The 128,087-nt window shown below is 37.9% G+C and overlaps 1 long non-coding RNA gene across 2 annotated transcripts; it reads right to left on the bottom strand.

Annotated features, from left to right (window-relative positions):
* Positions 1-37,689: 37,689 nt before the first annotated feature.
* Positions 37,690-104,077, bottom strand: LOC143160538 (uncharacterized). 2 transcript variants are annotated; one of them, XR_012995399.1, is made up of 5 exons: positions 103,694-104,077; positions 72,112-72,225; positions 38,747-38,818; positions 38,593-38,664; positions 37,690-38,508 (listed from the first exon to the last, which is right to left on the bottom strand). It is a non-coding gene; the product is annotated as an uncharacterized LOC143160538 (long non-coding RNA). The 2 variants fall into 2 exon arrangements; XR_012995398.1 differs by having other exon boundaries at positions 103,698-104,077.
* Between the last annotated feature and the right edge of the window lie 24,010 nt (positions 104,078-128,087).

Raw genomic sequence — 128,087 nt, 5'->3', positions numbered from 1 at the left:
CTATTTTTAGAGGAGCATGTCAAAATTGCAAATTTAGCATACCTTTGAAGATCGAAAGGAAAAAGAGCCTTGGATGCAGATCGACCCGCTGGTGCTCGTTGGATGGCAAAGAACAATTAATTTCTTTTTCTTCTTCTTCTAAGATTTGGCCACTGTAAAGCCTCTCTGGCTAGATCAGGTAGTAAAATAAAAGAGGTCAGTGCAGCTACCTGTTGTAAGAGTGTGGAGGCAGAGACTAGTCACACTTTTAGGAATAACTGAAAATGTTTCCCAAATCAAAAATTAGGCCCAAATTTTCATTCCGTGTACATGTGAGGGCACTCATACACTTCAATTCCTTCTGCAGCTTTTTAAGCTCCTGCAGCACCTGGGCTGTAAAAATTCTGGAGGGTTTTGTTTTGCTTAAATTGTTTTCTAGAATGATTTCAACGTTCTTTTGACTGCATTTTTTTTTAAATGCATGCCAGCTTAACACTTGATTTGTGCATGTATTTTGAAAGAGAAGTCCTGAGCTATGTTAAATTTTTCCTCATGCGTGTCTTCATTATTAGCCTAATCAGAGAAACAGAGCCTTATATTAAAACCGCCCTCATGTGCCTAGTGTAAACCACTTTTGGAGTAAAGTTCCTTGTAGTCACAAGGGGATAAACTGAGCTCTTGGCTTTTAATTATTTTCAAATTAAATAACACTCTGTACAATTAAATCTCATTAAATCCCAGTGTGACAATTGAGGGAGCCTGTCTCAACACAGTTTAGAAGTTCTGATTGCTTCTAGGAACTCTCTATGTATGTACCAGGGATGGTTTTTTGCCTTCTTTATTGTCATTTGAATTTCAAAAATCCACGAGGTGGTGACACAGAGCTTGCAGAAGGCGGCCATTATGCTGGATGCTCCATAGTCACTTGGCTTATTCACTTGTAGGCTTAATTTTATGTCTCCCAGGAACACAGTGAAGCATATTACAGGCGAGGCATGAAGCCCAAGCTAATAAGCTCTGCTAGGAAACTGCTCTGGCTTTGTTAGGGCAAGAACAACATCGTAGCAGGCTGGAGACTTGGCGTAGCCTAAAAGCTGAGAAACAAACATGCAAAGTAAGATGCAAAACATTTATTTTCTCAAGTAGGGCTAAGCTGCATGAAGACTGCTAACCACTGCCTCAAGCTATGAGTTAGCTGTTGTTGGAAAGTGTTTTATAATCTGAAGTCCGGGATAAAAATAACTAAGCAACAGATCAGCTGGGAGAGGACTTTGAGCAACAAACGAGAGTAATCAAGGGCTTATGTGACCAAAGGGACTGGATTTCTCCCACAATTCGCTGGGTAGAAGCTGATAGAAAAGTGGGTATGGAGAGGTGACAGTGCTGCGTCAGGGGAGGCCGGTGCGGGAAGATGGGGGAGAGGAAGGATCCCGGAGTCTCCACTAGATTCTGCTTGGCCAGGTAACTGCAGTGGGGAATGCACTGCGTGTTTGCTTTTGTTTAGGTTTTTATATGTTTCTTGTGCTCTGTAACGAACAAGGTAGTTACATTAAAATCTTTTTCAGAGACTGTGCATAATGAATATCAGCCACGTCGTGATTCTTGAGATAAATGTTATACAACACAAAAAACGGCCAGCGCACTGAGCCGTAGCGGTCGGGGGTGCCGTTCAAGGAGACGACAAGAGCCCTGTCGCTTTCCCGCACCCCAGCTTCCACTGCTGCGTTTGGGCTCTTGCGGGGTACGTTTGTGCCTGCTCCTTTTCCCACCCATACCTGCAGCCGGTGTCGGTGAACTCACCCTCTCCACTTCTGAGCCAGCTGATGCTGCCAGAGCCCCCAGCCCCCGGCGGCAGTGAGCTCGCTCCCCGCTGGGGAAGGGAGCACTTTCTTCCCCTTGCTCTAAACTGATCTGCTGGGAAGGAGCTGGTGGCCACACGCAGGAGCCCGAGGGGCTGGACCAGTCCGGGAGGGTCCCCCCTGCCCCTGCACCTGCACCACCTCTCACTGCTACCGTTAGGACGTCACCTGTCAGGGGGGAAGTTTGCCGGAGGAGTGAAGAAAGCAGTGGGTTTTGAGCCTTGCTGCAAAACAGGGAACCTAAGTTAAATCTTGTATGAGAGGCACAAGCGGAGCCGGATAGCGAGTCTGTGGCACGTGGCAGTGTTGAAGCTGGGAGCTACAGCGGCAAGTGAAATACTAACGTCGCGAGCCGTTTGTTTGTGTGAGGTAACAGAGAAAGTAAGGAGAATAGTGGCTCAAGACAGGTGTCTCATTAAGCTGGAAATTATATCCTTTATTTAACATTCCTCAGAAAAACTCTCCAGTAGCAATGCTTATCTCTCCGACAATGCATCTTGCTTTTGTAAAGGCCCAGTTTTTTTGACGTTGTACATTCTCCAGATTGCCTCTAAAAGAATATCAGAAATTTCCCGAGGGCTCTACACAGCTGCACCACAGCTATTTTTCCATACATAAAGCAACTGTTTGCCTAGAACCAGTGTGCTGTTTTAGACTAGGGAAAACCAAAATAGAAGAAAAGGAAAGTTTCAGTTACAGAGTACAGCGCATTTCTATATGTATCAGCTCTGCTTCAGAAAAAATGTTAAGTCTTCTTCAGAAGAACAGAATCCAATAATTTTAAAGGTACAGCAACACAGAAATAAAGTTTTATACAAAAGCTTTATAAGTCAATCTTTCTTTTCAATGCAAATGAAAGGAAGATGATGGCTACAAAAATACTAAGCAAGTTTATACTAAAAGATCTCCTTTCTAGGGACAAAAAAAGAATTATTTAGGAAGGATACTTAGTACAAGTTACTGTAAAATATTAGTCTCATTGTTTTAACCTTAGTGAAAACCAGGGTTTTATTAAATAGTTATGTCCTCGGACTCAGGATTGTCAGCATCAGCAATGCATAATATTACTGAATTTTTGAAATTAACATAATAAACCTTTTTCAGAAGAATAGGCATATAACTATTTACAGCAGGTTGTCTCTTGGATCCCACAGCTGCACACCACTGTGGCTGGCAGTGCTCATGCAGTCGTAAGTGTGACTGTCTAACATACAGAGGGAAAAATAAAAAGGAAGTTTTCTTTGGACCAATTTTAGCACTCAGTATCAAATTTTTGGTTTTGGAGATGAAACCTCACGATAGCCTGACCTTGCCTGGCAGTTAGCTGGGACCCAGAGCTCACACACATCAGTGCTCCACAGAGTCCTTGGGGTGGACCTGCTGTATTTTCAGAGCTCACCCGCCAGGCTGTGCTGAAACTCTTCAGACGCCTTTTGTTCTGTTCGGGGCACTCCTGCAGTGCGTTCAGCTTTGCTCCATTTCAGCAACGTGGAGCCATTTGAGGTGACGAAGATGACATTTGTTTATACAGCACTGCAGAGGTGGTGTCTATCCAAGACCAAGCACTAGTTCAGAGTGAGTGTGTGTGTGCATGCGTGTGTGTGCGCGCGTGTGTCATTCATAGCCTTAAGTGTGAGATGACATTCCCAACCTGAAATCGATGAGTTGTTGACTTGGCAGCTGCTTGGCTTAAAAAAAGAAAAATAGGAGAAACAGGGATGACATGGTGGGCCTGTGCTAACTGTTTTGTGGGGCCACGCAGCACTGAGACAATCTTGGATTGTGGCTGATGGGCTTTGTAACAGTGGTTTTCAAAAATGAATTTGCAAAAAAATAAACTGCAGATGAGGTACAGGAGACTGCATGCATACAGAGCGCTCATGTTGTCACAGACTAAATCGGTGCTGGCATCAGTGGCTGCTAAAAAATTATTTGTCAGCTTTCCTGATGTTGCAATAGAAGTCGAGGTGCATGTTCTTCAACTGCAGAGAAAAATGGTAAAAAGAATGACAATAGAAAGTTACCACTGGAAGATGGAATTCTTGCCAAATGTCTGCATTTGGCAAGAAGTGTCAATTTTGATTTTTTTTTTTTGAAGAAAGAAATAATGAATCATTTTCATCCTATTTTACTAACGTTAATATGTCATTTTGAGAATAACAACATTTTATTCTAAGTTTAGCAATGTACTTCCTTTTATTCCTGCTCTTTTCTGAAATATTTATATATATTATTTTTAATATATCATTATGTCATTGAAACAATTTCAAGACTAGAACAGTTCAGTATCATTAAGTGTTTCCTTCTTCTATGCTGCTTTCTTAATATAATCTCTATTTAGCAAAAAATGAAATTCTGACTTCATGTATTGATTTAGCATAAATAAAATTCTCACAGAACAGGCATTCAATTTCTTAAATGGCATTAATGAATTATTCCATAAAGAGTTATGTCTCCTTCCAAAGAGAGCGAGGCATTTCCACTATCACATAGCGCCTTGCCCCACTCCAGTCACAGCGGAAAGACTCTTTCTGTGGCGGTGCAGGGAGGGCAGGGCTCGCAGCTCTCCCCCGGCGGATAGCCCTGCTCTCATCTCCACAGTCCGATTAGTCGAAGTCTCTGCCTTTTTCTTTTGCAGCTGCTGCTTTAGTTACTGAACGGTGGCCTCGTCTTGTTTGAATATTTGTATCAACTTTCTACGTTTTCTCCTTATTGGGGATATTCGGCATTTCACTGACTTGAAGAGCTACCTGTTTTCTGCAACAGCCTTCCTCTCCCACTCCAGTCCCTATCCCCACCCTCCCACCCCTTCTCCCCCACCCCGGCTGCCAGGAAGCAGCAAGAGCCAGCCGCCCTGCCAGGGGAGCGGAGCCCAGCTGGAGGGTGAAACAAGGCAGGCAGGGGAGGGACGGTGCCCACGTGGGCACAGTCCCACAGTGCCCACTTAGGGTGAGCAGAGCAGGTCTGGTGACAGTAACCAGCTTCAGACAGCAGTCCGCTGCTCGCCAGGCAAGCGCAAAGCCATGAGGCAGGTCTGAGGCCGAGGAGCCATGGTGGTGAGCCACGCTCATCACGGCCAGGAGCAGGTAGACCTGCACAGCAAGTCTGGGCGAGGCTCCTTACCTTAATGCCCCTCGCTTCCTGGCCTGCGTCAAGATACGAGTTTCTGTTACATCTTCTGTCCTCATGGTCCTGGACTCCACTTTGGAGTTGCTGGCTGTGTAAAGTACCCGTGCCACCTGGCTAGACATTGCGGAGGTTGGTTACTTGTCATAGCGTGGCATTTGTTGGAGCCTGTGACATACTGACTCACGAAGACGTCATACCACGTTGGTAAGGTAGGAGATGTCAGCATGGCATCTCAGCAGCTGAGCTGTTGTATGACGGTGCACAATCCCATGGGCTCTGCTTTATCGTTTCTGAAGACTGCTGATATTTTAGGTCTTACATGTATACGTGATAGGAAAACCATTGACCCTTGTAAAATCAATGCCACAGGCTGAGTGCCAACTGAGTATTTGGACTAAAACTTGAAACTTTGTTGATAAAAAGTATTAGTTTATGATGATCGTGCAGAATTTAGAGTTAAGAGGTAAATATATAGTGGTGAGAGAAAAGCAAGTTAGCCGGGTTCGTGGACTTACAGATAGGATGCTCATGTATATTTTCATTCAAGGCCCATTTCTACTCTGCAAGCTACATCTGCATCTTCTGCATCCTAAGTGAATCCTCCCATCATCTGGTCGGCTGAGGTTTTACTTTGAAAGTTCATCTTAGACAAGGTAGGAAAGAAATAGCCACGAACCAGGTATCTTGCTCTCAACATATCCATCTTGCAAGAACAGTTTTCTGACAGTGTTTTGTGAGAGTCACAGTTTCAAGCTTGCTAATTTTGAATTCCTAATTCAGTACTCCTTGAAGTCATGAACCATGCGCTGCTGCACAGAAATGTATTAACAAGCACCACAGCTCATTTTCTGGTCTCTTGTTGAAGGACAAAGCTATATGATGTGCTGCATAATTGCTGTTGTTTTCTGAGAGAGCTGTCTCTCTCTTTTTGTTTTTAACAAATGAGAGAGTTGGGATACCACTCACTCCTCTTTTCTCACCTACGCCCAAACAAGGAGGAAAAGGTTCCTTGTCCCAATAAATGTATGTATCCAGACAACATCACAACTCATGATGGGCTACAGTACAAACAGGTGGTTAGGTTTTTGGCTACTGTAATTTTCTGGTCTTAGCCGTTTTGAGTTTTGAAGACCTTGAAGCCTGGGCCGCTGTGCTAGTCTAATGCATAGGTGACAGGCACGATTACAAACTGACGATGTGTGTGGAACGGTGGTCTCAGTCCTGTTCATATGGGAAAAGCCTCTTTCACTGTTAGGGCAATACCAGCACTGTGCAAATTAAACCGCTTGCCATACACACAAATGGACAAAATGAATGTAGACTGGCTTCAAGAATATCGGGGCCCGTTGAATAGGTTTTGTATACTTGTCAGTGTCGTCTTTGGTGCATACACTCCATAGCCTTCCTGCAGGCTCCTCTTCGTAGTGAGGAGCTTCACTGAGCCAAAACAGAGGAGGCATGAAGCCAGCGGTGGTGCCAGCTGCATGACAGGACGCTTCTAGCAGGAGGCACTCTTGGGGAAGGAGTAAGGCAGCTTGAACGGAGGTGGCCCCACACTCACACGCTCTTTGTATGAAGAAATGCTCAGGAGTCATCAAATGAACACTATTCAATAGCCATTTCAACCTCTTCTCCCTTTTCTCCTCCAAAGTGTTTGGATGGAGCAGGTGGGTATGTTTTTCCTTATATTTATGAACTTTTCTTTTGCTTTGGTTCCTTTCTGCACTGCATGTTTTTAAATTGCATCTAGCACTCTATTACTTAACTTCAGGCTTTTGCTTGTAGCTAAAAATATACATAAATCAAGAGTTTGTTTAATTTAATTCCTGGTGCTGCGATTTTTTTCATCCAACTGTCATTATGAATTAGTCATTTCTTTGCTCAAAAACCATCAAGTACAACAGCATCCAAGGTAAATACTTCAATAAATCACGTTTGATAAATTAAATAGTTATAACTTCAAAAATCTAAGATAAATAGGAAGAAGAGAATATTTTTATAAGGTTTATTCAGGTTTCCTTGGCAAGAGCTTGATCTACAGTAGACAACCCAGCCAGTACTTTCCCCTGCAACCTGACACTCTTGGCTGAGAGACATCACAAACACAAACGAGTGACCGTGTGATGGTAACTGCTCTGAACAGCTACAACTGTGTGCCGGTGGCTCCTCTGAAGTGGTTCACAGGCAGAGATCACATATAAAGGGCTGTTAGAAGGTACAATGAGTAACCCAGTCCAGAAGCTAGAACAGGATATGCCTCCACGGCAGGGAAGTGGGCTGTATGCAAGAAATAAGTGCAGGTGTCCGGCTGTTCTGCTGGACTTCTAAATTGGAAAAGGGCACACCAGATTTAGGGAGGAAGATTTTTGGGTTTTTTAGCCAATTATATAACTTTATAGCAGCATTTAAGGGAAAAATTGCAGTGTGCACTAATAATTTCTACAGCAAATTAATAAAATCATGTGATAGGAAGGAACACGTTCACTCCCTTTGCTCCCTTGTACTGGTTCCCTACTTGTCCTGTAAAACTGAAGCATACGTATTCTGTAAGGCTACCCTGATCCTCAAATGATCAAGGCCGCTTCCTCACGGAGGACTGAACTATGCAGGGCCAGCAGTACATGTTATAACAAATATCTGAGCATCCATGGTTTATCAAGGACTAAGGAGAGTAGAAGGTTATACTGAAGAAGAAAAGAGCAAATTTTCCTGCTATGATTACGCTGAGGTAAAGGACGAGCCCAGTGTGTCAGAGTTCAGCACTGGAAAGGAGAGCTCTGGAAACTGAGGATGTCTTTCTCTGCCCGAAGAGGGGATGCTGTGACAGTTAGTGTGCCATCTTAGTCCTCTGTTAAAGAGCATTTCTGATGACGTTAACCAGACTTTGGAGGGCAGCTGTTATGAAGTGCAGCTCAAGAAACTGTGCTGCCTCAAGGCCTTGGAGTAGCCTTTTTGCTTTTATGTCTTCGCTAATGAATAGACTGCCCTTTGGCATCTGTTGTATAAGCCAAGAGGTTTTTAAGTCCAATGCATTTCACATTTTCTTGAAAAACAAAATTTCTGACCCAATAGGATAACGCATAAGCAATTCCCTGAGTTATAGCCTTCCCTGACTTTTCCCAGTGTGGGTTTTTACTACACAAAGCACATTATGAGCATGGGGAAAGCAGTTCCACGGACAAACTGCTTTTGCAATGTTGCTTAAAAGTGTCCAGTGGTGTCAATATGATCACACCATTCTTCTGAGCCAGGACTCTGTCCTATATCAACTGAAATTAGTGGGATTATTTCCAATTACTTTGCTGTGCAGTAAGTTGGGGCTTAAATAAGAGAAGCAAGTATGAATAGATTACATTCAATGTTTTTTTTTTTTTTGCCCTTCAGTACCAGAGAAACTGACGCTCACAAATACTGCCTCTACACAGAAAGTTTCCCTCCTGTAATAAGCTCTTTCTTCTCCCCCAAAACAAGGGGAAAACAGAGGTCATCTACATAAAAATGTGCATTTGGCACAATACTGTGCCTCAAAACAATTCAGTTCTTGGATTCTGCTGCCCTGTAAGTGGAGAACAGCACAGGGTACGTTTGTGGCGGACTCAGTATTAACTTTCACATTCTGCTTCTTTAAGAAAAAAAAGGTACAAATAATCCGTTTTAAGTTTTACCTGGAGCCCACTGTTAAATTGGTCCTCGGCCAACGGCAATCTAAGAATATGCTTTCCTGCTAATTGGGTTCAGCGATAAGATCCCTGCCAGCAGTATATAGTGGGGAAACTGTATGTGGTTAGCCCTGATTCCTTGGCAAACAGGCACGCAATTTAAACAGCAAGTGGGAAATTCCTATTGACCTGGTTATACTGTTTTTCAGTCTTACACCTGTTTCTTTTCCAAATGCTCTCTTCCTCTGCATCAGTTCTTTCTTGGGTTTTTTTGTGCGTGTAAAAGATCAAAGCAAGAGGCAACATGAATTTTCTTTTAGAAGTGGCTTCTGTTATATCAAGATTCAGTCCAGTAGATTAAAAATTGGCACATAATTAAAAAAATCCCCCAAACCATCATCACAGATACACCTTCTGCCACCTCATGGTTTATTTTTGGATGGGGCCAATTACATGAGCATAGTTGGAGGACACACAAGTACCTGTTACAGTGTCAGAGTTAAGCAACAGGGAAGTGTAATTAAATGTGCTGTTCTGGTGGGCTTGAAACCTATTTGCAATCAAGCAAACCATTGAGCTTTTCAGCAGATTTGGCACTCTCCCCTCAGAAGAGGTCCAGTATTGGGACAGCAGCCATGTTTCACTGCCACTCCTGACTGAGGTGCATTGACAGAGACATGTGTGGGAGTTTACACAGGGTCCGCTTGCACCAAACCTTGCCCTGGCCAGGATTAATGTCTCATTTTTATGAGCACTAAATTTCACCAACATTTACCCCCAAATTAAAAGCCTAACAAAAATGTATTACTAAAGCAAATAGGCATTGCTTTTTCTGCATAAATAAAGCGGAGTCTTATTTAATCTTTGTTGCCTTGGATGAGGAGAACATGGTATTAGGTGCCAAACCTTCCATGGCCTCCTGGATGTACTTGAAATTAACTCTTTGAGAGGAAAATGGAAGTGATGAGTCACACATTGGTTTGCAGTTTCTTTTTATCTCCCATATAACTAGGGCAAAACTGTCAAAAGCTTGAATGTTATTAAGAGGCTATGTACAAGGTATGTTCACCGAAATGTGGGTATCTGAAGGCATCGTACCGTGGAGCACAGCATAGGAGCTCCTCAACGAATGCTGAACCAGTGAGCTTGAAGCCATGAATCAGATGCAGCGCAGCAATGTTATTCCAGCAGTCACATCAGAATTAATTAGCCTGGCTGAGAGGCAGGACAGATCTGCCTGGGCAGACTGCAAAGACAGAGCAGCTATAGTGCCTGGTACCTGATCGAGTTTATTTGGAGCAATACGGAACTGCTGTCAGTGCTGGGAAAGTTGTACTGACTTAAATGGGTGCCAGATCACACTGTTTATTAGATCAGTTGTCTCAAAGACACATGCACAAGGCTGTATCTAAAACAAATAGTTTTGCTCCTATGCTTTTCCTTTTTGGTATAGCTTCAAGAGAAGCAAGAGTCTGAGTATGCTTGCTTGAAAAGCCATTCTCTATGAATTCAGCAAAAAAGGTTAAGTCATAGCGAAGCAGTTCCCTTTCCCATCTCATATGCACGTACAAATATTAAGAATGGAAATAGAAGTAGGAACACATAGATATATGTCAAAGTATCAAAGTCGAGATCTCCTCTAAGATTGATCCGTACACTCACTAATCTATAACAATTAGATTTTACTTCAGTAGAATCCTTTAAATGAATGTTTGGCAAACAGTATGTATTTTATTTCTGAAGTCTAAATAGATAAGTAATAGTTAAGCATATAAACTCACATGCATTAGCTTCCAGGAGAAAGGAATTTGGGAACATAATCTGATGTTAAGACCTTTCCAGGTAATGTGAGCTTTTCATCTAATGGGGTTCTCTTGGATCAGAGCTGTTATTGCCAGGCACTGTACTCCAGCTTCGAGGAAAGACGACTAACCTGGAGAGATGTATACCCACCAGGGAACACTGATGGAGGCTTAGCTCCTTCCTCTGCCCTAGTCTTCCTGTGTGATTCTGGGCAAGTCACTCTGGGAAATGACACAAAGGCTATTTGGAAAGTGAGGAATATAATACTTTGAAATAGTGTTAAGTTACTGTGAGATAAAAAAGCATTGAAAGACTGTGAAGTCATCTTCAGTAATGGGGAACGAACAAGCATTTTAGAAAAAAAATACTGTTATGTGGCTTGTTTTTATGGGAATCAAAGAGGAAGCAGGACATAAATGTGAGTAAGACAGTGTTTTATATACACATACCTATAACTGATAGGATCAGTCAAGAGGAGTTGCTCTGGCAGGCTAATCCCTGCCCATATCCTTTACATTGTACAGTTATATCTTGATCCTACAACAAAGTCTGTGTTTCATAGGTGAGACTTCTGTATAGCTATATATGCCACGCAGCTGCTGCTGTACTATAAAGCACTCAGGGCTAGATGCTGCAGTAGTTTGGCAGAGTGAGTACAGAATAGGAATTAAGACTTTCAGAGCTATCCATTAAATTTACATGTCCATTTCAATTCAGTTAATGGAATAAAAATCCAAGACTGAAGTTCTCAACCAGGAATCTCTGCAGAAATACAAGGTAAGATTTAGGTAGCTCAGAAAATAGCAGATAATGTCCCCGTTTTGCTGTGCAAAAATGTGCTGTACACATTCTGTGTTAAAAAAAAAAAGAAAAACCCAAACATTTTTACAAGAAGCAACACTAATGCGGAGATATGTTAACAGGAGTGCTGATTCATATCATTAATGTGGGCAGGCAGGAATTGTGGGGAGTGAAAGAGCTGTTGGAACATGCTTTTCTTGAGAACACACCTAAATTAAGAGGCTGTCAGAGACATGTGTTTCATAGTGTTGGCAACCCAGGTGTAACAAATTTCCAAGATGACTATTAGTGAGTACTAACAGCTAAAAAAGCATTTCTAATTTCTTGCTGAATATGGAGACTTAAGTGTCAAGAGGAAGAGGGGACTGTAAGCAGAAGTGAAGGTCAGTTGGGATACACATGCAAAGTAATGCCCATTAGCAGGGAAAACATAAACGACTTCCAGACATGATGGGGTTCAAATCAAGTGATTTGATTTAAGAAAAAGAACCAGGAATGGAGAGAGTGGAAAGATCATCTCATGCTTTCCTAGTGCAGAATTTTTTTGCTTTCCATGTCAAGCTTTTTGTCTTGGACAGTGAATCTTGGATCTGGTTTGGTATGGCAATTCCTATCTTCCTGTATTTGCTTTTCTTTGGATATATTTAGAATAATGTTAATTGCACTGGGAAAAAACATACTCTCCTATTATTTTTCTTGTCTGAGTGCTACGTTGTTTTTCATCTATGGATCGGTTTCTTACTGAAATGGAGCCAAAGAGATGTTAGGATTTTCTTTCCTGAATGTGATTGATCAATGCCTGAGGAAATTACTTTTTTATTTCACTGGGGCCATTTTGCAGAACAGAAGCGGGAATTAAACATGACTTTCAAGAACTTTTGTCAACTTTACTACTCTGCTCCTTTCAGTTAGTGGCCAATGATCTGCAGTGGTAGAACATTTAGGCACATGACATAAAGGAAACTAGATCTTTGTGCGTTTTTAATAAATTTAGGTAACTTGCTAGTAAAACATTCATTTGTTTCATGTTTGATTTTTCTTTTTTTCCTTCTCATTTTTTTTCACCTGGAAGTTCTCACTGAATTTTAAATAAGGGTTGAAGAGAAAAGGTAGAACTTTTGATGCCAAACATTAAGACAGGGTTCAAGGACGTATATTTTACCTGTTGACTTATTATTGGCAATGATTATTACGAAAAGGTTAAAATGGCACTTAGTTTGGCTACTTTCTGTCCAACAGGCACTGTCGGTGCACTCCCAGCTGCATCTATGGCATCTAAAGATACGAGATTCGTGCTACTGATTTTTGAAAAAACATTTTCTTGCACATTAAAGAAGTATTTTCGCTGATAATTATAAAGTGCTGACCCATTCACAAAGCAGGGCATCAAAGCCAGTGAAAATGGTCACACTCAGACCTCGAAAATAGAAGGTCCCCAGATCACATCTGAAATATCTGGAGTGCTTTTTCCAGAAAACACTCTGTAAATCACTGGTGCTGGTACCAGAACTCTGGCCAGCCAGGCAGATCAGGTAACGTAGGTCCATGTTAATCAGGCTTGAACGCTGGTGGTTTGTGTTTGTTTTTTTTTTTTTTTAACAATCATTCTGTACTCCACACTTATGTAATTCTAGAAGTTTTATTGATTTATGAATCTGATTTATAGTGTTAATTAAAATTGTGTCTGGGAACACTTTGGAAATGCATGTTATTTAGGACCTGTGTGAAAAACCTCTGAAGGACAAGGGAGTGCTCATTCCCATGAGTTTTCCACCTGTCTTTCACGTGATGGCTTGCAATGTGCAATAAGTTTCAGCAGGTATTTGAGCAATACTTGGAATCTGTGTCTGTGGTGTTTTCTGGGGAAGAGATGGCATCAGAAATGAAATTACAGTCTACTATGTGTTTCTGACCACTTAAATAAAAAGAATTTGCCAATGTTGTCTCAGCTAGATAGACAGTAGAGGACTTGAGGGTCCTAATCTTTCCTCTAATATACTTCCTAGATAATGCTTGTCATGAGTGACTGTTTCTGGTGTCTGTGTCAGGCTCACAGAACCTCATGATCCCATGGCTGTTCTTTTAGATGTACGCACAAATCATGGTGTGACAGAAAAACCTCATTTTTCTGCCCTAGGATACAGTTTTATGTTGTGTCTGCCCTGCCCATCTCACAGAAGCTTTCCTCAGAAAAAATGCCTTTGCTATTCATGGTGTTTTGAACTTGAACTGCTGTTGGGCACAGCAAGCAGTAAAGCACTGGCCCAGGTTTCCCAGAGAGGTGGTGGATGCCCCATCCCTGGAAACATTCCAGGTCAGGTTGGACGGGGCTCTGAGCATCCTGGTCTAGTTGAAGATGTCCCTGCCCACGGCAGGGGGGTTGGACTAGATGACCTTGAGAGGTCCCTTCCAACCCAAACTATTCTATGATTCTAAGAATAATCAGCTGGAAAAGGAGGCAAAAGGCAGACAGAGTAATGGCTGCTGTGTGCCCTTTCAAGCAGTCTGGGCAGCCCAAAATGAAGGAGGGCCCTCACCCGCCTATGAGTAAGGAAAGCAAAAGTGCATGGCCCTAGACAAAAGTAAAAGCTTTTGGCTATTGCCAGGAAGTTTATATCACTTGCTGATCAGTGTTACGTCTGTTGATTGTTTGCCCTAGGACCTTAGCTCCAGGATTTATCCCTGACAGAGAGACGACAGCTACCAAGTAGCTGCACCAGCCTTTGCAACATTCACCTCTGCTGCAGGCGCAGGTATTCGGAGAGGGCTGGCAGGGCATCCAGCCCCTGTTCCTGGGCAAAAAGAGGTCAGCAGGCAACATTTAAGTCAGGCAGGGGTCAGGAGATGAGTCGGGATCAAGTCAAAGACTAGAAAAGCTTATGCAGGCTGACTATGGAGCAAACACTATGCCTGATGTTCCCAGTGTGGATGTGTTTAGGATGCCCTAAGGCTCTGGACTCAAAAGTATTTTAAAGGGATTGTATGATATATCCCTTCTAGTACTTTATGAAGCTATTTATAATAGTTGAATGTCAGGAGTTTGAGTTTTTTTAAAAACAAAGTGATTATAGAAGTAGCCTTTCTTTTCTTCAATCTTGTGTTTTTATGGCAGAGGGATAACATGGAGTAGTCATATTACTATTTCAAATTGGCATGTTCTATTAAAAATGAGTCGGGAGCTACCCTGTAATGTCTCCTGAATCCAACAGAGCTAATGCAGATTTACACTAACATTACTGAGAGGAGAAATTGGCCATTTTTTGACATCAACATTTTCTAAGCAAAGGGATATGTTGTATCTCCACTAAAGCTTCAGAACCCCTCATTAATAGGATTTATGGAACTTGAAGAGAAAGTGGACTGCTGGTTAACAACTTTATTCTTTGCAATCTGTGCAAGTTAGTGATACATACCTTTTATATTTAATAACAAAATACCTGCCCAGAGCACCTCTTACACTTTTGCTTGTATGTGCATTGTGTCCAAGTATTTTATTTCTATTTATATCAGATAGCTATACCATCTGTAATATAATATGTTATACATGAAGAGTTTTTACAGTGCTTAGTAAAGTTCTGTCTCCCTAAAATTGGATTTTGGAGTTCTCAAGTAGGGCATTCTCTGCAATAACTTTCCATCATCCCTTCCAACATTCTTTCTCTCTTTTGAAAATCATGGCTGATTAAAAGTCTAATGCAACAGCTGTTTGTGATCATATGATTGATATGTTTTCTAGGCAGATGCCGAGTATTAGAAGCAGAAACATTCTGAATTCTTTGCAGTGCTCAAAAAATTTTGAATTGATACTTTTTAAAGTCACAGTAGGACAGAGCTGCCAGACAAAGCAGATTCTTTACGTACTTAATTAAGAATTGGCGCAACTCAAAAGATTGATCACACCACACAAAAAAAAACCCCATAGGCATGACTTTAGGAGGTGAAATTCTTTGTCTGCATGAATCAAAAAGCGGTCTGAAAACTTTTAAAAACTCACTATACCCATAGACTACTGTACTATTTTTTTGCTGTTTAATATCAGAAATGAAGTCCTCTTGTGAAAATGCATACTCATTAGCTAGCATTAGCTGACCACTACATAACAGCTAGCTGGAGGGTGGTGAAACCAGCAGAAGTTGCAGGAGGAGCACAGGTAGTGACATGGCATTTAAACAATTTGCAGTATGGAAGACGTTAGGCTTTGCAATTGCTCTTAAAAAATCATAACCCTTGCGGTCAATCAAGGGCAGAAACATTCCCAATGTCATTTTTACTCAGTTTCTGAAGAGTAAGCAAGCCTGCAGAGGCAGAGCCGTGCTCCCACCCCTTCGGTGACATCTCCCCAGTTAGGTAACGTGCACGGACCCATCCCAAAGGCTGGCAGAGCAAGCAGCTTCTTCAGAGGCCTGTGCTGGGCATTTTCCCCTCCCAGCTGGCTGTACGTTTAGGAGCGTGGCAGCTCAGCTGGTCCCTGCAGACACTTCACCTTTAGGCACTTCAGGCAAACAGCCTAATTCCACTCTCTGTATTTCCCCCTCACAACCACCCTCTGGCCAGGCGCTGACAGGAGCCATCTCCCTGCAGCCGCTGTGGGGAGGGGAGGCCTCGCACAGCATACCCTAACTGCCTGCTGCCTTGAGGCGCGGCATACCCTAACTGCCTGCCGCCCTGGTCGCTCCAGGACGGGAAGGCATTTCAGAGCACCTGAAACCTGAAAATCCTCATCCAAACCCACAGCATGAGCCTGGCGCTGAGGTACTCCCTGCTGCCAAGAGTAACGCCTCAGAGAGCCCGCACCAGCACCCACCCAGCATGCCTGCCTGGTGCTGTCTACAGCTTTGTCACCCCGTGCTGTAGCTCACAGAGCAACTCCCTCCAGCCATTATCCCCCATGCGAGGAAGCTGGAGAAGTAGCTTCAGCGAAGGTTTGCGACAGGGCAGGGCCCTGAGGGCACAGCGGCTCTGTGGACACCCCCGCCCGGGCTGATGTGCAGCACCTGGGCCCTGAGGGGCGGCACCTGGGCCCGGGCTGAGGGGCTGCACCTGGGCCCAGCCCACGCCCAGGCCCAGCACCTTCCCCTCAGCAGAAGTTATATAGGGCCAGTCTCCAGGCAGCAGTAAACCCTCTGGGGAAGGTGCTCTGGCAGCACATCAGGAAAGAGCTGATGCACTCAGGTGGGTTGTTTCTGTTAACATGCCTTACAGCCCCGACCTGCTGTTGGAGTAGCTGCGTGGCTGGTGGGAGCAAGGGGAAGGGAAGGTTTCCTTCTTGTCTGGAGGTGACTTGGCGTCTAAGATTTTAAAGCCTCTTGCTTCATATTTAGGGTAAGGTTGCTCTTGCTGCAGTTGTGTATGCTTGTGAAAACTTCCCTGTGTAAATGCAGTCTCTGCCCTGTTGTTCCCAGGCTCTTTGTTTCACTTGGTCGCCCTTGTAGTTTGAGGACACTGCGGCTATGCGCGTGTGCTGTGATGCAGAGGAGGCTTTGGCCCTTAAATGGTATGTGTAGGGAAACTAGGGAAAGGTTTTGATGAAGATGTGCTCTAATTGCAGGGTGATGTGATTCCTAACAAATATTCATGAGGGAAGTTTGAATGGTGCCCTTATCTCTTGTACGTGTTCTTGGTATCACTGGTTGTCTCACAAGGAATTGTTTTTCTGGTGTTGTCACAGATCATGAGCTTGGGTAAGGTATTCTTCCTATACCAAACTGGTCTCTGAAAAGTAGCTGAAGGTGTTCAATGCTTTTTAAGGAGGAGAAATCTTCAGTGGCATGCTTTCCTTCTGGAAGATGTGTAACGTTGACAGTCCAATTGCGTATACAATTTGTCTTTCTTGGTACTAGGAAGATTTTCCTTCTTTTTCTGTCCTTACCCGTAGGACCAGAAGTTCTACTTGGATTCCAAAATTTTTATCGTTTACCTCTGCAGCATGGACAAAGAAATGTAAAGTAAATGCATAGCTTGTATTCACATTCTATCAGAGCTGCACCTTAAATAGGTTATTGGCATTTGCTTGGATTAAGGGCTGGGGGGAGGGTGAAGCAAGTTTATTCTGTTTTGTGGAGTTAAATTCTATTTATCTTTGGTATCTTTACACACCAAAACTAAGGTCAACATAAAGTGAAGTTTGAGAACCTAATCTTGCAAATAATCGAAAACTGAAATAAGGTGGTGTTTATTCACTCCTTGTTATTTTTCCAGGAAGATCACTTTTTATTGGTAGAAGAATTCAGTCATAAAATGATTGTTATGTAAATTAGAGAAGCAAAAGCAACATATTAGTTCACAAAGATAGGCAGTGAACTTTGATTCTGAGAATACTGCAATAATTTATGCTCTTGGTCATCAAACATTGTGTGTATGCTATGGGAACAAATAATAAACAGTATATGAAATGGACATTACAAAAAAGCCTTATTCCATGTAATATGCAAGACAAATAGCCTGTGTGTGTTAAATCTGTGGCTCTTTAATATAGAGCTTGAAGAAAATTTCTGTTCAGGGGAACCTACTTGTATTTGGTGTTGAGCCCAGTTTGGCGATGATGGCTTTAAAAGTCTGACTCAAATGCAAAACCAAGTAAATTTGTTTCCTACTTAGGAGAAATTAAAGGAAAAGAACAGGACTCAGCATCTGAAAAAGGACAGAAAAGGGTTCTGAAAAAAGAGGGGAGAGGGGTAAAAAATCAAATATGTAACTTGAATATTCCTATATTTGTGAAAGCATGCTTTTGGGACAGAAAGGGCTATGTTTCTTCCATAACTATTGTAAGTTTCCCTTCAACTAGAAACTGGTTATAAACACAAACATACAAAAATCTGTGTGGATAAAATGGTATGCATTCAGTTTGCCTCAGTGTTCCAGCCCCTTATAGTAAAGGATGGTCAAAAAAATTCAGCCAGGAAGTTGAACCAAGGTATCAACACATACAGGAATATCCTAAACCAAATCCCAATTAACTATTTCATATTGGTGTTTGCTACAAAGGAAAGCAATAGATTTAGATCAGTTCAGATGATCTCAAATACAAGCTAGCAAATGCGTATGAACTGCAAGTACCCATATATCAACTGGCTCTTGATATATCTGTGTTTTAAGTTGCCTACTTCATTACACAGGGTGGAAATACTTGTATAGATTCCTAAGCTACAAAATATTCTCAAACTTGGGCCAAAATGATGCTTTAATGGAAGTACTTGTAGTAAACTTAAGCATATGCATCTAAGATTTGTTTAGCTGATTTTTCTTTTTTGTATTTTCTTTAGGTATTTCTGCTTATGTTAGTAATGTGCCATAGTTTTCACTTCATTATATCACACACTTAGTTTGCCTTTAATATCAGGAACAAAGAAAACGGGCAGCTATGTCACCTGAATGATGTCACTGAATTCAGGCTGTGTGATTAGAAATAGTGTATAACGTGTAACTGTAGTCCCTGTAAAGCCAACAGAGCTCTGCCTTTCTTGGTGTTGAGAAACCCCTTTGGAAAAAAGGCAGCCAAGCTGTACAATAACTTACATAAAGCATAGCTTCCCTGAAGAATTTTCAACAGCTTTACTTCAGTTTGGCTTCTTCCATGCTTCATCAGGATAATTTCTTTTAAGCATGGATGCAATTGTAATTTCTACAAATTCATTGGACTACTGTGGATAGATGAAATACAGTAAGTTTGGGGGTTGTTTTCCATGTGGTGTATCCATTAATTGTAAAATTCTCATAACACAATCAGGGTTGATTAGCTGGTTGATTAGTCATCTTCTAAAGGAGCATGTAAACATCTGGGGAAACAGGTGGTGCCTCTCCTAAATGCATCTGCAAGAAGTGGAAAGCTGCATTGAATGTCTGCCCTGCTTGAATCCAGAGATTGTCTTTGACTGCCCATTAGCATCTTCCTGTAGCTGGTCCCAGCTTCTGACTCAAACGGGATTGTGTCCATATCTGGCGTTGTAACTATTTAATATGCCACCCATGTTCCTGGTGCCATGGTAAGAGCTCCAATGGTTAAAACTTGAAAGGCCTCTTCCTAAGAGCTTTCTTAACCCCTAATGGATTAGATTCAAAACAATTTAAAGCAGATACTGGATTTAGAACAAGGATGGACCAGCTCAAGAGAAGTAAGAGATCCACAGCTATGTCCCCATAGAGGAGATGACTAAACTGATAAGAAATTAAGTGTTGTATCACAAGGCATCCTTGTGAATATGCATTTACAGTAGTCTCTAATTTATATGTGTATATTCTGGTAATATGGGTGCAGATGTAGTCTGCCACACAGCTTTCTTTATTAAGTGAATGTGTTTTTTGAGGGACATCTAACATTATGTTCATAAAGACAGCTTTGCTATAAAGCTGACTCTGTGAATTTAGGGCATATGTTTGTTTATTGTGTACTTTGTACTATGTGTATAAAGAAAGGCCATCAAAAAGTCCATTTCTGATTTGTAGCTTGAAATTCAGATCTTTAATAAAGTTTGTTTCTGTGCCAAATATTTGCTCATAAAGGTACATGGGTTTGTGTGCGGCTTAGATATTCTGAGATTAAACTAGTGAAAAGAGGCAAGCCTGACTGCTTTGTTTATTAATGGGCAAAAGCACTGTCTGAAAACTACAATAGAAGAGTAGTTCTAGACAGACAGTAAGGCACCACTGTGGGAGCTGATTGCTCATTATATTTATAGATAAGCATAGAAGCAATGTGTGAAAGATTGCTTTAAGGGGTGAAGTTTTCTAGTATATGGTATGAAGTACCAATCGCTGTTTCTGAGAGCTGTTGAGAACACAGATTTAGAAATGGGACCCTGTCTTGAACAGCTGCTTAAAGGTACCAAGTGAAAATTCTTTCTTTTTAAAGACTTTTTTTGAAGTTGTAACAGCTCTTGTTGTGTGAGTGAGGACTTTCTTAATTAGCACCTAACTCTGCATGCCTGATGAGTGATGAGGAGCTTGTGAGCTCTTGAATAAAGGTTTATTGGAATGTTGCATAATCTAATATCTGGGGTTGATAATAATCAGCAGTACTTTGACTTAACCTAGTTTATTCTTTGATTTACTTTAAATAATGTCCATTTGAAGCCTGGTGGACAATTCAATAAAGAGCTGGCTTCCCACTCAACCAGTTCAATGCACCGTGTATTTAGATAATACTTGAAAGCTGGGTGATCAGTATTACATCTGTATTTTAACAGGGTCATTTTCTGTGCTTAGGAAGTTCTTAGACTTATCAGAGAGTAGTAATTTATTTTTTAAGAGGAAGCCTTATGTAGCATTAAGCATGATTTTGAGACTTCAGAATTTAATTTCCATACTCTATTGAACCTAGCATGATTAATTCAACTTAAAAATTAAACTTTTTTCTGAATCTTGCATAGCATTAAAATTGGTGTAGCTGACACTTAAAATACTTTCCTGTATTTTCTCTTTTCAACTTTGCTTACCATGTGCATTTTTCAGCCACTTCTGTAGGGAAAGACTATTCAGGAGTATCTTTCTCCTCCAATGACACATTAAAATATAGGCTTAAGAATAGTGTATGGCACAATCACTCTGTTTCCAAAATTAACATTCTGAATTTGATATTTGTTAATTTTCAATGGGTCTGTTATGTGTTTGAAGTTTGTAACAATATCATCTATGTTATAAGGTTGTGTGGCTTCTTGTTAAAAAGCTTTGAGATTCTCTCTAGAATGCGAGCTGCCAGATTTATCACCTCTGGCGGTTTGTGAGCTGACTGGAAGGCTAGCAAACCCAAGCGTGTTGAAGTGCTAGTGGTATTACTGATGGACTGAAATGGAGGTCTTCCAGCAATGGGTCTGCACAACCCTCTCCTGTTTTGTGTAGGGGCTGTGACAGAGCACAAGGATGCCAGTTAGCAACATCCTGTATAAGGCTCTTTCGGTCTCCATTTTCATAAGGTCACCGCTTGCTGTGGTTCCTTAGTGATGCTTTATTTTTTCTTGCAAGTTAAAGAAGGTGGCCTAAACTGCAAACTTATGTCCTTAACTTTCCTGAATGCCCAGGGTGTTTGGGTGCTGGCTTGCTCAGTCACTAAGGGCAAACTCTCAGATGATGTAGTTGGCTCTGCTGAAACCAGAACAGGTACACTCACTTATACCTGGGGCCGCTCTTAAGTCTCAGCAATGAATAAAAACAGTGTTCTAAGATTAAAAATCTTATCCTGTGTAAGTTTTGGAGAACTTTACATATGCAACAAGTATGCCTGATAAATTCTGCATTGCAACCCAGGTTCTGGAAAGTTTTCTAACATCTGACTTCTGTCAATTTTTGCACATCTTGTTTTCAGGATGCGTTAAGGAATTAAGGCTGCTTTTGGCTTATTTTCTTTTGAAGCATTGTGTGCTTTGATTTGTCAAAGAAGCTGTACCTAGAATCCCATGTTCATTGACTCTTTAATCTTAAAAATCCCCAACCCCCCTAAAAAAACCACCCAACAAAACCACCACAAAAAAACCCCACACCCCAAAAAAAGAGTGAACTGCAAGTTACATTAACCAAGATGTAAATTCCAGTCCAGGTTTCTGATGCCAGTTCGTGCTCTCTTCTGTCTTCTGTTGTGCAGATTTAGCTGTTCTATGCTCATATGCGCTATTGTTTTGGTGTTTTCATATCAAAAGCATTCAGATGGAATATTGAATTGGGTATTACACATCAGGAAAAAAACATTTTCCAGAAGCAGTGATGAAAGAAATATTACTGATCTCATTTCAGTTTCCAGTTTTAGAGTAAGGGTAACAGCTCTGGAATGAGACTGAAGAAGGTATTTCTGCCTTTATAACAGAAAGCAAGCAGGTCATCTTGCCAGGTTTCTCGTACCTGAGCAATTACCTGGGTAGAAAAAAGCAAATACTGGATCCTCAGAGCTAAAATAACGGATTGAGTTTATCTAGATTTTGCTCGTTTGCTTTATTATTACTTGGATTTTTCAAAGGTGACTAAGACAGTCGTATTCAGTTTTCACTCTTAAAACATTGAAAATTCCAGCCCAAAAAGTAACTGAACAAACTAACAGCAAGTTTTCTGTGCCTCACACAGACCACCATGGTAGTTGAAATTACCCTGCAAAATATTTCTTAATTTGCCACCTTTCATTATCACACCATTTGATTTCATTCTTTGTCTAACACAGCAGAACCCTGGTTGCCCGCAAATAACTTTGCGAGTGCTTTATGTGAATGATAAAAGCTTAGCTCACTCTCATAAGGACCCTACTTTTTCTAACTTCTTAAAACTAGCAAATATAGAAACCAAATTAATTTTGGACAAGCTGCAAGTGAATAAAAATGCTGCTTAATATCACCTTGTGCCGTGCAACCTCCCCTCAACCTTGAAGGTCCATAGCACAATTAACAGATGCTATGTAGTTTGAACAGGGTCCTCAGATTTTGAATAAAGATTCATACAGGAAGGAGAAACTTGCTTCTCAGTATGCCTGGAAATTTTTGGAAGGAAAAGGGAAAGAGTGGTAACAGGGGGTCATTGAGTGCCATAATTTATCATTATATCTTCACATTTTGGTTGTCATTGCCTTTCCTGCACGTTTTTCTTGGACTCTGTTATGAGTAAATACTAATTTTGTGTGTACACCAAAAATACATAGATTCTGGTAATGCCTTGGTATGAGGAAAAGTTGAAACATTGCAGGAAATTCTTTCTGCATTGACACCATCTCTTTTTGCTCATGCTTCTGTGCTTGTATATAATGTTTATAAAGCAAACAGACATCTGCTTCCCTTTCCTCAGTTGTAGCCCTTGGATCCAATGAAACAGATTTTACCATGCAATATTTAATTTGTCTAAGTGAGAACAGTTCTGCCTTTTAATGTGGATGTTGGTTCTTGTGCTTTTGGAGGTACTGCATGTCTCTTTGGGTGAAAAGGGACAATTTGGGGCTTAGAATTGTCTTGGTGGCAGCAAGGGCCCCTTCCTGACAACAGCAGTAAAGCCTACTGGAGCGGAAGGAGCGTAAAGGGAGCAAGAAAGTGACTCATTTGTGTCTGAATTTATTGTGGAGCAGGTTCCCCGAAGTGATGGTTTGTCCACTGCCAAATTTTCTCTTTAGTGGTGTCCAGAGAAAATTAGTACAGATTCTGTCTCCAGCCTACTGGTTTGGTGTATGACCCCTGACAACAACTAATAAAATCCTAACAAATTTAAAGATGTTCCTTGCAATATAATTAAATACTGCTTAGCAAAAGGCTTTGCAATTTTCCAGTTATATATGTGCATCAAAGCACAGATGCTAAATAAAGCTGGACTTTTTCAGTTCAGTGATTGAATTAATGCATTTGAAAGGAAGAGAGGGGAAATGGTTTCAGGACAAACCAAACCAGATGGGAGAAGGTGGGGGTTAGCTTTCCCATCAATTTTTTTTGGGTAAACCCAAATATATGGTCTGAAATTAATGTTGTAACTGAGGAATTATTTTATTTTTGTTTAATCTATATTAAAAGAGAGGCTATTTTTTTAGATGAAAAATGTTAAATTTTTTGCTTGAAAATACTGAAACAAATTACTCTGAGCTCCCAGCTTTTTCCCTGTCTATTTTGATTCACACTGATCATGCAATTTGACTGGAAATCACAAAAGGCTTGTTCTTCTGAGCAAATGTATTTTATGGTTAATTCATTATTTTATTGGGGGGGGGAGGGAAGAGACAGGGAAGTCCAGTTGTTATACTAAATGCTTTGGCTTGTTTATTGCATGTTTAACTGCTGTTATATGTTCCTCAATACTGTGATCTGAGAGAATAATAATTTCTAAACTTGAGTTGCACTGAATGTCAGGTCTGTCCATAGCAAATGATACAAAAAATGAACCTGTCACACAACCTTATTTTAATTTTCCCCAGTGTTTCATTGGTGGAAATTGAGTTTTTTGGCTCAATATTCTTTTTAAAAAGTCATTGAAATACCAAATTACTGTCTCTTCCCTACATTGTGTACAGTAATACTAGATTTGGAAGCACTCATTTTTTATTTCAAATAGAATTTTTTATGAGAAAAGAGATGTTAAATCTTTCAGATCAGCAGAAATACCCACTGTAATTCTAATTTTGGAATCTTACTTGGTTAGATGATAAAGGCAATATTCACACATGCTAGTTGATGGGGCTATTTTGATCCCAGTCATAAAAGACTCCACAGACTGATGCAATATTACTCTGTTTACCTAGAGGATGACGTGTGTGGACAGTTGGAAAGGTTAGTGCTGTGGTTACTGTACTGAACTTTGTAGGGGACTTTGCAAATAGGGATGTAAAAGAGCTACACAGATTGTTTCAAACAGCGGTGAATACCGTGGTTTTGGCTCAACACATTTATGCCTTTCTAGATGAAAGTAGAACAGAAGTTTGCTGGAAGCCAGAAGATTTTTTTTATGAACTCTAACAGTCTGGAAAAAAAAAAGTTGGCTCAAAGAAAAGAAAAATGAGATGAAAAAAATTAACTCCTGGAAAACAGTTTTTGCCACTTGCAAGAATATCACAAATGCCTTCATTGTTCATGTGTTCCTACGTTCTTGCTAAGTTTTGAAGCAGAAAGCGACAGCAGTCTGACTTCTAATGTCATAGGACAGAGCAACTTCAAAATAGTATTTCAGGAGGATGAAAGAATTCAGCCAGGTACTGCTGCAACTCATTGTCTAAAGCCAATGGGGTTTCACAGGGTATGCTTTCTGGATGAGGCCAATCCTCTTGTGCATATAAAAACATAACAAAATAGAGTTGTTATAAGAGAAGTCTAACTTGTGAACATCAATAATTACTACAGCTACAGTCCAAAAAGATACTTATTTCTTAAAACAAAAGAAATGAGAAAATACTGATTAACCAAATGGGGAATGAAAAATTGGATTTTTTTTTTGATGTGGCAGTGCAGACAACTGCACTGTGAGATGCTGAATCAGCAGCTGTGCATGGGCATAGCTGTCCGAGCGTGCTGGCAGGAATGGGATGTTCATCTTCAAAAAATCCACCCAGAAACAAAACATTTCAATAAATAAAAAGAGCAATGAAATGTTTAAGGATTTTATCCTGGGTCTGGCTACAAAAGGACTAATATTTATTTGCCAGAATTCACAATGCATTTCTGAGACACTGTTTTCCTTCAAAACAGCTAAACCCTTCAATTTGAAAAATACCCATAAAGAGGGGAAAAAACCCAGCAGTTATATAAGCAAACTTTAATTATATTTTTGATCCTTCTAACTCTTAGTTCCTATTGCAATACCAGAAATAGGAAAGCTTATTTTGAAAGTGAGCTGGCAAAGATTCTTCTCTGTGCTGCGTTACCAAATAACCTCTTATTCAGGGAGTAGGACAGACCTCTTTAACTGTGAGTAAAGGAATCAGGCCAATGACATACTAGATATTGACAGTCTGTGATCCAGTATAAACTTACCTTCGCAGTGGACTCCGTTCCAGCGTCTGACTTGTAGAGTCACAGCAAGACAGCTCAGCCGGATTGCTGACAGAAAACAAGGTGGTCTGGAAAAGGTGGATATCTAGTTTTGTAGAACTGTCCATACAGAGGTCAGCCCAGCTGGATGTCAGTATGTCATCTTTTATAAACTATCAAAAGGATTAATGATTGCAAAGGGCTCTTATGAAATATGAGCAAGAAGAGAGGTACAACAGCTGCGTGCCATTTATTGCATGTCCCTCCATGCTCCTTTTCTGATAAATTTGTTGACTTGTTTTCCCCATTCCTGCAAAATGTCTCGCCCTCCTCTTGCTGAATTATATTTTGATCTATACTGAGACACCTCTGTATTCTCTCTCTTATGGCTTTTTTTAAAGATTTCATTTCACACAACCTTTCCAAACTTTTCCTCACCGGAATCTGTCTATGAAGTGCTTTTTTCTTATCTGTCAGTACCACACTTCCTTCATCCTGATCATGCCTCCTCCTTCTACCATTCCTGCCTGACCTAATCCCCACTGTCATCCAACCGTGCTGTTGGTGTCCACAGCGCCCAGGTCTCTCAATCACATCTGTGCTGTCCCAAAGCAAGGCTACCTAAGACCAGTAATGATGCCTTCCTTCAGGCTTACACCATACTAAATGTCACTTGTTCCATTTTACTATTGGTCTGTAGTGAGAAACTGGGTCATGTATTTTTGTCGACAAGTTTTTTCTTCAGTTCTGGTATACTTCTGCTCAAGTAATTTTTCCCTTTTACTGCCAAGTGTCCTGTGTTTACAGTGTCAATCATCTAAAACTCCCTAGTTTCTCTCCCAAATTTTTTCCTGAAAAAATGCCTGAAAGATGTGCTTCCAAGGAAAGATCTAAAAGCTTTGTGGAGGACAGATGATGGCTAGAAAGAAAAACAATCTTTCCCATCTTTAAGAATTGGGAACAGGGTAAGACGAGTCACAGAATTGTCAGTCTGCTGGCTGAAGTTAAATTCCTTGAATTAATATTGGAATAAATTGTCCAGCTTTTCAAAACTCTTGAAATGTAAGGAGAATGAGTCACCATGGATTTGTAAGGAGCAAACTGTCAAATTAATTTCCATTACAATGGGATAATAGGGGGGTGCAAGTATGTTGGGGAAATTGAGGAAATGGTTGGAAAGTGTATGTACTGTAGTCAGCAGTAGTAAAAGATCATCCAAATTACTTCATAAAATCTTGAACGTGTCACTTCCAGAAATGTTGAGATCCTAAAGAGGTCATTGAAAATTATCAGATATCTACGCTGGAAGAAACTGAGTGCTTTGGCATAAGACAAGAGAACTGAGGGGATGTCTTAAGATATAAAAGTTGCTCCATATAGGAAGAGGAAAAACTTGTTCTCAGAAAGATATTACAGGTTCAATCATAGCATGAGAAATGAGATGGACTTGATGTGACTTCTCACATTCCCTTATGGTTTCAAAATGCCATATGCTGTTAAAGATGTAGGGTCAAGTAGAATTGTTTTAGATGAAAACACAACTATATACGTTACATATGTACAGAATAAAGGGGAAAACTGTTATTAGATTTTTTTTTTGTTGCTGATATAATTCCTGTATTGGACCATACCTCATTAACACTATTGAACCCTTGTGAGTGAGGAGTATAGCCAGACATACATGTTGCAATTGATGATCTGCAGCTTAGATATATTAGGCAACTGCCTTAGTCTTAGGCAGCTGAACTAATGTTTTAAGCACACATACTTTGATCTTCTAATGTAGCATCTGTATGGATCTGAAAAGAGAATTCGGCTGTATAGTCACAACCTCTCCTTCCCACTGAAAGAGCATATGCTTACATATTCTAATGTAGGTGGATTAATCCAAGTCTATAGTCTGAATATCTCAAGTTTGGAGTGGAAGATCAAACTCTTATGGGTTTTTTTTTTCCCCAAATCTTTCATGGACTAACATTAAAGCCTTTTGAACTTTTGAATGCATGTATAAAGTTGTAATTTTATCTTGGGCCAGTCCCATGCAATTAAACATCAGAAATTTGGTACTGCTGACTTATGCATTGTATAACTATAAAATCATTTTACATTACGGTAAAGTGAATACGTCTCAAAATGATTATTTCTTCATATGGGCCCATGAAGATTTAGTAAATTTAATTATCCCAAACTAATATTATCTTAAAGGTACTTTTTTGTCCAAAGAAAGATCCTAAAGAATGGTGAGGTGATGTAATGGTTAAAGAGATAGCATAAGAAGAATTGATACTAGTGCTTGTCCCAATAGGAGTACATTTCACATCTGTTATTTATGATGTGAAGTGCCACTGGGGACAGATCCAGTAACTATGTACATAGTAATACCTTTAATTAGACTAACAGAATAAATATTACAGACAGGCTTTAGGGATCTCATAAAAGCTTTACCCCTGATGAAGAGGAAATTGATGCAACTGGAGAATGATAACTCCAACAGGAACTGTAAACTGGGAAGATCAATATCTCCTAACTTCTTGTGCATTGATTCTTGCAGCACTCATGGATAAACTTACGATTCCTCTATGACATTTCAGAAGAAACCTTCCTGTGAACTTGGAAGCTTAAGAATAAAACTTACTTGTCCGTCAAATGACAAATGTCAGATGACCTTCTGCTATCACTGTGCCTATACCAAGATTTTTTAAAGAAAAAAATCTAGTCTCTTTTGCAAGCACTACAGAGACTAGGTTATCGGAGCAGAAAAATATCTTTACCTGAAACTATGCTGCCTCTCTTCTGGGTTGCACTGCCTGAGGTACAGAGCTGAAGCTTGGGGGTATGAAGGCTTTGAAGTTAAAGCATAACAGCCTCTTTGTTTTCTCTGTTTTCCTTGCCATAAAGAGCACATAACTGGAGTGACAGAGTTCAGTGAATAGACGCTTTACATGGCCGCTCGTTGCAACACCTGCTGGCAGCTGAGTGTGACACCACTGCAAACCTCTACCCCTGGCACAGAAAGGGACATAGAAACCCCTTGTTCAGTCTCATGTTTTATAACAGTCAGAAATATACATGTGGTGGGTTGAGTTTTCCTCGTTCTTGAAGCCAGTTTTTCCATGAGTTTCAGCCAAAGCAATACCTGCAAACATTAAGACTAATTTTCCAGCTTAGTACTTCAGAAGTAACTGTGGCAATGCTACAATCGTATTGTGTCATCTTTAGCTTGTGGGTCTGGCTTCAATGTCCTTACCGTGGTCTGCAGGTGCAGTTAGGTGGACAGGATATTGTAATAATCTGTGACTGTTGATTGTGCCTTGTAGCTTGTGTGTATCTTGAAATAAAAGGCCAATTTGTCAGGCTCTAGAAAAGACAAAATGGGATTTTAAAATTGGACCTTTTTGCATGGTTGTTGCAAACTGAAGACTTCCACTTGAATGCTGATTGTGGGTGATGTGGTAGGGAATTAAGCTAACAAAAACTCTGAGCTGAACCTTATGGGTGGGCCGAAGAAAGTACGCCCAAAACAGTGGAACCCCAATAGCCTCTGCTGTGGAACCACTTGCATGACTTACCAGACTCCAGCTTGAAGTTGTGTCCTTTCTGTGCTCTGTTATCATTTGCATGCCTTGATCCATTAGCATCACTCCTTAAACACAAAATGAAGGCCAAATGATTTTTTTTTTACAGTACCTCTCTAAATTGCTTTTTTTTTTAAAGGTCTATTTGTCCCTTGAAGAGTTATGAGAACTGCTGTTACAAATAACATATCTTATAGCACCCATCAGATCTTTTTCTGACTTTTTAAATGTTCATTTTGAAATGCAAGACTTGAAAAAAATAGCAAACCTATATACTTTTTAAACAGTAGATGCCTCTGAGACATGTTTGATATGAAATAAGTTTTTTAAAATTCCAATTTTGTCTTAAGAGTTAATATCTTAATTTATCCACAAAAATTTTTATATAAAGTGAAAATTAATGTCTCTATTTTGCTGTGTAAAGTTTTATCTGAAACAGTACTAGTGGCTATTTGCATGAGATGCAGGCTAAAACCTTATTAAAAGTAAAATCTGAGGACCAATTACAGTATTTCATTCTCTTTAGTTTTATTAATAGTTGAAAGCTTTCTTTGTAGAAGTTATTTTGAAAATCATAAGAAAAAATTCTATACACGTATAAATAAAACTTGGTGATGAAAAGTAGGTCAGTCCTTCAGTCTGGCTTTTAGCTACATCTTAAAGATTTTTCTCTGCAGTGATTTGCTGATCCACTTATTCTTAATATCATAATCCTTAAATTTATAATCCTCAGTGATAGTCAATGATTGCTAACATGTATAATTTTCCTCATCCAGTGTCAACAGTGCCACTGATACATTTGGTCATGTGTTTGTAAGTGGCTGTCTGTTTCAGAATCTGGTTATTTAAAGTGTATCTAACTTAATTACCAAACAGTAAACACAGTCTGCAAAAGTCACTGACCTAGAATGTTGCCTCTAAGCTTTTGAGCATGGCTGATAGTGGAATGATGTAAAATGACATGAAAGCTGAAGACATAATTGCTCATTGTGAATCTTTTTTTCAGTAGCTAACATTATTCCGAAGATGAAAAGTGACAGTTATGTATTTTTGGCAACATTTCCCTGTAGGAAAGGAACATGCAACCTACTTATTCTTGCTACTGTTAGGGCTGACTCAAAATTATATTTGTAAAAAGTTTATTTACTGACATTATGGACTGAATTTTTGAGCGGTCTCTACCCAAGTACTAATTTAGGGCTCTTATAGTCTAGGTATGTAGTCATGCAAAATGAGCTGTTAGAGGTTTATCCACAAAATATCACAAGAGTTATTTCTAGGAGCAAATGCGGTGTTTTGGGAGTATCCAAAAAAAAAAGTGAAGCATCCAAAATTTGGATGCTGCTTCTGAATATCTGGCTGCACAAAACTTAAAAATGCCATCTGGTGACAGCTTTACCTTCTATACAGATTACATCAGACCGCGCATGTGTGTGTGTTCCTATTGCTTGCAAATTTACACTTGTAGCTGATGGAAATGATACATATGTGAAAGCTTGGAAAGCAGTTAGTGAGCAACCTTATTTTAAAAAGAGCTGATGAAATGTAGCAGCCAACAATCTTAAAGTGAACATAGAACCTAAGTACATATTGCAGTATTCTGGGCTTGTAAGTATGCAGGCTCTGTGTTCACTTTAACACTGACGGTTACAGTTTCCGATGATAATAAAGGTACATAAACTGCAGTCAGCTCAGGAACCTACCTGTCTCATCTATGTGTAATGCAGAGATACTAACTTTATTGCTCAACGAGTTAGGAGGGCCTGTTAAAACTGTGGCTCTTCCTGTTTTGAGGAGGATGGTGGCACCAGTGCCCTGTGAGCTCAAGCACAGCAAGCTGCTGATGTAATCTTATTGATTTGGGGATCCAAGTCAGAATTTCTTTGTAGATGTGACCTATACCAGTTCATTTGTGGTAGAAAGATGGCAAAAGAATAGTCTGTTTAATTTTAATTACTACAAACAGTCCTTAAAACATGGTCTATTATTTGTAGGCAATTTATTGAATTACCTTTCAGTTTCAGTTCAGCAAAGGCTAGTATATCCTCCTGGCAAATAATTTTATCATGGGTATCTTGAGCTAATCTGATAGTGTCTTCATAGAAAATGAATAAGGCAGGAAGCCTTTTCTTTCAGGAAAATATAGCTCAGGTACCTCATCTAAGTAGAGACGAACCTCTAGCGCTAGACATTGACTGGTCAAAACCAGCTGGAAAGGTATGCACCTAAGTTCTAGCAAAAAAAAAAAAATTCTGTGCAGGTATGCATGTCTCAGACTTGGATTACTCCTGAGCAATGCTCCCGACTAATTAGCAATAGATACAGTACTGCCCCCAAAATCTCAGTACAAGGTTTAAAGCAGAAGTCGTGTTCCCACACAGATAACAGCCTCTATAAGAAGGAAGGAAACCTAATGTTTCTTCTTTTTTCTTTTTTTTTTTTGTAAGTATGAAGCGTCTTGACGATGCAGACAGACACCTAAAGACATTGATGGGATAGGTGGTATAGCAATGGAGAGAGGGGAAGAAGGGGAGGTATTTTTGGTACTTTTTTTTTTTTTTTTAGAATTGACTCTTAACAGTCATTTTGTGGTATTCACTTTTAACAGACCTGTGGTTTGGTTATCTTACTCTTGATGCATGTCATCTGGTTCCAGAAGGCACTTCCAGTCAGCAGTTACAAGCATTTGTACACATACCTGCAGTGTCTAAAGTTTTGCAGAACATAAATACTCTCTTGTAAAGGCTGACACAATTTGAAGTCAGTATGTAGTTCTAGGCCAGAGAGGGGTGCCAATAGGCACTCCAAATGAAGAAACTCCTGGATATTGTGACAGAAGGTATTTTAAATGATTCTATGATTTTATTTGGCTTAATTTTTTTTCTCAAATGCAACCAATGAATGGCTTAGTTTTACTAGCTCTGTGTCAAAATAATGGCAAATGATGTAAAGTGTACAATGTGAAGGGAGAGAGAGGAAACAAGCTGCCATTGCTCCAAGTATGTACACTTATGCTCTGGGAGCCATTGTCAGACAAAAATATTCTGTGAGCTCTTTCCCACCCACATACCTCAAGCTTCATGAAGCGAAGGAGACTGTCATGTGGTGGCAAAGGCCAGATTATCATAATGTGGGTGTGAGGTTTCTGCCCCAAAATACTCTTCTGCCTGTTGTGTTCCGAAGCTCCTTATTTGTACCTGCAAAGCAATAATCTGTACAAACGGAGTAGTTAGGCGTCCAGGGCCACCCACAGTTTGTCTGTGGGCATAAATGCTTTCTCTGTAGGTGGGAACATGTGTTTTTCAAGTACATGTTCTTTTGTTTCTCTCTCCCCGCTCCTCCAAGAGTGATATCTACCTCTGACTGCATTTTTATTTAGTGTAGGATGTGTGGGACCATACTTTTACATTTCTCTTGTGTGTTGGCTTGCCAAATCCTCAGCTTGTACAAATTGGCATAATTCCATTGAAATCAATAAAAGTATGTTGACTAAAACCAGCAGAGAATTGGAATTCATTAGTTAGCAGACCAAGATCCATGTGAACTTCTGGAATGATCTCCCGCAATTGTTTTGGGATCTACAGAGATCTTCCTGGAGAGGTTACAAAGGCTTCCTTTAAGATATTCTGTAGGCCACAGCTGGCTGCCATCTTTAAAGTACTGTCTGTTTTCCTGTCGTCTTCTACAGTTGCATCCTGAATGTCTGTCTGAAAGTTCTTTTAGTTTTGGTATCCCTCTAGCAGTTTGTGGTCTCCCTAGTCTGCGGGACAGCAGATGCAGTAATTTCATCATGTCTGTCAGTGTGGTAACCAGTGGCATATTCATAATGAGGCAGTGAACTGGGTGGCATTTAAATGTAAATCTATTATCATGAGCTTATCATGGCTCATTATTTTGAGGCAAACACAGTAATTAGCACAGGGTGTACTTTATGATAATTGGGAATGTTTTGCACATCAGATGGTGATGTTGACTTTTGAGGGCAACCACCTGGACTCAGCTCTTACTAGCTAAAATTAATATTTTTGTATTTCTTTTTGTTTCAGTGTTTCAAAATGCCTATGATAAAATATTTTAACTGTTTAATAACTAAATAATATATCCATGCAATCAATTAGCTTAATAGTATGATTATTGGGATAACTTGCTGTTACCCATAGGTGATACTGTAGTTTAGATAAATAGTTTATGTATATTGTAGCTTATCTTGAGTGCAAAGTGAATCTTCCATTATCTTAATGTCCAGGTGAATGTCACTTTCCAGCTATCTTGCCTCTGTGACCTGGTATCTGAACCTTCTGAACACTGGTATCCTAGAATTGTGGTATCTGGTCCATTTTAGACTTGTTTTTCATCATAAAGACCTAGTGTGACATTTCTAATAGAGAAAATAATGACAATTAAAAAAAACAAACCTCCAAACAAAACACGTCAGGTCTCATGATAATCTATTTGCAAACTTAAGATAGGTTAAAGTGGCTTTGTTAAAACATCATCAAAATTTTTAGGGCTAGCTTGGAAACAGCTGTATCTCATGAAATACATATTCGGATATTTCCTGATTTTTATCATGGGCATATATGCTAGCTGCAGAGCTGGGGGCTTATATCTGATTTACTGTGAAATATAGACAAAGTTTCTATTGCAATTCATGGCTTGTGTGGATTAGTTTCTGCACCTGAAGCTTTCCCTAAATTTTTACTATCAGTTCAGATCCAAACCTAGGAGGAGGAGACTATTTTTGGTTCCAGTGACAATGTAAAGGCAGTTTCATAACCAGCAGATGTAGGAATTGGGCAATTCTATCAGGTTATTTGATAAGAGCCATATTTGGAAGCTGTGCAATTTGAATACTTGCCCTGTTTCCTCCTCAGATCAATACTTCCTAAACTCAAACACAAACCTTATCTTACATATATGTCAGACATATTTGTGTATTCAATTTGTGATTACTGGTTGTTATAAAGTGAAGGATCTAACACAGCAATGTAAAATACTGAGCTTGTAAATCCACTTTGGATGCAGACAGCAGGAGGGGCAGTTAACCATTATGCTTACTATATGAACAAAGAATGAGGATGCAATAATGTAAAACAGTGCTGTCCTTTTACTTCTAATACATTTCTTATTGGACAGTAGTTAACTCTTGTAATTGTGTTCCAGAAATTCTGTTTGCTTAAATTATACGACAGTATCTGCAATATCTCCTAATAATGACAAATGGTAAATGTTTTAGTAGTTCTCTTATGTCTATGCACCTTGAAGAGACACCTCATTTACATATGGGAGGGAATGTTTTTTAAGCTCATGAAAAACTTGCTGGTTTTGTATTTATTCTTTCTATTGCCCCTTTTGCAGTCTGTACTTTTAAAATTAAAATAAGGGGGGGGACACATGAAATACAATGGCAAGTTTAGATATTTTTTTGCTAAATCATGATAGGCTTCTGTTTGTATTCAAAGTTCATTCCTACTACTACATGCTGCCATGGTATCTAAGTTTCAAAACCTTAGTGATTTTTCAGGGGGAGAGGAGGAGCTATATTTTGAAAAAAAAAAAAAAAATCTCTAAGTTCAAAGAATTGCAAGTGCTGCATTTCAAGGGGATGAAATAATCTATTTCAAACTAGGAAAGAACTTGTGGACATTTATGTATCTATGGAATAATGTTAGATAAATTTAAATGTATTAACTGTGTGGTGCCATTACAAATGCTATTTTTGGCTGAAAAGGATCAGTGATTGTTTGTAAAATAAGGAGACATCAAACTATTTCAGCTAGCCTTTGCTGGGCTGTTTGGAATGTGGTCTGTGTTTCTGGCACTCGCACTTAAGGAGGATGCACAGGAAGACTAAAAAAAAAAAGAAAAGTTAAGACAAAATTATACAAACCTAAATAAAAGAAAGGGCAAGATATAAAAATTAATCTGGAGTGGGTGTCACCATGCAAGTGCTTAAAAAAAAAAAATTGGTTTTCAATGTAACTCTGGCAAGTAACAAAGATAAACATCAAAAGAAAAGAAAAAGGGGGTGGTCAGCAAGAAAAACATGGTGTTTGCATTAGGGAAAAGTCAGAATTACAGGATTATTCTTTTTTTCCAGAAAGACATACAATTGGAGTCCAAGATCGTCTAGATGCTGCTTCCAGTTCAACTATAGGCTACTTCTATGTTTAACCCTTTAACTTACTGTATGTCACTTCACCATCTGTAAAACAAGACATGTTAGTGTGGTGGCATTAGGCTGTGCCAAAAAGCGAGTCTAACATATACTCATCCTACCATGGTCCTGAATATCACAGACTATTTCTATCATAGGAATTCTTTGACTTGTAGTTTTAGAGGTAAAACCATGTGTCTTTCTGTACTTGCTAAACAGAAGTTATAGACTTGATGCAGAAACTGTTGGGTTAGATGTTTTGACCCTTCTTATGCCAGAAGTTGGGGGGGGGGGGAAACACATTTAGAGCTAAGTAAAAAACCCAACAACTCCAAACCTTATAACAAGCCCTTAGTACCACCTCTGCTGTCTTCCAGCACAGTATTGCGTGCACTGGGGAACAGCAACTGATCTCTGATGTACGGAAAGTACATTCCTTCTCCTCCGCTGCTGTAAAACTAGTGCTCCTATTATGTCAAGGTCCATCGCGTTTACTGCAACTTTGATATGCTTGGCCTAAAAACATTGCTGTGAGTGAATTATTTACAATTCTATAGGTCTATATGGCCTGTGGGTATTGTTGTGAGTACATATATAGCATATATAGCATATTAACAAATAAACCCCATGAAAATTACCATGAAACCTTTCCACAGTGTTTCACAGCTACCGTTACCAAAATGGGATTGTTCTGTGGCTTTACGGCGTAAGGAAAGACGTGTGTGAGCCAGCATCTCTTGTGGGGTGTGGAATAATGGTATTTTTTTGCCAATTAACATTCTGTAAATTACTCGTCTGTAGAAGTGGACTTTAAGTTGCATGAAATATTATATATCTGTACACTAAGAAGACATTTTTCTATCTCTATATGAAAGCATGATGTCACTAAAATCACTGATAAATTTTATACTAGGCACCATTAAAAGAGACCACTGCTGCAGAGTCTGTTCTTCAGAAACCAGTAAAAACTTGCAGTCCAGGTGAAAATATTTGTTTTATATTTGTAATGGGTGTGGACTGATTATCTGTGCCTAGGTCAATGCTGGGTGAGGTTTCTGCACCCCGTTCTAGTAGGGTAGGAATTGTTGCTGTTTAATATTTAATGAGTGTATGAAACAAAATTATGATAGAAATCAGGGAAAAACATGTATTTTGAGGAAAAATACTGCCCTAGAAAAGGATATAACTAACTTTACCTCTTTCCTGCAGAGGAATCTGTCTCCCCAGTGCTAATCATTCAGACATTATCAGTTAGCATAGAAAACATATATACAGAAACCACTCATGCTCCAGGACACTGGTTCTTTCTAGTGTTGCCAAATTCCAGAATCTTCTATTCTGGTAAGTATTTTCTGTTAAACATACATAACACAACTATAACTAGCATTAATAACTGTATTGCAGAAACAAGACCTGATTTTTAGTTTCCAGTAAGGAACCTTGATGCATACTGTTGCAAGAACATATTAGCTACAACTTAATTTGAAAGCTTCTCCTTCTAGATAGAATATATACCTTTGAGTCCTGCTTTTAATATGGTCTTTATCTATCTGCAATATGTAAGTCGGTAGTAATTCAAGTTCCCATTTTTGTAGAAATAAACTTAAAGATACAGACATCCCTGAACAGCATTGCTGAGAAGTCATACATCCATAGCAACGCTTCCATTTAATACTTAACTCTGCTGTCTCTGACCACAATAGTATCCAGTGAGCAATAGACCCCGTGGGTTCTTCTCTAGTAAATATTGCAATGAAAAAATATAATCTTCCTAAACATCGATTTTAAATAATGTCCAAACAATTCCAGGATTTAATTTGTTAGTGTGGTTATGTCTTTGAGGAACTGATTTTTTTCCCTATAAATACCAGTCTCGCATGGGATTGAGGACTGATCTCTCTCATGATTGAAATAAACGACAATGGTAACACAGTTTAAGAAGCAACTACAGATGTAGCCTTCCATGATAGCCTTGATGGCTTGTATGCTGTTCAGTTGCTACATGGTGAAACATGGATAAAACAAGCAAGTACAGTACACAAGATAACTGTTGTGTAACTGATGTGCTGAGGAAACTTTGTAAATAATCAGACTAAAGTATTGTTAATGGACCCCCCCACTGTGAGGAGGAACAATGTGAATGCTGTGCCATTACCTAACTTTTAGAAGCAATTCCTACTGCAGAATACCTGCAGTTGTGCTACGTCTAAAGGCTGAACTTACCTTGGATGACTGTGTGATGTGAGAAATGTAGACTGGTCCTTTTGTGTGTCTGACCAGGTTAATAAAGGGTTGTAAGGAAATAAGGACAAAGTTGCAAACTTTATTTACACTTTTATTTTCTTATGATCAGCAATACTGAGAGTGTGACATAGGTACCCAAAGTTTACAGTAATTTTATGATTTAACTACTGTTCCATTATTATTACTGGATATACATTTCTCTGTCATCTTTCAGATCCCTAAAAAAGGCAAATGTAATAGTATTTGCTGTCTAACAGTATCTATTTAGGTGCTTAAAATCAGTTTCATGTAAAATTAATGAATCTTTTATTTGATATAACATTTTATCCGTATCTTTGAACTCTGGCTCCCATTTGTATTTGTCGTGACAAGTGTAGAAGAAATTTTTGAACTATTCCACAATGCCTAGTTAAAATGAGATTTAAATATTCTTTCCTCTTATGCTCAGAGTCCTTAGGAATGGATGATACACAAAGTTCCCCATATTATTATTTATTTCCACATACATACTGAATAAGAATTTTTATAGGTTATATGAACACTGGGAGGACAATATTCCAGAAAAAGGCAGTGATTTTTTTTTTCTAGTCACCTAAGTTAAACACACTTAAAAACAAGCAAGCAAAAAGTGAATATCCCCAACTATTTTTTTGGCCAGAAAAATGTAGCCTATAAGAAGTGTTTGCTTCTCACTACGACTTTCAGAGCTGGTGTTCGTTTCAACGGCAACTGCAAAATGTGGGGCCACAGTTGCATTCATTGTTCAGTGAGCTTGTCCACATAGTTAAACCCACCGACAGCAATGAATGTTGATTGTGACCTTTTTTGTAAAGCTTGGCAGGGTGGGGGAGAAACATCATGTGGTGGTTAGGTTGCTATCTTCGGTGTTAAGGCCTGAAAGCATGAAGTAAGGAGGAGGATGGTTAGCTGGAGGGTACAATCAACGGTCGATGGTTTTCACTTGAATTCCAAACTCACCGACAGCGTTGAATGTTCACTGAAGCAACCACTACAACAGAACTCCATTGACTTCACAGCATCCTCAAATGTCTGAAAGGAGGGGGGGAAAATCAAAATTCACACAATGATTTTAATCATACAGATGATGCAACTTCAGTCATCTTTCTCTTACCGACACCAACACCCTTCTTTGCCCATCCTGTTTCAGTCTGTGCAAGTAGCTGGCAGTTTTCCAAACTTCTTTCTATGAAAAGAAAAGATATTTCACTTATTCAGGCTTTGACAATATAGGCTGGGGATCCAGGCACAAGTGGATTGATGTTGTCATTTCACGAAACTGAACTTAATAGAAAATGAAAACACAAGATCCCATATATGAACAGAGCTGGCGAAGAGTTTTATGAGTCAGTGTTGCCAATTATAGATTGTCTGATTGAGTAGAACTTCTTCTGCTGACGTGGTTCAATTGGATTTAAACTTGCTTAGGATTGATGAAAACTACATTTTCTTTTAAGAAGGCTTAATTTCTCAGCAAATGTCTTAGACAGAAGGCCTTTTTTCCTTACAAATTGTCATACATGCAGAACCTGTTATGATAGTTTTCCAGAGGAAAAAAGGCAAATGTACCTCAAGGCTTGATGACCTAAATTTCTTTTCATATATTTTTTAGGTGGCAGCATGCTGTCCATATCCAGAACTTGATCATCACACAGTAAAGTGCTTACTCTTAAAAATTTCCACAGTAGCACATCACTTTTTTCCAATCTTCTGAGCTTTCCAACTAAATTTTCCTCATTCTTAAAATATATGGTTTTTTAATTTTTATTTATTTATGCAGGGCTGCAATTTTCATGTTGTAGGGGAGGGGTTTTAGAGACTGGGATCAGAAGGTAAAACATGGTAACCTAGGAATTTTACCTTATTTGCATTTGTGAGCAGAGTTCTGCAGAAGGTGGTCTCGCAGCTCAGCTGGTCTGAATTCTTTTTTGCTAGGTCCACTCTTAGCTTGCTGCACTGAAATTATGTGACTGATTCTTTGGCTTCTATGAATTGCTGTTTGTTTACCTTGTCCTTTGGTAAGGACTTATACTCTCAGCCATTTCTGATTATTTTAAAAATCTTCATAAATGTTGGGGGGTTTTGTTAAATTTTTTTTTGTACTTGCATAAAGGGAACCAGCACCAGAAGACTCAAGGTTGTAAGTGTGCTGCCTGCATGTATTTTGTAAACAAACACTATGACAAGGGCTTTGTCCTAGCTGTTTCTTTCAACTAATTGCTCTGCATGTAGAGGTATTTATTACATCATTTAACTCAACTGTATTTTCTATCAAATATATCTTAAAGACAGAGAGTCATTAATATAGCCTATTGGGGAACTAGACAAGAATGGAACCAACCAATTTTCTTCTAAACAAAACACATCTGACCTACCATAAAGAAGGGCCACTGTGATTATGAATATATCTGAATTCTAACCAAATGTGGCAGTCAACAACAGCATGGGACATTTGCTGCCAATACTTTAGCTTTGAAGTTTGATATTTTTTTTTCTCCATTTATTACTATTGGCTCTTCCACAGTTTAATTCAATAGATGTTACGAAAGGAGTTCCTTACACCAGCATGAGTGATGAGAGAGTAAGGCTCTCCAACTCAGTAGTCTTTTGTGCATCTGCATCTGTTCAACGTTGTTCTAGCCAAATGAATAGACTTTATGGTTTAGGGTCGCTCATGTTTAAGATCCGCTCTATTATAAGTTTTCTTTCTGTACGCCATTTCTTTCAGTACTTATTCCTATGCTCTTATTCCCTACTTCCATCTGTCACTACATATTTCAATGTGGGGTCTTGCCTGGCTGATACCTGGCAGTTAGGACGGGGTGTAGGGGAAGGAGAGGAGCTGTGTAGAGCTTGCAGCTGGGTGGATTGCATCTTAGAAGGAATTACTTTCACAGGTTGTTATTATTCCCTCCCCACCCCCCCAATGGAAAAACCTCAGTATTTCCTTGGTTACCTAGCCTCTGTTGAAATGGGCTGAAACTTGTAAGTACAAAAACACAAAAAAGTATTCCTGAGCTCCAGCCCCAATTCCTGATGTGTGCAGGTTATGCAGGGTAAAAATGCTTTCATCTTCTCTCATCTGGTTTTCATTTTTTTTAAATCCCTTACTGGGCTTAGCTAGCTGTTACAAATGTCAGCTTTATTTTAAGTTTTATTTCAGATCTGCAGGCTTATGTGAACATTCAGATTGGATGTATGGTTTTTTTATTTAAGGTTAGTAGGTCATAAATAAACCAAAGCACTTTCCTTGCTATGAGCAATAGGGTCATGGTGTACATGAAATATCGCTTTAAAAAAAATTGGAACCTAATGTGAATTGACAGAGGTACATGAGGAAGTAGTTCGTTGTGTCGCTGTAAAGGCCATAGGGATTTGGACTGCTAGAGCTGCTGTCTTAGGAATAGATTAGGTATCTTGTCTGATGACCTGTACTTAATTTAAGTGACTGCCTTTGCCAGTCCTTCCAGAGGGCAACTGTGTGAAGTAGAGCATCTCATCTTCAGTCCTTTTCCTCCTCTTGATGGCCTGACCTAAATTGAAGATATGGGTGTTGTGCTGCACAAACAGACAATTACTCCAATGCTATGTGAACTGCATCTTCGGTTCTAATTAGTTAGCTTTTCCATTTTGACCTTGATATCTTGAATCAAAAGACTAATGTTCAGCTTCATTGTACTGGTTAATACTGGCAACTGTTATACAGTACACTCATGTTTAACAGCTGCCATATGTAAAACAATAAAAGCTCCCTCTCCCTACTTAGAAATTGTGGCTGGAGCTGTGAAGTACTACTCTGCCCCGTTTATTGCCCCACCTCCTCCTTTCTCCCTTCTCCCTCCCCCACATAAATGCTCGATGAAATATAAATGATAGATGTCAGACAGGTCTGGCTTGCAGGCTACTTCAAATGGCTGTTTTGGTACTTTTAACAATCTTACTGCTTGTACAGCAGTGAGATTGCTTAGGAACAAATACTTAGGTGAATACACAGATCTCAGGTTTGGGGGGTTTCTTACAATTTTAGAAAACTTCCCTAATGATGCATTAAAACAGTCTGTTCAGATTCTGCACTGATTAAAATAGTATGTTAACATATTTATACGGTAGATGCTTTGCATGGTTTACAGCATCTTTTTTCTTTTGCTGGCATTGAATTGTTAATGGAGGGTGGAGTTAAGACTTTTTGAAGGCAAATGTTCATTTGTATAAAAGGAAGACAACAGAACAATAGTGTTAATACTCATATTGCAGAGTTATCTCATGGATACAGTTGTTGGCTACTTCCACCTCCCACTTGCCCTCTCCCACAGTCTGTCAACAGGCTTCCAGTTATACACTTGGGGACAAGAAAAAATGCAATGCGTGGATGTACTTTTAATTGTGTTGCAAAAATGAATTCCAGTGGCAATGTCTAAAAATGGCACTAACACACTTGGGATCAGATTCTCAGCTAGTGTAAACTGACACAGCTCCATTGACGTCAGTGGCATCTGCGTTTACACCAGCTGGCACCTGGATGCTCATCTGGAAAAAAGTGAAGTAGAATGATCAGTTATCAGTTCTTATCACCTTTTCCATTTTTTTATGTGTTCATCTTTGTCATTTGAGAAGTGTTTAATAAAAAATTTTCATGTTTTATTGATATTTTACCTGCAATAAATTAGCAGTAATACTAAACCTCAGTCAGTATTGACACTGCTGTGCTTCCACCAAAAGGAATTAAATCCAGCTGACTGTAGTTATTAGAGATTCAATTTATTCTTGGATGACTTTGAGTTATATGCTGAAAGTAAAAACTCCGTGCAGCTGTCCTTTTTCTGACAAAATGAAAAGTGTTCATTTCTTTTGTGGTCTTAAAAACTGCAAGAACAGAATCCAATAACCTTCACTGTAATCTAAGACTCTTACTGTATTCTACAAACACTAACTGCAGTTGTTTCTGCAGTGCATTGGAGTATAGCATCGGCTCCTAATTACTAATGCAGTAATTCTAAGGCCAATGTCTTTCAAGAAATCCAACTAGACAATCACAATGTTTTCATGTTGCCTTCAACCTATGGAAACATCTTTGTAAACCTCTGCTAGAAAAAAGATGTTTTCGGGAGTATTTCACCACTTACTGTAGTACAGCCATCTCTGGAGATAAAGTAGCAGCTGCATAACATCTTGAAGCACTAGTGCATGCCAGTCTAAGACAGGAGGGAAAATTGTGATTGCCTTGTTTAAACTCTGCATTCTATAAGGCTGCTTTTTTGTCCATTATGGTATGAAGAAATCTGAAGTTATGCAGAATCATCCTGGTTCTTGCTCACGAAATAAGTGGGGGAAAATACCTTCGCACACCAGAAGACACTTTTTGAGGTGAAATAATAACCACAAGACTGTTTTTTAACTAAATCAAAACTTGTTTGACATGCATAGCCATCACAGAGCAACCTGCAGTTCACTGAGTCCTATCAGGGTTCTGCTGGCCCAGAAACCAGGACATCTCCAAGTATGCTAGTTCATGTGTTTGTAGCCTTTGACTAAGATTTTTAGTAAGTCTGCTGTCCAAAAATTGACTGCACTCTTGAAATTAAACCCATCAGATAATATTACATGTCCACAACACAGGCTATGAGGTGTGATGTTGATTAGCCAAGCTAATTTAGGAAGAGAACAAATGTGAGGCGCAGCAATTATATTAGTTCAATCAAATACTTGATTGCATCTCCAGAAATAATTTAATTGCAGAGTTCAAAACTATGCTTTGCCCATTAGAATTTTACCTGATTACATTTTGTTTTGGAAGTGTCTTTAATATAAAAATTTAATGAAATACTAATGTATAAAATACCCAAGGCAATACTGGCTTTTTTCTTACTGCTTTAGCCTTATTGTACCACAGTCAATATAATTTGTCACTCTTATTTAACAAATCATAGTTACATTCATGTGTTCTAAACAGACTTTTATATCTGAGCTATCGAGCCTGACTCTGCAATTTATTACTTCATGTTGTTAGTCCTGTTTGAAATTGTAAGAGCTTTTCCAACATACGTGATTACAGTACTGGACCTATAAGCTTTGCTTTTTATTTAAAGCCAAGAAATTGGTGAATAAATTCTAATACTGCCTGCAGTTTCCCAGCCTTTTAGATGACAATTCTCCACTCTTTGTTACTGGAACGCATTACTATTTATGGAAGATATGCACATATTTCGGTGTCCATAAATCATATGCAAACATCTGTTCTTTAGATCAGTAGATGGAGTATGGTAACTGCTTTTTACATTAATATCCATAAAGTAATGCTCACCTACTGACATTATGCTTAAACTTTAATGTATTAGCAAATATTTCAGCAACTTAACTTTTCAGACAATGTAAGTCGAAACAGTAGAAATTGCAAACACGGTGTGGCATAGAGTTCTGTGTGGCCGGTACCCAGAAAAATGCAAATGGAAGTTGTATGATAGAGGGGGTAAATATTAAGACCAACACGATCAACTCAGCTAAAACACAAGAGGTTCTGTTAGTAATTCTCTGTACTCATTATTGCCTTTGAAGGGAATTTCTTACCCTCCCCCTTCCTGTGATAGCCTTAAACAGGCATCCTTTTTTTATTTGATGAATCTGGATTGTGCATAGAGGTCTACATTTTGTCTTAGTAGTATGATCTATTTCCCATGTGATCCTGCAGGCAAGATTTTAAGGCCAATAACTGTGAAGCTGCGCTCAGAAAACATATGGTATGTGTGGAAACCAAGACTGCGTACAAGTTAAAATGTAAGATGTGGGAAAGACAATATTGTATGATAGGATGGGTGCTGGATGGAAAGGCAGAGGATAAGAGTTTTCTTTTTCTTTCTTCAATCTCAGTGTTAGTCTCTTTACATGAGGCATTTTCAGCTATAAAGAGAAGAATCTTCAGGATGTATCCTGTTTAGCGTTTATGTCAAGCATTTATTTGGTTGTCATATGTACCAAGACTGTAGATTCATTGGTTGCTTTTCAACATCTCCTTTGTCTTTGTATTTATCTTACGGGAATGGAGACTCGATATTTTGAGGCTACACTTATAAATATCAGCATAGCAATTGAATTTTCATAGAATGAAAGTATGTATAAAGATGGAGAGTAAAAATATATTTCTAAAAGTTAGAGTCCTACTGTAGTCAAGTGTTGGACAATAGATTGCAGAAAAATGGGCTTATTACTTTTAACTTGCCTACTAATCCTCTTGGTTTTAAAAAAAACTAAACTGCTTCAGAATGAATGGGGAGCCCCATCTTAGGATTTCTGGAGTATTTCAGTACAATTTGTGTGTTGTCTTTGTGGTTCTTCACAGTGACTGTATGAAATACATATATTCAGAAAAACATGTTTGGGGCTTTTAAAATATTTTGTTTAATTTGTGCTTTTGATTTTTAATTATTTTTTTAGAAGTTACCAGAAAAGGTGCTGTTTTGAGTGCAAGTTAGCTTAGGGATTCTCCATGTGTCTGTATCTCACTGCCAGAGCAGAGTGCAGTAGCAACTGGCTTTAATATCCCATCCCCCTCTTCTTTCCGAGTCACCGTAGGAATGGACTGCGAGAATTACCAAATTCAAATAATTATGGTCCTGCTGCACTAAGTTTCTTTTGATCAAGAGCAAGTCATTTGAACCCTAATGTTTAGTGAGTAATACTTACAGCCTCATAAAAGTGTAGTGATGGCTGATATCTCATAATGCTTTGAACATGTGAAGTGCTATATAAACAATATAGGGCTATTGCACACAACTCAAGCTGTTAGCATTTGAGGCACACTGCCCCAGGCCATTAGAGGGGAAATCACATCTTCACTGGAAAGGAGGCACCTCTTTGGGTTCTGTGTATGCTTCCAGAATAAGTATCAGGAGCTTTCTAGGTAGCATGTAGATATGAAAAAAAAGTACGTTTTTTTCAAATACCGTGTTTATTGCACAGTACTGGATACTAACTAAAGGCAGACAGCATTCAGTTAGACCTGTGATTCTGAAAATGTAAGGATGGTAAATCATTGCCTGTTTGCATTATCTCCTTTGCTGTAATTGTATTTTGACATTTTTGCATTTTTTCCTTTGAGATTTCTGCATGTAAATCTTTTTGTTGCTAACATACTCAGTATTTTTCATGTGTAATTTGAAACAGATGAGTGATTATGCTTCATCTTTGTTCCTAAAAATATCACCATACTTTACGGAAGTTAGACCACAAATGCAATTCGACACTATGTTGAACACTCCATGGGTGTCTGTGTGTAAATGTTGGTAAAATCTTGTTCTTAAGATATCAATACAAGTTAAGAAAAGAGTAGAGGGGCACTTGCTAAACAGCTGATGTAACATCTGTCTTAGAGCTGAAGGTACTGCTCAGATGGGAACAAAGGTTTCATAGGATTCGATGGAATTGCCTGACTGCTTCGTTTTGACTCTCCATCACACATTCTGTATGCTCTGATAAATAAAGGCTACTGCTTAGGACCCATGAGACATGCCTAACTTGCAATCACTACAACATGCAGCCTAGGGTAGTAGAAAGGCTCATGGCTATCTTCAGGGAGAAGAGGAAATGTCTTGAAATCTTTTTATGCCAGTCATTGCTCCAGTTTAAAAACAAAACAGTTTTTGGTCCAGAGTTGGCAAAACACTCTTCGCCTTTTGATGGTGTAACTTCTTATTTTCAACAGCAGAACCCATTCTAAAGAATTGCATTTTTCTGCTTGCTTGGTTTTTTTCTTTTAGTGTCTTGAGCTAAGCTTTTAGGCATGTTAAATGATGTAAACAAGTTTGGGATTTTTGTTACTGTTATCTAGGAACAACCATTCAAAACAAATATGCTATTGACTCAACCCTACAAAGCTCTGAACACAGAATAAGCTCAGACTTTGAAGGACTGGGCACACAGTTTAAATATTTAGCATAGCAAAACCCATTGCAGTACAATTACTTGTACTGGATCCAATGATTTACAGCACAAACACGAAGCATAATCCTGTGTAGTCAGGGAGCAAATGCCTAGTTCATTTACTGTTTTCTGTTGGTTTTTTATAAAGCTCAACACACACAAACTACTTATTTTCTGCCCTGGCAAAGGTATTTTTAAGTAATACATATTCTTCTAAAGTAAAATAGCCCATAATGAATAGATACAAGATTGCAGGAACTGTTATAAAAGCCTTATCTTTATTGTTGAAAAATGGTGCACCCTTAATGTTTTTAATCTGTCTGTATTTTTGTGTTGCTCTCAACATCCTCCTCCTTGTCCCTGTTGAGTTCAGCTGCCCTTTGAAAAGCACTTTGTGCTCCAGTGACCACTTTAAACTTTCTATTGACAAAATTAAGCTGGACTCCTAATTTATTTTTCCAACAGAAAGTGCAAGTTGAAAGTGGTCATTGGCCCAAAAACCTATGGTTGAGAGCAAAGATGATTTTATTGGGAAGGGGGAGTGATGTTTGGTCTCCTTTTCTCTGTCTTTCAATCCTCTTCTGCTAATTTCTTATAACCCTCTTGCTTCCTCCCCCTTCCCAGGAAACTGCAGTTCCTACACCCCTTCCTGAAGTTTTCCTTTTCCAGCCTCACAGCAACGAGGTTTACCTTTTTGCAGCTATCTGCTGCAGTAAGGAAGGGTAGGCCAGGAAATAAAGCAGTGTTTGGGACCTCGACTGAAACTGTTCTGTGAATCCACATTCTGTCTCTCAAAACCACAGGAAGACTGACTGGAAGATTGGCAATGAAGTAAATGAGTGAATGGAATGAGGGAAAGCATCTATAGCCAAAGGAAGTGGAGCTTATCAAACCATTCCCTTTGCTTCACATATGCTTATGTTTGTTTTAAAAATACATATAAACACACATGCAGACATAGTTTAATGTGATGGAAGAAAGGGAAATGTCTCTTCTTTTCAGAGATTTAAGGGGATCAGATTTGTACATCTGTAACATCCAGAAGGCTCAAACATAATCAAAATGTGTTTCTACACAACTGGGTCTTGCTTTTCTGCAGTACTTAATACACATTTAAACCAACCTGTAATGAATTAATAGTTTTTGGAGTAAGTGGATGGCATTTTATGCAGTCAGCATAAAAATCTCTAGAGATCCGCTATTACCATCTCAGTAACCACTCTTAATCAACAAATCATAATCTGACCAACCATAGGTGGCATTGGCTGTTCTGAGAAATTTTGTTTCTGCCTCAATACCTTCTTGGATTTATAAAACCTTTCTTGTTTTAGGTACCTACTGATTTTCTTGCTAAGGGTAATTAGGGAGTTTGAGGCTCACAGATTCAAATTTCTGTGCTGCTTAAAGGTGTTCTGTTTGTATTTTTCTTTAGAAAAATCGAGATGAAATTCCATTTGGTGGGAAGGCACTATCACTTAAGTCCTATGGTAACTCTATACTCCGAACTCCTAACGCAGAAACATTATGCTGGCTTTTAGCAGATAGGGTGAATTTCATTCTTGGTGAATATGACCCAGGTGCTAAAAAGCTATAGCTGAAAGTGCTAGGTTAAAAGCACAAGTCGGCTAGGTACATAAATATTACATGGCTATATCTTTAATGGGTTCCTGTTGTAGTCTTGCTTTGTTTAAAGATTTCCATAACCCTGCTGATTTATTGCATCTTTTCTAGAAGTATGCTGTTAGCAGGAAACTCAGTTGAAGCACTTTCAATCATGTTGGAGGATCATTATACTTTCACTTGAATAACTAATTAGTTGTAAGAAATTAACCACTGCTGTTTAGCACAAAAACACTTCCAAGAAGGGCTTTCATTTTTGTTGTGGAAAATGACCTCAGGCACTTGAAGAGGGGGGCAGAAGGAAGAAATAATGATCCTGCTGTCTTTTAATATAACTTTTGTTTCCAATTCAACCTGATAACTAGCAGGCAGCATAGCTGTCTGAATAGGGCACTGCACGTGGACTTGGGATGAATATGTTCTAATCTTGCCAGTCCCATGGATGTGATGGCTGACCTTATCCCGTTGATTGAAACTGGTTTAAGGTTCCAAATACTACCCCTTAAGGGTGTGGGAGACAGAATATGAGTCTGAGGAAGAAATAAATTAGTGAATAGGATGGAAGGAAGAATAGAATATGACCAAAGAAAGGATATAACCAGTCTGTTGATGTCTCTGGAACTGATTTTTCTTGTTGTGAAATGTGGATCATGCTTAATTGGCGTATGAGGGTCTAGTCTGAGTGTCTTGCATAAGAGCTCAGTATTCTTGTCATATGCTGTTCGCAGCACTGCTAATATACTGGAAGGAAATTGAAGGCAAATGGTTTCTGAGATCTAGATTCTTCTCTAACATATAAAATCTACTTAATGAGGCAGTAACAGAGTGACAAATCCTGGTCACTTTTTTCTGGAACTGCAATTTCACCCCCGCTATTTGAGAACTATACATATAAAATATATTTTTAAGTTATAAAATAAAAAAATAACTTATGATGCATATACAAATCAGTCATCTCCTTTCGGTTTTCTCATCCCTTTATTGCAGAGGCAGTGAATTCCTCAAGTATTTGGAGAAAGAGAGAAGTATCGTTTAGTAACGTGAGGGCAAAGGGGAGGGGAAGCTTATTTGGTATTTCTTGCTCTCCTCTTCCTTCTCTCTACCCACACTTAGCAAGATTAGAAAGTTAAGTCTTCAATATGTGTATCCGAGATGAGGTGATACAGAAATGCTGGGAATTATTCAGTGCAAAAAGGGAGTGGGCTACTGTAGTCATGACAAACTCCTCCTGAATATCAAAAATAAGGGTAGCATTAACCCGTTCCTATAATACTTTTAACACTTCCCCTCTCTTCTGTTCTTTGCCTTCTTTCCAATGCTTACTCTCAAGCACCTATTTTGGGTACCTGAAGGTTAGGATCAGAATCTCATTCAGCTGTTTATGATTATATTGGATTACCTGCATAGTATAAGCATCTTCTGAAAATATTCACATAAACCCAGTACTTGCTGGATGTGGGTTTTTTCCTTTTTTTTTTTTTTGGCTAAGTTTGCAACTTATTTTATTGGCATATGAGAATAGAGAGGAAGGTCATGTCTGACTTTTTTGGGGGAGGGAAGTTTGCATATGTGCATGCCAGGAAATCTAACTTCATGTGGAAGAAAACAGCAGAGCTGCCTTCTAGAAAGAGGATGTGAGCAATGCCATAACTTCTTCAATCAAACCCATGATAGTGTTTTTCCTGAGGAGCTGTGGGGCAGGCAATTTCAGATTGGGCATGCTGCCACTAAAACGAATTGGCACAAACGTAGGCAGCCAAGAGCTTGTGTATGTGCGCACATGTGTGTTTACACATGTGCAAGACACTCTGCTTCAGGATAGCTGTATGTAAGAGCTCATTAGGAAAAAGGAAGGGAGAAGGGTTTAGTGAAAGTTCTTTACTACTTTCTAGAAAATCACCTTCCAGGCTTTTTAAAACAATGTTACCCTGAAACTGCATGCAGGGAATTTCAAAAGGACCAAGAGATTTTGAAAGATCCCTTCCCTTGACACTCAGTGGAATTTCTGCTAAAAATTCCAGGGCTTTCTTTTGTGCTGTGCTGAAAATGGCAATCTGAGTGCAAGAGTACCATAAAATGTGTTAAATTCAATGCAATGTATCTTTCAGATGAACACTACGCAATAGCCTAAGATTCTTTAGTTCTAGTACCTGTGGCTCATCCAAACTACGTAGACACTTGCACTTTGTAGCAATTACAAATGAATAACATATAACTGAATATAAAACCATTAACAGACATCCAAGATATAGGCTGTTGACAGATGTCTCAATTTTCCTTTCCCCTTTATGAACATGTTCTCTGGTTTGTTCCCATTACCTAATTTTGTTTTACTTGCTCTTCCATTTTGATCTGCAACTGTTCAATGAGCTTAATGAGTCTTCAAATAACAGGTGCAGACTTTGAGGGTAGTTTCAAACTTCAGTTTGGACTTCTGCCTGCAGTTCAGATTGGGCTTGTTTGAGTTCTTACTCCGATCTAAGTCTTGAAATTCCTTCCCACTTGGATACTCTTATTCATGCCACATCAAATATTGACTTGCTAATGTTCAGACATCAGCTCTCCCTGTGCTGTGGAAAATGTATGTCCTTCATAGTCTTGTATAATCAAAAGAAGTGGAAAATGTGTAGTCTAAAAAAACCCTAAATATCTAGGGAGAAGAGAATGTAAGATGACTTTTTAAAGGAAAACCTTTGAAATACAATTAAAACAAATAGGCAGCTATGTCTCCCTTACATTTACACTTCAGTTATTGGATGAAATCACAAAATACAAAGGCTGATCATGAATGAATCAACAGCAGAATAACCCTAGACCTCTTTACTGAGAAAATGTGACTATACAGATGGAGTATGTTGAGCCAAGACACTGAGGGAGAGACAGCAAAATATCACTTTAAGTGGATTGTAGGAAAAAGCATGTAACTATGTTCCATTCTTTCCATTAGAAAACTCATATGTATTAGTTTTGTGTAAACATAGCTAATTTTCTCTTTCAGTAGCTGTGCATGGATGTGGCTGAAAAGACCAAGTAAATGAGAAAGTGGGTTGGGTTGGTCCTGTGTTTGAGAATCCTTGCTTTGATTTGACCTATGCTGAGTAAACCCAAATGTGAAGGGATTAGCTGCTAAAGCACATTCCAGGTCATTTCAGACAAATGGAAAGAAAGTTTCACTGTCCAAATTGAAAAAAGGTTCCAAATTGGAGAAAGTATGCTTGCTTGCCTGGTGTGGTCCAGTAAGACTTTTCCTCCCTCCCCCTTTTTCCCCACCCATTCCTCCTTTACTGAGGACATAAACCAACCTTATTTGTTTTCCTTTCTGGTTTCCCAAGGTGTAAGTCTGTAAACATGTCTTTATGCTGATGAGTAAATGTTTCTGCAAAATTTTACAGTGCACAAGCATTCAAAGCTTGTACATCTCATCAGTTGATTTCATTTTGACGTTTAGTAACAAAACATGGCTGTTTTTCTCAAATGATCAGCAGTTTTTCATACAGAGCTGGTGGTGATGAATTGGAGTTTCTATAGTTCAAAATTCCTTATAAGTGTAGTGAATGAGTACACATTCGCTATCTTTATAATTACAAAGGCTTGTTGGAGTTTTACAGTTTTGAGTGGAAATAGGAATAGTTTTATTGGTCAAAAAAAATCTGTACTTTGCAGATTATACCGTGTCACATGAAAAATAAGTTCTAACAGGTTTTCTTGCATTATGGCTTCTTTGTGCCTAAAATGTTTGATCTATATTAGATGTTTGTCAGAGACACAGTCAGAAGCTGAATGATGAACAATATCTTTGGCATTCTGCCCAGGATATTTTTCCCCACTATCTTTATTTAAAAAAAAGAAATTAATGTAGTTCAGTGCTTAGGACCTACTCTTTCTCATTCTTTTTTGTGCTGTTTTGAGCCTTTGTGTAGCACTAGTATCAACTATTCAATCAGCGTCTTTGAAAAGCACCTACCAGGCTGCCAGATTCCCAATGCAGGGAAGCTAGATAGTGCCAGAAATCAGTCACTGTGCTAAATATTGCTGCTGGCTCCACTCCCTGTCTCTCAGAGTCTGTAGAAGTCTAATCTTCTGTTCTTCAGTGAAAAGATGGCAGGATTTAAAAATGCCATCTGAAGCTGCTGTTATGTAACAAATGTCTTGCCATCCTGCATGGTTAAGGAGTTAAACTGGTCTCTGGTCTCAAATGGTAGGAAGGTCTTATATTGTTTCCTTTTGGTATTTTATATTACATGGAATGCCTTTATGCTCAGCTACTGTGGTATTTGTCATTCAGTTCTTCACTTGCCAAGACTTAAGTGTAGTGAATTTAGAAATTCTTCTATTTTAAACAAAGTGTTTTGCTGCTAATGAAGTCTAAATATCAACATCAAACTGCCTTGCACGTGCACAGAACGCCAGCCAGCAGAGTACCTATAAAGCAGTTGAGCTGCCCCCAGCTTTCACCACCCAGATGATGTCTGTACAGAGTTGTCATACTGAAAATTAAAATGGTGTAATATTAAAACCGAAATCAGAAAAAGTCATGCTGAAGCTAATGTGCAAAAAAAATCCTTTTCACAATAATAAATACATCTTCATGGCATTTCCAGTTTTTACAGAATCCAGGGACTTTCCCAAAAATACCGAGAGCCATTTGATTGTATAAGAAAGAATAGAATGAGTTTTCCAATCACACTTATGACATGCAAATAATTTTTAGTAGGCATTTAAAACAATCATTACAAAATTAGCCTAGTGTAAACCTGATCAAGTTGTATTATTTTGCTTAAATGTGTCCCACAGCTGTCTTAGGTTCTTAACTATCACATAGTACCTAAATTCAAAATCTGAATCCTCAAAATGCCCTATTCAGTGCTTGTCTTGCTGTGGAGGTGCCCAAAGTCCCTGGCCACCAAAATATCTGCCAGATGAATTCCCCGTTGCTTAGGCCAGGCTGGCGTTGAGCACCCCTCTGCAGAAGTGCCCTGCTGGCCTCACTTCAGCATGTCTTGCACATCAGGCTGAAGGAGCACATGGTTCCCTTCCCCTGTGCTTTCTGCTCCTATGAGCAGTCATTGGAGCAAATCCTAAAGATGAGGGAAGCTGGTGTCTCAATTACCAAGCTGTAGCTCAGCATATTCTCTATTGCCGACTGAATATTTAATTGCTCTTTGCAAATTGTGAAAGCTTATTGAGGAGGCATTTGAGAGCATCTCTCAATCAGAGCATCCGGTCGCAGGTAGCAGGGAGGGATTTGGGTTCAAAACCCCATTGGTAAAGCTGGAATTTGAATTTAGGTCTTCCACGCCCTGGGTGGGTAAGTTAATCCTTGAGAGGGAGGAAATAAAAGTGCCTCTTCTTTGTCAGTTGGGAGAGGAGTGTTTTCAGGGCCAAACTCCAGGAGGGAGTTCCTGGTCATATCACTGTAATGGCAGCAACATTAAATCCAAAGTTTCAAGGCTGCAGTTCTAGACCTGTGACTCTCACTATTCCCCTTGCCTAATTTAGGAACGCTCTCTTCAACCTGCTGACTTCTGAGAGTCCTCTTATGTGCATAGTTCTTTAAGCAATATATATAGCTGCCTAGATATAAATCTCTATGGGTATTTTGGGTATAGATGCTTGGAAGATAACTGCAACACTTATTATTTCTATAACTTCAGTCCTTTGGTTGCTCTAACCTATCTTCAGGGCTTCCCCTTCTCCCTCCACCCCCAATTAGGAAATGGATGTAATGATTGTGGGTTTTGGTTGACTCTTGTCCTTAACTAAGAGGCTAATATATTCTTTGCTGGATGTTCTGCTTTCTTCTTAGGCCTGACTTGATATTGCTTCTTCTGCTGAAGTGACAGCTCCCGAGTGATGTGTGACACGGCACAGCCAAGAATTCTGTACATGGGATGTGTTTTCTCCAGCTGGATAGTTCTCCAGGAAGAGGTTTAGCAGGTAAACCAGATCCACAAAGTCTGTTTCCATTATCAAAGGGTTTAGCTTCAACTGCTAATTCTAGACGTCTAATGTATGAACCCTGTATTTATGCATATGACTGATAGCTGAAAATGTTAGCATATGAATTTGAAGGTCTGAAAAGGATTTTTAGTATACAAATTAAGTTTTAGCTAAGCCACACTGAAAGTAAACCTGAGAAGATAAAAGAAAATAATATTCGTATATATCAAACTGCAGGGTTTATTTCTATTTATTACTCTGCCAGCAAGTAGTCGGATGGCCCAGATGAAAACAGAAGGCTCATATCTTACAAGTTCTTTTCTGGAGTTAAAACGATGGGAAACAGCTCTGAGAGAAATTTCTTGGTTTAAGATTATTAATATGGAGAATTACTAGTGGGAGCACCCTATAACCTTCAAGGCAGTTTTTCTCCTGTGTGTTTAAAAAAAACCCAAACCTTTGATAACCTTTATTTTGATAATGTTATGATCCACTTTCAATGTATGGGAGTCTTAAGCCTTGCTTATCTGCAAAGTTGAACCTTAAAGTGCTATGCAGTTTTCTTCTACTCTGAGTATGCTAACTAGAATCTGTCTTAAAAAGGGGGATTTTCCTTTTTAGATGGGGATTTTCTAAGAAGGGATTTTCCTTTTTAATAGACTTTGGAAGGAGTTAACTGTGTGTTGTGAGCTTCCTTATCCATGTTCACCTGCTTGAGTATGTTGTTAGACTGCTTTATTACTCAAACTTTGTGCTGATATTTTTTGTTTATTATTCAGAAGATCAGGTAATTGAAAATAACCTAGTTACTCCTCTCTAGATGCCTTTGGGGATGCTTCGAAAAACTAATTGTAAAAAGTGCTATAGTATGAATCTTGCTGACTTTCATTTGATTTTTCATCCATTAATTTCAGACAATGAAGGAGAGCAAATGTTGCTTATGTAAAGTGAGACAGTGCAGAAACATGGAAAACATGCCTGTTCTTGTGAGAGGTGTGGTGTGCAATAGCTTATGATGAGGTGCAGCTGAAGAGCTGGTATGACTAAGATGGATGCTGCCTAATACAGGTCTGGTCGAGCTACTGTTTCTGATTGTGTATTTTGTCCCTTCACCTTCCCTGCTGCTTCTCCCACCGCTGCAGCACTGTCCTACATTTTCCCTTCATGGGGGAGGAAGAACTTATGGGGGAACACTAGTTGGCAACAGAAGCATGCTTCCAGCTGGAATCTAATGATAAAAATCAGAAATGTGTTGCAAAAATGCACCGCAAGAAGGGAAAAAGGGAAATAATAGCCTCAGGAGCTATCCTTCTGTTGTGAACTGTGGCAATGTAGATTGCATCGCAAGGGGTTATGTGTCTGTGGCTTATGACAAGTTGGTAATTATAAACTGAAGATAACTCAGTGTACTGTTTATATAATTTCTTGTTAAACTTGTCATGGATATTCACTTGAGATGTGATTCTATTTAGGTTTGGCTTTTTCATGATACTGTATTCATATTGTTTCCTGGTTTTCTTATGCTTGGAAAAAAAAAATATAATAATCAGAAACCTTGTCCTAGATCCAGCAATAGAGGCATGTTTTTCAGGACCAGAATGCAGGCATAGATGATTCTATGGGTTTGGGAAGTCTTTTTGGGTTTGGGCTTGGTTTTGGTTTCTTTCCTCCTGAAGTATGGCTCTCCATATTTCTTTTAAATCAGATGTAGGTACTTAATAATGAAAATTGATAATGTTTTAACTGCCAGGTACATGACTAAAAATGTGTGTCAAAATTTGCAGCTTAAAAAGAGGTCTCTGGATGAGCTCAGCAAAATAGTTCACAGATTATGCTAATTCGTGTTCACTCTAGAGAGTATGGCAAATTGTCTGATTATAAAAGTAGTTATTAAACTGATATGGAAACTCCTTCTACTGTGGTAGCTTAAAGTTTGTTCTAATTTGTTTGATTTTCATATCATTAAATCTACAACAGTATTTAAAAATTATAGGTACGGTAGCCCTGCTACGAGTTTCTCTACAGCCCTTTGCACTTGAGTGATGATAAGCAGTGAAAAGCCTAGAGTGGACAGACAAGTTTCTATTTCATTGTCCCCTTCAGTCCCATCACGTCTCTGAATATAGGTGCTTGCTACTTGACTATGCAAGGAAATTATTAAACATGTATGGCTGGATTTTTGAATATACAAATTAGGTATTACAGACAGTTGTGCTACCCTTGCATGCAAGTTGAAAAAGGAAAAAGGCAAGGAATTTATTTAGAGAAAACAGGCAAATACATCTGAAATACTTAAAACAAATGAACGCATAGAGATATTTTATCAGGAAATTCAAAATTTTTCACTGTGAACGTAAATGTAAGCAGGTCTGAATAAAGGGGGATCTTTGAGAAACAAGCATTAATAGACTTTTTTGATCGTAAAGAGTGAAAAAAGATTTTACAGCGTCAAATATTTTTGTCTGTTTGCTGGACCTCCCAGAGCAAAAACTTTCTATGTAGTTGAGAAGCAAACCAAAATATTTTCTGTAAAGGCTTGTTTCCATCAGCACTCCAAAAATAATACCTGCTTGAAAATGTACTGACTTAAGCATTTAATTTTGTGTCTTTCTATACAAGTATTGAAGAATGTATGTATTGGAAAAGTAATATACCTATTTCATTTTGATATATTCTAAAATGAGTAATAAATGGTATTTTTCTTGGATTTAAAAAGGAACAAGATATGAAAATAAGTATGTAACAAGGTATAAAATAGAAAGTATTTCATCATTAATATCCCTGACAATCATGGAAATATATAGCCTAACTTGAGACTTGTGATTTATAAGAGGGATAAAGAGGGTACAGATCACTTTCATTTAGTTTTGGTTTGTGTTTAAATGCAGTTCTCTCCCTATTCTGTCATAATAATCAGTGAATTTCTATTGATGAGGTATATATACACGTCAGTAAGTTTAAAAATGGACCTGATTTCCCAGTTCAGAGCAGGGATAGAGGGGAAGGTATTCTAGTGTTTCCCCAGTAAGCTCTTTCATTTTATACCTGAAACACAAATTACAGCCAGCTAATGGTCAAGCATGAATTAAATCTTTGTCATGTAATACCACATCTTTTCAAGCAGATGTCTGAAGAGAATACCTAGTATTTTTACCCTTATTTAAAGGCCAGTGATCAAAATCTTTATTGAACCAACTAAAGGAGGCAAACTCTATGCAGAAGACTTCCAGTTCTTACGTAATAAAACCTAGTATCTTTTAATAGATACTTTTGGGGGTTTGTCATATTCACTTATAAAGTGAATTGTTCTAGGGGTAGCTTTGGGCTAAACAGTATGTCTTCAGAGTAGGTTTTCAGAAGGGCCTAATGCTACTTTGCTCTCAATGAAGTTAAATGGGAATTTTCATGCTGACTTTTAGAGTTGAATTTAGGAAAAGCTAATTTCTTCTGTGCACGGAGGATTTTCAGATCAAATGGTCAGAACAAACCATCAGTACTTGGAATGAATTCCGACCAGGCTGACTGCACCAACTTCTGAAGAGCCTTTGAGGCAGTTCTAGTGAATGACGTTAATTTAAAAGAAACTAAATATTAGTAAGGCATTGATGAATGTGGTCAGATTAAAATGATGCAAAACCTAAAAGTATCTTCAAAGGATCATCCATGGCTAGATTCAGTGATCTTTACTAAGTCATTTAATACACCATTATGTAGTGGTCTAGACTGAATTGAGAGCATTTACCAAGAGTTACCACGGGGTAGTATCTGACATACCACAGCTATTTCTTTTTACAAAGGAGACCATGTCATGAAGAACAGTTAAATGCTATAGCTAAAAAGTAGACGTTCCACTTTAGTCATTGGCTGATGACATAAGCCTATGTGTAAGTTGTTATTAAATAAATATTTGAAGTTTTGCCTCATGCCTACTGACATGTCAGCAGAGGCTGGTACCTCCATTCCTGGTGATATTTAAAAATTGATTGGACAAGGCACCCAGCACAGGGTAATGCCAGGTTTTGCTCTGGTTTGAGCAGGACATTGGACTAGGTGAGGTACTGAGGTCCCTTCCGACCTCACTTATTTCAGGAGTCTCTCTGATTTCAGTCATTCTGAGTATATATCAATGAGGCTTGATGGAACTGCTTCAGAGGCACTCCTGTTGGTAAAGATATTTCAGACAGCTCAAGACTTTAAAGTAGATCTACTTCTACATGTTTTTGTCAGCTGTTTGAGAAGAACTTGTATATCTGACAGATGCTCTGAGCTTTCTGTTCTAAAGGTCAGGAATAGTAAATACATCTTTTTAACTATTGACGCTTTAGGAAAAAAAAATTACATTTGGGATCTTCATATGTGTGCATAACTTTCTCCAATGCCTGTAGTGTGGTGGGTTTTCTGTAGTTGTTTGACTGTGAGAAGGGGTGAGTGAATAGCTAGGGGGAATTTTGTCTTGCTTTCATACTCTGCTATCCAATGCACCACCACCTCCCACCCCCCCCCGCCCTGCCCCGCCAGTGGAAACAATTTTAAAAGTTTAGCTGAACTGTTGAATATATTCAGTTGCCCTAGATAATCTTGGCAAGTTTAGAACATGCTCAAAAAACTTCATGGATTCCTGATATTTAGCTCTTCTGAGTTGAGACTATGCCTTTTAATAAGCAAAAACTAGTTATTTTGCATATGGCATTAGAAATAAGAAATAAGGCAGTACAGAATAAAACTAGCTGACTAATTTCATAATGTGATTTTTTTTCTTAGTGTGAATACTTTGAAACACTAACTTGAGGGTCTGAGTGTTCAGACTGATGAACAGTACATACTTTACATTGCAGAAAATAGGAAACCATGAAATCTTGAAAACTCTTCCTTAGATAAATAAATCCTTTCATCTTAGGTGGAGCTGGCTGTTTGAGGGCTGCGAGCAGCAGACCAGCTTATAGGAGCAGACCCCCCCAAAAAGCAGTTTTGTGACCTTGAAGCAGCTTTCTTTGGGCTTTTGAGATGGGAAAAAAAGTTTTCAATGCAGGCCAAAAATCTGGATTCAGTATCTAGCTCTGTTAGTGACTTCATATGGCTAGTTTAACTTTGTTAGAATAATTTAGAAGAAGAAATGTCTCAGATTTTGTCACACAATTGTTTAGAAATTTGAATGTATTCTCTTTTAAGAGGCTGTCAAAGTGAAAATTGTTATTTAATCAATATTTGTTATTGTGAATAACTGTACATATGTACAGGTCAATAAATACCTGCTTCTACAGGTAGAAACAAAACTAAAACCAAAAGTGTTTCAGTAATCTGGAATATTTTACTGAAAGTGGAAACAAAATGCCTAATATTTAAAAAACAAAAGAAAAAAATCCCACCTGATCTAGTTTAGAAGTTAGAAATAATGTGCTTTAAACAAACTATCTGACTCCCTAACCATATCCTATATTCTCATTTTAAATTCTTCATGAATGTGTTTTTTTTATCTGGCTCTCTACTATTTGTACCTCTAAAAATTTTGTTGGTGTAAAGAGGAGTCTTGGCTATATGATGAATGAAGTATTGCAGCCGTCTGAGTAAGAAATTTCAGTGGAGTCTAAAGATAGGCTTGTCTCTTGTATCTATTCTTTGGCAGAGAAAGAGGGTGATTGATGAGAAGTACAGTATATGAAAGAACAGTTAAAACACACACTGACATTATAATACAGTGTCTCATCGGGTGATGTGGTGTTTTGACTACATGGCTGCAGCAGGTCTATAATTTAAATGCCATTAATGGCACAAAAAGCAATAGCGTGGAGACAGGAATACTGTAAAATCTCTGAGTCTGTACTTACAATGCAGATAAAATAGCCCTTTGAACTTGTGGTGCCAAATGTTGTCCAAAGTTACCATTCTTCCATGAGGAAAGCAGTTTTTGTTTTTGTGGGGTTTTATTTCTTCCCCTCCTCCTCGCACAGACAGACATTTTGTTTAGATTGCTTGGCTTGTGTCACTACAAAGATCCCAGGCAAAGGGAGGCTGCTTGTGTTTTGCCTAACTCATGTCCCGTTCACACATTCAGTACAGAATTCGCAATTGTGAATAGTCATGACTATGTTTTCTTTGTGCTCATTGGCTTTTGAATATGCTTCTTTATACTTTTACTAAAGTAGCACACAGAACTAATTTCACCAGCAGCTATTGGTGTTTAGCTGTAACAGAGTTACACATAGTCCTGTGACTGCATCCTGGTTATAATATCTCATTTGTTTCCACTCAGCTGTTGTAATGTTCTCTGCCTTTTAGACTTGTTGTCCTTTCCCTAGCTCTCCTTTTTATTTTTTCTTTTTTTTTCCTTTTACCCCATTTTTACATTATAACTGACTTTGTTTTGCTTATTGAACTTAACTGTGGGTAAGCACGTTTCCACACCCTCACAGAAGCCAAACATTTAATGCACCTTAGTGTAATGTATGCTGTAATTGTTTGCCGAATTGGAGTCAGTCTTTCCAGAAACAGCTCCTGGTCTTTGAGAACCTTGCAAAATGTGTACAATGTTAATTGTGAAGCTTTTTTTAAGCATGTATTTCAAAAGAGGAGAAGAAATGCTGTGTAAGTGAAACTTATTTAAAGTGCTCTGCCATTTCTAGCAGGAGACTGTTGTAATAGTTGCATTATTTCTTTATACTGATAGAATGCAAACAAAAGAATGAAGCCTTTGTAAATTGCACTTGGGCTTTTTTTTCCCTTTAAACTGGTTCATTGTATATAAGTCTGGTACTATACCATGTATATACTATATGTTTCCAGTTTTGGCTAAGTGGATGGACTCTCAAAATATTCACGCGGTACTAACAAAGTTTAAATCCAACTTCTGTTCTGTGAATAAATGAAAACTAAATAGTAATAGTTGCTAAAGGGATAGGTAGGAGGTTTCAGAAAGGCTCTCTCTTTATAGTACAAGTCTCGCATTCGAAGCATGGTAAATGTGTGCGTGTATGTCTGCCTGCCTTTTCTCACTTAAAAACAAATCAATACCTAAAATTCAATGCATATTTTTCTGCTAGAACATATGACATGGATCTACTTTATACTGAAGGTAAAGAGAGAAGAAAAATAAAGCTACCGCATTAACCTAGAAACTTTGGATCTTAGCAGAAGTTATTTATTGAGAATTATCTGGTATCTGTCACGTGTAGCTACCTCTCTGAAGCAGAGTCTTTCAAATCTGTGATCATCAAAATGGCTTTCTGCTGATCTGTGCATTCATATAACAACTCAGGTTCTTCCAAAATCTGGTACTAGAATGTGCAAAAAGAAATCTTATGACTGCTTTGGTTTTGGAAGGAATCTTGATCAGAACAGTCAATAAAATGCAAAAAGGTACATTGGCCCAGTGAAAGCAATTATCTGTGTTTATTCCCTTCTGAATATTACTGAAGAAAGATTTTGCTTAAACCGCTATGCGTGGCTATTATAATCAGTACTTCTTAATATTGGCAGGGGGCAGAGGGGATTCTTCAAAGAAGTGTTTAGTGACTCTAAATAAAGTTTCTTTGTCAGGCAGTCCAAGAATCCAAGAATTTTAACTAGAAATTATGCCTGTACGTTATAAATTTCGGAAGGTTAAGTTTTCTCAACTTTTGACAGCAAATGCAACAGATATAACCTTGGAGTATGTTGGGGAACTGCACCACTTCTAGCTTCTGCCTTGTAGAAATCATAATTTTCTTTCTTATCATTATTTGGAGGTGTCATGAGTAAAATATAAAAATTTTGGGTCTTGGGATATACAAGTATTGAGAGAACCTGGCTTCCCTTTATTTCCTCTTCGTATATTTGTTGCTAGTTTCTTCTTTCACTGCCCTGACAATGTACTAATACCTCATTTTTGTTACAGTTTGTCTTTCTGCTTGATAGTGCAACAGAAATCACACAAACAGAAATGAGATTCCTTTTATTTTCAGTTCCTACTGTACATTTTTTTCCTTGCTATCTCAAAGGAATCATTACTTATGAAATCCTTTGGCTTAGTGTGACTGCACTTACTTGCTATGGCTAGTCACAGTGATTAAAACAACCTCTTGTGTACCCACTATTGAAATAAACAGTAGTTCACATAACTAGAAGCCTCTGACTTTTTGTGCTGAACTTTCCAAATTCAGTGTTTTGCAAACAGACTTGTGTGTGTCTGCGCACATAGCTCATAGGTTTATCATGTACTATTTACACAGATGTGCAACCTACAAGTGTGAATTTTGATTAAACCTTTGCGTCTTTAATTTCTATTATGTCTTTCCATGCAAGATAAAAATGACAGGAAATGCTTCTACTGTAAATGTAGAATTTACATATGTCGATTGCTTAAAATAGTGTTGAAGGGGACTATCTACTTTCAAAATTCTTACAATTTTGCGTGTGACTTTCGAAAAATAATGAACCCCCCCCCCCCCAGCACCCTTGTCACAAAAGCTTGGCCTGGCAGGCTAGGAATTCTTTCCCCTTGTTCTTGAAACCCATAGAAAACTAAAATTTACCTAGAGCTTAATCACCTATGCTGGAATCTCCTTCAAGTTAGTGGAAGTGTTTGTAAGAATAGTAAGAGTCAGGAAGTGCTTAGGAGTATTGTAACAGCTGCTCACAAACCAAATTGCTAATACCTGTGAGGGGTCACAGACTTTGAAAGAAAAGCCCAGTGTTTTAATATTATAGCCATAATCTTCAGGTCATTAAGTTGCAACATGTTCTAGTAGGCAATTTAGGGGAAATGTTAGAAAAACTTGCAGTGTATTTGTCACCTTCCCCCACTTACTTGGCCTTAATGTTCTTCATAATGCTCAGAGGGATTGGGCTTAAGTATCAGATGATTTTTAAGAATAGAAGAAACTTTGAAATTAGAAATATTGAATAGAATATTTCAGAAATTGTCATATGTTTTCCTATATTAAGTTGTTAACAGATTTGAAACTGTCAGCTTGAATAGCACAGAAGTAGTATTCTGATTTCTTTATCAGTATAACTTGTGCCCTCAAGATCAGAAAATATATACTCCATGGAGACGGACTGATATTGGTCTCTTAACTGTGCTATTATTACTGATACTGCTTCAAAGACTCTGAATGGAAGAAGGATTTATGGTCTTTAAAGTAACGTTACATCTCCACCTTTTCTGTACTCTGAAAACTGTTGTAACAGCATAATCAGTAGAAAAATTAATCAGTTGCTGAAAAGTGGAAAAATAAATACGAATAAACAAAAAAGCTCAAGGATTAACTAACAATTTAGTTAAGAGCATTTGGAGATGCTAGGATGGTGTGCATGTACTTCACACAGAACAGACAGATAGTATTTGAGTAGTATCTAGTGGCTACGGTCCTGTGAAGCCAAATGAGCATTAATGTAATATTTAATGAGCCACAGTCCTGTGATTTACCTGCACAGAAGAGAAAAAAAGGGTGAAGATGTGCATGCGTGTTGGAAAAAGCTAGAGCGGGCATGACAGCTGTTATGGTAAGAAGTTAATTTCACCTCGCTTCATTTACCTGATATGAATCGAGGTTGCAAGTGGTCACTTCCCTGTCATGTAAAAGAGTTTGGCTAAAGAGAAATGAGTAATTTTTCTTGCACTTGTTGCCATAAACCCTCTGGGAGGAGCAATGTGAAACCAAAGCACAACTTGAGAGAAGTAATGGCTAGCATTTTCCCAACCTGTTTTTTCAATAAGATCAGAACAGGAGTTAGTGAAAAAACTCTTCTTAGTGGCAGGTTTGGTAAAAATCAGTCTTAGGTATAACGCTATTTTTCTACTTAAGAAATAATTTCTGAAATGAAAGGGAACTATTCTTCATGCACAACTGGATTTTAAATATAGAGTGAAAGTGCACAATTTCTCTGTCATACAAGCATATTATGCACTTAGATAACTTTTTCCTAATAAATGCCTTGTACACAAGTAATTCTTTCAGTAAACAAAATGGTAGCTACTTTTCTGCTAAAAGCCCTGAGTATATTCTGTAACAATTAAAACCCTGAGGAGAGCACAGTTCACTTCCTGATGTAGCGGTGCAGTCCCAGCTGCCCTCATGAGAGCAGAATTCCAGATGTTCCTGTTCTGTATGGAGTGGTGCTGTAATTGTTGGACAGCAAGGATATGGTTTGGCTATCTGATAGTGTTGTATCTGTTGAAATACTTTCACTGTGGCTGTAGTGATGTGTATATACCGTATGAAGGAAACTATATTATGGATTGCAGTCTTTAAATGCATTCATATTGCTCAAGTGAGTGCAAGAAGAGCTTAGATTTGAGGATATAATAATGGCATCTCGAATCCCATGTAAGGGGGGAATTAGCTAGTATCTAAAGCAGCATATAAGGCAACCTAGCCAATTATTTGAACCTGCCATTCATATAATCATAGAATTGTTTAAGTTGGAAAAGACCTCTAAGATCATCGAGTCCAGCCGTTAACCTAACACTGCCAAGTCCACCACTAAACCATGTCCTGCAGCACCACATCTACACGTCTTTTCAATACCTCCAGGGATGGTGACTCCACCACTTCCCTGGGCAGCCTGTACCAATGCTTGACAACCCTTTTGGTGAAGAAATTTTTCCCAATATCCAATCTAACCCTCCCCTGGCACAACTTGAGGCCGTTTCCTCTTGTCCTGTTGCTTGTTACTTGGGAGAAGAGACCGACCCCCACCTCGCTACAACCTCCTTTCAGGTGGTTGTAGAGAGTGATAAGCTCTCCCCTGAGCCTCCTTTTCTCCAGGCTAAACAACTCCAGTTCCCTCAGCTGCTCCTTATAGGATTTGCTCTCTAAACCCTTCACTTTCATCATGCTACTTCCTTACTGTAGTCATGATTACAGCGTGTATATAGAGGGGAAGAAGAAAAACCCATCTACGGAAGTGTTTCTAGATGTTCAGTTCTGGTGTTTCTTCCACTGTTTCAGGGACTGTTTTTATAGGACACTAAAAGCTTAATAAAGCTTGGATTCAGTAAAAACAAAGCATGCAAGAACACTTTAGTTGTGGTTGTTCCCATCTTTTTGGTATTGTTTCAGAATACGTTCTACCATGGTTGAATGTGCATGTGTTCAAATTTCTTGAACATGTTCATGACTGGTTTGGGAGCTGATCCTGGATTCCTTCCACACCCAATTATTCCATTAAATGCTGTGGATATACTGGTTGTGGATTATCTTGTTTTAAATTGTCACTAGAGATCATTTAAATGATTTTAAATGCTCTAGTGAGCAGTTGATCAAGGGCAGAAAGCTTCTCAGGTAGTATCTATAACTGCCACTTGTGGCAGAAGAGGAACACCAAACATGAATTTCTCTTCTGTTCCCAAACTCTGTGTGGCCACTTCTATTTTTCTAATCTGTTTAGCCTGAAAACAGCACTGCTTTTAATTTTTTTTTTTTACAAGATGTAGCAAAACAGGGCTTTGATTTCAGGTGATGTTGATGTATTATTGTAACAGAAATTTGTAATCAAGATTATAGTAACTGTCAACAGTATACAGCTATGCCTTCAGGATAAGAAAAATGGAGATGATGATTCCTGGATTCCTAGAATCCAACTTTGTTGGAGAAAGACTGGAGGGGCTAACATGGGCTTAGGAGTACAGAGAAAAGGATCTTCTCTCCCTTCTGGGCATGTAGAGTTGAACATTCACTTTGCTTTGTGGTCTAGGTTTATTACTAAATGTTCAAGCAAGCCTGGTGGCATTTCCTAAATGAGGCTGCAACTGTATAGCTTTTAAACCCAATTAGCACTCTCTTCTGTTTTCTGTGTACTGCATCAATTATAATGGCATTTACTTGGCTACGTGAGAAAGGGAAGGTGTGGGGGTCCCCGTAACCAGCCCCCTTCTTTCTCCATAGTGTGGTGGAATGGCTGCATCTTTTGTGGCCCTTTGGCAGCAGTAGGTATCTCTCCAGAATGTTAAAATGTGAGTTGTGTTTAAAGGGGGGATGCTGGGAAAAAAAATATTTAACAGCAAAGAAATAAGTGAGTTAGCTTCCACTACCTGACGTGAGACTCCTTCAGAGTAGAAAGAATACTGAACTGGGCTGTGCTTTGTGTAATATCGACATGATTGCTTGGCCCAGTGTGTTTCTTCCACACAGTGATGATCTGAGGTTTGTGGTCTTCTGTAAAATGCAAACTTGAGAGAAAGCAATCCTATCGCAACTGTTACTAATACCAAAAAAAAGTGTCCTAAGAAAATTGCTATTCACAGGAATAAGAACAGATTAGAGTGTATTTAACAAAGCAGTAGAACTGATGTTACTGTTAAAAAAAAAAAAAGGTAACAAAAATGAAGACAAAACACCTAATAACTGCCTTAGGGAAAAACCCCTTTGTTAGGGTTCAAGCACAAGAAAATATTTGGCCTGTTTTGAACAGCAGTGTTTTTATAACATGCTTTTGTTGGATCATAATCTTCTCTCTCTCTTCTCTGTTTGATCTAAAAGTCCAACTGTGTTAATTTAACAAATTAATGTAATGTATTAAGCTTGTAATATGATTAAAGGTATTACTAGAACTTTATAGAAAGAATGTTTTTTGTCATTCTGTTAGGAGTTTTTCCCTGCAATTGCAGATGTATACAAAACTGTAACTACATCTGGTTGAAAATTTAATCTTTTTTTTTTTTTTTCCCCCCTGTGCGGAAAATGCAAGATGTTTTAAAGAAATGTATTCTTAAATGGACTTTTTCTGGGAAGGCCTTTTGCATGAGGAGAAGAAAAAAGACCCCTTGCTGTCCCAGAATGGTTGATAGCCTGGTGTTTTTGGTGTACCTCCGGAATGTCAGAGCTTTGTTGTTGTTGGAGAAGGGCCTGGAAACCTGGGTTTCCAATGCCCTATGTGAAAGTCTTAATGATCAGACTACTATCTATCTGGAAAGTGCTCATGCTGTCTAGTTTTTCTGCTCCTCTTTCCTTTGCTATGACCTCCTTTCCCCAAAAGAAAATTAAAATAATTTAGACATACCTCTCTGTAGTCTAACACAGAATAACAAATTTCAAAAATCTCTTTATCTCTCTGAGAAAGAGATACTCTTTTCTCATCAGTCTTAACAGTAATGCATAGATCCATTGTTTATGTTGTCTAGTAAAGAAAAAGCTATAATAATGATATAGAGTTTGCCCTTAGCAATGAAGTGAAACAACTGTACATGTATGGTGAGAAAGGTGCTGTAGCTGTGGCTGAAGAGCTCTGTTTGGAGCAATGGAAAATTCTTGCATTTTTCCCACTGAGTCTTGCAAAGAAGCATCTTGCTGTCTGCATGCTTGTATATGTACTTAATATTTTGCTTTATTTACACATAGTGAAAACTAGAACTAACATTGACAATGTGAGAGCTGCTTTAAAAAATACAAAACAGAAAAAAACAGCTGTGAGGAAAAATTCCTATTCATAAAGCCAAAGTGACTCTTTATGGAAGAATAAAAAATAATTGATCTAATATATCTGAATCCCTTTCTTCCATTCATACAAATACATGCAAAACTTAGCTTAACTTTATTGTCAACTATTACAGCATCTCTTCCGAAGTACAAATTCTAACCAAAATCAGTAAAATGTCTTTCAAAGTTCAGCATGCATGCTAAGATATTACAGATTTTTTTTTTATGTACTTGAACACAGGTATGTCTGATTTTCTTTAAAGCTTCTATCAGTTGGGAAAAAAAGGTTGGATCATGCTCCCATAGGATGCACCTCTTTTTTACTACTTAAGGTTTTAACGTTCATCACTTAAATGTGTTTTTGAGTGTGCTTCTGAATCATTACTTTGCAAAAAGAAACAGATATTGCTGTCCATCTCCAGATGGGTTTCCACCATGTTTAAAGATTGGTGCTTTTCTCCTTTATTCTTTAGAAAAGAACACTTTTAATTAGATTCTGCTTTCCAGATAAGCTGCTCTTCATTTTTAATTCAGGGGAACAAGAGGAAGGTAGCATTGGAGTATATTTGATCTCTTTGAAATATTTCAGTCTGTCTTTAAAAACTCACAGCACTGTAGCTTTCTCTTGAAAGGCTGCTGTGACATTCAGATGTTTGTTGGCTGGACTTGAAAGTATGCTTTGGATACTGTTTAGAAAAATCTAGTGCCCCATAAGTGCAATACACAATAAAAGGAAGTAATGCTCAAGACCTATTGTGTGTAGATTGCTGCAAACTGCTTTTCTCTTAAAGCTTTCAGCTTGCTGGCCTGGAGAAAAGGTTGTTTCTACTTTTTTTTTTTTTTTTTTTCCCCCAGTTATCTATCTATGTGAAATTCTTCACTTCAGGTCCTTTTTGGTTTTGCTTTGACCTGTTTTTACAGTTTTTAGTGCTGCCTGTTTAACATGTGTGCAGTGAACAGCTGCACTACTGAGTTCCTGCAGATGTTGTGAGCCAGTATGACTTTTATAACTGCCTCTATGATGTTCAGTCATGGAAGCCTTGATTTAGGAAAAAGAAATCATATGCAGTCATGGATGTCTTCAAATGTCCTGACCTAGACCTAGAAAAAAACTATGGTATTTTCTGGCACTCTCTGTACTGAGCTGTCTCGGATGGTTTTCTTCTGTGGCTCTTAAACACATCAGATGAAGTTTGGGGCCATCCAGTAATTGCATGTTCCAAGTTCCTTTTCCTATCTACAGCAATCCTGTTAATGTGACCTCTTTTAAAGCTTTTTGTTAGTAAATATCATCAGATAAAAGGCTATGTACTCTGGATTTCTGCTCTGTAAAAGTCCATTAAATAAACACAGTATTATCAGCTGACTGACTTCTGAGCTTAGTTTTACTGAGGGTTTTAGTGGGCTGTTAACTACAGGTATGGCTTTTTTGACTTCCTGATTTTGGGGGGGGAATTTTGCTTATCAGATCACCTCTGTTTTCCTGATTCCTTCATGTGTGAACTTGCCCTAGAGGAGAGCCATCTCTAACTATATTTTCTTTTTTTATGAATTCAAAATACCTATTAATCTGAAAATAATTTTAGAAAGTGTATTCCACTGTTGAAACAGTGGCCGTGACACTACTATTTTGTATCTGTACTTTCGTGTAAGAATTTCATATATTTAAAATTCATAATTGAGTTTCTTTTCAAGATAAATTTCAGAAAGACGAACCTTAAACAGACCTGTATCAGTGTGCTTATTTGGGAACTAAGTCGGACGTTAGGGCTATATCATAGTGTGTGTCTGGAGGGGGGAGTTACACCATAATGGCAATCTTTCACATGGGTGCACTACGCAGTTGTTTGCAGGACTTAATATCTTACTTTGTATAGGTTTCAGCGGGGTTTAATGTTCTTGCGCTGGAAAAGTAAAGTTTTCTGGCGTGTCCTAGACCTCTTTCTTGTTTCTCCCATCTCTACAATCAAATCACTGTATTATAGGTATATATGCGGGACTTTTTCTTTTTATGGCAGTTGCTAAATAATGCTGCCAAGTTTGTCGAGTCAGAAAGGTAATCGATGCTCTACACAACATTTTTTAGAGACTGAGATTGAAAGGGAAATAAACAACAAAATCAGCACTGCTGGTCAAGAGTTGCAATGAGGTGCTTTCCAGGAGAAAGAATAGTAATGGTAAAGCCAGGACTCGTTAGTCCTATTCTCTGTGCTGGTGCACAGCATTGTCTTTTTGTACCTTCCTTATGCCCCACCAAAAAACCTTGACTGCAGGCCCCTCCAGTTTTGGGGGAATTAGAAATATAAAGATTTAATCTTCGTGCTTTAAAAGTAATTTTCTACCTCTTTTCCTTGCTAAGATAGAATGGAAACCATAAAGTAATGGTAAATGTCAACTAACTGTGCGACTTTAAAGAACCAGCAGCTGGCTTCTGCTTATGAAGCAGAGAAACTGTGTGGGAGGAGATGTAAAGAACCTCCCCAAATACCCACTCTAACAGAGGGGGATGACTGTACTGAATATGGGTTTTAACCTTTAGAATTCTTTTGCTGTTCTCTCATATTCTTAGACTTGTATGAAAATGCAAAATGGCAATTGATTTGTTTCATGTAAAGGCATCAGACAAAGGCCCCATGCCACCTAAACTTAATTTCTGATAAGAAAAGGCCCTTAATTTGCATGTATCAATTTTGTCTGTTAAAGATTCATTGTATCTCATAAACATTTTTGAAATGTATTTAATGAATAATTGTTTGCAGAGGGCTTGAGTGTGCCTCAAATCAGATGCAATGTTTCAGTGCAGCAACATTATTAATAACATCATTAGAGTAGTACTGAAATGGCAGCACTTAAAAAAATGCCTCTACCACAAGTCTGAAATGATGGGCTTGTTTTGAGTACAAATAAACATATGAAACATGAAAAACATGTTCATTCATGATGCATAAACTGAGATCAAAAATACTCCACAGGTTTATGCTAATATAAATTGAGACAAATTCTAGGTTGGCAATACTGTTTGACCTAAAAACTCTAAGCAAGGCAACTAATGTTTCTTCTGTTTCTAACAGGAAGTCCATACCTGCTGTTGAAGAAAGACAAAGGGTTATTTTTGAGTGTTTTTGTTGGGTTTTAATTGTTAAGTAACTTATTTTTGCAATAATTCATAGATCTTTCATCACTTTCTGATACGGAAAACAATATACAGCCTCATTAGTTCATGGCACAGTGATTTTTAACTTATTTTAAAAAGATTCAGGGCAAACAGGCTAGAAACTGAAGAAAGAGAAGTTTTTTTCTGAAAATAGTCAATTATAAGACACTTAACCAATGTATCTAAAAAATGTGGTGGCAATCTGTCTGGTTTTTAATCAGAGAACTTTCTGTACTTAGATGCTGATTTTACTGGGCAGATGAAACTGCTCTCAAGGAATGGTAAATATTGCTCAGTATGGGAAGATTGTTTTTACATGTTTGATGAACAACTCTTATATGAAAAAAAAAAATGAGTAGAACTGCAACTGTGTTATTTCACCTGCTCTTCTTTTAGAAGTGTCCTTTCTTGTTTGCTGACAACTCCCACTATGGAGCACTTGTCCACGATCCTGGGAATTACTATTAACTCCCCAAGACGGGGGTGGGAAATTAGAACTGGTGATGAAGGGCTGGAAGGGTACCAGCTGGAGGATATTTGTGACAGATAAGAATAACAGGAAGAGAGAGAGAAAAGAAATGGTCAGCACTTTTGGCTTTTTAAAAGTGGGGTGCAGATGACTTGCTGTTATGTTTTTGCAATGTCTTGTTTCCAGACTGCTGGCTTAGTCAGCCTCATCTTTAATTTGCCCTGTATATAACAGCTGCTTCTGCTGCTACCACAGAAAGAGAAATTATAGTTTACAAGCCTTCATTTCATCCCTCTTACCTATAATCCTCAAGTTCCAGTCTGTCTGACCACTTGACTAGGCTTTTTTAATTAGCAGATCTTTTTGGGGGCCCTTAAATATGTTTTGCATATACAGAAACACTAAACAGCCTTGGAAACTCTTGATGAGATGAAAAACATCCTGCTGGGGATATAAAATGGCACATAGTGCCTAGAATAATGATTTCCATAATTGAGATTTTCATGTGCTGTATTAGAAGGCGTCATTTACCTGGGGTCCTGTTCTTATGAAAGGAAAAGAAGAAAATGTTTAACCATTTAAAAAACTCATATGTTTAATTCAGTGTCTACCCTGTTTTATTGATTCCTCTGAAGAAGGCTTATGGGTTTGACACAAAATACACAAAAAGTCCAAGATGAAAACTAGCTTTCAAATATTTCTGTGCAATGTGTGGTTCAGATGTACTCACTTGATTTGCCCAAATGAGGTAGGTGGAGTTTCATAATAATCTTTTCCTTGTACCCGAGACCACTGTGCTGCCTGATCATTTGGCTGAGGTGGCACATTGTTAATGCAGTGCTAATAAACAACATAATTTGGGAAGGTACACTCTTCTGTAGAAGGTAATAGCTCTCACTGTTGCAAGTATCTTAATGTAATCAAAGAAAACAGCTTGTTTTAATCATTTACTAATTGTATAGCACAACCAACTAATCTCTGGGATGTACCTTGGAGACCCGGTAACATATTTCATCGACTTCTGGGGAATCGACACAGATGATGTTGGTCAAATTGCCCTCAGTTCACTTCATTTTCTGGTCTGCAGCTCTGTGGTGATTTGTCTAGAAGACAAAGAAATAAAAGATTTTGTGTGATAGCTTAGGATATGCTCAACAGGTCAGCCGATAATTGATCTTGACATTACCCAAGGAAAAATCGCTAGTGTCACTATAAAGGTCTGAGTGTTTTTGTACTAATTCTTTGGATTTTCAGGTAAAATATGTTGTGCTTCACGTTTAGCTCTGAGTGAAATTAGATTATTCAGAATATTAAACTGAGACACAATACTTTGAATAAGCCTTATTTTCAATAATTTAAATATCATAAATACATAGTTCTATGGTATTTTGTTTCATGCTGTTCTTGTGAGATTATTCAGACATATAAAACAATAAAAATTTGCCAGAAAATGAGCTCTGGGTTTATTTTTCAGTGCTGCAGATAAGCAGTGATAAGATCCTTCTCTGAAAACTCAAATATTAAACCTGTGTGCATCAGTCTTTTTCCATAGTGTAGCTTTGAATTAATTTTCTGTCGTAAAGAAAAATAATCCCACTTAAATACTCCAATACAGGTCTAGGTAATAGTGTGATCTTTATTGGTACCATGCACCAATCCTGATGAAATCTGCAAAAATCCTGCAGTTTTTCAGTAGCTCTGAAAATCATCCCATCCTTAGCCTGCAATGTTCAAAGGCACCCAAAGAACTACATAAATGACTACCCCTTGTCCCTGAAGTGCAGTAGGTTAGGTGATGGGATTCCCAAAGCATTCTAAATTCTTGGCATTCAGGATTGAAAATGCCAGGGCTCAAGTAACAAATGTTTGAGTTGCTCGTTAAAGCCACTTCATTAAACTGGACTCATCTGAATAAGGCTAGTATCAAGTAAGTATGGTATGTTAAATCTAAAAAGAAATATTTTTAAATCTATACTTTTCAATGGTCTAATGATTACTTTTTGAAGAGCTTGTGGTATGCAAAATACTGTAATTATACAGCATATGCTTAAAAAGACTGGTCCTGTAGTATTAACCTTCATGCAGTTTCATGGAAGACATTTTGAGAATTTCAGATCCATCTTGTTCAGCTACACCTTCTCCATTACGATTAACGGAGGAACATGCAAGTTTGAATTTTTTGAATAGCTTTGAAAAATCACACATTTGTTATTTGTCTATTTTATAGGACATGAAAAAAACCCTGCCACCCCTCAGGGAATTAAAGCACAGTGCTTTAATTACATAATGCCCATTAATGCTAATAAATTTTATGCTAAAGACATATGCTGTACCAGTGCCAACTAAAACATAAGTCTCCTTCTTTTTCAAACCCTGTGCCACGTATTGCCTGGACATGCGGTCATTAAAATGAACTTGGTTGCAACAACAGGCATTAGACAAAGATGCAAGATTTCATTTTGTCTTTCAACAGCTTTTATAGGTTGAAATAATTCTAGGATTTGATCTTCAAGTAATCTTTAAAAGCATTCAGATAGGAACAGTGTTAACTAAGTGAGGGAACAGGTCACTATACATGTGAAATCAAGTGATAATATTTTTCAACTGCTGCAGTGTTTCTATAATCTGATATGACTTGAGTTTTCTCTCGAAAGATTCCTTTGTAATGTTAGTCTGAAGAATGAGTTTACCAGCTGTATAAGAGAAAGCATGTTTGTAACTCTTTATTACCAAATCTTGTTTCTTATTTCATTCTCTGCTCTGTATCTCTCACCTAGTCAATAACTGCAGCCCTTTTCTTTTTTCTTTTTTTTCTTTTTTCTTTTTTTTTAAATATAACTCTGCTGTTAGTAGTCCTTCCAGAGTTTGACCCCAGAACTAAGTCTCCTCTTGCAGTATTTCTGGAAATCAGGCAACCAAATCACTCTCGATCTATGTGTTAAAGTGCAGCAGTTCTTCTACTCTCTATAGGTGAAGTACAGGAGGAGGTTGGGATCCACTTTATGAGAATTTGAAGGAAAAATAAAACTATCAGAGGATCAAACTGGTAGATGCAGACGTTTTTCACATCTCTGTAGTGAGCCAACATTTAGTATCTTTTTGTGCTAACGAAACGGAAATGTGACGGTGGTTTGGTCTGGTTAAGAATGGAGACCAAATGGGAATAGCTGTGCATGAGGAGGATGGCATTTTATCAGAGCAGATGAGAGGATTTTGTGGCAGCAGGAACATGAGATGAGGAGGGGCTGAATGATGGTGGGATGGTAAAATGCATAAAAGGAACAAAAAGCATTTAGATACTGTCTGGCTGTGAAGACTTAGAAAATGCCTGGACTTAGCAAGTGGGAGGATAAGTGGGATCAGCCAAAGGGATGTGAAGAAATGTAGTGAAAAATAAATTTAATGAAAAATAAATGAAACTTGCAACTGAATGTGTAATGTTCAAGGCTTGTTCTTGTGTTCCCTGTCCTTCACCTCAGATGGAATAAGGAGAATAGGGTTGTTTCTCAGCACAATCTTTGTTTTTTCATATATTGTTCTTGACTATCCCAATCCCTGTATAATGATCAGTGTCGATGTCCTGAAGTGGTTTTATTAGTTAGTCAGAGGATTACCAGCCCTTTCTTTCTTAAGCCTATCATCAGAGCAGCCTTCAGGAGCAGACAGAAGGGAAGAGCGAGGGCTGTGAGGCAGCACGTGGGTTCAGAGTGAGAACTGTGCCACATCCTCGTGGCCTGGGTCTGGGTGGGCAGGGGAGATGCCACGGTGCGTGGCCGGGCTGAAGGGAGGGGGAGCGCGAGGCTGAGGAGAGGGGAGGGAGCTGGGTTTGCTGCCTGCGGCGCTCCCTGCAGGGCAGGGGGGCCCCTGGGAGTCCTCTTGTAGAGAGCTCTCAGCAGTTGTATTTTATCCTCAATCGCAAACCTGTCAATTCAGGGCATTAATCACATTTTTAGTATTTTCATTACGTAATGTTTTCTATGTTCTCTTTATGCTACACTGGTGTTTCTGCTGAAAGACTGTAAGACTTCGGCTGAATTTGGGTGGCTCTGCCACCAGATATGTAGAAGCAGCCTCACATAAAAGAAAAAAAGGGCTATTATAAGCAGAGAGTTTCTAAGAATGCTACATGTTGATGAGCAGTAATTATCAGAGCTGGGAGCATTTTGAAAACCTTACTGATGACTAAGCCTCCATTTTACACCTCTACTTCCCAAATTCCCGGTCTGGTGGGAGCTCATGTTATTTTTAACAGTAGCTACTTTTGTTACTGAGTCCTAATGGATTGGAACCATACTTAAAATAATTGATAGTTTTTAATCTTATATGCTGTTGTTGTAAATAGCCTTTTTTTAAAAAATTAGTGAGAAACTTGAATTGTCCCAAATCTTCCCACCATCAGTTGCACTTTTCCCCAACTTTCTGACTAGTTTCAAAGAGAAATAATGTTCTTGCTTTTTCTTCTGCTCTGCTTGCCTGCGTTCACCTCGCTGCTGATCTCCCTGCTCACAGGCAGACCCGTTCCAGCTCGGTGATGAGTGCCAGTCATGATAGCGTAACAAGCCAAAAGTAGTAAACTTATTCTGAAAAGCTTGCAAACTTGGAAGTGCTTAGGTGCCAGGGTTTTAAACTCATTGCAACTTTATTAATGACACCCTGGGGGAAGAATCTTTTAATAGTAAACACATTCAAACAGATTTGAGCTAAAAAAGCTGGATTTACTTTGTTTTGGTTGCATGTGTACTACTGCATTATTAGGAGATGATTTAGAGCAACAGTGGTGAACTCTTAGCTTGGATCGTGCTGAACTGAAGGTTCTCCATGACTGAAAATATTTTTCCAGCTTTATGGGAGCTTCCCCCCTCCCACCCCCTGTGTAGCACTTTGCAGTTTAAAAAAAGCTGTGTTAAACAGCATTTGTTGAGCTTACTGAATAATCAAATATGATTTCATTTTTTCTTGAAACATTCATTCCTGCTCTGCTTTTGAAACAACACACGTGCCAGTGTGCTATTCTTCTCCCTGGTAGTTTCTACATGAAATCTATTTTCCCTGAGAAAATGGAATCTTTGTGTCTTTGTCTCCTCACTAGCTTTCAGGCATGTTTTGGCAGGAGCTCCGACTGTCGAGGCACTGGAGAGGAGGGGCCTTGCACTCATTTGTCAGCTTTTCTTGCATCTGTAATTTTTGTCCACTCAGCAGTACTGGAGGGGCTTAGAAAAGGGGGAGAGCTCATAGCTGTTGAAAGTCAAACTCTTGAAATAATTGCCGGACTGTAACAGTTTGGGAAAGGTGTGTGTGGGGGGAGAAACTACAAATGTTTCAGCTAAAAACAGCTTTAGGTTTAAGGTTTTAGCAGCTCTCCATTTCATGTAATTGCATGCCTTTCCCCCATATATCTGTACAGGCAACAGTACTGTGTTTATAGACTTGTTTATTGCATGTTGATAAACTGGCTTTTTTTAACGGTGATGAAAATTATTTCACTGGTGTTCAAGACCTGGTTGTTTCCAACCAATAGCTTAATTTAAAACATTTAAAGTCTTCTCTAACTTCTGTCCTAATCCTCCGTCGCAATCTTCCCTCGCAGGCCATGCGCTTTCATCACATTGTGTAATGTAACCAAACAGAAATTAGTTAATTTTTTTTTATTAGAAGACAGATCCCTTCATACTAAAGCAAGCATTTTTCCTCTTTGGCTTTTTATGGAATATTAATGTTGATCTCTCCTCCTTGTTTCAGTAGGCTATTTAAGCTCAGGGCTCATACTGTGAGCTGTTAATTAATCAGTGTGACAGATGAAGAAAGTATCCAACTATGAAAGAAAACCTTACTTCAGTGACTAACAATAAGGATGTGAGCCCAAGTGATTTAAAGGATTTTTTTTTTTGTGAATGTGTGATAAGGAGTCTTAAGCTGTTTGAGGTAACGATGGTTTTTTCCACTCAGTTTGTGTCTCTGCACAAACATTAAAGGGTTCGTCAATATTTTGTCTTGAAAGTCTAGACAGGAGTTAAAAGAGCCTCTCCTACAGTTTGAAGAGATCCTGTTTCCCATAATTAATAACAGGAAGCAAGTAAATAAGGCTTTACTGACAAATGAAACTGCAACAGTAACATGTACCCAGAAACATTAGCTCCTACCTGAGAAATGTAGCTGAGGTCTGTTGGTTTTAGTGTACAGGAAAAGATTTTTGTGGAAGCGCATTAGAGCTTTGCTCAAGTCTAATTCAGTTATGTGATAGCAGGCTAAAAGTCCAAAAGTAACGATAATGCATTTTAATTATTGAGAGTGATTCTTGACCTTTGTTTACATCTGTGTTACAGTCCAAGAACTCTTCCCTGTCATTATTTGAAACTCTTTGAACTCAAAAGGAGATTTTCATGTTTATTTAAAAGCTACCAGAAGGCATTTCAGACATTTCCTGGAACAAACTGTATATATGTATTTTAGGAAGATAAGAAATGAAAGGAAACTTGAGGAAAAGCTTTTAATTTTCTTCCTTTTTGAAGACTGTATTTTCCCTTCAAAGATACCTTTTCAGAAAGTAGTTGGAAACCCTTCCCTCCCCCTCCCCAATTCCTCTGGTTAAAATCAGTTAAACAACAAAAGGGGAGTTAGATCTTCATCTCTTCTGTACCAGTGTAAAACCAGAACAGTGCTATTTATCTCACTGAGCTGTTAAGGTCATTTCAGTAACTCCACATTGCAATGACAAAAATTCAGTCTTGCCCTTGTCTGCCATACTTATGACTTACTTTGGTTTTTGGATTATGCTGGGGGGGGGGGGGGGGGGGGGGGGGGGAGGTTGAAGGGGGAGGAAAAGGAGGAGGTTTCTCTGTGTGTGGTTGGGGGGACGGTTGTTTTTCTAGGGAGCAGCGATGACTGAATGTAATATTCAGAAGCACTGGAAAGCGCATTTAACTCTGTGTTTGTGCTGGACCTTAAGTCTGAGCTTGTTAAATTATGGGTTCATCGTCTGGCATGTTGACTATATGATACAACTGTGTCATACAGACTGTATGTCATCTTAGTGCTGACCTTGAAAAGAGAAGAAAAGTGAATTTGTTTCACTGATTCTTAGATACACTAGACAGTAAATTCCTACTTTGGCTATTTAATTTACAGTTAACTACTAGAATTATTTTTTTTCCTGTAGAAAGCCCAACAGCTCATCTACTAAAAATGACAAGATAGGCCAAAATAAGCCTGTTTGTAGAGCTAATGTTTTTCCTTTTCTGTACGTTTTAGAAGATTAACAGCCGTTGCCGTACAGGAGCATGGCGATGAATACTAAATAGTCCGTCCATAAGGCATTTTGGAAGGAATTCAGTAAATTCAAAGATGATATCCCAACATTGTATCCCATAACTTTGTTTATTTTTTCCATTGACTGTAGCTGATACTATGAAAGCAACAGACTATATTCAAAGAGAAGACACAGTATTTACAATACCTGGTCAGGTTAAAACATTTACTGGCAATATTCTTTTATTGTTGACTCATTAAATGAGAGATTTGAGCACATGCACCTAACTTTAAGCATAGGCTTTTTCCATTCAACTGAATGAGATTATATATTTCCATAGTTCATAACTGAACTTCTGTTATTTTCTACATGCATTTCCCTCCCCTGCTAAGTACTGAGTTCTGTCACCTTGAATCATACATGCCAGTATCCAGCTAGACTTACAGCTTTTAAGTGAGACAGCTTATGGAATACGGTGCTACTTGACACAAGTGCTTGGGTTCTTACTGCAAATAGATATCTCAGATGTCACTTCAAATGACTATTGTAATAGGAAAAAGTAAAAAAGGCAACTGTTGAAGGTGTGCTTTCAGGGTAACTATAAGGTATTATGTCAAGTTTTTTCCCTAGCTCAGAACTGTAATAACTAGTCAGTTCCTGAGGGAAGTTTATTGTGGACAAGGTGCATTTTCTTTACCACAAAAAAAATTCACGTTACACAGCAAAGCTTTGAAGAAAATTGTGTGAATTCTTCATTTATTTGGGACCTTTGAAAATCAGGTGTTTATATGCTGCACATAATAGATCTAGGATTAGAAATTTCTCTAAATAAAAAGAAAACAATATACAAGCCTTTTTGATAAACAATTTGAGTATCTTCAATTGCACATCCCAGAGAGAATTTTCATATCAAGCCTAATCCTTGTATTCAGCTTTTGATGTGCATTTTGCATAACTAAGGAAGAAATTTTCATGTTTAGGGTGCTTCTTTTAGAAAGAAAGGTGATCCATCAGTGGGCAGTTTGAATTCTTTGAATTGTCAGATTATACATTACTGGTGTTGTGTGCACCGGTACATGTAGATGGATTAAATACATATTTCAAAGAGATTAACAAGTATAGTAAATAGTAGAATAGTGTAAAATTTGGTTCCTGATATAGACCCAGTTTAATCTAAAAGATGCTAATATGAAAAACTACAGTCCTAACAGGACTGGGTACTGGTAGCAGAATTCTGTTATCTTAAACCTTATAGGTACATAGTTTCCACGTGAAACTCTTGATAAGTAGCAGTTTCCAGGACGTTATCTAGATTTCCTGTTTCTTTTATATAGTATTGGAAGTATCATCTTCTGCCTTTTTCCAAAAGGATGAAGGCTGGTTTTTTTATAGGGTATTATGCAAAGCCCACTCTGTTAGTTGCAATGTTCAAAGTAACTGTAGGTACCCTGATTATATCACACCTTTTAACACAATATTTCTTTTTGTCCTCTAGGATTTTTAATTACTTTGAGCATATTTTCTTGGTGTTTGTGATCGGACCTGGTGCATTCCTTCTCCAACTTTCTAAAATATTTTTGATTGTCTAATTTACTCAAGGGTGAAGAGAAGCTTATTTCTGATTCAGCAGTAGGCTTATTATAAGAAACCTAACTAGAAGAAAAGTGAAGGAAAATGCATTTACATTCAACTTCAAATATTAAGGTTTCTAATTACATTCCAGATTATTATTTAAGTATTCAAAGGGTTTATTTTTATAGTGCTTCACATTAGGGTAGGAATTGTTTTGAAAATCCCTTTAATTCACAGAAGTTGGGAAGCTCTGTTTATTTCTTTTAAGCAGTAACCTAATTTTGGCACACAATTTAAAGAAGGTATTCCCATTCATCCTCTTTTTAAATGAAATAATGATTGTATAGGTGAAAATACTGTAAACTGCTGTGAATGTGTGAAAGAAGATGCATGCAGATGGATTATGACTTAAAGAATTTGCCTGAAATGTTACTTTTACCACAACTAATACTGGCCAGCTTTTGGAAAGTTCACCCTACTGTGCACAGGAGCTCTCCAGGCTGCCAGTAAGCAATGCAAAAGAAAAAATGTTCTGGGCTACCAGCAGGTAAAAACTATGGATTCCCAATAGGATATGTGAGCTTAGGCATTTAATTTTCAAAGGTGTTCACTTTAGAGATTCAATTAAAAAAAAAAAAAAAAGGTTTAAACTTTTTGGTTTTTTGTTTGTAAAATGTGGAACAGAAGATACTTGCTAGCATTAAAAGATTTTAAAATACTATTTTCTGTAAAGTGACAGACACTTATTTCAGCAGAAAAAGCTAGCTGATGCTATAGAGTGGAGAAGACTCCTGGCTCCCTGAAGTCTTTCTCTCTGTCATACAACCTAGAAGGGGTTGAGAAGGGAGGGGCAATGCCCTGGGAGTCCTCACTGCTCTCTCTACCATGACAGTCAGTAGTAGCGTCAAAAAAAAAAAGAGAGAGAAATGCCAATACTCCAAATGCTGATCCTGGAAGGGAAGATTTTGCTTTACGTACAACAATAATTTAAAAACAAAAGCAAAATTTCTTGTGATACCTATTTCAACCATCAGAGACTCAAACTGACATGCACCACTGTCAATCAGAGGAGGAAGTAATAATGTGTAGTAAGGAGTTGCATCTTTTTTTTGCAGCAGAGGAATAAGGGAATACCTGCTGCTATTATTATTTCTTGATGTCCTAGTTTAAGCTCAGACTCATCAAATCTGTGTATGATCTCACTCCTTTAAACACAGCTACCTGTATTTTTTTGAAAAGCCAGGAGATGGTAATATGATGAAACTGGATTTTTGTTTGTTTACTTAAATGTTCTCGTAAAGGAATTTTATAACTACATCGGGCTGCTTCTTTCCAGAAGTATTATTTCTTCCAGGTAACATAAATATAATGTGGCCAATTAAATAAGTGGATTTTTTGTTTTTATAGCAAAGCATCTAGGGAGTCAGAATAAAGGTCAGGATACTTTCCTCTTCCACTGCTTTTTTTCCTGAATGGGGATAATTTTCCATTCTCACAAACAGCAAGTTTTATTCTTTTTTGTCAGCAGCCAGCACTTTTTCTTTTTTTTTTTTCTTTGAAAGTTCTCATCTTTTATTAGCTTGCATACTTGACATAGGTGTAGTGGAAGCCTTCATTTATGATACAGGAAAGGAGTTTTGTTAAATAAGAAAACCACAGACATTACACTTTATTTTTTTTGCCAACCTCTGTACAATATTTTTTCCTTGAGTAAAGTTAGTATAGGAAGTGGGACTGATATGGCAAACTTGTTTCATGAGTACATAAATCATACTATTCAACAAGAAATTTTTAATAAATAATTTTCTTCACAGTATGTTGACCAATATTTTGGTGCATGCAGTGAGTCTTGCTTTTGAGTAGTATGGTATGTAATACCTTCATTTTACTAATTAAATTAGCATATATAGGCATTGCCATGTAAATGCTCCATGCCTTCAAGTTAGGACATGAAATACTTTTCAGTGTTTTTCCATCTTAGAATCATAGAATGGTTTGGGTTGGAAGGGACCTTTAAAGGCCATCTAGTCCAACCCCCTGCCGTGGGCAGGGACATCTTCAACTAGATCAGGTTGCTCAGAGCCCCGTCCAACCTGACCTGGAATGTTTCCAGGGATGGGGCATCCACCACCTCTCTGGGCAACCTGGGCCAGTGTTTCACCACCCTCAGCGTAAAAAATGTCTTCCTTATATCTAGTCTAAATCCACGCCCCTTTAGTTTAAAGCCATTCCCCCTTGTCCTGTCGCAACAGGCCCTGCTAAAAAGTCTGCTGCCATTTTTTCTATAAGCCCCCTTTAAGCACTGAGAGGCTGCAAGAAGGTCTCCCCGAAGCCTTCTCTTCTGCAGGCTGAACAACCCCAACTCTCTCAGCCTGTCTTCATAGGAGAGGTGTTCCATCCCCCTGATCATTTTCGTGGCCCTCCTCTGGACCCACTCCAACAGGTCTGTGTCTTTCCCATGCTGAGGGCTCCAGAGCTGGACGCAGTACTGCAGGTGGGGTCTCACCAGAGCAGAGTAGAGGGGCAGAATCCCCTCCCTCGACCTGCTGGCCACGCTGCTTTGGATGCAGCCCAGGATACGATTGGCCTTCTGGGCTGCAAGCGCACATTGCTGGCTCCTGTCCAGCTTTTCACCCACCAGTACCCCCAAGTCCTTCTCGGCAGGGCTGCTCTCAACCCCTTCATCCCCCAGCCTGTAGTGATACCGGGGGTTGCCCCGGTATCTTGTTTCACTTCCAGAATTTAAATCTGCTCTTCACCTGCAATAAAGGTTATAGCTGGGAGGGGAACAAAAACCTATGGGGGCATATATTATTGTATACTGAGTCTTGGTTGGTTGGAAGAATTTGGCCTTCCAACCAACACAAGTTGTGTTCCTCCATCACAAGTCGCTCTGATAATGGTGGCAGAACAGTGCATGCCCTGGCAAATGTTACTGCCACTGCAGATACTATGGCCTGCTGTAGTGACGTTGGTTCATTGAAGAGGTTTTAACAGTTCATTTTAATTCTTTTAACTAGAAAAAAAGTTTTAAATAATTCTGTATCCAGCAAAAACATTGTACCTCATGAGGCTGAGTTCTGATGTTGCAGAAGAGAGCTATGACTCTGCGTTTTGCATGCTTCTAGGCAAAATTTCTCTCTGCAAACACAAGTAGTTCTTAGTGAACTGAGACCTGCTCTGTGTTCCTTTCATTATTTTATTAACTGTTAATTATGTTTTTCCTCTTAAATATGTAATTATATATCTTTTTAGCGATTATTTCTTTAAAATTGTTATTCTGATCCTTCTGCCTTAAAATGCATAGAGTACCTTCTATAAAAATCCACGTCATAAAAGTCAACAACCTAAATTACCAGAATGATTTGAAGTATATAAAAAGTAGAGTGTATTCGAGTTTTACTGATTTTTTTTTTTTTTTTTTAAATCTGGAGATGTCTAACCTTGATGAGACTCCCATCAAATCAAATTTGAGCCCAGAAGAAATTTTAATCAATCCCCACCTTTTATTCCCAAGCACAGTGCCATATGCTTGCCTTGCACTTGATAGAGGAAGATATATATTTGTTAAATATTTCCTTAGCTCTCTTTTAATCATAAAACCTTTCTAATTTTATGGGGTTTGTCTTTGTAAAGAAATAACTGTATCTTTTTTTGGACAATATTGGGGTTTTTTTTGATACTTTAATAAACCACCAGCTTTTTTTTACCTTCTGAGGCAACTTTCTAGTGTTAAAAACCAACAAAAGCAAGTCCAGTACATGATTTGCAGTGAGAAATGTCTCTTAAGGGATTTGTCTTAAATATTAAGATAGCTCAAAATACATACAGGTTTTGTATTTACTAGAATTTTTTTCTTCATTCCACACCTCAAACAGATCAATCTTTACAGATTCTCTCAAGCATCCCCCCCTCCTTTCCCCCCCCCCCCCAGTATCTACCTAGCCCTTTTTAAAAGATTTAAAATGGAAGGTAAAGGCTGTGGTAATAGGCTATTCTGCCAAATTCCTGTGAAACCTGGGGGTTTTCTCTGTGAGAAGTCCCCTGCAATGCCTGATGTCCAAACAGCACAGTTCCATGACTTGGAAAATGGCAGCCTGCCATAAGTTTGATAATTGTTGAAGATGCTTTTCAACAAGAGTAGCATCTCTTAAGCCTTGTTATCTCTAATACTATGACAAAGGTTTCGAAGACCTGGGAAAAGGTTATCAAGTGCCCTTTGTCAACTACACATTTGCTTAGCTCTGGTCATAAGCAGAGGTTGAGAAGACCTTTACCTTGTCTGGTTTGTTCCAGGTATCGCCTATTTTGTGATGGCAGAATCTTCTGGCAGCAAAAGAATTATTTTAAATACAGAGCTGACTCTCTCATTCCTTTTCCTCTTCCCCACAAAATTACACTAATCAAAGTCCAAAAGTCATCCTTCCCCTCCCCTGAATAAATTTGCATACCTCTGAACAATTGCAATTTTCTTTTAAAATACCTAAAAACTGGATTTGGATCTGGGATGTGATAGTTCTGTTATTAAAATTAACTACTTTATCTGGAGGACTGGTTAGGGCATTTTTATGTTTTATTAAATGGTTTTACTGGATATTTAGTTTGAAAAGTTTGCATAAGTGTGTTTGCATAAAAGTTCGCACTTGTCCAAAATGGACTAAAAGCTTTTTACTGGACATTATGCAGTAGATACTGTTGCACATAGGATTTCTTGCAAAAGTTCCCCACAAATTGTGCATTTGGTTCTATTTTGGGTTGTTAATTATGTCAAGCAACTTTAATGTAATGGGCCAGAAGTACCTCAAACACTAAACTTAGTGGGAGGCCACGTTGTTATGCCTGACTGAGAGTGAGATAAAGTAACATGACTCAATATGTTGAATACATGTGACCACTGAATGCTAGATTGCTAATTTATATGAAGTCCTTCACATATAGAAATGAATCACTGTATACTATTCATCACTATTTTTTTTTAACTGGCAAACTGATAAATATTTCATGACCACAGGTAAGCAGAAAACTCACTTTTTCCAGCCCACAGAACTTTGAGTTCAAAACTAGCTCTGTTCTACATTAAATTTCAGTGAAATTTAGGAAGAATGAAGAGATCTGTCTAAAATAGTCGATTTGCTGCTGAATGGGAAACAGCTATTTTGGAGTCAATGTGTCTGTTTTTTACTATAAATTCCCTTTTAATCCTTAGAAATGTTTTCTGAAGGAGTTTTCTTTAAAAATGGTACAACCCCACATGAAGTTTAACTTCATGAATCACCGTCTTCCAGCTTGACAGAAAAGCTGATATTCAAAGACTGCACTACTTGTGAATTAGGGAGTCAAACATGAAGTGAAATCTCCTTACGTTTTTGGTGAGAAGTGACACTTGATCCTTGAGGCAAACAAATTCACTTCAACCTACATGACACATCACATCACATTACTAACAAGTGCACTGGCAAGGCTATAAGATGAAATGCCACTTTCTGTTAAGTTAAAAGTAGGATGCATTTTTTACATTTCTGAAAGGTCTATCACTTCATAGAGTTTCTTTTGCAAATGAAAAATGGCAACGGTCCTGTACAGAAGTGGTCTACGAATTACAGAAAAGCAGCTTATGCTGAGTAGTGTGGCACAAGAAGATGCCAAGCATTTCATGAGGAGGGAATGCAGCACAGTCATGTGAAGATTACAGAGCCCACAAAATTTAGTTACGCTAAGTCTCTCATTCTTAACTAGAGAGGAGGATGAATAAAATATAACTATGGTTATATTTTTATTTTAGCAGGCTCAGCAAATATGGTGACCTTGTAGGTGGACAAAATACTTACAGCACCTGGACAGAAAATACAGAGAGAGAACATAGGGGCTTTTTTAGTTTTGTTAACTTCATGTGTTTTCATCAGTATCCTGATCTAGATTTTTACTGCCAGGTTTTGAGGGTGATATACAACTGTGTGTATGATATACCATATAGAATTGCCTAGATTTCTTTGTTACTGTATAGCAGTGTCCAAAATAGTCTCAATTTGCTTTGTTTTATAGTAGAATGAATAAAGGGAACTAATCTTAATATACCTTCCCACAGTCTGGCAGTCAGGGAATAAGCGGAGTTTCTCATATTACATCATTCTGAATCTGGAACAGGAGCCCAGATGAACCTGGGTCTCCTGCTGGCTTCACCAGTAACTTGCTCTTTCCTTCCCCAAGAAGGGGGAAAGGAAGCTCTATAAAAATGTTTCAATCAATACTAATAGGCTTTGTTTATTAGATAATTTAATGAAATTCCGGTGTCTGTTTGAATTGTGTTCTACATATGGCTAAAAGCAACTAAAAGGCTCACCTGCAGAGGTAATGGAATGAATGAAGAGAGTTTTGTTCTTTGTTCTATAGTTTGATAAATTGCCTTGTTATAACTTTGTTGTTGTTATTTTAATAGCTTTGACACAATTTTATATTCAAGAGCTTGAATCAGTGGAAGAAGAAAAACAAAGAAAGACAAGAACCAAGAAATAAGATGTAGTGAGGAATGTAACTCCAGCTCACAAAAGCTTTCACTTACAATAATAAAGACTGGAGTTGTAATTAGCTTTTTTGGAGTGTTTTTCACTCCAGCTGCACTAGACAATACTCTGACTTGTAGTTAATACATACAGACATATCTACTTATTTTCCTTTGCATTGCAGCACATGTACTTCCCTAATTGGCAGCTTGCCATTTATATGTGGAAAACAAGATTGTATTAGCAAGAGGGAGAGACTGAGATTTCAAATGTCTGCAGTGCACAAATATTTTAGTTGCATTAATGAAGGGAGAAGAGATTTAAGTTTGAATTTAGTTATTTGGATCATAACGCACTTAGAGCCTCCATAAGGCTAGCCATGAGTTACAAATAATCAAAGTCCAAGTTAGAACTCAGACTGCAAGGCTTCATATTAGGACCACCCGTTAGTTTCAGTTAATGGTGGTAGCTCTGTGTAGATATCCAGCAAGAGTAGATACATTCAGTAAAGCCATTTATTTTCCTTGTAGTGCTGAAACTTAAATCAAATGCCGAGATACTCCTCCTCCCCCCCAATGCAGAATAGAATTGTGAAGGCATTCTATTTTTTATGACGTTAAACATCATAGGTAGGAGAAAGATGATTGAATACAATGTTCTATAAATAAATACTCCTTATTCCGTTCAAGAACTAAAAAATTACCATTAATATCCCATGTTTTCTCGCAAATCAGAGAACAACTGCTGTAGTAACGAGTTCTATCAGGCACTGTATTATTGCCCTCTTAAATGGATGTATTGCTAATCTTCTTGAGGATCATTTGGCACCAAGTTTGTGTTGTCTAGCTAGGCCAGCATGGTGTAACTTGCAGTAAAGCATTTGAATGAATTCTATCTCCTTTGGAAACTCTTGCTACATCTTAAGTGAAACCGATCATGAGTAGAACCAACTGTAACTCTAGATCTGGTCTGAGAAGTCAAACATCTCCGCTATAAAAAGTCAAGTTGTACAAAATGCTTATATGGAACCAACAAGATTTAACCAACTGCCTAAATTCTAGAACACGGAATTTTTTTAGTTGTTCTTTTTAAGCAAGGATCTTGCATACTTTTCATGTCTTAAGGCCATAGAAATCTAAAATCTCTTAAAAGTGCTTTCAGGCAGACTCAGTCTAGGACTTCAGTTTCCTGAAGTTCCTTTTTTCAGTGTCCCTTTTTCTGTTTAGTGCATGACAAGTGCTTGTATTAATTCAGGTGTTACAGATGATGGATGGAGGTATCTAACACTTTCTATGTTAATAATTACAGACAGAAAAGTATTGTGTATTTTGGAGACACTGTGCCTGCCAACATAAGGAACTGAATGAATAGGTTTTGAGTACTCGAAAGCAATGCCTTTCTAGACAGCGTACTTGAATTAGACAAACAGGCTCTGAAGACTTTCTGACACAGGCTGTCTGCTATAGCTTGCATAAATCTGTGCTGAATGAGTACTCAACCAGAATTACTTGAAAAGAGTTGATAGAAGTATTGACAAATGAAACAAATAATTCTTAGTTCTGTAAAACCAAGGTGGTCATCAATGAACATAGTCACTGATATATTAATAATTTAATCATTAGAGATGATAGGAACAGTGGGGACACTACGTTAAAAACAGCAAAGTTTGATCATCTCTATTCCAATCGTGCATTTTATAGTTCTTACCACAAATTAGGGAGTTCAGCAACTTCCCTGCTGTAATCAGCTAGAGGTGACACTGTTGAATCCTTATAATCCACTGGTTTAACAGTCTATATGATCTCCACAGGTTTAAATAAAATCTCCAACTGATACAGCTAACCTTCAACCCAGCTTTGCTGTGAACTTATCCAGTTCTTCCCACAAGGAACTCATTCGCTTCCATAAAGTAAACTGGAGCACATTTCTTCCTCTTTTGCCCCTTCTGTTTCCAAATAAAGTAGTCCTGATCCTCTAGATAGGTTTTGTCAACTGAAACAACACAGCAGGTAAACAAATTTTCCAGACAATGCAAAGTGATCTTTTAAGCATCATCAGTAGCCTCTTAAAAACTTTTGATTTAGGTGTTGGTGTGAAAATCCTGATGTCATGCGATCCACTTTGCTTTTCTTGCCCACTTTTATCTAAATTACTTCACTGGCTGGTAAGTGTAGTGACACTAAAGAAAGGATACATTTCAACAGAGTTCAGAAAAAGTTGGATGGTGTAATTTAATCTCCTTTATCAGCCTCCACAGAATTCTCTTTGTCTTTTCTCGTCAGCCAAATCTATAATGTCTTGTTACACAAGTCTGATTCTGGCTTCACAGTTTTTAGGATAAACTAGTCCCTCTTCCTGGTCCAGTTCCAGGGGTTTCTGATGAGAAATCAAATATTTTAGAATCTTGACTCCAAAAATAAAATGTGAGTTGGGATTCAGTGATCTGACTTAAAAATGACATGATCACACATGTAAATTTTAAAGCATGTTTGCCCTGCTTCATTCCACTAAAAAGATGTTTCTCTCCCAAATCTCTGTATTTACTTCCCCATTTTCTTGCCCTAGCAGGTAAAATCCATTCACTTTCCCAAGTGCTCAAATGGAGCAATCTAATTTTATTAGGTGGCTTAAAGGACAGCTAGCAAATACTTAAATACCTGCTTACATCTGAAGTTTCTGTGATCCTCTTTCAGTCTGAAATCAGTTCTATTAACTTTTCATAACAAGCCACTTATTGAGTATTTGTTCCTACTAGGGATCCTTTAATAAATACAGAAAATACCTGTTAAGATCAGTGTTACAGGACAATGCGTCAATCATCCTTATGAAGAAATAAATGTAAAAGAAATGTTTGAATAAGAAACATTAACTGAAAATTGAATTTTTATTCAAGAGGAGAGAGAGAGAAATGAGACGTTCTTTCAGCATCACTGAGGCAGATTAGTGCTGGTCTGTTGAAGAAAACACTTGCTCACCATTTGTTTTGAAGAGAGACTTTGTAGATTTTGTTAATCTCAGTCAAAGGTACAGTTACCAGCTCTGGAAGGCAAAGGTGCCCTACTTGCATTTGCCTCATAGCAAACTTCTGCATTTGTTTTTTAACAATCTGGAAGTAATTTGAGGATGAAAATAATAAGTATTCTTGTGAAAAAGTCTGTCTTAATGTTGCTTTTCACTGCCATGTTTAGGACATATGCTCTTGATTTATTAAGATAGGTATTGTGATAGGTAAGAATGGGAATGGCACTGTATGAGGGAGACATTGTCTGCTTGTCATTCTTAGAGTAGGATAAAAAGTGAGACTTTTCTGAGGCTATGGGAAATAAGTTTTCAGTACATGAAATGTTTTGACTTTTAACTAAAAGGTTGAGTTCTACGGTGCCACCATCTTTTAAAGATTAAATCCACATGGTACTGTATGGAATACAATATCCATTGTTCATACTTCTTGAATGACTTGGAATCATGTGTTAACATGATGAAACCAGATGGGATGTTCAAACACTAAACTCCATTCAGTGCTAGCCAGATGTCTTTCCTGGAGGATGGGGGAGGGATCCTCCAAACAGCAATTTCAGAAAAGATATTAACTGTCAAATTTTGAGCAATTGATTCAAGTGATAAATATGCTCTGTTGGTTATTCAGTAATTGCTTATCTGCTTTTAGGTAAGCTTGATCTGATCTCATCTTAGCTCCTGGCTTCAGACATGGATGTATCATCTGGTCCAAAATGTTTATTTTTTTCCCCAACTTAAATGAGTAAGAAAAAGTAAAATTAATTTGGCAAGTACACGGGGAGATACAGGGTTTGCTTTTGTGGCTCAACTAGCATCTTACAAAGAATAAAAAATGGAAAAAGAGGGCAGTAGAGAACAAAGTCAGTCAGTCAAAAGCAAGCTGCAGAATATAACACTAAATTAAAAAAAAAAAAATTGCCAAATGGTTAGAGGTCACTCAGAAAGGTTGTATCTCAAATCAGATTAACAAATGTTTCTATAATGACCCAGCTATATGCATAGCTATGTTTGCAGAAAATGCATGGCTATCTTCTTGTGTCTTAAAAAACAAACCAAAACAAAAACTCTTCAGTTATGCTACCTTTGACCCTTACACAAATTCCACTACAGTGGGCTTGCAGCAGTGCGGAGAGACTGTAAATATGTTTAGACAGCTGGTACAGTCTGAGGCCTTCTTAAGGAAATAGAAAACAATACAGAAGGTCTTCATTCAGAAATAGTCTCATATAATGAAGAATGCCCAATATCTTTCAATGCAGAATGCCTTTTTCAGTGACTCTTATTGCTTGTCACGAAATAAAGTATGTTTTCAAACAGAACAATTGAGAAGTAGGTCTCCCCCACATTTCTCTTTCATGCTATGTTAACCTCACTTATTTTACATTTGTGCAGTAGAAGAAATGCCAGCCAAGTTAAGTTTCTAAATTTAAAAATACTGGATGACAAATCTTTGGCAAGGAGGGATGCACAATTCTAGTCTTCGTTATGCTTGCCACCTCCTGTTGTAGAGAGCTAAGGAAAAAAGGAGCAGGAAGCTCATTAAGATCTTGTAGCCAAAGGCCACAACCCCCTCTCCCATAAAAGTCTCAAATTTTCTTGACTGTCTGCTCTCCCTTTGCAATGTTTAAAACACGCAGTGAATCCTGAGGGCATCCAGCAGGAAATCATTGCTGTCTGTTCTGAATAAATCCCAAAGAAGGGAAGAAAAGGACAGGACATAGGCACCGCATAGCAGTGCAGGCATTGGAGGAGAACAGAGTAGAGAGCTAGGTCTTAATACAGTAAAAAGTTTGTGAATCCAGCCAAGCCCCTCTGGTGTTTTCAGTGGCCTTGATGTTCTCATAATCTGTGTATGCAAAGCATCAGCCTCCTTCCACCAGGGCTGTGTTGGAAACACGATGGAGTCCTAACCCACTGAAGCCTGCTGGGATGATGCTAAATGGGATCCCCTGGGCTAGTTGCTACAAAATGACCTGCGTGGGTACAGGTGTGTTGCCATCTCCCTTGGGGAACCAGCTCAAACAGTTACGCAACCAAGAAATACGTTCATGAACTTGATGCACATTCAGTGTTAGTCTCTGTTTCCTTTGACCTATTTCTTTCTTATAGTTCAGGAATTTTTGTATTGTACAAGTTTAAACCAGTCTTTCAGCAAAAGCCTCTTAATTCCTCTTTGAAAAGGATATGAACTTCATCAGCTTTTAAGTAACTCGGGTTTCACTTCCTTCATTAACATGACCAATAGATTTTAATTTCTTTTTCATGGAAAAGATCTTAATTAAGTTACCTGAATTTTGCCACTGAGCCTGAAAACTTCAGCTAGAATACTGGTACTGATAGAATAGTCATGATGAATGACTCTCTAAATGAAGTGATGTAAACTTTTTTCCCTGAATATACGTACAAAACTGGCAGAGGATATTGGTTAGAGGGATCTTTTTTCTTTTTTTAACCCCGTGTTTTGTAGAATTGAAATGTGAATTTAACCATAAAATAAACCAGTAAAACTTAATAATAATAAACAAATAAAACTAAAAAGTGAAGTACATGAGTCACCAACGAGGTGAGGAAAGAGGAAGCTTGGATTTAGAAACAAAATGTCAGATGAATCGCACAGATTGAAGTAACAATGTCCCACACTTTGATGTACTGAAATTTCATGAGACAATGCTTGTTTACTGTACTATTTTGCGTTTTGAGGAAACTTGTCTCTAATTTTGCAAGTAGGAAAATTATGAAAGAGAGACTAATCAGATTGCAAGCTGGTTATTTATTTGAGGTTTCCACTAATAATGAAACTGTAGATTTGAAGTCCTAATCTTTCTTGTGTCAATTTAAGAAAAATATTTATGTATCTTTGAAAGTGAACTGCCCCACAAAAAGGCACTATTTTACTTGCATTTATGCTTTTAAGTAAAATAACAAAACTCAACCTAGCTAGGGTAACTTTTCCTATTTATGGCAACCAGCTCCAATTTTTACATCTTTACATCTTACTCTTTGCAGAGGAATACAGTGATTCAGGGTAGAGTGGTTTAAAGAAGCGGGTTGGCTGGGGGTAGAAGAGGTGGATGAGAAGCAGCTCACCAGGGAATGGACTTCACAAGGGGAATCTGTCTGTAGTTTTAGAATTTTGTGAACTGATGCTCTAGAGCACACCTGAGCTCTGATCCTGATGGTGCACAGGATCTGGAAGGAAGGATTTCTTCTCTTCCATGTCTATGATATATTAGGAGTTGTTTACTGGAAGAAAACTGGTTTTTAAGTGTTATGCAAGACTGAAGTATTATATAAGAATTACAGAAGGAGACACCTGTTTTTTTGTTATGGCTTGTTTCAACTGACATGGAAAAGAACTTTAAAACCAAGCACAATTCAGAGGTGGTTTGCTTTAATTTCCTTTCTTCAGGTAAAATGCCTAGTGAAGACATTAGGAATTATTATAAGTTAGAGGATGAGGGAAATATGTATTCACAGAACAAGTAGGTTCAATGGACAATTTCCTGTATTTTAGGTGCACTTATTGTGTGTAGAAGGGACTGATAATTCATAAGGGTAAATGAATCAAGACACAAGAATAGTGTCCTGCTTCTACCATGCTATTTTTTTCTGCAGATTTGGTATGGTGTGTAACAATTCTAACAAATCAGTTTAGAATTTAGAGAGAATAAGCTTTATATGAGTCTTTCTGAAAGACATGATTTTGATGATCCAAAATAGCAGAAGTCTAAATGAATTTGTACTTTTGGTTATCTATTTTTTTCTCTACTTAAATTAGAAACTTGACTAATTTCAGTTTTATTCAATTTCATACTTGCAAATCATTGTAAAAATCAGTCATTTACAAGCATTACAAGAACTTCATCTCAGATTGCAGTCCTGAAAAAGATTCATAGTAGCCACCTAAAGCAAGACAAATGAAACCACTTTTTCCAGACAAGGATTCTGAAGTTCTGTAAGTGTAAGTACTCAAATGGCTGCTTCCACCGATACATGGCAACCTCAAAAGTGATGATCTCGATGAGATAGTAGGAGAAAACAGTGTGAAAAATTATTTCATTCTGTTTATTTCAAGTCGAACTCTTCAGTACTGTACGTTTCCTTTGCAGAAACAATGTCTGTTTTCAGTCTACAGAAGTAGTTGAATTCTCAGCTGTGCAAAAAATACAATTATGACAAGTACATTTGACCTTCAGTGAAATTAAGGAGAGTACCACCTGCACTAAATATGTCTTGTAAACAGTGTCAGGAGCAAAGGGATACAGTCTGGCTAGAAATCAAATCCAGTTGCATAGCTTACTACAATAATAACATTTCAGGTTTCTTTAAAGTTTTGACTTCTAATTGTACCCTACTCTTAAACAAGGAGTGTTGATGAGTTGTTAGCAGCTGCACTGTGAACAGGAGCACTCTTTGTGCTGAGATAAAGCTGCCCAGATCTAGAAATAGTCTGTCATGCAATAAACAACTTTTCTTTTTTTTTTTTTTTTTTTTCCCCCTTGATTTTCTTCTAGTCCAAATGTTACAGATGAAATCAAAGAGCGTAAGAAAACTCTTTCAGGGCACTTCCCATAATATTTTGATCCCTTGACCTGTGCCTACTCCTAGAATAAACTAGTATAGCAAGATCCATGTTTTGTTTTAAAGAAAAAACCTCTCCAAAACCGAATCCATTAAAACTAGCTAGATAAGGAAGATGGCCTAAATTAATTTATATATAGATGTCATAGGGAAACGACAAAATATTCTTTTAGAAAGACACAGTATGCTGCAGGCTGCTTGTCATATCTGAAAGAGAATCCAGTAAAACAAATGCTTTAGTCCAGATCCAAACACATCTCTGTCATGGAAGTTCCCTAAATGTAAACCCTCATCAGACCTCTCTTTATGCAAGTCTCACCTTGAAGTAATGCCATACCTAGAAGATGTGTTATCCTGGGTTATTTTGGCTAGACAGTTCTGACTAATAAGGTTGTCCATAAAGACTACCTGCTGCTATTCACCTCTTTTAAACCAATCCTTTTCCTCTTTTCCTTCAGCTTAATGAATATTTCGCAGCATAGCTCAGAGAGGAAGGAATGCGGGGGAAGTCAGTTATTTAAAGCTTTTAAATGTCTAAATCATAATTTCTAATTTTTTTTTTAGGCATAGTTAGCTGGTATAGATCACAAAGTGCGGGAAACATGTACTGGACAGCCTTGTATTTCCAGTAAGCTTTACACTGCAGTTGTATAGAGTGCGTTTCAGTAGATGGTATCGTAAGGTGGAAAACTTATGGATCTTAAATGCCAGGCCCACATTTGAAGAAGCTGTCAGTCCTGCAGCACAATATGAATGGGGAAAAAGGGTTCCGTGCCCACAGTGGCAGGAATGCCCATGGTGGGCTTTTCGGAAACAACACGAAATCTGTAATGTCTCAAAGATGATGGTACCCAGCTTATACTTTCTTCCCAGCAAAGTCAAATTGCAAGCCCTCAAAATACTTAGCAACCATCTACTAAATATAAGGCATAGATGAATAAACATTACCTATGCGCTTGCTATCTTTTATATTATCTGCATCACTGACAACTGTAGAATTTACAGCATCTCATATTTAATATACATTTTACTACACTCTTTATTTTTGTAAATCAAAATTGAAATTATACAGACCTTATGTAGTTTAGGTCTTTTTATTATTAGTCTGTAAAACTGATGTGTTTTTCTTTAAAATTTATATCAGTCCTGATATAATTAATAACTGTACAAGAAATCAATTTATTTCTGAGGAAAATCAGCTGAAGTGCCTTGGCTGTTTTGTAGCAATGGGTTCTGTTTTTGTCTCCCATTTCCATAGCAAAGAGAATTAATTTGAGAGATCAATAGCGTTGCTGGCATACGTTGCGTACTCCTGCTATAATTCACAGTGCTGGGGAGTATGCAACGTGAGTTTAAACTTAATCTTGTATCTTGTTGTATAGAATTATGCAAATGGCATACCCTTACAGAAAAGCTTTTGTTTTTATTAATTTAACGCAGTAATAACTAATAAGGGAAAATGTGTAAAACAAATCATTGTGTATACTTAAAAAAAAAAATGTGCTAAGCCTTGATATTGGGTGTGTGTAATGGATGTTGCTGTGTAAAATGCTCTGTGCACTTTGCAGCCTGTGAAACCTGCACAAACTTTCCAATAATGTTAAAGCACTTGCAAAAATGTTGCACCTGGAGCAGGGAGGAGTGAAGAGGGCAAAGGTCAGCATTAGGCATTAAGACACTGACTAAACAGACTTTACACTCGGTGAAAAGTCCAGACAACCCCTGCAGTGTCATCTTACAACTCTGGTTTTCTTCTTTTCAGGACATAGTAATCCATAAATACACTCAAGTCACCAGCAGCTTAGCTCTTCCCCCCCTTCTCCCCCTTTTTATCTCTCCTTTCATTTTTAATTCTTACATAAAGATCTGAAATTTTAACCCTTTCTATGTCTTTTAATCAACCTTGGGAACTGCTTTTCCTCACTGTTGTCGTTCACTAGACTTCTCATCTTTTTAAATCCTTTTTTGCAAATTATTCTCTTAGAAAAGTGGTTTCAAATGAACTGAAAAACAATGCTTGAAAACAGTTGCAGAAACTCAGTGTATAGATAATTTCCCAGAATGTCTTATCAGACTTATTTCTAAAAAAAGGCAGTTATCAAACTCTGTAAACAACTTAAATGCATGCTTTTTTCTGAAGCTTCTTAAGCAGAGACTTTATGTAAAATATTTCATGGGATGTAGTATAAAATTTGTTTTTACAACTTCTTGTGAGCTTATTTGTTTGGATAGATGAAACCAGTTTCAACTGGGGCGCAGCAAGAAAATAATCATCTTGCTTGCCATTGTTGAATTTTTTTTAATCAAACAAACAAAAAAACCTCATCAATTATTTCTCTAAACTGGAAAAATGTAGAGGTAAAACACAAAGGGGTGTTTGTACTTTTATCATACAATTAAGTCTTTCAGTTTTGCGTCTATTATGCTTACTAGCTGAAATCATGAGACTAAAGTGATTTTAATCATTTTATCTGATCCCATTATCCACATCCCATGGCTTAAGAGACTGGAAAGAGTCCTAATATAGTCTGGAGCCTTGACAGTAAAAATAGGCTGGTGAAATACAGCCCATCAATTGCACGTAACTGTGCACATTTTGCTGACTTCCTCTCCTCGTTCCGAGCACTGCATGAGGCCATACTTCTACACGGGATATTTGCCTCTCGCCCGCTTCTCACTACCCCAACCCTTCTGCAAACCCACCGAGATGACCAGCAGATCTGCCACATTGCCTTTTTCTTAATTAATATTTACAACTCCTGAAGAGCACTGACAAAAGATAGCTGAAAGTCTGACTATTTCATTCATACTGTACATGAATATTGATTAGTAGAAACATTCAGCAGAAAATGATTTTATTCTTTCGCACAGAGATTCCTCATATTTGGTCATGGAGGGAAAACAAAGTTTTCAGTCCCATGTATGCAACACTGTCATTTTGGTTAGTCACAAAATGGCGGCCTGAAAAAAATCTTCTGTGAAATCTCATGATCACCTTCAGGCCCACTGATTTCTGTTCCTGTGCAGTGATTTTTAGAGTTGCTGCCCAAGGGTTTCTAACTTGGTCTGTTCAACGGTGGGAATCAAAGCATCATCAATAGAAACAGAAAGGTGAAACGGGGAGCACAGTTTAATGACCACCAGTGAAGGGGGCAGAACCCAGCAAAGGTATTTACTTCTCGTGGCAAAGAATTCTGTAGAAATTAAAGACCTATTTCAGCACAATCCTTTAAGCATGTGCTGAACTTTGAGCATGGAAGTCGTTCGCTAGATCGCCTTCAGGCTTTAGAAGTAAGAATATGCTCAACGCCATTACGAGATCAGATCCTTGGTGCACAAATACTGGAGGTAGTAAATGTCTAGGGCTGAGGTTTGGTACTCCTGGTCATGCAGTGCAGCATTTTAGCCTGCAGTTAGTCTCACTGGTACCGTGGGACAGTCTGTTAAATAAGCCATTACTCTACAGGAGTCAGCATTTTGGTGTTAGGCCCTGCATGACAGCACTTTATGCTAAATATAGCGCATCATTACAGATGGAGTAGTACCTTCCGTTTATCCTATATTCTGACGTTTTGTTGTATGTTAGCAAAAAGTAAAAAGTGAATGTTCAAGTACATGAAAAACTTAAGAAAATTAAGCTAGAACTGAGTTATCTGAACCTCTTGAGAAACAAGTTTTGTATCTTGTCTAGTTATAGACATACCACACCAAAAATGACCTGATTTAATAACAACAACAACAACAACAAAAAAAGACTATTGTTCTGTCTGGAATTTTATATTCTTTTCAAGCATCTGAGGTGTCTCCAGAACCCTTTGCTGTGGTATCTCAATGCCAACCTCACAATAATAATCACAAATTCAAAACTTGAATTCTGCTCATATGACGTAGATGAGAAGCCAGGCAGTTAAATGATTTGCCCAAGGCTACAAAGCATCTTGCTGGAGAGCTGAAACCAGACCTTTTACCATGTCTGTCTGGCCAGTCCCGAAGTCTGGGCTTTGTTTTATGTTCTCAGGCATGTTTCTTCACGCACATGTTACTTGGACTGCATGCTTGACGTATAGCAAAGGCCATGCTGCCCACTGCATTTTCTCCCGGATTGTTTTTCACCTTACGTTTAAAAAGTGATTGGGGTTTTAATGAAAACCTGATTCAACTGAAGAAAAGAAGGATATCTTATTGAACCCATTTTCATAATTATTTTTCAGAAATTATTTTCCAGAGATGTTTGGTTGTTTCTTGATTAAAGCTTATAGTGATAATCTGAAACCATCAACCACTCAAGTGTAATGTTAAACTAAACTGGGAATAGTAGAGGGAATTTGTACAAAATAGTACAAGAATAACAAATCTGTTGCTAATTTTTTTTCTTGTGTAAAAAAAAAAAAAAAAGACAAAAAAACCCCCAAAACCAGAAAACCCCAGAAAACAAATTAAAAAAGCCCCAACAACCAAATTTGCTCTGTATTGTTTTCAATTGTTTTTTTTCCTCCCTTTTCTTCTAAAGGATTCATTTTACCACTTACCTTATCCATGGGTTATGTAAACGTATGGGTAGGACCTCATGCGTCTTTTGCACACTCTACTTGCTAAATCTCAAGAAATATTGTTATATTACTCCACAGATATCTCACTAAATCCAAATAAAATAGTAGGTAAGACTGTAGTGATGTCACCTGTGTGCATATTTCTGTAGATAATGTTTGTGTGTGATATATATAGTATTTACAATCTGTACTTTGCATGTAGATCACACAGACAGGAGTGAGACCGTGATCACCAACCCGCATAGCGTGGGTGGGGTATGTATTTGTAAAATCTATGTAGGCAAACTAATAGCAATTGAAGATTATAGATGTTTTAAGGGTGAGCATTTTGGACAGTGGAAAATTATATTTTTCTGACATTTTCAAATTTTTTTTTTTAATGTGAGAACTACCATATCCTTCACGTCTTCTGACTTCATTAGAAAGGGCAAAGCAGTTCATGCTTTAATTCACCCACACCTTTCCTTTTTTTTGTTCACTCTTTGCTTGAGGGTTTTTATTTTTCTTGAATATTTGGCAATTGAATGATGCTGAGTACCTGTTTGGTGTGTGATAGACATACGTATTCTTTGTTGTACGCGTTTGTAAAAGAGGAACTTGCAATGATTTTTGCCTGAACGCGACTAGATTTGCTGCTGTACAAATAATATAAATTAAATATTCTTAATTGTTTTAGCTCATGCTAGAAAAGATTCAGGACAAAGGGGAGATTGATGCAGTGTGCCTTACAATGGCCCTACTGATTTCTCTACTGGCCTTTCCTCTGCACATGGTCAATTAGAATTGAAAATCCTGTGCTGATTTCATTCGCTGGAATTTTTAAGCAGGTCAGGAAGAAAGATGTTATTGAAAGGAAAAGTCTCATCTAAATAAGAAAAGAACACGTGGCCATCTGGTCTAACTGTACCATGCCGAAAGTCATTTTGGCTCAGCGTAGTTTGGTCTTTGCAACAGTTTGCCAAAATATTAAACAGAAATCTGTTTACATTAAAACACTCTGTGCTTTTTATCTATAAAAATGCAATGCGCAGTTCTCTTCCTATCTGTAAGGCATGAGCTCATTTGACCCCATTACCTTATTGAGACTGCCTATGTTTCTGGTAGGCTCTCAGGTTACTTCTGCTGTGTAAAGGTATGAGTGAAACAACCAATCTTTTGAAAGTTTTGGAAGTAATGCTGAGCACTTTATTCTTACGACTAAAACTTGCACTTCTGCTTGAACTAGAAAAGGCTCACACAAGCAGATGCAACAGAGTAAGCATGGGGGGAAGAGGGGAGAGGAGACTTTAAAAAAAGAAATTAAAACTTGAAGTTTGTGCGAGTAGCACCATGGAGTTTGCACAACCAGTTGGAGACCATGGGCTAAGAGATGAGCTGTAATAGACATCAAATTTTTAAGGAATGGAGTCATAAATATGCATGAGCTTCCATGATTGCTTTGTTTCAACATCAACTATATAAAGTTCAAAGACGTCAGCAAAAAACCACAGGTCAGAATTTTTCACATTTAGGTAAATAAACCCTTTGCATAAAAAGCTAAAACACATAGCTCCAAATCTCAGGTGCCTGGACAAGAGCAGCTGGTGGATAATGCCATATTTGCGAAAACACTGGGCATTTCTATCTCCTACCTACTTTAGTCAGAGCTGCTGAACACCCAGCATTCACAAAAACCAAGAGACCTTACTGGGAGACGGCGAGAGTGTTGAACTAAACATGGAGGCAAGGGCCCTGTATTCATATGCTCAGGTTTAATGCTTAACTCTTACGTGATTAGTCGTTACTTTTGCATGGACAAACAGTACATAAATTGCCAGTTGAAATATCCCTTCTAATACAAGGTGGTGTGTAAATCACTTCTGAAGTTTAGAGGAATTGATTTGTGTAGGATTTCAGTCTTTAGGAAATGGATAAAAATATGATTGCTTATTGTCATTACCTTAAGAAAATAAAAGTCAGCACTTCAAAATGTAGCTGCAGGCATTATTTTGAAATACGTTTGTGAAATAAGTGACAAATTTTATTTTTTCAAGCATAATATGCCAGGAAATGTAGAAAGGAAATTGCACTTTCTACTAGTGAACTTGCGTATATACATATACATGTAATTTACAAGTATATGGTTCTCATATATGACCATTGTGTTGAGTTAGCTTGTATATGTCGTACAAGGTATATAAAACATTCTTTCAGAAAAGTGTTAAATCCCTTGTTTAAAAAATAAAACAAAAAACCCAAATTTGACCACAGCTCTCAATAAATTCTCTTCATTTCTCTGAAATCTCTTTCCTAGAGTCTTTACCTTGCCTGTGGATATTGTTGCCACTACATGCAACCTTTTGTTTGTATGTCTCTGCTGCTATTTGGAAAGGAAGGGGGTTTTTTAAGACTAAATTTATGGGATACCTATTGTGGGTTCCTTTTTTAATAGTGTTTATTAGCAATATTAAAGAAAAAAAGAAAAAAAAATCCTGTCTTTCTATTAAGATACCTGTTAGTGTGACTAAAATATAGTTTAAGCCTCTTCAGGGAGTAAATTAAAAGCAGTGTACGTGTGTGTATAAAAAAGTATTTTCTTTTAAGTCTTTTTCACACAAAGTCCATATTGAAAAGCAAAAATTAATCACCACGTGTATCATACCATAATTTGTACCAGAAGACAATGCAATTCCAAAGAACTTTTAGAAAATAGGCCTGCACGGCATACACTTAAAAATTAAATAGAATAAATGCTTTGAATCTCCTTTTTCCCTGGATGTCTCTGCTAACCCCACCCATAGCCACACCAAATGGAGAGCAACTATTCTGGGGAGTACTGCATTCCCAAAGACCAACTTTCTGGCACGATGACACTGGGCCACTCGGCGTTTCTCTGGGCTGTGGCAACAGGAAGGCCGGGGGTTGCAAGGCCAGCTAACTAAAATAGTCCCCTGCCACGCTCCCCTTCTTCGGTTTGAAGATAACTGACTCGCAAAGCGTTTCGCTACTGCCTTGTTTAAAACTGCCACAAAACTGTCTAGGAGATCTTGCTAATCTCTCCAAACCCAAATATGTTCAAGTATTTCAGTCTGACTGCCTTTCATAGGTCTCTGTACACTAGCTATTTGCCTTTATGTAGTATATTGTATACGTATACAAAATCTTTGCGTAGTATGAGAGCTACATGGCAATTATGTAAGTGATGCATGAACTTAACATAAAATACTGCATTGACTGTAAAGCTCGAGTAGAAACCACTGTAAATTGGGAAACAGCGGATGCCCCTAGTTACACTGGGTCGGAAAGTGTGCGCACATGCGCGTGTTTTGTACAATAACGCACGTATACGTTTACAAAGTTTCTTATTTTGTATTTTTTGCGAATCACAATGAAGCTGAAACCGAGCCTGGCCAACATAAGGAGGAAAGGCTTGTGTTTGTCTTTAATCTTTCTGCAGCACGGTTCAGACTTCTGTCTGATCTGCACATAGCAGAGCAAGGGGCTTGCCGTGCATTGCGTGCAGGCTTCTTGATTGTGGAGGGGAAAAAAAAAATCTGGCTGGAATCCAGACAGGCGAGCGCAGTGCTCTGTTGATCATTATGTCTAGCCTTCAGGTGTCTCAGCTCACAGTGGGCGGCGGTTGGGGGAGGGGGAGATAACAGGAGGGCAGACAAAGAATAAAATGGTGTATTTAAAAAAAAAAAAATCATATGTAAAAAATTCATGTCAAATCCTCTTTTAAAAAATGCTTCTTTTAACGTTCCTTTCCCCGCAGTGGGAGCAAGCAAACATCTGTCCAGGAAGATTTATTTAAGCCATAATTAGTAGCGTCTGGAGTCTTTCAACAATTTCTCCTTATTGCACTTAATTTTTTTTTTAAATAAGTCTGCTCATCTTTCACTTTAGAAACTGTTTTCACTTCATGCTTTATTAGAGATCCAGCCCAACCAGGACCAAGTCAGATTTCTATTGTCTTTGCTTTTTCCTTTCTGATCGTAGTTTTCAGAATCTAACTTTTGGTAGGGGAGGGGGGGTGGGAAGGAGCGTGCAGGCGGGGGGGGAAGATCTTATTAAAGGTCTTATGAACATGGGGGGGGGGGTGGGGAAGAACAAAAATAGAAATCAGTGCTTCTTGTTATACAGTTATCCATTTGGGTTCAATTTCTTTTCCGGAGAAGCAGAAGAAAGAAGAAAAAAAAAAAAAAAAGCCCTGCTTTGTCTGTTGCTTCTGTTTGAGAACTCTCATAAATCTTGCCCAGAAAGCAACTTGGGCTTAAGGAGACCTGGCCAGCAAAGCTCTGGGAAGCAATTGCAATGTCTCTTGCTATGGATATTCTCTTCTTTCTGCCCCCTTCGTCCCCGCTGTCCCCTCCACCCCGGCCTTCTGACGTTATGCTGCGAAGAGCCCCACACCCTTTCCCACCCCACCAGGAATCCGAGTGAATGCAAGCCGCAATCTAGAGGTGAAGTTGCTTATCAAAAAGCCTCTCCTCGTGCTGAGTGAGTCCAGATATTACACTAGTTGTGTTTTTTCAGTCCAGCCATAACCCTTTTCTAACACTCCCCCGTTGGCTTGCCTCTCCCCCTCCCCCCGTGGAAGGGGTGGGATGGGAACCTTGCTCGACTTCATTGTTCCAAACGTAAGAGCTATTTGCCCCAAAGTGTCTTCGCTGTCTTTCATAGCTAATTATAATAACTGTCAGATGTCTGGAAAGTCTGGGCTGCCCTTGCTGGCGGAGTTAAAGTTTGCCTTTATTTTTTTCCCCTTGGGGACAGATCAGGCCTGATTAGACACAGAGTACAAATAAAAGTGAACAACATACATGTGTAAGGCTTTTTGTCTTTGTTTTTCTTTATGAACAAAGCAGCACGCTGGCTATGTCAGGAAGCAGTGTGGCATGCAGCGTGCATGCAGGCACTGCCCTGGAGGATAACTCTCTTTTTTTCTTTTTTTTTTTTTTTCTGTTATTGAAGCATGCAAGAAATATTTCTGAATTTGAATAGCACTTTAGATACTTGTTCATCTCATAAGAAAAAGTAACCATCGATTTAGTGCATGTAGCATTTTGACAATTTTAAGAGATTTGCTTTTCTGGGTGAAAATAAAAATAAATAGACCACGTACTCACAGTTTTGTTGTGCTGTGCAGGTCGCTGTCTCCTTCTGCAGCGACAAGGAGGGTAGGAGGATGTCAAGGGTGCAGAATCCCAGTTTAATTCAGGAGAAATGTACAAATGTGCTTCCTGAAGACGCCTGGAAGTCAGCCACTTGTGCTCAGACATCCCATTGCTGCTCTGCACGCTATACTATCTGCAGTTCTGAATTGAACTAAATACTGCCCATGTGAAAGACAGGGGAAACACAGTCATGTGGGACACACAAATCCACTCTATTGGCTCCGAAGGCACAACTTCAGCATTCTTGCATTTCCACCATTGGTTAACAGTTCAAGCTGAAAGAGTCTAGGTCCTCCTAGTGAGTCCGTTTTCCCTTTATGTGTGGAAGAATGACTGTAGGATTTTACAGTGGCAGGATTAGTTAAGTAAGGGACTGAAGTCATCCCTTTGACTGAAGCTGGTGGGTGGGGATTGGAAGCTGTGCTTTTCTCAAGTCGACGTTTTTCCTTTTTCTGCCTGCGTTCTGTGTGTCAGGAAATGCTTGCAGTTAACTTGGGCAGCACAGAGAAACTGAAGTGACTTTCTTCAGCTTCAGGGATAGGGACTCAACTTTTAGAGTAACACAGTGTTACAGACCATACAACGATTTTTACGGGAATAACTCTATTCTGGCTGGCTAAAGTGTGTTTATTTTCTCTTTTCTAGTTTTTTTTTTTTTTAAGCCCAGAAAGGGCTATATCAGTATCATCTAACTTGAGCTTTTGCATCACATAAACCAGACAAATGAATCCAGCAGTTCCAAAGCCTATACTAATAATTCAAGTGACAAGAGAAAATAGATTTTACAGAACTATTGGATCTCTGGGGAACATTATGATGTGGTCATAATAATATTTTGAAAGAAGTGACAAATTCCATAAAATCTATAATTGCTGATATTTGGTCATTTTGAGGATAATGAAACTATAAAGATTAAATAGGAGGGAAGAAGATTGACTATTCCCTATTTTGGTGTTCTGTCGTTTGCCTGATTTAGTTATGCCAGCGTGAGCAGTAATTCGAAACGATACTCAGTCATGTGTGACATACTTCTCCAATTAACCCGTATTAAAAAGACCTTTCCCAAATCCTGCATGCATGTTTTCCTAGAACCACAGAAAGTAGAGGTATGACACATTTGTCAGGGTTTGTGTCCGTCCCCCTCTCTGGGCAGGTTTATTTCCTCTTCCATGTTTCCAGGGCTTTGTCTAGTGCAGCTCTGAATACCCTGAACGTGTGATTCCTGTTGGTGGACTGTCGAACTTAGGGCCTAATTTAGCAGTTGAAGGGCTTAACTATATTTGGAAATTTACCAGAATAATTATTCTGGAATAGTAAATTCATTATACGCCGGTGGTGTATGCAAGGCCAAGCACAGACAGACTGCACTGCTGGCGTTTGTACTACGTACAAGCTCCTATTCAGCAGCTTATGCCTGGCTCTCGGTGTCAGGACATCTTTTTGTTTCTACCAGTCAAGCTTATTCAGACCACCTTAAAACAATGCTTCTTCCTTTTTGGAGTTCACCCTCTTAAGCTATTTATAGACTTTTATCATCACCTCACTGACCACCCTTGTCATCACTTAGCCGAACACCATATTCCAGATGTAGCTGCATAAGATACGGGAACGTTCCTCCGTAGCCTGTGACCTGGTATCGCTGCAGCAAATCAATATGTGTTTGCTCAATATGTGAACAGGAAAAAAAAAAAAAATTTAAAAGTGTATTTACACACCTGACAAACAGGATTTTCAAAGAAATATACATTATATGCTCTGCTCTGAGTTAAGAAGGTGGCCTTGTAAGGCCTTCTTTGCTTGTAAGTGCTAAGAAGATGCAGAGCGTTTATTTTTCTTTAGCAGGCTCACTTAAAAATAATGTTTAGTAATAATATATAAAAGGTGGTGTTTGGTTTTGTTGTTTAGTTTTTTTAATCTTCATGAAGAAAGGTAATTGTCTGGTTTGGATAAAATAAGGCTACAGCAGTAGCATCAAAACTTTCTCTCCTCCCTCCAAAAATGTTTTCAGCTCCACTGGGCTTTCCACATCTGGACTCCAGAACACTGAGGGGAGAGAACTGAAAACCCTGGGAGACATTTTCTTTTTTTCGCAGCGCTGGTGGTCTTCATAATTTTGGTTACTTTTTTTGTTGTTGTTTAATTCAATTAAAGTGGGAAGAAATACTAGTAAAAGAAACCTTACTCCAGAGAGCAGTAAACTCTTTGGTTTTAAGACCAGTACATGGTCTTGTCTTAAATACATCTTTTTCATGAATGTCAGTTTCTGATTTTAAAATGCTGAAAAGCTATTTAAAGAGAGGGAATAAACATCTGAATTCATTTAGTATTGTTCAGCTCTTTCCTCAAACAAATCATGAGTGAATTTCAGGAAAATTTAGGGAATCTGGGGCAATGATTATTTACCTGCACTTCTTGAGCCACGAATCAAAGACTTAGGTGATACAGGCAGACATTTTTGTGACTCTTACAGTATTTCAGAGACCAAATTAATACTTAGCATCACTGTTATCTGCAGAGAGAGAAGTAAGTGCATCTTTACATGTATTCATGTATTTCAACGGACATCTTATTTTCCATATCATCTCCATTGAAAAGAAACAAAAATGAAGACTTAGGCTACATCACGTTTGCTCTCCTTGAATAATAAACTGCTTCTTCCTCCATTATTGGTTACTAGAGAAAAATTCATAACTGTAAGAGACAAAGAATGAGAGAATCATAAAATTACCGTGGTGTGGAAAATAACATTACTTTGCAAATTCTGTCGTTGTGATGACGCTTAAGATGTGAGACAAGATGTTGCTGTACGAACAGGGCTGTGAGAGTCTGGAGACCATACTGTTACTGCTATGCGGTCTCTGTGACTCCATCCATTGACAGAATGGACTTCTTTTTCTGGTTTTGGGTTAGGGGTTTTTGGGTTTTGAGCTTTTTTCCCTGATCTAGCAAAGATTGGTAAAGACACTTAACTCCTACCTTAATAGAGGTCCTGTTCCTAAGAATTTTCACTGTCCCTTTGCCAGAAACTCTAGGAAAGAAAAGAGATGACTGAAGTAAGTTAGAAATATTAGTCACTTAAATAGCTCTTTTTCATTCTTCAGAATTATTAGAAAACATATGGTGTGAGGGGAGAAAAAGTAGGATGGCCTTGATCCTCTCGTATGGGGTGCATTCCCAAACAACTTTACAAAACAGCTAGTGATTTTTTTTCTTGTGTAAATCTAAGCTCAATGACTATTTGGGGGGAGGAGGTGATTTGCCCCTTGGCTTCCTTTTAGCAATGCGTGCTACATTTAGAAAAGCAAAAATCAAAAAGATAAATTTCTTTCAGAAACACTTAGAATAAAGGCACTTATACAGTTTGCATGTTAATGTGTTGTATTATATAAATGGATAAGTCTGAAAACATTTTAACTGTTTCCTTAGGAAATCAAATGCAATTCTGTTGTGCGTATGATGTAGATTTCATATTGCCCAGCACTTTTAAGCCTTTCCATTTTTCTTTCTGTGGAAAATAATTGAACTTTACTGTATAGGCTGTGTATTTGCTTGCAACTTTGCCAGAGAGTTCTTGCTGTTCTATATACCTTTGCTTTTTATAATTCAGCAGTAGGTGGTATCTGCTAAAGTTTAAATCTTATGTTAGTCACTGCTAGTAAAATCCCTCAATGTTGGTAATGCATAAGAAAAGAAGAAATCAGTCAAAAAACCCAGGAGATACTGGAGAAGCTGTAAAAAGCCAGAGAAGAAGCAAAGTCATTGAAAATCTTTGAGGGTAGGCAAGTGGACAAAGGGCACCCAAAAGCCATTTCACAGAGAGGAATTACCAGAGCCTGGAGAACATGCGCATCACTTGCAGTGTGTGCATATATTCTGGAAATGGTTTTATACCCTAGTTAAAACCAGCCCTAAGCTGATAAGAGGAGTTTTTCAAATGCATCTGGTGCAGGAGGGCTGTGAAGGAAGGTTTGTTCTCATCTCCTGCACCAGGAGGGGCGAAACTTGCTGAAATGTTGTCTGAGCAAGTCATCTGTGCTGTACGTGAACCAGCTGGCCGGGTTGCAGTGTGTGCCATTTACATAAAGAAAAATCACCAGCAAAGCTGTTAAGATCATAACTGATTTTGTGAGGCTTTTTTGGGTTTATGTTTTGTTTTGTTTGCGTGGTTTTTTCAAACGAGTCTTTTCTCATTCCTCTGTCTCCTCTAGCTATTTATGTAGATAAAGTGAATGAAACCACAGGAGATACTGGAAGATTTTCAGCAGGCAGAGAGGAAGCTGGTATCCCATCACTAGTGAAAGTCAGAAGAACTTATTCCTTTTTTCTCTGCAGGCCTTCTTCCTGTTTAGGGTCAAGTTTTGGTGGATAGCTTAGATAATCTGGCTGCAATTTAACCACTACAAAAAACATGTCAGATTTGGAAGGTTCTTGACCTATATGTACTGAAATTCATGCATACTTTGAGCTATTAGTTGTTTCATATTTATAAACCTGACTTTGGTTGCAAGACTGTTGGTGAGGAATTCAGGTCTCATCAACATCTCATTCAGGTGAATTGATAACATTAGAAAAAAATCCAGGATTTTCAGCTAATCGATTCTAAAATTTTTACAAGGTTTATGCAAATGAAAATTAGAATAATCTGTTAACAACCATATTTGTAGGAGAAAATTTCTAGGTAAAACAATATTATGTAAATGGTGGGTTGGTTACTGCAATATTGTTCGGATGAAATTGAGTGATACAAATGTTTTAAAGCTTGGCTATATTTAGAGTGCCATAGAATTATGATGTCCAGAAAGATTTGATCAACAAAGCTAGAATCAACCATGCTTTTAAGCTGATATACGTCAAGTTTAAAATATATAAAATCCTTTGTAACCATTAAGGTACCATTGAAATGAAAGATACTTGACCAATTCTTATATCACATCTGCATATTCCAGAAAATCTGATGATTTCTTTTAAATGATGCTTTTTTTTCCCTGGGTGATTTCATCAATTTTTGTTGAATCCTCCCATTTTTTTCCCTTTTCTATAGTCACTTGTTCCCATAACTCCTTTCAGTATAGAAAAATTATTGTCCCTAAAATACACAGGCCTGAAACTTAGCTGGCCCAATTGTCACAAAAAAAATGGACTGTATAGGGGCAGTCTGACTTGGTGACCATAGCAGGTCTTTTCCCCTCAGACTACTCTTACAAGGTTACGTAGCTTTTTTCTGTTTTCAGGTAAGTTCTCTCATCCCCGATTAAGCCATAATAATATATAAACATACATATTTTATAAATTATCTATCAAACTGCCATTTCCTTATTAGAAGTCTGCAACTGGCACTTTATATTCTAATTTTCTTCTGCTGTAAGATATTCTATTGGTTTCAAAACCTGAAACATATTAAAATTTTGTGCAATCCAGTATTTAGTGAAGAATAATAGTATTTAGCAGTTCACATTTCAAATGTAGAAGTCTTTTGATGTAAAAGTCATATGTGGTCTAATTTTGAAAATTTTTTTATTGAATATATCATTCCCTGGGATAAATCATCTCTCTTTTCACAGAGGAAATAAATGAATTTTTAAGTATTTCACGCTATATGTAACAAAATTAAACAGAGCATTCCCTCCTTTGTCCCACCCTATAGCACTGTCTGCAACAGAAATGCAGTATTATTGGTGAGATTAAAGCATCGCAAGGAAACAAGTCATTAGCAGTTGCAACTTCTTTTTCAGTAAAAATATATTAAAGTTAAAATATATTACAACTTTTTTCAAAGTAATGTATTGTTTGGGGACCAATATAATAAATCTTGGAGATTATTTTTCTTCTTTTTCAATAATTTTGATCTAAAGAGATCTCCCATTTTTTCATTCATTATTCTTGTCTGATATCTCAGCCGTTTAGGGATTGAGATAGTAGGTAGTTTGCCCCATTTCTGTTCCAATTTTGGGTGGTCCTAAACCAAGATAGTTTCAAAAGGATTTTTTTTTTTAAACCATCTGCCCTCCACATTTTAGTCCTTAATGAAATAATTTATTTTGTTCTTTTCTTAAGGGAAGTTAATACTGCATAAAAGCAATACTAATACCATAGTTTTCCTTGCAAGAATCCAGACCTGTTACTTTGAAGACGTGCATTTTTCCTCTGGTAGCTTATGAAAATTTAAATTAAAAGGATTTAATAATTTAAGCAGCATACTTTAGTGACTGAATATTGAAGAACACAGGATTTTGAAATTGCTAGCAAAACACTAGACATTTCAGAGAATATAGTTCGATACTGCCTTCAGGCACTGATCCTTGTTAGGTGCATACAGGGTAGAGATGCTTTCAGAAATAGATTGTTATATAGTTGAACAGAACTGCTACTCAGTAATGACATTTTATCTTTAATTATATATTGTATTATATATTCTATATTGATTACTGAATTTCTTATACACTAAAGACCAATGAAATCCTTTACCAAGAGGGTTTTGATCTTGGTTAAAGAACAAGGTGTAGGCAGAGAGGAGGAAAGCAGGGGGGCAGAGGAGGGAAGTCAATGCAAACTGCACTTGTTCAAATAATTGCAGTCACCAAAGTATTTTCACATATTTGTTTGATCCTTGTAGGGGAATAAAATCCTACCCTGAGCCCTTCTAAATGTCCTTCTACTTTAATCTCTATCGTGGTTTTTTTCTTTTTTTTTTTTAGAGAGCCATCATGGTGGTATCTAAATATCCTATTACTGCGTCCCTCGCTCTGGTTTTTTTGTTCCTTCCCACTGTTTAATTATGGACCTCATTTGTGGCATATCACAATCTAAACTGGAGGTTTCTTGCTTGAGGGACCTTGACTGAGATCCTGACCTTAGTGAAATCAAGGAGGAGAGTGGGTTTCAGTGTCTTAAGTGGCACCAGGATTTCACCCCTGCCTTTATTCAGGACACCTCTGGACAAAGGGAACAAGTAAGAATGAAGCGCTTGAGTATTAAGCCAATTATCTCTTTTAATTAGGACATGTATAGAGAACTCTTAAACAGAAGAAAGGGTGAAATCTGCTGAATAAATGATTCACAGTAAATAGTCCACCCAGCTCTAGTTCTGACAGAGATAAAGCTGCAGTGGCATCAAAGTGTCTGCTCTTACAGGGTGTTGCTCTGACACAGATGTCAAATGACAAATCAACATGAGGTGAACAGATGAGTCTTATTCCCTGCCTTGCTCAGCTGGAGAGATCGCTAAGGGTGGTCAAATAGGCTCCAACGATGCTCTTAGAGCATCCTTTAGCTGTAAAAGATAAATAAAACTGGCCAGGAGGTAACTTCTGTAATTCCTTAAATCTGCTTTGCAGATATTACAAAGGGTAGACTACAAATAGCTTGGGAGCTTTTACCACAGCATGGAGGGAGGGAGGGAAATCAGTAAGACCTTGTGGCCACCTCCTTTAAGACTGAGAAGAGACCTGAAAATTTAAAACCGTTTTTCTACTGGTGAAATGGGTGTTGCTAAAAAGGAGTTTAGCTGCGGTTCATTTTGTCAGTACTGACTTTACCTCCGTATTCTTTGATGGTCTCTGGTGAGATATCTTTGAGACTAGGTAACAGTGATGGAAATTACTGAAGATGTCATGAGTAAATAGTGATTCAAACCCTGTTCTGGGGACAATGTTCTGACCATTCATGTTTTTGCAAAATGCTATGAAAATCATAGTTTCCTTTGGGCTCCTGTTACCCTGTGCAATTCCTGTACCACCTGCTGAGTAACTGTATCTTCTTAGCCCATTTTCCATAAAATTGAGTGCTTAATCAGGGAAAACCAAAACCATTGGACAAAAGGCAGTTTAAATGCTTCCTCAGGACAGGCATGTAGGAAAGGGCCTCATTCATAATATTCATCATTCATGTAGGACTTTAGTAGAACTATTTAAGTGTACGCTGTGAAAACAGTCCTGTCTACGTGCAGAACCTGACATGGCAGCTGGGTGACATGGAGTCAGGCAGCAGTAGCTCCAGCTCCATAGCCACAGAGGAGGAAATCAGAGAATTCGGATCGGATGCCTCTCTAGCCATCAAGCTGCAATTCATGCATTATAAATGGCATAATGCTGATAAAGGCTAATTTTGGCTGAAATAATCTTTACAGCACCAGACTTTACTTTGGGTAATAAAAGAGACTGTTACAAAAAAATATTCTTTCACTCGTTTCTTAAAAAAAAAAAATACAAAAATCAAAATGAGTACCTTTTCCTGCTTTTTGTCCCTCCTTCTGTGAGACAGCACTACCTTTACAGTCTTTGTCCTGAATGTAACATTTCAAGCCATAATTTAAGATCTGTGTAATTTTGTATTAGATTTTTGGCATTCTTTTAATGGTTTTTTAGAAACTCTGTGTAATGAAGTTGAAATGCAGTTTACAGGCCTTTGACATAGTGAAAATCCTTATTTGGCAGTAACGCATTTTCACAGAGTAAAGATGATAATTAATGTATACGATATCTTGGTTAAATTTTTGTAGCTTTTTCATTCCAGTATGCTAAAATTTCTATAAACCTGTCTCTTCCACAAAAGTAGAATTATACAAAGATTAATTTTATCATACTGTTAAAAACTGTACATCATAGACAAACAATTCATGTAGAAATATGTGCTTGTTCCTTTGAGAGAGGTGAATAGATAAACTGTCCAAGGTACAGGGAAATAGAGCATGGATAATGTGGGTTTGAGATATTCTGTTGCTTAAGTGATGCATTAAATCAATATTCTGCAAAGCTTTTTCTTGTTAAGTTATTTACTTGGCTGCTGTCACAATTCACCATTTAGGTCATCATCTTTTTTAAAAAATATATTTTCTTGTGGCCTAATTTAACTTTATCTAAATACTTCAGTTCCTCAAGTAATGAAACTTCTTCAAATGCTGAAATTATAGCACTGTTTTAATGCCAATATTTACACTAAAATTCCTTACTTGGTTAATAGGCTAAGGAAAGAATTGACTTTCAAGTGAGTTAATAGTTTATCTGCATGAAAATCTATTGCTACAAATGAATAGCAGAACAAATAAAAAGTGATTTTAATAATTTAATAAAAAGAGGAAATTCTTTAATAAAGTTCTGGAAAGAGAATACTGAAAATACAGACAAGTGTTCTTTCTTCAGCTATTTTCATTTTAACATATATCTGCATAAATGGAATCTCAGAAGTTGCTTCTTCTCAGCAGTCAAAATAACCTTTCACAAATAATTTATGGAGACAATCAGTGCCTTGTGTAACAGGAGCCGAAGGTGTGCACTCAGTAATGATGTAAGGGTACCTCAGGGAAACCTTCATCCTCCCATCGTTCAAATGGCTGAGTAAGAGCTGCGGAACTTCAGCACCCTGGAGGTATTTCGTTTGTCAAAAAAATAGGCATATCCTGGATCATGAATCACCTCTGTTGTGCTAAGATTTTACTGAGCTTCAGATAACAAAATTGTTTTAAACCAAGCAATTTAAACAATTATTTTTTTTCCTTTAATCAAGATTCAGAAGGGTAAGAACACTCACTTCCCTTTGTAAACTGTCTGAATGGTCTATCGCCTATACAGTGCTGTCTGTGAGACACCATTTACATAACGTAATTAGTCACAGTGTCTACACACGCATGTGGCTAAGTCTGTACTTCAGTTTTAGATGTTTTTGTATTTTTTTGAAGACTTTTTGAAGGACTTATGATTACAAATGACAGCCACAGGGCTGTGTTGTTTTTTTTTTTTTTCTTTCTAAGCAGTTTCTGTTAATTTTAAGCTAGACTAAGAAACAGTGTTTCCAAAGAGAATTTCCTCATCCTTGTTAGGGTATTTTAGAAATATGGGTGTTCAAATAGTGATGAAAATGGTTAAGTAAATGCAGGGGGTTTGGGTGAAGGAGACTGCAAAGATTAGGATTAATTATTTAGGAAAGCAGAAGAATTAAAATGGGTCATGAGGAAAAAAAATTGCAAAGTAGTGAAGCTTGTAGAGGAGAGAGATTGGGAATGCCTGTGTTCCTTGCCTCTCTCACTAGGGATGAGAGAGGTCTTCCACCTAACCTGAAGATAGAAAAATCACATTCTTTAGGAAGGAAGTGCTTTTTCACACAATGTGTGATAAGACTATGGAACTCGCTGGCAAGATTACTAAGGCTAGACCTGTTTCTTAATTACTAATATGGATATGGACTGTCTTGATGCCCTTCCATTTTTTTCTTCATTCATATTCTCCTCCAACCCCAACAAGTTTTATTAACCTGTTTCTATGATGCCTTTTCTCATGCACCTTTTCCAGTTTGTGGGAACTGAAGGCAAAACAAAGCATCTACTGTCTTGCTACCTACTTTTCCTCAAATTGCAGAACCTTTTTAAGAAAATACACAGATAGGGCAAGCGTAGTTATATTTCACCAGCACTCTGAAAGGTTGTTATGTGGTCATTTAGAAAATAAGCACAATTCACTGACATGCTATGAAAAAATAAGGTAGATCTTGTTAATGTTGCTTAGATAAGAATGTTTTTGGCATGTATCGTTTCCCTAAAGAAAGCTACCATTTTTTTATTCTTGATATGAGTTGAAAAGAGAAACAAATCTGTTCTTGAAATCTGATTAGTAAAATTTCAACTATGTAAGCTATTGCACTCAGTGAAGTTAATGGTGAAAGAAATTAAAATTATCTGGAGTTAATTAAGCTGCTTTTCAGATCAATAAGGTAATGAAGAAATATTTATATAAATAAATATTACTTACTGAATAAATGAAAGTGGCAAGACCTTCAAATTTTTTCTTCTACCAATAGGAAAATTTCTTATATCTCTTACAATCTGTTAACGATTTTGTGGAAGTGTTGTATTATATTTTTATTGAGGAATGCTGTATGCAATGAAACATGTAATATGACTATCAAAAGCAATGGAAACTCCATTTCCTGACTAGACAAAACACCTAAACTGCATGAAGCAACAGGCTTTGTAATCAAAGTAGTTGTAGAGTAGGTAGTATGTCTACTCAAAAAATACAAGCAAACTGAATCCCATGTCAAACGAAAAGCTTTTAGTATGTTCTTAGTGGGCTAAGGGTGCAAGAGGATGCTACTGCTGACATGGAACGAAATATACCAAGAAAAAAATGATGGAATAGCTGAACTGATGAGAACAAGAAGTTCCAATGAACCAAAAATTCACTAAATCCAAAAATGTAAAGTGCTGACCCTCGTTGACCTCAACAAGTTGTTAATTAGCAGAGGATTAACACCCTTTTCATGTGGTGGCAATCACTAGTAAATAATGTGCATGCATCAAAGAACTTTAGGGTCTAACAAAAGATTAAACACAAAGATTCTGTGGATTATAAAAGTGGAATCTGAAAGGGGCACTATGCTGTCCAGTTTGCAATTTTGAACAAATGATCAATACCTTAGAAAATAAAATATTTTGGGAAGAAGATGACCTGAAATAGAAATACAATTTTTAAAAAACTTATTTCTATTGCATTTATTTCTGAATTCAGTGTCTTTAACGTTAACATTTTACAGCAAGAGTTATTAGAGAAAAATCTGGACGCATTTTAAAATATTGCAAATTTATTATAAGGTAACCAATAAGGAAATATATTTTCTTAAATTAATTTTCCAAAAGGGCTTTAGAAAGTTTCATTCCTGTTTTAAATCACTATGGACACCAGGTTATTCAGTACTCTACATCAAACCATGACTTGAGATGAATACTGTAAAACAAGCAAACTAACAAAAACCAGAATCCCTCTATTCTTTCCATCATGAATCTCTTTTGGGCTCACAAAGGCTGATGAGGGTTGAATTGTGTTTTGGATCAGAGGACCCATGAGGAGTAGTAGCAACCTACAGCATTTTGGGTGTCGGCGTGCCTTGGGGACGCTGTGCTGCTGTGAACCGCTGGTGCCGGGAGAGGGGCAGCAGAGGGAGGGAGACCCCCGGGCCCAGCACCGCCATCGGCCAGGCAAGCGCAGCCTCTGCGGGCCCCACCGCGCCGCAGCTCCCGTCTCTGTCAGGGGTCAGAAGAGTAGTGTTCAGGAGCCCCTCGGTACAACTGTGACGTGAGTGAGAACAAACTGTGGAGCCAGAGTCAGTGTTAGCTGGGCCATTGACTGCATCCCAGCAGTTGAAAGCTTAAATCACAATGCATTTCTGTCTTGGCTGACAAGGATTGAAACCACACCAGCAAACACAAGCAGAAATAAGGCATTTTTGAGACTTTTACAATGACTACAGCTTTGTAAATATGTTTCTAATAGTTTTGAATACAATGCAATTTCAATCAAAGATGTATTGCTTTCTCTAAAAGGGTTGGTTGCTTCTTAATTCTGAAAATGTGGCTAGTATTCTGAATGTACCTGCTACGAAATAGAATTGATTCCCTTTCAAGATGCACACAATACTTTGTAATTTACTTCTGTAGTAGGTTTGTATCTTTTATTCTGATTTGGACCCCTGAGGCCACGTGGGTGTTGGAGAGAGCTGCCTGTGTGCTGTGCTGGTTTGCAGGTGACTAACAGGGTGCAGATGGAGGGCTGTGTCCCTCCTGGGTTGCTCTGTATCACAACCTGTGCTGGCAGTGAAGCTGCACACCTCAGCTGAGTGGAGAATGTGAAGAAACTGAAACCCTGTAAATGTAGCCGAGGAGCATGTGGCTTTTGCTGCTCTTGTAATTGCCAATGTCAGAAACTTCTGCAAGTCAGCTGTCCACTGGGGAAATTTGTGCACAGCCCTGGCCTCACCCAAGCTTGTGATTTACAGCATGAAGCAGTGGATTGATGAGCACTTTTCTCTTGTTGCAAAGACCCTCTTTAATGTCAGTATCCAGACAAATAACTGAGCCTTTAAACAAATGAAACTCTTGGTTTGTCTTGTCATAAAAATGTATCTCTCTCTTTGTAACCAAAAGAGTTAACTTTTGTAACTTCAATTTTATTGGAAGTACAGTATTTCTGCTTTTATAGGATGATAAATGCCTATTAGAGCATTTCTCACTGTTTATTTTTACTTCACTCATGTCTAGTTTCATCTTACTCAAGTCCTTCTTTGTTGTTGTTGTTCTTTCTGTGTTACAAATCTGGCATGTTTAAGTCTTCACAATGGACAGATTATGGAGTAATTTGTACCATGATAGGGGAATAACGGTGATTCCAACTGTGATTTTCAGTGCTGCATTCATAGTTGCACTCATCAGAAGGAGCCCATGCTTTGACTCTCCTATTTAAGGTCAGTCTTGCAGGGCTGACAACTGACAAAAATATTTTTTCAGATAAACTGAGTGAATCGGACCTGGAAGTTTCTGAAAGATAAAGTTGCACAGGAAGCTGTGCAACTTTTAGATTCATTTCTCAACAGAGCCACAATTGAAGCACAAAGACATTCTCTCTGTTGTGTATTTGATCTCCTAATACTTGTGGTAGATTCTGTATTTCCAAGGGGATTTTACATTATTAATTCTACTCCGATGCTGACTAGGACATGTTCTATTGGTATGTTTGGTTTGTCTCTCTCACCTGTTCAACTATTGAATAAGCATTTGAAGCCTCCTGTCAATGCATAGGGCTGCAAAAATATACAATTTAATGTTCTCTAGTTAATTCCCTGATTTTTGAAACATAACCTGATTCAGCTTCAGACTTCATATGTTAATAGTTAAAAAGAAAACTAAAAGATCCAATCTTCTTAAGAGGAAACTAACATAGTGGGCTCTAATCATAGGTAACCATATATGAAGAAAAGCTATTGGTAGGCTAAGTAATTAATACACAAATAGGCACTAATTTAACTCTTCTTTTTTCAGGTAGTAGGAAGTTAATTCAGAAAGGGTTCAGATATGTCAACCAAAAGTGTGACTGTGTTTGGTTCTCTATTATGGTTGCTTCAGAATTCTGATGAAATACTGCCTGTCAGTTATCTCTCTTCCTAATTAGATAAACTTTTCAACTGAAATTCTTGGAGGGCCAGATTTAAATTGTGCTTCCAGAAAAGCTCACATAAGCAACTTTGACATTTGCTTTCTGCAAGTGTTCATGCCAGCAGAGTTGATTATTTGAATACTGTTGGAAAGCAAGTAAATTCAAATGAGTATTCATGAAAGGTGTTGCTCTTTCAGATCTAGAAACTGAACCTAGAGAGATATATTGTGTTAGACCTTTAGCTGCACAGCTGTAACTCTTTCCAGCAAAATCTGTATTAGTGTGTACCAGATTAAGCCTTCCTCTTTTTTTACCTAAGTCAATGGTTCTGTAAATACCTTAAACTACTCAAATCATGCCTCACTGAAAGGCAGCATTTCCCTTCCCAGTAGAAATATGTAGCTGGGGGTGGAAGAGGTGGGACTTCTCCTTTTGCTAGCATGGTTTTAGATTGGTGTAAAGCAACCATGAACTCCACCCTAAAGTTTGATAGAGAGAAAAGGCAAGAACACAACCAGATAAATTCTTTTCATATGATTTCCTACCACTTGAACTCTTAAATCTAGATGAATGTTTTATCAGAGTTCTCATACTTTTCTCAAGACTTGATAAAATTAGATTATTTTCACTCTTTAAAGGTCACAAGGAGCATTTTTGTTGACAGTAACTAAAACACAGAAGCGCTGTCTAAAAATACAGCCAATGTATGAATTTTTAAAAGATTCACATTCCGGGAACTAAATCCCTATTTCAGTATTTACTGTTTGTTTTCAATCCTTTCTGTTAACAAACTAAAATGAAGTTTGCTGCAATAACTGAACTCCACCGGCACTGAGGCATGTACTACTTGGAATTACTTGGAATAAAGATGGTGGCCACAAACATACTCATAGGTTCCTTTTTCCTTGAGCATTAGATCGGGTATGGCAGTTGTCTGAAACAACGTGTGCTGGGGGGATGTGAAATGCTTTCCATATCTAGTAAGAACACAGAGTAAAACCATTAATACATGTATGGTAAATGGTTCTGTGAAATTCTGAGCCTCTCTTGTAAAACTCTCCTGCAGAATTCAATATTGAAGTTACTGTGAAATGTACATTCAGTTCAATTACACGACTAACTGAATCAATTCAAGGTTTTTTTCTTGAAGGCACTGGCTTTCATAATTTTGCATTCTCTTTCCCTGTAAGGGAGTATGGAGGGAGTGAAGAAGCCGATTTCCTTGTTTTTCAGAAGTTGAGTTTGTCATGGAAAGCTTAGTGGATCTACAGAAATAAGTGTGGGGAAGACGTTGGTGTATAATAATCCTACTCTTCTACTGCACCTGCTAATTCCAAACTTAGCCCCTGTTTATCACATCGTGGGAGCTATTCTCATTATTTTCCTTAATGTTGTTCATGTTCAAAGTTAGGTTAGCACTGCACATCCCATTTATCACAAACTCAGTATGGAAAAGCCATATGGTGATCAAGGCTGGGAATTATGCCCCAAGTTTCACACTAAATGCACTTATATGGTCTTATGGCTACTTACACTTGGTGCCCATCTGTTAGGATGGCAGGGGGCCCACTGCTAAGTTGGCCAGACAATTGCCCTTGAGGATAGTTGCCAGACAATGTTTGAGCTTCAGTGGGCAACATAGCAATGGAAAAACCACTGTTTTTGCTAAAACTGCCTCCTTATACCAACAATGGCTTCTTACACATGGTTATAATTTCTACTTCACATAGAAAATATATAGAATAAAAATGTGACAATGATGATTTCTGTCCCTTGCAGTGGTACAGGTTATATTGCAGTGAACAGATGTAAAAATCATCAAGAAGAAATGTTTCAAGTGAGGCTGCAGTAGGTTAAAATTAAGAATGTTCAGTATACAGAACATTTCACATCAAATAGGAAACTAGAAAACAGACTGATGTAATACATATGTGGCAAAATTAAAGATGCAAGTTCTAAATGTGCTTCAGGAATTTAGCACTCAGCTTCAGAGAGAAAAGATTGTATGATTCAAGTTGGTATCCACCATTCAGAAGGTGGGATGATCTTTGCTAATTTCAAACCACCAAACATATTTTCCTTCATTATAATGCTAAGGAATGAAAGTATTCTTTGGGGGGAAAAAAAAATCCTTAAAGCTTTGCAATCTAAAACAAATTTAGACATTGAAGACAGTGTATGAAAATAAAGGTAGGGAGAGAAAGACAATAAGGAATAAAGGTGTACATGATATAGCAAATGAATTTTGCAGGATATGAGTAGAGATTAAGGTAAGAAAAGAGGAAGAAGGAACTGGGCAGCATAGAGGAGGTATTGGAAGCACGAAGAAGCGAAAAAGCAGGCAGGTTTGTTTATTTCCATTAAAAAAAATACATTGTAGTCAAAGGTCCTAGGAATAGACTAGGAATTGACTACCCTGAAGATAAAAGCAGACAGTCATGACTCCAGGAAGGAGAGAGAAAACATAAGCAGGAAAAAGCATTCAGTCTAAGAAAGAAAAAGAAGCTTTCATGTGAAGGGGAGCTGGGAAAAACCAAGAAATTAAAAGCAGGTGGTAGCAATTGAAGTTGAGCTCTTCCACTGAGTTGTGTGGATTAGGCCTTAGTAGGTCTGAAGCCTTGATTGCTTATCAGTGCAGCTGAGAAGAAATAAAATTCTGCTGCTCTCAAAGTCCTTTCTGGGTCTGGACAGCTCTCCTGCATCTAAAAGGTCTACTCTGGCAGAATATCATCTTTGCCTATACAGATGATGAATTATTTATCGCTTTAATAACACTGCTTTCTGTATCTGTAACTTCCCAAGGGGCTTTACACTTCATATTCTCATTTGAAATATCAAGTTCAACAGAAATATTTGTTACTGAAAAGTACCAATAACTTGACGTTAAAACTTCCCATGGGAGTACTACAGTTTTGATGGAGATTGTATTGGAAAAGATCATTGTGTCCAGACGGACAAAACTATTAAGAACACAGTTTGGTGGTCAGAACAATTGCTTACAACAGAGAAAGTTGCATGCCAGGTCTTGTTGTACCTGATTCGTTCCAGGAAATGTTGGTTTGCTACATGTCAGGCAAGTGCCCTGGCTCTCTGGGTTTTCTGGAGAATATAGTCACCTTCTCCATTGCCTGGTTTTCATTTTGAAAGAGATCACTGGAATGGAATATTTTTAAAAACATAAAAACTTCCAGGGTCACAGGATGAAGGAGCCGTTTTCTGTGAAGGTTTAACGAGGAACAGGAAATTACTGATTCTGGGATGTGGTGTCCCACCCCAGAAGGGTCCAGTAGATGAAACTTGTTGTAGATCTGTTGTCAAAACTCCCATTGGATAACGAGGAAGGTCTGATTTCTGCTATGAAGATGTTAGTAACCAGCTTGACCCTCTCCAGTCTGAAAGGGGACACCATCCCCTGTTGAACTAGTTGACTAAAGAAATGCTTGAATCAGAATTCTTGTTAGTGAATCTGGTCACTTTTCTGCCCTATTTCTGACATTCATTTAATAAATAGGTATTTTCTAAAATAATGATGCAAGACACTCACTCACTCTTGTTTGCTCCAGAAGATTAGGTCAAACATGCTAAATGATAATGGAACCACTGATGCAAACCAGTAATTTTTCTTAGAATCATATTTTTGTAAGGACCCTTCCCTCTGTAAATAAGTTTGGTTGTTTTGTGCCGGCTTTATGGTGTTCTGTAGCAATCATAAGATTAAGAGGTTAAAAATGAGGTTCTATATTCTTTATATATATTTATATATTTTTATATATATATTTATATATATATTCTTTAGTATATATATTAGTATATATATTCTTTAGTATGTCTTTTGGCTGTGTAACATTCATAAAGAGAAATAATCTAGATTCATATTGAGGCTTTTCAGATATGAACAGAAATGTAAATTTAATTTTGAGCTTGGCCCAACATATAAGATTAAACAAACGAGAACCCAGTTATGCTGTTCATCCTGGACCTGAACTCTAGCAAAACTTTTGTCTTTTAAGTTTCCCTGAAATAATTGAAAGACAGTACCTATTAGTAACCAGATGTAATTTAAGCAAAATACTTTCAGTTTTAACAGATGGGCCTTTCAAAACCAACTATATGAAACTAGTTTATTTTGAGTGTTTTGTTCCTGGAGGGACAGCATTTTATTTAATCATGATAGCTCTTATTTGCATATTGTGTTTCATTTGTTTCATGACCACATTAATTAGAAGACAAGACTATCTTGCTGTACATGACATTTCAGTTCCTGGATGAACAAGGACATGAGCTTCAGGCAAGTTGCATTAATTTGGTCTATATAGAAATTAATAACAAGTGTACTTCAAACTTTCCCCTCAAAAATAATAATTTGAATATTTATGCATTAGAAAAGGCCATTCCTGACCCGTGGCCAAGAGATTATTTTGTTGGCTTATCCACAGGAAAATATTTTATGTTGACAATACATTACATGAGTGAATTTTTGAAACATAAACAGAGCATACTGTTCTTACGAAGGCTTGATAACAAATTTGTTTCCTAGATGCTTGATTATGATGACCTGAGAGGCTACTTTTGATCTGGGAAAGGAAATGTCAAATGTCCATTTCTAGAGAATTTCTAGATATAAAAAATGTACTTCCTAATGAAAATCCCAAATGTTGGATTGTGGATCATGTAATGACCAAAAGAGAAGAAGTTAAGGAGGGATGTTGATATAATTAATGAATTTTGAGGCCAGAAGAGACTATACCAAATTTAATCCAGTATATTGCTACTGAAAATGCTTCCAAAACTATCTTTTGGAAAGATGTGAGGATTTCATGGAGTCACTCTTACAGTTGCTACACTAGAAAAGTACAACACTACAGGGAGATGTGCTAACACTTGAACGCCATCCTTGACGAGGATGTTCAGATGGGTAGTGGAAAAGTTGAAAAAAAAAATCTGTTTGGAACTAGAAGAGAAATTTCATCACGTATACCTCATTTCTGGGAGGTGGACTTTCAAATTTTAGAAGTTTTATGAGGCACTCTTGATAAGCAAAGCATGCTCAGAGAGCATAGCTTCAACAAGAAGCCTTAAGTAGTGTATAAAGCCATGTTGACACAAATATTTTTCTTTTAAGATATTGGAGTCTTGTGCTTTCCATTGGAGAAGAAAATCCTTTTCCACTCCACCTTTCCTGGAGTGCTTTATATTTGCAGACTGCATACCTTTTAAGATCAAGGAGAACTATAGTTGTCCTTTTATCTGTACCTTTCTGATTGTTTGGCTGGAACTAGGACTAACTATCCTGTCCTAAACTTCACAAGGTTGTTCATTCTTAGGAATTTTACATCAAAAAAATCTCATCTTTAAAGTCATTGTGATTAGTGCATTAAATAAATAAATAGGATTTAGAAGCTATTTTTTATCATAGTTCTGATCTTGGCATGGGGAAATTTTGTAGCATCTGTCTTTCTATGCTTTTATTTTATTTATAATACCTTCTTTCTGCCATTCACTTTTACAGGTGTTTAAGAAATTCACCCATATTCCTACAATGACAATGTCATTCTCGGAACCACCTCAGAAAACAATGATTTCATTTTGACTTTGACTTTTCATTTACATTTTCTTTTTTTCCCATATTTTGCTTCAATCTTATTTTCCTACCAGTTCAGTAATTCTAGTCCTATTTCCAGCTGAACCTAAATGTTTTGACTTTCAGATGGACTGCAGGGGACCTCCTAGACTCTCAAAGAGTGAATGAACTGAGGTACAGAGAAAAGGACAACTTTTTACACTCCTCGGTGTACCTTCTCCTTATCCTAATCTGAAAACAAAATGTCCAAAAACTGATTACGATAATAATAATTTAAAAAGCCATATCCCCTTTCATGTTCATTACAACAATAATTTCTCAAACTAAATAAGACAAGTAATCATCCAAAGTAGTAGAGATTAGGTTTATTGGGCAATAATGGTCCATCTTATGCACTTGATTTTATGTTATGGCAGCTCAAATGAGGACAAAGTGTGATCTGCGGCTTGAAATATTTCCTGGGCAGCCCACAGAGAAGCCTCAGACATTTGCAGCCCTCTGCTTCAGCACTGAAGTCAGTGATATTGTATCTGCTTCTGCAACAGTTGCATGGATTCCATTCATTTTGCCTGTGAGCATTTAATTCTTTTTTTCAATTCCAAGTTTCCCAATACTTTTCTTGCAGATAATTGAACAGCTTACAAATCCTGTCGAATAAAACAATTGTATTGGGTTTTTCGCCTAGTCTGTCTAGGTCCCTATTTAATCTTAGAAAATGAAATATATTGCAGTAGCCATTATGTTGTTAATGCAAGCAAATGATGTTTAAGGGAGCTGGGGTACCCCAGCAAATCTCCTTTTATTCTGCAGCTCTTTTCTTGCTTGCATTTTGTTATTTTTTGAGTGCTGCTCATGAAGCCAGGAAAGCAGTAAAGTCTTTGAAAAGCATGAAATAAATTCTGTTCAGTGAGTGGGTAATTGTTCAAGGTCATCTGTTCGTTGTCTTTGTCTTGATTGTTTGAATTAGTAGCTAATAATGGGGCTGAACCGTGAATGAATTATTATCCATAGGGCATATTTTGGGGAGTGTCAGGAAATATTACAGGGTAATTAAGGTTATCCAATAGCAAGGCTGTGTTACCAGCAGATGTCTAGTAATTACTATGTTTAAAAAGTGTAGGGATTAAACTAAGATTATAGCTTTTATATTGTCTGCCTTTACAAGTCATATTTGGAATTTATTCAGTTTATTCTGCTGCCCTTTTCCTTTTGTTCTGATCCTGTCACTTAAATTCCAACTTAAACACAGGCCTTTCCTGGTGAATTAAAATAAACATCAGCAGATGGTATTCAGTGCATGTGTATACAAAATAGCAGTGTGGTTATTGAGGACTACAAAGATGACTGCATTGATAAATACTTACTGCTACTATTTATTTGTTAACAAGTTCTGATTCCATTCTAGGGCTTGAACATTAGGCCTTTTAGGTCCTAAAACAGTGCAAAGATGAGTTTTTGGAAATATTTTTCAACAATGTAACAGTATTTAATGTGTCAGGAGAGCTCATTTGTTAATTTAATTTTAATTTGTTGAGTTGGTCATCTTCAGGCAAAACCAAAAGTCCTGAGTTCAAAGTTCTGCTGTTATTACTGACCCTAAGCTGGCTTAGTGCTACCAGAGGCCAGGGAAGGGGAAGCATTTGTTTAGTCCCCGATCCAGCAAATTTGATTTTAGCAGATGGGCTGAAGGGAGATAATGTAATGGACAAGTATCTGTGGCATCTGGAATGTCTGGATTTAGCACAGTTGACTGGCACTGGGGTGGGGGGGACAGCGCAGAAGCTGTCTGTGCAAAGAGCGAGCCTTGGAGGTAATGAGAAACCTCTCAGTAGAAAAGGGTGATGACTAGGAAGAAAATATCAGGACATTGAAGGTTTACAGCCATAAAAAAGAAAAAGTGGGAGGCCTCAAAAATGGAGGAGAGGTACAAAACGAATGTGACAGAAAGGGAAATCGGGACAACAGTGAGTTAAGGCTTTTGAGCAAGTGTTTATGTGCTTTCTGGGACCTCTTCGAAGAGGAGCACACTGACAGCTTGTTTTTTTCCTTAAGAATAATTTTAAAAAACAATTGAAATAAAGAGTTCACTTTGCAAATTGTAGGTAACTTCCTGCAGTCTAAAGCAGTTTGATTCTGCCCTTCCACTCCTTTGCATCCTTTTTCACCTGACTAGCATTAAGCATGGTAAGCTTTTTATTTATTTATTTTGCACGCTGCTGGCAGTGCAAGAGGGGATTGCGCAGAAGCACTATGGATTTGAAAGTCTAGCTACCCTGTTGGTGATTTTTATTGGTATGGGGCTAGCAGCAGGTGAATTAGTCTATGGCAAACGCTGCTAGTTGTTGTAGTCCAAGCCTCTGCTCCTTCTAGCTGGCTTCTCTAGCCATCTTATGCCAGTCACAGTGATACCCATTAATGCACGTTCCATAATTTCAGAAATTATTTTAGTCACACTAGAAGGCATTCATTATCATTGCATTGGCAGCTTCTTTGGCTTTAAAATAGGTGTGGTAAATGTTACATGATTACAATTAAGATTGCACTAATTTTAAAATACTAATTAATTGCATGCATGAGCAAAGAAAAATAACCAACAGTAACCTGACATGCCGACATGTGTAAGTGGCTCATACTGTGGACATGCAGTACTAGGATGAAACTTTGTGACGAACAGTCTAGGATGTGTAATGCACAGTAATTGTCTTAATTGCATGTGGGATTTTATTAAAGTCAAAGGCATTTTTCATGATCTAAAATTAAGGACCACCTCAAGTTTTTTACTTGACTAAAACATTCTCACAAAATTCTCACTTGAAGAAAGTAAAAATTAAAGCTAAAATATGCTCAGAATCAAAGCTAAATCTTTTAATATTTAAAAATCGACTGCAACCCAAATTGATTTTGTTTGGCATTAATTTTCAAAAAAACAAAGTTATGACTTTTCTCTTATTAACCCATATTGGAATTAACGCTTGACTTCTGTTGTAGAAGAAAAGCTGAGAACATGGAAGGGGAGGGACAGAGAAGGGCAGAAACAACTGGCAGAACATTTGGGGTTTGTGCAGTTAAAGATAAAGGTGAAATACGAGGTGCCTATGAATGTCTCTGTTTGCAATTATTCTGAGTTTAAGTCTGTATTCATCCATATGTATTACAACAGGATTTTCATCCGTTTAGGTTTTCTGAGTTTAAAAAATGCAGGCCCCTCATCAAATCAATTAAGAACTTCAATAGCTATTAGTCCCTTCAGTGAAATACTGTAATGCCTCTTGTTTGTATTCCAAGTCATGGATATCCACATGTTAACATGATAAATGTTAAGACATACATCTTTCTTGGTTGTCCAGTTATTACCATAAAAATGCGTGGGCCAGAGCCTGTTTAAACTTAATGAGAGTATTTTTACTGACCTTATTGTACTTTGGATCCAAATAGAAAACTACTCAACTTTTCTTTTAGTGAGTTATGAGTTTTGTTTAAAGAAAGTAAGGTTGACATTTTGTTTGATGGAATTAGTTAAAATACAGCAGTGGGAAAAGAGAAAGTTCAAACACCTAATCTTACCTTTTGATCTGATTGTAAATTAACAGCCACTGAATTAGCAAAAGCCACTGTAGTTTTTATAGCATCATTTTTCTATAGTTGGAAAAGGAGCTTAATGGAAAAGCTATATTTTACCCTGAAGCTTTTCTTTCACGTTGTAATGAAAGAAACACCAATGATCACGTTTTCCTATGCTAACTGAGTTTACTGTTGCAGCAATAATGCTTTTACTGCAATCTCAACACTACCAAACATAAGCAAAGGCAGTAAGTACACAGGGCACTGCATTACTCCCTTGAGTGTGTGAATAATGACCTTGGTTACCTCAGAGAAGAAAAGCAGCCCCTGCAAGTTCATGAGCCTCTCATACAAAAAAGGGGATAAATTCAGAGCGTTCATTAATAATGAAGGAATAGCCAATGTAATGAAGGTCTGTCATGTGTGAGACCTAGACAGATCCAGTAAAGGCGGAAAACACAACCGTATTCATGGTCTGATTTTAGGACATTTGCAGATTTCCTTAACCTTAATCAACATGTGGCAAAGCCATGCTTTTGCTTACTTTTGGAAAATTGCCTGTGTGCTTCTCTAAAACGGAATCTTCCACACTCAGAGTAATGTTCAATAACCTTCAACAAATTTAAGAAAAAAAAAAAAAATCCACTCTTGTGATGGAGGACCTTGTTAGAAACCTCAGAAACTGACCAAAACACTAAAGCAGGCTTAACAGTAAAATTTAGATGAACTAATGAGGTACATTAGGCACAGTGCAGAACATCCTTCTTTTAAAATGTATGCATGTATTTGTATTAGTATGAGACATTTTACTTTTTATGTTGATGGTGTTATGCTGAATTAGATTGTAGAGGGATCTTGAACTTTTACTGTCCTTTTTTCCACCAAAAAGGGAATAAAAAGTACAGAAGAAGATATGCAGAATCAATATTTTGCCTTATGATTTAGAGAAGGAAGAATGACCATTTGTTTAGTCCCACCACCACATTTGAATCTCAAGTGTAGTGAAAGTTCAATATAAAACAGATATAAAAAAATAAAGTTCAGAAATTAGGGATGCTAGTAGACAAAAAAAGACTTTTGAATATTACTATTTTTGCAGCATTGGTTAGAGTTAAGAAGTGGGAGAACTTTGAACACTTTGTGGTTTTGTTTTAATCCTCAGAACATAAATATTTTAAAGCTGTAATTTTGGGTGGATGATTACTAATGACTTTCTTTGATTTAAACCTTAAATATTTCTAAAATTATCTTGACAGACATAAAATTAACTGTGTATGGAAATTG

The sequence above is a fragment of the Aptenodytes patagonicus genome, chromosome 5 (assembly GCF_965638725.1).
Source record: "Aptenodytes patagonicus chromosome 5, bAptPat1.pri.cur, whole genome shotgun sequence".
Lineage (NCBI taxonomy): Eukaryota > Metazoa > Chordata > Aves > Sphenisciformes > Spheniscidae > Aptenodytes > Aptenodytes patagonicus.
The sequence above is the reverse complement of the archived record's forward strand: the minus strand, read 5'-3'. Positions and strand labels throughout refer to the sequence as shown.